This window comes from Haliotis rufescens, unplaced genomic scaffold, assembly GCF_023055435.1.
Source record: "Haliotis rufescens isolate VD_foot unplaced genomic scaffold, xgHalRufe1.0.p SCAF_1, whole genome shotgun sequence".
NCBI classification, from domain to species: domain Eukaryota; kingdom Metazoa; phylum Mollusca; class Gastropoda; order Lepetellida; family Haliotidae; genus Haliotis; species Haliotis rufescens.
This window is the reverse complement of record NW_025963779.1, coordinates 11356774-11465330: the sequence shown is the minus strand read 5'-3', so window position 1 is coordinate 11465330 and position 108557 is coordinate 11356774. Positions and strand designations below refer to the sequence as shown.

At 40.3% G+C, this 108557-nt stretch overlaps 3 protein-coding genes across 5 annotated transcripts; 1 reads left to right on the top strand and 2 right to left on the bottom strand.

Moving 5' to 3' along the window:
- Window positions 1–881: 881 nt before the first annotated feature.
- Window positions 882–14588, bottom strand: LOC124147711 (sorting nexin-19-like). Of its 2 annotated transcripts, XR_007218149.1 has the most exons (10): window positions 12555–14588; window positions 11031–11160; window positions 8760–8857; window positions 7994–8119; window positions 7691–7870; window positions 6516–6717; window positions 5203–5347; window positions 4048–4232; window positions 1796–2075; window positions 882–1763 (listed from the first exon to the last, which is right to left on the bottom strand). XR_007218149.1 is itself a non-coding variant. In XM_046518453.2 (9 exons), exons 1-9 carry the CDS (start codon window positions 14451–14453, stop codon window positions 1897–1899), a joined length of 3144 nt encoding a protein of 1047 aa, XP_046374409.2. In that variant the 5' UTR covers window positions 14454–14588; the 3' UTR covers window positions 882–1896. The 2 variants fall into 2 exon arrangements, 1 of the variants encoding a protein (XP_046374409.2); XM_046518453.2 differs by having other exon boundaries at window positions 882–2075.
- A 7735-nt stretch (window positions 14589–22323) lies between these two features.
- On the top strand, window positions 22324–92125 carry LOC124147700 (adenylate cyclase type 3-like). Its single transcript, XM_046518443.2, has 21 exons — window positions 22324–22750; window positions 27024–28032; window positions 32412–32561; window positions 35783–35901; window positions 59188–59299; window positions 59503–59630; window positions 61241–61399; window positions 71698–71836; window positions 72798–72944; window positions 73286–73380; window positions 73869–74030; window positions 74755–74842; window positions 75144–75263; window positions 79650–79912; window positions 81608–81692; window positions 82219–82377; window positions 83074–83220; window positions 84072–84173; window positions 88574–88694; window positions 88806–88930; window positions 89610–92125. Exons 2-21 carry the CDS (start codon window positions 27388–27390, stop codon window positions 89763–89765), a joined length of 3222 nt encoding a protein of 1073 aa, XP_046374399.2. The 5' UTR covers window positions 22324–22750; window positions 27024–27387; the 3' UTR covers window positions 89766–92125.
- A 1821-nt stretch (window positions 92126–93946) lies between these two features.
- LOC124147690 lies at window positions 93947–106242 on the bottom strand. 2 transcript variants are annotated; one of them, XM_046518431.2, is made up of 9 exons: window positions 106051–106242; window positions 101446–101606; window positions 100901–101069; window positions 100099–100267; window positions 98960–99151; window positions 97533–97665; window positions 96742–96917; window positions 95630–95752; window positions 93947–94764 (listed from the first exon to the last, which is right to left on the bottom strand). In XM_046518431.2, exons 1-9 carry the CDS (start codon window positions 106053–106055, stop codon window positions 94543–94545), a joined length of 1350 nt encoding a protein of 449 aa, XP_046374387.2. In that variant the 5' UTR covers window positions 106056–106242; the 3' UTR covers window positions 93947–94542. The 2 variants fall into 2 exon arrangements, with proteins under 2 accessions (XP_046374387.2, XP_046374377.2); XM_046518421.2 differs by lacking the exon at window positions 106051–106242 and adding an exon at window positions 104620–104662.
- Window positions 106243–108557: the final 2315 nt, after the last annotated feature.

The window sequence follows — 108557 nt, the reverse complement described above, 5'->3', positions numbered from 1 at the left end:
GAAAGGCAGAAATAATCTCATAATGTGAATCTTTGGATGACAAGATAACAACTACAAGCATGCAGATAACAACCAGTATACATGAATGCAATATATGAAGCTAAAACAATGCTTCATTCGCAAGAACAGTTCACATTGCAGTCTGTCTAATGAGCTGTCAATTCAGCTTTTTGACATTCATAAATAATTATGACATTCACCACAAAATACTCATATTGCCTCAGCCCACATATTCTCAAACAAATTTTCAAGACATTTTGTTTACCTATAAACACAGCTTAAATTCAATGAAAATACAACATTAGGAAATTGAGTTCTTGCATGCTGATAAAATATGTCTAATGTCTAAATATATTCCACTCTGAATTGGTAACAGGGAATTTAAAAATAAATAAACAAGGGTTTATTTTCTTTTAAACTACAATTTTGATGACTTTACTTGAATAGTGACAACATGTCATTTCAGTGATTTATTTCAGAGTCCAAACTAAGTGCCCTTGGCAGGCAAATTGGACAAAAATCCTTATTTTGTTTAAAATTGGAATTTTTATACAGTTATTATTTCCCTAAATTCAGGTGTTTTACAACATTTAATTTTATCATTGCATTCCATGCGGTAATGTTAAACTAAGCATTAATGCCTCTTCCTCGGTATAGGTCCTGTTATCAGTGAAATACAAATCACCTTACAAAGCCATAACATCAGTCATAACTGTAATAGCATGCAGTGGGAAATGTTTAATTCCAATTTGTGAATTTGTACTGACATTGGCTGCAGACTTAAGGCAGAATATCGGCCTCTGAGCAGGTCTAGAAAAATCCCACATGCACCTAAAACATGGCAGAAAAATAACTGTAGACTAGATTTTCTGAAGAGTGTGTCCTCCCTTTGCATGAGCATCTTCCTCTGGGGGGCCGCACTAACCCAGATACAAGACATTTAACAGGTGAACTTATGCCGAGAAAAATAAGTGATGTTCCTTTGGTCAGGAGACAAGACTTGTCAACAACCATGAGGTAAGTTTAGGCAAGGAAAGATATTTCTGAAGTTAGAGTCTGGAGAGCACTGGCATTCCTAAATCTAATGTTAAAACACAACATTTACTGATAAAAAACAACAAAAATGACTTCCCTGAAGCCCAATCATCACAAAATGATGATAAACATTATGACGAACCTAAGCACTGAAATATTGATTCTCATGTAGCCTAAAAGACATTGTTCTTAATGCTTTGTGCTATCAATATGAATCTATATGTATTACATCAAGCACTGTCTCAATTTTCAGTCTTCTGACCTTGTAAAGTCAATAAATTTTAGCACTATAATATTCATAGTAATAAGACATTTTAACTTCCTCTTCAACCCTGTTACATACACTAGTTCTTGCCGATCCTTTCAGACTCTTGATCCATATTTCTGGGTCTTGTGCATGAAGATGCTGTTGTCTCTTTATGTGAAGACATTTTGGAATGTGAAGAGCAAATGCAGTCCTCGAGAATGCAAGGAGCAGCCATCTTGGAATATGTGCATGAATACAACGGCCATCTTGGATTACATGGGGCACCTCCAATTTATTGATATTAGCCACATGTATCACGCAACATCAAACTTCATGGTCTTATTTGTACAATCTTATTCTACAATAGTGAAACTGAAAGCTTGACCAAACACAAAACCTCTGTATTTAAGAGAACTAACTTAAGTTTTCCCACACTCAATTATTGGACCTTCCCCCATCCTCCTCCTTGAACGGGGAACTACTTTCTAAAACAATCTTGGGACTGGAGAACAACTTTCTGTGCGTACAATCTCAGATGAAAACATCATCCTTGGTTGACAATGACAATTTGGAATATATTTCAAGGTGCTACAATCTGCTGTCTCTGTGTTGTATTAACTGAACAATCTATCTTGCAGTTCAGGTGCGGAGATTTCGGGAAACAGTTTCTCCGTGAGAATCCCCAGGAACATGTACAGCAGATGCCTGTTTAGTTTCTCATACTGCAGGACATCAATGATCTGATCAGCTGCAATGTCATAATCCTCTGATCCAGCCAACTGCTCAATGAAATCTACAACATAAACAGGATCAGACAATTATCACCATTGATGAAGTTTCTTCAAGAAGGAGGCATGTTACTTCAAGGATTTATCTACGATTCCAAACTAAGTGCCCTTGGCAGGCAAATTTGCAAAAAAATTGTGATATTGTTAGAGAATGTTTTACTGTTTTTATTTTCGTATATTCTGAGTAAATGGGAATTTTACTGACATTTGCTGCAGACTTGGGGCTGAATATCCGCATTTGAGCAGGTGTAAATAAATCAGTGCACTTACCATGAAGACATGAAACTTCTTATGGAGAACAGTTTCTTTTATTTTCAGGCTACTTCTTGCCCCTTCATCATTTGAATACTGAGTAAGTGTCGAGAGTTGATCTATACACAATGCTGATATTAATCCCACCCAGTGACAACAACTATGCATGCGTATGTATGAACTCCACGTCCATCAACTCAGTATTCAGCTAATGAGGGGCAAGAAGTAGTCTACATAATTTCCGATGCCTTACGTCACTTCCTCTTGCTAAAACAGTGTCTTCACTTTCGCGATCACTTTCAGCAATTTTTTTATCAACCCTGCTTAACGTCCCCATGCAGGTGTCCCTAGCTTTACAATTTAAACTAGTCAGCAAACAACAACACCAAGACTTCCGTGAGGTGGTATATAGAGAATCTCACCCGAGTGTCTTTTGATATCAAATATATCAACACGAGTTAATAAAAATGGAAAAATTCCGAGGCTTGCCGAGGATTTTTGCCACTTTTATCAACGAGTGTTGATATATTTGATATGAAAAGACTCGAGGGTGAGATTTTATTTATCATCCAACATCATTCTTCCAACTTTTTCAATTTGTAGACAGTAATTAGCAGTGTCTTCAGTGTAAAAAGTACTGCTAACAGCTTCAGTAGCAGAGCCATTAGTGATGTCAGTTGATTGTGACGTCATGGTAACCAGTGACGTCACAATGGTCTGCAAAGCATTGTGATGTAATTTCATTGCAGAGATACCTACAGTGTTGATATTGCTTGATCTCATCCAAGCGATACCTCCTGTGCAGTTTTGGATGATAAAGTGTGATAGCTGTTTTATTATTATAATTTTCACAACTGTTCCCTTATGATGTGTGATCTAAGCAGGAAATCTCAAATAAATCAAACTCATATTCAAGTGAGAGAGTTCAACTCAAGATTGTAAAAGGTTCCAAGTATTGAAGCTCAAACCTTTAAACATAGTCAAGCAGTGTCATGTACTCACCATGACTGGTGCAACTGTACCGGACACCTCACCACATGGGTAAGCAGCCCGTCTAATTAGGAGATTATTTGACAAGATTGCCAAGAACAAAGACGCCGCCATACACAGTTGGCAACTCATAACTGCTTGACCCTTAAGTAAACAAACTGACCACACTTGACACGGTGCTGTGTGAGAAGCTATACATCACGCGCTCATCTACATTGCTCAGGGGGCACAGGTGGCCCAGTCGTCTAAGGCAACGCAATTCGCTGTGCAGAGTTGCGTCCCTTGGCTATGCCAGAAACCTATGATTGTGGGTTCGAATCCAGGTTCACCCCGAATATGTTTCTAGGTTTGTCAGCACCATACATATGCTCGTGTGTTCCACCAAAGTGGTAATTGCTAAGACTTGCATCACTTCGGGATTTCCTCCCACAATAAGCTGACTTGCCATGATATAACTGGAATATTGTTAAAAGCTGCGCTAAACCAAACTCCCTCACTCAGTCACTACATTGCTTATTGTGAACTTGCTCTGTCTGTCATTGTTTCTGGCATGAGTCATGAACCGGACATGACACAAAACTCCAATAGGTTGAGATAAAAATGCATCACATCTAAAATGTTAGGAAGGAGAACTTGAACCATTTTGCATTATTTTCATGATTTTCAGTACATTGTCAGCTGTTGTAGCAGCTCATGATACGTGTATGAACATTTATAAGACAAGTCATCACTCACCAGGGAAGAAGTCTTTCAGACATTGCTTGGCTTGTTTCTGTGTCGCCTCCTTCTCACTCTGTGGTTTAACTGGCTTGTCTTCGGCCGACAGCTTCCCATCAGGCCATATTGCTTTACGCAGAAGCTGAGAGTAATACACCCAGCGCTCTGGCGATGTCAGGAAGCTGATCTGGTCAGACAACCACCTGGTGGCAAAACGGGATACCAAATACATTGATATTATACACATGATACCACAGCTGTGATAGATGCATAAGTTATCAACATGTTATTCAGCATTAGTACATAAAGGATGTTTAAAACATCCAACTTTATCAGTTTGCAAACAGTAATAATCAGTTTCTTGAGCTTAAAAGGTACAGCTTACCATCTTCAGTGGCAAAGAGATTAGTGATGTCATTTGATTGCGACGTCATGGTAATTGACATCTTCCCGAGGCAAGGGCGTTAAATGACAATAACAGTCCAGTTTCCACCGTTGCCGAACTAGGCTAGAATTTCCAGGCTCGATTGAAGCACAACTAGTGGCTATTACAAGTTATTTCCCTTCCATGTCTATATCCCTCCTGTTGACCAATCAGATTCCATCTCTCATATCACTTTGTTTCAAACAAAATGATGGCGCCCAGTCAACAAAATGGTCAAGATGATCTGATCAATAATCAAGCTTCATATTGGGTCTTACCCCGCGATGTGCATCAAATGACTTGAACACCTTGATCAATAACATGAAAAGATTTACAAAATATCTGTCGACACCCAGTTGTACCCATGCTTTGGAAATCCTGCAGTCGACCGAAATCTGCATGTTTAAATCCATGTTGTTTACAAACCCGATGTCTAGTTTCTAACGGGATTTCAATTGGACTATGCATAGACTCATTGTCCAGCCAAAATGTAACTCTGGAATTCCAGCCTCATTCGACAAGGGTGGAAACTTGACTTTTATATTCAGTTTACTCCCTTACTTCGGGAAGATGGGTAATTGATGACGTCACAATGGTCTGCCAAGTATTGTGATGTAATTTCACTTAAGTGATATCTGCTTGATTTCTCCCAAGCGATATCTCCAGTGGGGGCCAGTTTGGGATGACAAATGTTGGTAGTTATATTTCATACTTGTTAAGTCACTATCCTCCAGAAACAAAGGAACTACCTGTCAAGTGCCTTGCCAATCACAATCCTTGAAACAGAGAGAACTCTTTCACGTGTCAACCAGTGCTCACGACCTTGGATGGTCTGGCGAGCCAGGTCAAGGACAGCATTGGCAAGGGGAAGGTCTGGTATAACTTGACCCTTTCCTGAAAAGATTATTAAATTTGGTAAGCATTAATGAGTAGGGACTGGTCATTTATTATGGTGTGTGTGTCTTGATGTGTGTCTTTGTGCATGCATGTATGTGTGTGTGTGTGCATGTGAGAGTGGTGGTGGTGGTCTTAGGACTATATCATATTTTTTACCCCAACCCCCATTTAATGTAACATATTTGCTAACATATTGGCTAGTGAACAATCCCAATTAGAACCCCTTCCAATTGATCAATGTACACAAGACTTATTTATTTGTGTATAATACGCACTCGTGTGTTATATGCACCCTTAATTTGGGGCAATTAAATTCTGGAAAATATATCTGTCGTGTATAATACACACATACTTTTCTTTTGTATCATTTCAGGCTGTCAGCATAAACCACGAGATTTATGATCTTTTAACTCTGTTTTTTTTTTCACCAAAATTTTATTCTAATAAGAGCCCCCTATTTCTAATTTTGAGAGCGCCCTGGGCGCTTATTGTGTCAAATACGGTACATAAAAACTTTCTGAGACAGCTAATCTACAATGCACTACTTTTTTTACTGTGTTAACTACGGTACCAGATTTTTCCAATAAAAGGTATAAAGCTGACATAAGTGGAAGAAAACATACCTGTATGTTAATGGCAATATATTACAATACATATCACAACACAGACCTAAGTATCAAAATATAATGCAATACAAAATTCCATGCAAATATTGCAATACACTTCCCTCGCGCATTGTGTTGATGTTCAAATTATTGATTCATAACTTCAGTGTGTGTGCTAATAACTTTAGGGTGTCTAAGTTTTTGTTCATATCAATGTGTTGTATGGAAAGTAAATAACAGTTAACACTCAAACATCTGGGGCTACAGTTGTCTCACGCCCATATTCGGCCTGCAGCTCAGCAATGATTTTGAAAATTAATTGTGGGTTGAGAAACGCAGTTTCTACGTCACGAAGTGAACAAGACCTAAGTCAACAATATCCTGTACCCTTTTCAAATAATAAAATCATAAAAAGTCAGATACCTTATTATACCCCTAAAAATCAAATTTTAAAGAGTAAGTATATTTGACATATTGATGACCAGGCCAGATTTGCTCTATTCTTTAAATGCTTAGGAATGATCTGTGATCTTTCAAAGCAACTGATGGATGGAACACACCTTCTTGAACCAGTGTATCTGGAGCTTCTGAACCATCTCCCTGTAACCGTGGCAACTTGGCATGAATTTCCTCAAGCAAAGCTTTCTTCTCCTTCACATCCCAGCTTGTTGTTATGGTAATGCTTTCCTCATCATGTGTATCCTTCTCACAATTACTGATGTAATCCTCCACAGCCTGAAGCCACTGATGGGATACAGAGTCCTGCAAATACAGCCAAATTTGGAATACAAACAAAACACCTCAAACCAAATCATCAACGACAGCAGTAGCACATGTCACAAGGACAAGACCGAAGGGGAAATGAAAAAAGCATTCATGTGTTGTACACAGCAGTACCCATGACTAAATATCTTCCACGTAATGACAGCATGCAAAGCCATATCTGGCCTAAAACAGGACAAGTGGTGAACACATGTGTAAGCACATGTCATATTCATCTTAATGATAAAAGGTACTGTTAAATGTTAGATGATAAACATAACGAGATCTCATGAGAGCGAGACTCCATTCAAGATGGGTGTGCCGAGAGAGTGATCGCATTCAATGTCACCAGGGTAACATATACTGTAACTGGTAAGTGATGTTCTATGTGATAGTATATGTGATGTAAGGGTTGCTGTAGTCTGTCTTACAGACCCTGATACAAATATATATCAAATACAGCCCATGCAAGTCTATAATGTTTGGCAAGTCTAGATCACTGCAGTATCAGTATCTGAAAATGAAGAGAGTCACTGGGCTCCTTTTTATTATATTTTTATTAAGATAACTGAACAACTGTTTTTTTTATGTACGATATGTTCATTTCAGAGACTAGATTTTAGTCTAGGGTTGCTGGGGAATGACAGTTAGTCGTTAGTCTGGTTGAGAGTGCTGCTGTTATCAAATATATAACCGATAAACAACCTTGACTTGTTATGTCATCTGGGCCTTATTCCGATCTTACAGTACCAATCTTCATGACACACCAAGCAAACCAGGTAAAAACAACACCCTGCTTCCAGCCATCTTTAACAAAGAAACATAATTGATATGATATCCTTAGTAAGGCATTCCTACTTTCCCTACTTTAAAACTAACGTGCGCACTGCATCCCTGTTATTTGACAAATTGGGAATTGTGGAAGGCCCACATGGACATGGTCATGTGACAAGGGGAGACAACTGGCACTGACCGAGTCCGGATCCTGCCAAGAATACTCCAACTCCTGTCTGTCTGAGTCCTCTACGACCTTGCAGTCTTCTTGCCTCTCTACAGAGCGGTCCCGTTTCGTTACTGCAGAGAGGACGTTCTGGGGAATGTCTGGAATTGACTTCAGCTTGTCAAAAACCACTGATGCAGTCTTGACAAACATCTGCAAAGGAAATTACCTTGATACTAAATTTTGTCTCATGGTAAATGCATCTTTTAGTGTATCAAACTTGAATTGGCTAAACATAATAAAAAAGGAGATGAATATTAAAATGAAGACACTCACTTTATCCAGCCTAGGCACACTTATCTCTCGCGCCTTCTTGACGAACGCAATATGGCCATCCCCCTCATAAGCCAGAAACTCCCGGAGCTCCGGGCCATTGCAGACTGCCTCAATCTGGATCAGCGACTGGCGAAAGTGGATAAGAAACCTCAGCACACTTCCAATAAATCTCTACATACCGTATTCGACGTAATAAGCGCCCCGCTCTAATAAGCACCCACGGCGATATTTGCTGATATATTGGCTGGTGAACAATCCCAATTAGAACCCCTTCCGATTGATCAATGTACACAAGACTTATTTATTCGCATATAATGCACACTCGTGTGTTATATGCACCCTTAAATATGGGCAATTAAATTCTGGGAAAATATATCTGTCGTTCATAAACATTTCAGGCTGTCACCATAAACCACGAAATTTATCTTTTTTTCACCAAAATAATATTCTAATAAGAGCCCCCTATTTCTAATTTTGAGAGCGCCCTGGGCGCTTATTACGTCGAATACGGTAATACAAATAATTTCCATCTGTACATCATGTACACATGGTATAAACCCTAATGATACAAAAATATTCTAAACAGGAAGATGTTTGCCAACTTTATCTTTTGAATTTAATATTTTTAAGGTCGGCGGACTAATAATAATATAAAGCCTAATCATGCTGATGGTGATTGACCAATGTCATTAACCAGGGAAGTGTCCTGCCCTTGTGTTATAAGAGTGTGTAGAAGGTAAATCAAGAGTTGATCCATGCTTGTTACCTTCAGAAACTTCTCCAGAAAAACTCTTCTACTCTCCACATTGTCCTTGTCCATATTCTTGAATGGCAGCGTGTTCCACCGACTTGGGCCCTTCGTTTCTGAATTCATCAGGACAACAGCCACCATAACAACACTGTCACAATGGACTCCAACATTCATCGACAGCTGACATTTGTTGGTAAGGCAAAAAGAATTATAATCTTGGTTCTAAGGCACATGATAAAGTCTGCCACACATTTCGTTTTTACTTCCATTTTTAAAAAAAATCCAAAAATCCTTATACTTAACAAAAATGGGATCGAATGTAGCACGCAGTTACTTCCCTTTACATGTGCACTGCTTTACTGCGCATCTTGTGTTTTGGTCATGGCGGCAACAGGAGTTTAATTGTATGCTTGTTTATGTAGGGAGTCCCTTTCCTAAGTTGATTTTACGCAACTGTTAATTTGGTTACATACTAGTTTCAACAAGCAGAAAAAAACCACCATGCGCCCACAATATATTTTCAAAAGTCATTGCCTGAGAACTAATTCTTTTATTTGTCTACGCCTAATACTTATACATCCACATGATCCATAGTTTGTTGTCCATGAAATCATGTCTGCAGGTGAGAAAAAATTCAGGAACAGTTAAAGTAATTAGAATTAAACCATTGTCGTAGATCAGGTCAATCTCATTAAAATCAGATCTTAGTTCTCTCTTCCGCTAAACAAAGATCTGAGGACATCCCATTATGGGTCACGTCAGGCTGACCTTGTGCAAACTTTGACCGACCAATGGAATGACCAATCAGAAGGCAGCTTCCTTGTGCATTACGGCACAATTTTCAAATTGGCAAGTACGCTTCGAAACATATTTTGACAAATTCTTGATTACAAAAAAACATTCTGGAATGGCTAATAGATGGTCTAGATTGTAAGGATTCAGTCGTTAAACCTGTAACTATCGTTCGGAATACACCATGTTAAAGTTTTCAAAATTGCATGACTAGAAATCACATTCCGACTGTCACTTTCATAATCTGGTAAGCCACGCACTGATTGGTCGGATGAAAGGTCGTTCTGACGTGACCCCTAATGGGATGTCCTAAGATCTTTGTTTAGCGGTAGGGAAAACTAGGGTCTGATTTTGATGAGATTGTAGATCAGGTTAGAGTAACAAAGACAGTAAAACCACAGAAACTGGATACATCATGTACATAGTTTGTCACAATCATGTCCATGAGATGTCTTAATGTACTGTAAAGTGAGTGAGTGAGTTGGGTTTAACGCCGCTTTTAACAGTATTCCAGTTACATCACGGCGTGTCAGCTTAATGTTGGAGGAAAGCACGAAGTGATGCAGGTCTCAGTCGTTTACCACTTCGGTGAAACCCACGAGCACGGGTATGGTGCTGACAAACCTAGAAACATAATTGGGGCGAACCGGGATTCAAACCCACAATCATAGGTTTCTGGCGTGCCCAAGGGACGCAACTCTGCACAGCGAATTGCGGCGCCTTAGACGACTGGGCCACCCGTGCCCCCTACTGTAAAGTGTGGGCAAGCAGTGTGACTACTGATTCACTGCTGATTGTACATAACAGTGAGGTTCACAAACAACCCCAATGTGTAAATGTACACGCTGCAGTGATAATGGGGGAACTATATGTAGCAAGGGTCACCGCAGCTGGTCAATAGCACGGATTGAGTTGGTCAGTTTGTCACTCACATATGCATGGTAAGAAAATGTCTATTTTTAGATCTTTGGGGGTGAAAATTCAGCATGACATTTATATGATAATCATGATAATATACAGTATGTATAGTATTCCTGACTTTTGAAATAGTTTGTTAAATCTATTAGCATGAGTAATGTTATATCCATGTACGTTATAACCAAGTTCTACTGTAATCATGGTAATACCTACATCATAAATGCAACATCACAACAGCTCAAATGTGGACATGGTCAAGACAACAGTATCTCATTGAAATCAAAATTTGCACTTTCCTGATATTAATAAAGTACAGTTATATGCATATTTGTCCTTCAGACCTTTCAACATGTTCAAACACTGTTACCATGGTTACCATGGTCATGATAGTTATATTTAATATGAAAACATAATCTTCTTATTTTCAACTCGTTGCACATAAACATAATAATCATTGTAAAATTTAAAAAACAAATAAACTTAATCATGTTAAATTTACCAAAAATGATTTTACTTTTCACACAGTATTGACATGGTTAGTGATGAGTTCGAAATGGCCATTGTTGTCATGGTTACCTTTAAGTAGTTTCTTGTAGTTATCTTTGGCATCTAGTCTGGCCTGCAGATTAACAAACTCACGAAACCGGCGCTTTACACCACCACTCTTCATCACTGGGGGCCCATCGGAGAAATACAGAGCATTGAACTGAAACAGTGCAGGTAAAACTTACAAAGAACACGATACATGCTCTAAATCTATAAAACTTAAAAATGTTTAACTGTTAAACAAGTGTTCAGAGGATAGCACTCCATACATTTTTCTTTGTTTCAAATAATGACAAACATGTCCAATATTGCTGAGTAGTCTTGATAACTGATAACCAACTGATAACCTGGATAAGATATGCATAACACTGTTTGCGTTTACGGCATCCCTAATACAAAATAAGCACTGAAAAAAACTGGCACGCAAGAAAAGAAACCTACATGCATCCCCTTATGTGGTTTTCATTTGAAAAAAAGTTTACTTGATGCATAACTTATTGTTGTTCTGTTTATAGTTTCTCTTGCCTACCATAATCCATGTGATACAAACAGACACTTAAACATTTCAGGTCTACATTTGAAAAATTACATGGGTGGGGGTATGCACCCAAACGCCCCTAGATAGCTTCACGCCTGTTCGGCTTGCGGGTTACGCATCCAAGGAGATCCCATTAATTTGGAGACCAATGCAAACACTGCGTAACCATGACAATATGTTGTAATCAGCCAGTGATCATGGTGACACACATGATAAAAGCATAAGTGCTATATATTTTTAAGATTCATTGTTATCAACGTTATGCTTTTTTTTTAATATCACATGTAGCCTCATAATAAAATATTCTTATTTTCAGTATCATGACACATATTACATGTATAAACATGCACTGAAAAATCAATAACAGATAATGACAAAAGCCACAGTGTCAAATGACATGATTAGCATATCGTCTGACATGCCTTAAGTGCAGATAAATAATAAATGTATTGAGCAATGTTGATATCATTGATGAAAATATCACTAATCATGATAATGAATGACTCTAATTGTGTAGTATATCACTGTGTCTTGGGACAGGACTGGTAATTCATTATTTGTTATAAGGGAGGGGGTCGGGAAGGGGTTGTGGGTGGGTGTTGTGTGTGGGGTGGTGTGTGTGTGTGTGTGTGTATGTGTGTGTGTGTGGAGGTGGGTGGGTGTCATGAAAACCAACTATCACAATAATAAGGTGTGGGAGTGGGGGTGGGGGTGGGGGTGGGGGTGGGGGAGAAGTCATGAAAATATTATAAATGGTAACATAATATAGGGACTAGTCATGTATCACAAAATTGTCACATGCATATGGGGGCGTGGAATAATGTGGGGAAGGGTTGTCACAAAATGCTACCATCATAAAACCAATTCCATTCTCCCTATAATAAATGACCAGTCACTTAACCGTTCTAACATCCCTTAATTAATAAAAATACATGAAATAGGAATACTAACTAAAAGTATGGCATTATTTCTGGTCCCTTCACCATGGACACTGACAATACCATGATCATGCTCACCTCTATAGTATAGAGAGTGTACTTTGAGGAGCTTCTGTATTCCTGACGTTCCTCTGTTTCTGGAATACTCACATCCTGAAAAAGCAGTGAACTGTCCTCAACTAAATATTTGTCTGCGTCAAGGGTCAATATGTCCATACTTTTGTCATTATTGTCATCCTGCACAAAGAACTGTACCACTGCATCTCCCTTCACAGGAACAGCCTCCTCAGAACACTCAACACCAAAGTTCGAGTTTGCCTCTTCTTTTCCCTGAATAATCGTATGAAAAATTTCTCCATCATCAAATGTATTTCCTCTTGAGCGATGAAATTCATCGCTAGAGCAAGTAGAGTTTGATGCACTGGAATCATTCCTGGATTTTGTCGACTCTTTCCGTCTTTTGAACAGATTGAACAAGGTGCTAGTTATTTTCTTATTGTCATTTTTTGATGGTTTTAAAGCATAATCCTGTACTGTTTCAGAGTCTACCACATCTTTCTTTGATTCCTGAGAGGATTCAACACTTTGTGCTGGAGGAGTTTCTGGCTCAGCATAGTCATCAGTTTCATTTAACATGGTGGGATTTGGTGGGGGAACATCTTCTGTCCCTCTTTCATCATCTTTATCACAGTCGGATTTCTCTTCTATACACGTCTTAAACTCATCATTATCCATGTCAGTGTTTTCAGCACCTGTTATTCCTCCATCATGTTTATCACAACCAGCTTCTTCAAGCAATATCTGGGGAATATTTTCTGAGATTATCACCTTCCTGTGCTTTTCGCACTCATCTTCTGATACAATGCCCTGATCTTTTACTTGAGCATTTCCAACATGATTTTCATTAATTGTTTCACCATCTGGCACAGTTTCTTCAGTTTTGACCACAACATCTGTATCTTTTTCTCTGGTAGGCTGAGTTTGTTCAATGGAATGTTTTGTATTTGTGTCCTTCCATTTGTCATCAGAGCTGTTTTCTAAATGGTCCTCGTCTGATAGAAGGATAACCATGCTCTCATATAACCAGTCTGTTGATGTGAGCATATCAATTGCTGATTTAAGTACATTACATGCCATTATCTCAGTCATCACAACAAGAGGTGACCGACAAGTGTTTATACTGGTGGGTAAAATGTGTGTCAGCAATAACTTCGACAAGCTCCTCAAAAAGTTCATTTCACTTTCATCATTTTTTAATGCTGGATGGAATTTGATTCTCTGTTCAAATGTTTCTTCCAAGGTCCCACATTTTGTTGAAGAAGTACTCATTGATCCCCTTCTTTGACTTAGAAAAACTGATCTGGCTACTTGGAATGTTGATAGATGCTGAGTAAACAATTCTAAAAGATCCCTAGTGAGTCGCTGTGGGTGTATTTTTTGGCCTCGTTTAGTTAGACTGAAAGCAGCCGCGTGTAAAATCTGCTGTGATTCCTTCAGGGTCTGAGCATCGTGACTAAAGTCCTCATACCATGATTGCACAAAGTCTCGTATAACATATTTTACAAAAATACTGACTTCACCCTCAATAGTTTGACCTCTCAAAGTTGACACATCCTTTGCACGTCCAATGTCAACACCATAACTAAGAGACATTCCTTTGGATTCTTTGTAAGACGGTGATCTTTCTTTTGCTTCTTTTTGTGGTGACCCTAGGGAGAGAATACCCTGTTTCACTCTGTTGATCGTCTGCACCGCTAACAAGAGTTTGTCAGAAGGTGCCGGAGTTTTCCGTTTCATGACGAGATGAAGTAATTTCCATGAAAGCGGTAACGCAAGAAGATATGCCACGAATAACGACCAGATATTTGTTAGGAACGATACAATTACTAATCCAACACCGATCAGCAGTATTTTTTGAACAGTTGTTGTTCGACGCCAGCTGAACAGATCTGAGAAGACCGTCATATTTGACGCCATTGCATCCAGGCTTTGCAAGATGTCCGAATCTCTGCGATGCTATCGCGGAGTCATTGTTGTGAGGATCTCTGTGAGATAACGCCTTGTTTGCATTCGGACAAATGACTACAGCTTCTCCCGACATCCGCCATCTTGAACTAGCGCCGCAGCAATGATCATGTGAGCGTCACATGATCTCTTTTGTCACGTGACAAAATACAAATCCCATGAAATGAATCAGGGAGTCTATATCGTCTTTGTATCGTCTCGGTGCAAGCATGAACGATGCTTGCCTGTCACTAACATGTGTCATGATCTGGAAGTTGCATACTTTTGAACCAGTGCATGCAATATTACTTTTCAATGTGATTTACAAGTTCGAAATATATATATTCTCCCGGGGTTGTTTGTTACAGCAGAGACCATATATCGGTATATTGGTCTCTGGTTTCAGCATTAAACCAGAAGATATGTAAGATAATTTAGAGTTGAGGTAGGGTGAAATGGGGTTAAACGTCGCTTTCGTGCCTTATATAGGGTCCAGGAACAAACAAATCATATCGCTTTATAACCATTACCGTATTCGACGTAATATAAGTACACAGGGCGCTCTCAAAACTAGAAATATCATTAGAATATCATTTCGGTGAACAAAAACAGAGTTGAAAGATAAATTTCGTGGTTTATGCTGACAGCCTGAAATGTTTTTATACGACAGATATATATTTCCAGAATTTGATTGCCCATAGTTAAGGGTGCATATAACACACGAGTGCGTATTATACGCGAATAAATAAGTCTTGGGTACGTTGATCGATCGGAAGGGGTGCTAATTGGGATTGTTCACTAGCCAATAACTTAGCAAATATCGCCGGGGCGCTTATTAGAGCGGGGCGCTTATTACGTCGAATACGAATATGGAGGCCGAACAATGTACGTGTATCAGGAATATGACGAAGTATTTTAATAAGTCCCTTGCTATCAGGACAACTCTTTCGTTTTAATATTCTGTGAACAACTTTCTATTTCGCAAGATTGTAATTATCTCTGCTATTCTGTTACCCTGTCTGTCGCTCGGCATTAAGGGACTGAAACAAGGACGGTATACTGTGTCTGAGTAGGGTATTCATGTAAGGTACCTCATGTTAAGCTATGGCATGATACCTCAGTGGGCTAGCTCTATAAAGTCGGCCATAGTCCGGACTAGTACAATCAGCCACACCTACGTGCATTGTACGTCGCTACATTTAAGTGCATGGGTCTTGGACGCGACGCTAAACCCCATTTCACCTCACCTGTTATCGTGGTAGCGACACTATCAGCTTGGGTATTTTGCACGTGCTATTGTCTGAAAATAACTCGAGCGATAACTTATACTTTCTGTTTGTATGTCGTATCATCTCCACCTGTCGAGATGCCATTGTTATCTGACGTATGACATATGAACACGTCAGTATCAGCACACGTGGTGCAACATATCACAAGTCATCATGACAGTTGTTTACTATATTGTTGTTTAGAAATGATTTTGACGTATATATGAGAATGTGTCGTGATATATATTATTAAGATGATATCTTAATTCAAATACAAATTCCCAGTGAGGTGGTCCCCACTCCACAGCAACCGATATATGCGCTTGTCGTACAAGGCGACTTAAATGCATATGGTGCCATACTCGGTGACTCAGTTGAGTGCGTGTCAACGTTTGTTTGTTTTTTAACGTCGCACTCACAATATTCAAGCTATATATAGACGGTGGTCTGTAAATAATCGAGTCTGGACCGGACAATCCAGTGAGTTACATCATGAACATCGATCTACGTGATTGGGATACGATGACATGCATGAACCAAGTCAGCGAGTCTGACCACCCGATCCCGTTAGTCGCTTAGTACATGTACAAGCATCGTCGCCTTTTAAAGCAATCATGGGTTGCTGAAAACCTATTCTAACCCAGCAGATCTTCACGGGTGGCGCGTCAGCGTATCCGGGTTTCGTGGATCGATGTTCGTGACATTAGTCACTGGATTGTCTGATCCAGACTTGATTATTTACAGACCACCGTCTGGAATATTGCTGAGTGCGGAGTCAAGCATAAAAGGAACTAACAGCATGATTTCTATATACCCAATCCGATTTGTAAAAAGTTTCACTTTGCAAAGTATGGAGTACCCTGTCTGTGCAAAATAAATTTCCTAGCTCATCTGCCCTCTGTGTTCATCACTTGATCAAACGTCATAATCCACACCGAAACGACGCTACTCTTGTAATAAGCAGTTGATCCAAACTATCGTGTCAGTAGTTTCATTCATAGAAGCGTACATAAAATAAGCAAAATGTTGAATATCGGTTCATGCAATGCTTGCCACTCTGAATCCGAAGTTTTGATTATAGTTATAAAAGAGTCTGCCCATTTTGTACTATAAAGTACCCTTTAATATATATGGAGAGTAATATTTTATAGTAAAAGATGCAGCATTTATGTATTTAATTAGTTCTATCAGAATTTCGGGGGAGTTGTGTTTAACGCCACCTTTAGCATCTTCGCGACCATATTTATAGATAATGCACGGTGTAAGTAAAATGTCAGGGCTTATGTGTTCTCTGTGGCTTACATTTACTGGAGGCTGAGTTTTATTTTCTTATGATTTGTCCAGGTCATACAAGTCTCTGAGAACAGTACCTCCCTGTATAGTATATCGCACAATGTCCTTTACAGTCGTTCGTAAATCTTATGTCTTCACAAAGAAGTCTATAATTGAAAGGTTACAGTTATTTGTCCATAGCGCCCTAAATGTGAGGCAACAATACCTTATCTCAACTATATATTTGAACAATAAATTATTAAAAAAATACCACATGCTTTCCTCTATGAGTGAGTGAGGGTGGTTTCACGCCGCTTTTAGCAATATTCCAGCAATATGACGGCGGGGGACACCAGAAATGAGCTTCACACATTGTACCCATGTAGGGAATCGAACCCGGGTCTTCGGCGTGACGAGCGAAAGCTTTAACCACAAGGATACCACACCGCCCCTTCCTCTATAAAAGCAATTAGTATATAAAGTTTTTTCATATCCCAAACACCTACCAATCTGATCTCTCATTACATGGTTTTACTGAACATTTAAGTTTAAGTGAGAACCTCGGTGTATATTACAGATCGTTTATTTGTTTGTATGTCCAAGTTACCCGTGGTAGAAGGACGATATGCCGGTGTAACAAAAGTCAACACGTATCCAACCCAGGCTCGCCGTAAAAGGCGACTATGCTTGTCGTAAGAGGCTACTAACGGGATCGGGTGGTCAGGCTCGCTGACCTGGTTGATGCATGTCATCGTATCCCAATTGCGTGGATCGATGCTCATGAAGTCAATCACTGGGTTCCCTGGTCCAGACTCGATTATTTACAGACCGCCGTCATATAGCTGGAATATTGCTGAGAGCGGCGTTGAACAACAAATAAACAAACAAACAAAAGCTGATGTGTCCTATGTGACATTTGCTAAAGGGTGAGTTTCATTCTTATGATTTGTATAGTTTATAAGTCTTAGAACAGTATATCCCTGTAAACTATATCGAACAATATTTTTACATTCCTTAGTAATCTTATGTCTTCTCAAAAGAAGTGTATAATTGAAAAGTTCCAATTATTTGTACACGAAGCCATAAAATGTGAGACAACAACCTCTCGAAACTGGATATTTGAAAACTTGATGTAATAAAATACAACATGCTTTCCTCTGTGAAAACAATCAGTATATACATGAATATCATTAATATCCTGTACGTGTGCCGACCTGATCTCTATGTGCTGTTACATAATATTATTCTTGTAATGGGTCTCTGGCCTATAAACCGTGACCCTTCAGTACAGAAATAAAGAATTGAATACAGTATATATTACAAAAGTGTCGTGAAGAGAACACCAAGGTTCCACTAACGATCAAAGGTCAACAGACACAATATCGAATGGTATATTTCAAAAGCTAAGTAAAGGCAACACAAACAGGTTTAATTCTTGATTAAAGTTTCTTTTAAATGCTTTGGATTAATAAAATATATAGAACAAACAAATAGAAACTATCATTATTTGGGCTATATATATATATGTATGTGTGTGTGTGTGTGTGTGTGTGTGTGTGTGTATGTGTGTGTGTGTGTGTGTGTGTGTGTGTGTGTGTGTGTGTGTGTGTGTGTGTGTGTATTAATATTAATTTGACTTTTCAGTGTGGCCCTTTTGACTTTTTGGTGTAGCCGTTTTGACTAGGGTGTGCGGCCCTTTTGACTTTTTGGTGTAGCCGTTTTGACTAGGGTGTGCGGCCCTTTTGACTTTTTGGTGTAGCCGTTTTGACTTGGGTGTGCGGCCCTTTTGACTTTTTGGTGTAGGCGTTTTGACTAGGGTGTGCGGCCCTTTTGACTTTTTGGTGTAGCCGTTTTGACTAGGGTGTGCGGCCCTTTTGACTTTTTGGTGTAGCCGTTTTGACTAGGGTGTGCGGCCCTTTTGACTTTTTGGTGTAGCCGTTTTGACTTGGGTGTGCGGCCCTTTTGACTTTTTGGTGTAGCCGTTTTGACTAGGGTGTGCGGCCCTTTTGACTTTTTGGTGTAGCCGTTTTGACTAGGGTGTGCGGCCCTTTTGACTTTTTGGTGTAGGCGTTTTGACTAGGGTGTGCGGCCCTTTTGACTTTTTGGTGTAGCCGTTTTGACTAGGGTGTGCGGCCCTTTTGACTTTTTGGTGTAGCCGTTTTGACTAGGGTGTGCGGCCCTTTTGACTTTTTGGTGTAGCCGTTTTGACTAGGGTGTGCGGCCCTTTTGACTTTTTGGTGTAGCCGTTTTGACTAGGGTGTGCGGCCCTTTTGACTTTTTGGTGTAGCCGTTTTGACTAGGGTGTGCGGCCCTTTTGACTTTTTGGTGTAGCCGTTTTGACTAGGGTGTGCGGCCCTTTTGACTTTTTGGTGTAGCCGTTTTGACTAGGGTGTGCGGCCCTTTTGACTTTTTGGTGTAGCCGTTTTGACTAGGGTGTGCGGCCCTTTTGACTTTTTGGTGTAGCCGTTTTGACTAGGGTGTGCGGCCCTTTTGACTTTTTGGTGTAGCCCTTTTGACTAGGGTGTGCGGCCCTTTTGACTTTTTGGTGTAGGCGTTTTGACTAGGGTGTGCGGCCCTTTTGTCTTTTTGGTGTAGCCGTTTTGACTAGGGTGTGCGGCCCTTTTGACCTGTTCCCTTTTGTAAGTACCCTGAACCCATTCGCCCCCATAGCTTAGTTTTGAGCCCGATACGGATGGCACGACGCTAATACTACATGTCAGTACTGGCTTCCAGGTGCAAGGAGTAACTATATGCTCCAAAACGTTGTGTTCCTCATAAAAAAGAAGAAGTTGACATCCATAAATTCTCTTCCTTATGTATATTACCTCTAAATGCCATTCACAGACTTGATTCATAATATACACTTGGAAAATAGATTTGACCCCAAAATTCAAACTCTACCTAAAACGTTCCTTGACTGAAGAAGATGAAGATGGAGTCCAGAGTGACCACTGTAACAGCAAGGGAAATAACCTGCCGGGCAAAAGAAAGTTAACACTTGAAAATTGGATTTGACCAGAAAGATGCAAACGATATGAAAAGTTTACTAGGCCGAAAACAGTCGCCGAAACACTGCAAACTTAAGGTCCAAAACACAACTACGATACCCGCATCAAATAAATTACTATCTAAATTACATATCAATGTCATGTTTGTTTTAGTTTTAGCCACCAACAAACATGGGTGTATTCTTTTCCCCGGCAGTTTACACTAGGTGCTGCGTCTGTCCTCCTCACGTGGTAACCCGTGAAGATCCGGGTAAGAATAGGTCTTCAGCAACCCATGCTTGTTGTAACAGGCGGCTATGCTTGTCATAAGAGGCGACTGACGGGATCGGGTGGTCAGGCTCGCTGACTTGGTTGATGCATGTCATCGATCCCAATTGTGTGGATCAATGCTCATGATATTAATCACTGGATTGTCTGGTCCAGACTTGATTATTTACAGACCGCCGTCATATAGCTGGAATATTGCAGAGTGCGGCGTAAAACAACAAACCAAACCAAAACAAAACCAAATCCTTACGTGGTATATTAATGGCAGAAATAGACCCTTTCATACTCGAGCGAGCCCAGAGGCGTTGACAAGAAGCAGCTTGACTGGGAGAGGAGAGGACGGAGAAAGTGTGATTCTGTTCACCAGATTAGCGGCATGGCGTAATGGCAGAGGTGTGAAACCCCCCCCCCCCCCCCCCCCCCCCCCCCCCCCCCCAGTTGGCCACGCGGCAAATGGGCATGGATTGATATTTACTCCTCAAAGTTGTTGTTGAAAAGAGTAATTTCCGAGTTTGCTTTGCGTGTTTTGCCGAAGATTTTACAGGACGTTCCGAAAGTATTTCGCAATCTGTCATTTAATTAAGTTTATACCACACCCCAAAGTAATGTTGTACGTATTTACGCCAAATGTTCAACAGGGTAGGCAATGCTCGATACTTAGACTTCTAAAAGAGTACGACCTATTTCAACAGACCTGAAACCCGTCTGTGATAGTGCGCCGGCAGCAGTGAATGGTTGGTTGCGATCCCAGTGCGAGTGTGTGGCGGAGTTATGATGCACTGGTGCTGACAGACCAAGGATCTTAATCATGGCCAAAGTGGGATTTGAACCAACGCCCCTCCCCAAGTCTTACGGACGGAGCTTTGTATTTCGAATTACGGTGACTTGGGTAGATTAAAGATTTTCAACACATAACCAATTCAGTGTTGACGAACGCCAATCCAAACACTGATCTGGTCCCTATATAAATATATACTCCGAACACACAGTGCTGTTAGTGACATGCTCGCTCATGCTATCAACCATTGGTTTTTCTCGCCCTAGCTGTATTTTCTAAAGGACATCACAATGCGGTTATTATATTACCGAATATGGCGTAAACTAACACTTACACTAACAAAGGACTCGCACATACTAGTATTTATACCCCTAAAGGTCCGGGTTTTAGAATTGGTCTTCTGCAACCTGTGCTTATCGTAAGAGGCGACTGACGGGATCGGGTGGTCAGGCTCAGTGACTTGGTTGATGCATGTCATCATATCCCAATAGCGTGGATCGATGCTCATGATATCAATCAACTGATTGTCTGGTCCAGACTCGATTATTTACAGACCGCCATCATAAAACTGTAATATTGCTGAGAGCGGCGTTAAACAACAAACAAACAAAAAATACATTTGACTATCCAAATACGTCTCCAAACACACAGGACAATCAGTTTGAAGGGTGGTAACCCATTTTGCTCTTTGTCCGTGTATATTTATGATAACAACGTGCTGCTGTCGTTGGTTCTAGCTGTGATCGTTCGGGATAACAAGTTTTCGGTGTAACGAGATCTCAACTAGCGAGGTTCACACAGTAATCACCCGGCGGGCATTACCGGAAGAAGAAGAAAATATTTTATTAAGGCGTCGCATGATATACATACATAAGGACAAACAAATAAAAGCACATAATGTGCTAAAAACACAAATGTTACAAAAGAATACATTTAGAATACACGGTTAGAATAGAACCACAGCAGCCGGTATACTTGTCGTACGCGGGGATAAAATAAACCGATTGGTCAGTCTCGATATCTTGGCTGACAGCGTGGCATCGTGACCCGACGTCGACGTTGCTCATTATATCAATCACTGGTTTGTCTGGTCCAGATTTACAGGTTGTCATTTAGCTGTAATTATGCTGAGTGCAGCGTTAAAGAAACTAACCAAAGGGTAATAAGCCTCATAGACGTAGAAACCTGCCCAATCACCCCGCGCAGTGATGTAACAGCACGAGTGATATTGATCTCATTCAGGACGCAACCACAGGTAGTAATGCTCGCTCTTCTCACCTGAGCGTCAGCCGCAGGGCTACTGAGTCGTGGGTACAGGTGCTTCTCATTATGCTCTCCAGCGTCCAGTGGCTAACTACATCGACGTGGACATTTGTCCCGTGAGCACGGCGGTAACGTTAACACGATAGTTACAGTGTGTGTATACACATTTCCATGATTCAACGTCGTACAAAGATTAGGTACCGAAGTCGTATACAACGGTGCTGTTGTGTGGCGTCAACGACTTCCACCTGTGGTCATCACTTCAACTGTTAGGGTAGCCTGGATGGCGGATGAGTGTGGACAGTGGTCAGTTTGATCATTCGTGGCGGTCTTTGTGTCGTCATAGTGGACTTTATTCGGAGTTTATGAATTTGGGATTTAATTAAGAAGATGGAATGGGACTTAAAATGAATGGTAAGTAGGCATTTTTAAACCACCCACACCTGCTCCACGAAACAGCCATGTTCATGGATCTATCTGGTGAAACTTGTTCTTCATGTTATTGTTTTAGTGAAGGTTAACCAAGTTTGTGTCCAGCTATTCGAGAGACGTAAATTGGGTAATGCTCCACGACATGGTGTGTTCTAGGTCTCGACGTTGTAAGTGTCTTAATCTGACAAACGTTTCTGTTATTAGGATACTAGTATTAGTTAACTGCCCGATACCTCTATATTATAACATGTAAGTAAACAGATAAACAAAGGGTATAAGAATGAAATATATCGGAGTCCTGTTCCATTTCAACTTCTTTACTCTACAATCGAATACTACCACTGTCTATAATATGTTTTGCTGCATTTAAAGACAATATAATTAAAGATGAAAAATATTCCCGGTTAAAAAAGCAGATAGATGTATTTATTGCTGCTAAAATAATATTAGCTATTTCACGCATCTTTAATCTTTTCGAATAAATATATAATGTATCATTTTATTTATTTATCGTTTATTATTTGTAATATTGTCTTTCTTTAATAAGACGTTATTGTATTTTAGTTTGTTTACAGAATATCCATCAGACGCACCCCCCCCTTTTTATTTCGAAAAAAATCTTTATTTCTGTATAAATTACCACCAAAGACAATAAATAGATCTTAATTGTGCACCCCCCCCCCCCCCCCCCCTTTTAAAAAAAGCTGTATCCGCCCATGCCGGGGGTAGTATTTCACATGTAGCAGACATAGCAGACTTATCATTTGAATAGAGTGTCTTCCTATGTTTGCATTACAGTAAACTACGTTTATAACGAACACGCTTATAACGAACTGACGGATATAACGAACTTACTTTTTTGTCCCGACTCTTTGCTGTAGTTATGTTGTATATATGCAAATAACGAACTACGGCTACAACGAACTAAAATTAGTGGTCCCTTTGAGTTCGTTATAACCCTAGTTTACTGTATCACTAAATCATTAATTACTACATTTTTCACAGGAAATTTGTGGCTTGTAAAACCTTGGTATGAGTGACTATCTGCATCCCCAGGGGTACATCGCCAGAAGCATCCATGGGCAAAAGGTGTTTCTTCAATCAATTCTGAAATAATGACACAAATACAAGGCAAACGCTTATTAAAACAAATTATTTAAGTAGATATCTCACATCAGTAAAATGCGACCTCGTTATATCATAGAGAATCTAAGCGTTTGAAATGAGCGTTTCAATGTCGTCTGTCTAAATATATATTAGTTAAGGAAAACGTTCCATTATGATTCATATTCATTTAAACATATTGTCATCAAATAATAACACTATTTTATCTGGTCACAGTTTTCTGTGACACCTGTCAAGTTTTTAAGGATATTTGATATAGAAATGAAAACACACGAATCGCCTTCTTTCAATATGACCTATTCAATAAACGAACGCGTGTTTTCGTTCCACTAAACGGGGCGATGACAAGGCAGTTTTCTTGGAGAGGTATTCGATAAAATTATATCCATAGTGTCGACTGTGTATCAAGGACTATTGATAAGTACCACAATTGACCATAAGATACTGGGTGATTAAGAGACAGTAAGAATCAATCGGTAGATTATCAGTTGCACCGATCGCCATCCCACCGGAGGACGCGTACACGTGGTTGGTGATAATGGCGCTTGGCGTTTTTGAGATGCTGCCTGTCCTATGTTGCACGAGAGTCTCGCCCACCTTGTTACTGGCGTCACCTGTCACGTGATTGACGGATAATCTTTCTTGGAAGAGTGCACATGACTGAACCATTTGTAAATAGCAAGTGTAAACACAAAGACATATTGATCATTCTAATGCCAGGTGACTGGAGAGTAACAAGATAAGTGTGTGCTTCTAGAGACACGATTTCCCTACAAATTTACATTTGAAACATTTTTACATTTCTTATGAAACTGATTCTAGTTTCAATTGATGAAATCCATCAATGCATGTTACCGTAAAGATAAGGGTTAGTAGTATTCGGGAGATAAGATATTTTAGATAAGTCCAATATGTGTGTGTGCGTGTGTGTGTGTGTGTGTGTGTGTGTGTGACAATAGGTCACAAATAGGCAGAATTTGAAGAAAACAATATCAGTTCTTATCCTATTGTCATGCATGTGTGTGTGTGTGTGTGTGTGTGTGTGTGTGTGAGAGTTGAATTTGCATTTTCACTGAGTGAAAGTAGTTCCACATAAAGTTGTATTTCACTCCAGTGTTATTTTAACTCATGTTATTTCACATGAATAAAATATAGATTTCATATTTGGGAGTAAATCAATATTAAATAATTAAATCAGCTACATAATCAGTTTGTGTAATTAAATATAGATCGCCTCGAGGTTCGGGTACCCAGTCGGAACAAGATGGTGGTTCGCAAAACAGATTGCGCCATCTGCGCAAAACAAGAAGAGAAACACAATTTATTCCATACCATTCATATACTTTTCACCGCTCGTTTGCCTATTTAGCGTTGACGTTGTATATTGGTAAACGCTACGTCAAAAGTACATTTTAATCTATTCCTTCACAACCACGTGATAACCGGAAAGGCACGTGCTTCTGTGAAAATATTGTTCTCTTTACAAAACTCTGACAGGATCATACTTGAAAATTATGTATCGATATTACAGGAGACCCGATCACACCTATAATACTACAATAGGTTTCTGAATACCTGCGATCCTGATTTGAAATTAATATATTAGAAGTGTAATGCCCCGCTGTTTCCCTTTGTCGGGGAGTACGACGTAGCAGACATTGGTAGCGGCAACGCTTAACTCATGCATTTGAATCCATCACATGCCAATGTATATATGTGACGGAATCATTGATGGGTATTCAGTGTGTCCTGTGTTTATTTGTGGGCGTATACTTAGAATATGTACACGCACTAATGTGACACTGTGACTCGGTATACAAGTATAGTCCACTGGACAGGGATGAATCCAGTGAAGATCCATGCTAGAATTGGTCTTCAGCAACCAATGCTTGTCGTAAGAGGCGACTGTGCTTGTCGTAAGAGGTGACTAACGGGATCGGGTGGTCAGGCTCGCTGACTTGGTTGATGAAACGTCCTCGTATCCCAGTTGTGTAGATCGATGCTTACTGGATTATCTGGTCCAGACTTGATGGTTTCAGCAACATCATATAGCTGAAATATTGCTGTGTCTGGCGTTAAACAAGAAACACAAGCTTTAGAATTTTTTTTGGTATAATGAGGTATCTGACCTACTCTGGTGAGTTTGTTCGGCGTTAAACGATAGACAAACAAAAGACACGGATGAACTTTTAAAGAGGGGGCTAAACTCTACATTTTCAACTGAGACAGTGTCCCTGTGTCGTCATGGCATTCACTGGCTCTCGTGTAATGCACATACAACTGCAGGTTATCAGGCAATCAACGAGGTGTTTGAGTGACCTGCGCCCAGATTGTCAGCTAGCCCTGGCCTAGTTCATCTGCAGCGACAAAAACATTTCAATGATCACAAGACCATATGTTTGTGTTCAAATGATTTATATGCGATGGAGGATGTTTTGGGAAACCAGCATGTATGACATTTAATATGACATAATAAACAAAAGCTAAATTTTGTTTATTTTTATTATCATTAGATATTTCGACTAAAAGTAGAGCCCTTTGTACGATTCCGACAATATGTTTGTGTTCAAACGATTTATGTGTGATGGAGGATGTTTGGGGAAACATATACGACATTTAATATGACATGATAAATCTAAGCTACAAAAAACAGTTTTATTATCTTAAGAAATCTCTACTAAAGGCAGAGTCCTTTGAACGATCCCGACGATATCATAAGCATGTGTTTATGAATCATCATAAAATAGTGATAATACCAAGTTTTCGCGAAAAGGTAAGCCCCACCTGTGGCACTCGTCACAAACACAGGCAGAGGCAAATCAATTGTTCACCTGAAAATACCCACGGAACCATATGGAACAAGTTAAAATATGGATTTGCAACACCATTTCATAAATAAAAAACTTCCACATGAGACAGTTATCGATCTATGATAACAGTATGTACAAAACACAACTTCGCCTGTTAGAAAACAGTTATCTATTTTAGGCCTTCGACTTCCAAGAGATTGTCACGTTTAGGTAGCTAGTCGGCGCTGATAAAAGCTTGTCTCACTGCTGGTCACGATATATTGATATACAGTTTAATCAATAATATCTTTTTGCAATCGGATGTTTTTTTGTTGTTTCAGATACAGTATGGAGGAAACAGTTTCAGGTGCAAAGATCCCTATGGAGTCTGAATATTCTGTTACGCTAATGGATGTTATCAATAGACACACCTAATGTGATCAACAGTGTGTCCGGCGACATCAAGCATGTGACAGAGACATTGAAATATACATGTGTTCATTTCATAAGGAATATGCGTATTCAAAGGAAATAATTGAAGGTTTGGTGGTCATTAAACATTGTGATCCTGATATCTCATTCCGAAGGGTTCACTAGTTTGTACTTTAAATTAGCGCCATTTAAACTCGTGTGAACAAAAGAAACAAGATTTTCAAGATTAACACCTCCAGATGAATCAGATGGTCAGTCAACAGCTTCCTCAACATGACGAATGGTGATGTTTGTGACAACGGAAAAGTCTCGGACATAGTCGTCGACGTTCCGGTCAAGGTCATGCACATGATGAATGCCCGCGTGGGGCCGATGAAGGAACCGGAAGTCATACAAAATGACCAGATTGGCCGCTTATTCACTCACTTCCGGGACAAAGTGGACGAGAGGCTATATCGTATTTATTACAAACGACAAAAACTGGATATGATTGATTCGTTTGTGGTTTTCTCAGCTATCTTTGACGTTTATATTCTCGTCATGGCCATTTTGAAATATTCGGAAAACGAAATAACCAAGATAGCGATTGTTGCGTTGCTTTTATTTGTGAATATATTACTTTTTGTTTTATGCCACATACAGAGGATATCAGTGGCAATGCGATCAAATGTGGCATATGTGATATGGACGTTATTAACAATACAAATATTTTTCGACTTGTCTTGGAACTCAAACTCCGGTCTACCGAGCGAGGGAGTCACGTGGCTTGTGGTTCTCGTGTACCTGACCTATGTAATGCTTCCGGTCAAGCTCGTGCTGTGTATATTGCTCGCATCTCTAGTCAGTATAGGTCACGTGTGTGCTGTCATTATCATCTGGACCCAGAAAAGTAACAACGTCACTCTTCTAGGAAATCAGGTTCGTTACATTTTAATGTTTTCTTACTTTGTGTTGTTGGTAAGAAAAGATGAAGCTAAAATCACAAAAAATGTTTTACCTGTTGTTTTTTTATTCCACCCCAAGGATTGGAGGATCATTTCTCATACCGTATTTGGCGTAATAAGCACTCAGGGCGTTCTCAAAATTAGAAATAGGGGGCGCTTATTAGAATATGATTTTGGAAAAAAAACGGAATTGAAAATTCGTAAATTCCGTGGTTTGTTGAACACTGTAAACGATCGTCCTCTGTATTTAAATATACAATGTATATGTCTCTTACATTTGTAATACCGCAACTACACATTAACAATGAGTAAAAATCATAGTCGATGCCCATTGTTCCAAAGGGGAAGGGGCGGTCGGATAGCCTAGTGGTTAAAGCGTTCGCTCGTCACGCCGAAGACCCGGTTTCGATTCCCGACATGGGTACAATGTGTGAAGCCCATTTCTGGTGTCCCCCGCCGTGATATTGCTGGAATATTGCTAAAAGCGGCGTAAAACTATACTCACTCACTCACTCACTCCAAAGGGGAAGTACCGGTAATCAGAAGGTTGAAAATGTCAGCAAATATCGCCCTGGGGGCTTAATAGAGCAGGGCGCTTATTACGTCGAATACGGTAATACTATATGGTAATTTACTTTATCAACATCAAGGGATTACGAAGCAGAAACAAAGAATCAAATATAAAATTACTTTTTTACAGCGGCCTTTATTTTGACAGTTAAATGAAAACTAGGATTCCTAGTCTGTTGCTATTCAGCTATGCTCAGACATTATGATCATTCCAAGTGTGTAATTGAGACAGTCTGTTCAGTGGATTTAGAATATACATTTATTATTGTATTGCTTGTTTGTTGTTTAACGCCGCACACAGAAATATTCCAGCTATATGATGGCGGTCTGTAAATAATCGAGTCTGGGCCAGACAATCCTGTGACTGACGTCATGCATATCGATCTACGCCATTGGGATACGATGGCATGCATTAACCAAATCAGCGAACCTGCCCATCCGACTCCGTTAGTCGCCTCTTTCGACAAGCACGTGTTGCTGAAGATCAATTCTAACCCGGATCGTCCCGGGTCTATTTTCGCATTGATCTAGATGATAAAACTGTTACTTAATATGATAAGTTTTATTCCACACTGAAAGGCCACAGGTCCATAGTACAATTCTTTTTTTTTCGGGAGAGGTGGCAGATATGCTTAACAGTTCATATTCTAATTAACATGGCATGATAATTTTTAAGTTCAGGTCTCACGAGTTCATACAGATTAAATAGATCGTAACATCGTCAATGAAAATATCGTATTCAAAACGTCGAGAGCGGCGCGTAAATAAGGTTTATTTGCACTTTTAAATACAGCGGAGGCTCCATATATGGTCTTGTTGGAGGACGTTACCTCCAAAATTACACACTTGATCGCCCCTCCGTTCTCACTCCAGCAGCCTTTCCACAAACAATTAGCCATGACCATTTGTACACTGTACTTTCCTTCGTATGAGTGGGATTAAAGGATTAAAATATATTCTTCCTTCTTTCAACAACGAAAAAGTGACAAAGGTCATTTATATAACAAACTGAGGTCAATATTCGGTGAGACAACGATGCCCGGAACGTGCTATTTCTTCAATTGTTCGCGTTACAGTACTTATCTCATAAGTTTTGTTGTAAGTTTATTCTTTGTTTAAAATATTGGCTGATCTGTAGATAACGTTATGAAGCATACTACTTACTTCGTTCCTTGTTGCGTTATCGTGAGCTCAAATCGATCATAACTTTCCAATATGTCCCACTCTGTCAGTGACGCTAGTTTACGCGTTGTCATGGTGATGTCTGAGGAAGAGGTACAAGTGAACCCCTCCATGTTTGAACCTGTGACCGACAATAGTGAGGAAAATAATCAGGATGATACCCATGTTCGCCGTATGGATTATAAGCGTTTGCAAAACACAGATTGTTTGTTTAGTATTTTTTCTCCAAATCACAATATCCCATTGCAGTCATGAAATAGCACGCCAAAGATGAGTGAGTGAGTGAATTTGGTTTAACGCCGCTTTTAACAGTATTCCAGTTACTAGTATATCACGGCGTGTCAGCTTAATGTGGGAGGAAAGCCCGAAGTGATGCAGGTCTCAGACGTTTACTACTTCGGTGAACCCACGAGCATGGGTATGGTGCTGACAAACCTAGAAACATAATCGGGGCGAACCGGGATTCGACCCCAATCATAGGTTTCTGGCGTGCCCAAGGGACGCAACTCTGCACAGCGAATCGCGGCGCCTTAGACGACTGGGCCACCCGTGCCCCCACGCCAAAGATGAAGCGACATGTCATAGACTATGTGAATCCGTGTCACTTGCTCACGTGTTATATTACACTATACACATGGCGGAGTGTTTTATGATACCTGGACTGACTGCTGGCATACATTATGCAATAATCTACTGCAGTTGCATGTTGTTGTGAGATGAGTGACTGTAGGTGAGAAAAATACCGTTCCGGTTAATTAGTACTTATTGTCTATCCGGTATTTAATATTCAACACAGGTCTCCCCACAACTAATGAAACGCACCACGTCTATCGTGTGCCTGGCTGGTGGTGATACCCAATCAGCTTGCAGGCCCCGCCGGCCGTGCTAATTAAGCCACGCCTCCTCGTTAGCGCTTTTAAGATTCGTTTGTGTACAGACCTCAAAACATGTACTTTTAATTAAGCGCACTAGCGCTACATTTACGTTTTCACACATTATTTTGGCCATCGTATTGCACAGCTCACTAGCTACAGTCTGATGTAAGAAAAAACTATTACCGATTTTTATGATACTTGCACTTGTAGAATTATCAGTTGTTGACATGATCGATTATATATTTTTATTGAGTTGGATGTACATAAAAAGTCTATATATTTACTTTTTAAGTAGTTTTAATTTGGACAAACTAACAGAAAATGAAACTCATCTTCATTCACATTTCAATCACATTAGATGCAGCTCTCATATACTTATGACTGAAAAATAGCTAGAGAATTGAGAATGAGCGAGCAATGTGATTTAAATTATCCGATCTAAACGTGTTGGCACTGCCATTTGATTCTCTCTTTAAACCCAGGACTAGACTCGTTTCAGTTTGCAGCCCCAGCAAGATGACCTTTCTGCTAACTGAAGGCCTTACAATATGACCGATCTAGCAAAACATGGCTACCTTAATTACAAAGAGCCAATACCTTGATATAAAACAAGATACAGCGTCCGGAGACCAAACATGATGAGTGTGAGCGTCCGGAAACGTCTTTGAAAATCAAGGGTAGTAGATGTTCATTTTGTTAGTACAAATACATCGAACCCATTTGCATTAATAGCTTTGCTTTGTGTCTGGTTTGAAATACTCGACGCTGAAAATAGCTGTACAAAATAAGCGAGGAAAAGCTTTTTGAAATATCAGTCACTGACCCGCCAGTCAGGATGGCGGGGATACTGATGAAACAGAAGGAGATGAATGATGAACTCAACGCCAAAAAGTACGAGAATCCGTACTTTACTGAGAAAGAGTTCTCCCAAATTTAACATTTGTTGCATTTGACCACTTTCTAAATGGCACTGTGTGTTCAATGATGAATCCTCGTATTTCAATAATACAAAGGTTGTATTGTTTGGGGTTCACGTGTGAGGGATGTGACAGTAAGGACAGCACAATGATCAGCAACGTCTTTGAAAGAGTGACGTCGTACAATCAATACTCAGTGATCAACAGAAGGCTACATTAGGGAGCATCCATTTGATGTCTGACGGGTTGGCGGGAAGATATTTTAAATGACTAATTTGTTCAGAAATAGGCCCAAAATATAAAATTTGTTGGCATTAGTGAAAACATTGATTATAGTCTGTTTAAAAATAGTCAAAAGTCACTTTTTTGTGTGTTTTAATAGTGAAAATAAATTGATTGTTTAAAGGTTCTCAGTAAATAAATAGTTTGGTGGATTACAGCTGGGAAAATCATAGATTGTTCTCACACACACGCACCCCATCCTCCCCATACACACGAAATGGATACCCCTTAGCAGGGAAGTAAGGAAGGCAACGATGTCACTATCTGCTTGTATGCCGTAAAAGGCGACTATGCTTGTCGCAAGAGGCGACTAGCGGGATCGGGTGGTCAGGCTCGCTGACTTCGTTGATGCATGTCATCGCATCCCAATTGCGTAGATCGATGCTGATGCTGTGAATCACTAGATTGTCTGGTCCAGACTCGATTAGTTATAGACCTCTGTCATATAGTTGGAATATTGCTGCGTAAACAACAACAACAACAACAAATATGTTTGTATGTCAGGGTGTCGTGTGTAATGTTGACAGGTTGGAGCCAATATCCTGCTTGTCGTCTGCTCGCACGTGCTGGGTGTCATCTCCTACATTTTCTCGGACAAACAACAAAGAAGGTCATTTGTCGAGACCAAGTCCTCACTGAGTGTCAAGGTCACCATCGAGAAGGAATCAAAAGAACAGGTAAACAAACATAAAACCAAGTCTAGAAATTACTGTGACTGTTGTGAAAGTGAAACTCCGAAAACTAACCCTTCCCCCTATTGGACCCCAAATCCAACTTGTTGCGTTGAAAACGAAAAATAAAAAGACAAAATTTCAAATTCTTGAATAACAAAAGGCGCCATTTCAGAAATACAGATTATGGGGGAATGTGTGCTTCACGTTTCGTACATGTAACCCTTAATATTGTCAAAATCCGGAAACGATTTCGGGGCATCGTTATTCACTCACTTTCGGGACAAAGTAGATGACAACAACGTTCTGCAGTCTGCCAATCTCGCCCCCTTCCCTAACCGAAAAGATGAGTCCGCTGTGAATGTAAGGAATGTAGTAAACAGGCTTCCGCTAAACACAATCGCGGAAGCCCATTTCTGCGCCTTTATTGTTCATCTGTGTTTAATTTTCTTTTTTTTTTCGTTACATTTATTCATACGTAGTTGTTTATCCTAAATATATTCAAAAGATACTTGTACACAACAAGCTTTAGAAAATATAGTTCCAACATTGATGACTGTAAACAAACGCACAGGGAACCTGCTCTAGAGTATTCATTGCGAGCACTCAACTTTAATTTATGCAAACATTTGTCACGTAAGGCCTAATATAATGTAGTGATCTATCGCCATGATCTATTCCAGTTTATTTGCGGTTTTTTTCGTCTGACAAGCGTTCAATCCAGGATGTATGCATCACGTGACAATCATGTGCTAGCGAAGTCGACGGGTCACCTCAGAGGTCCATTTTCAGCGGAAATGGCTGATCGTGATCAGAAAGCATCGTTGTGGTGGACCCCGAGTCCATTTGTGACCTACTCGTGTTATTCCGGGACAAGCACATCTTCCCAAAGACAAGAGCGTCCACCAGCCTTTTTTATCAAAGTCTTGTTTTGATACAGGCCAGTGGAAACGCTTGCGAATAGCGATTCGTGCCCCTCTCGTGGCCATTTTTGCGACTGGGTTCCATCTAAGCGCAAACGGACATAGCTGAAAGAATTGTCAACTCGTTGCGTAATGATTCACTTTTATTTGCCCCATATATCATATATATGATATTGAAAACACATCGAGACTTACGGTATTATACAGTATGATTGAACACATTAACTGTATCGTTGGTATATTTTTAGATGCAAGACATACATGTAAAATCAAAATATATTCCTGCGGAATTCTTTGACCGAAGTACTTGAAGTCATACACGCATTCTGATTGGTTTGTCGTGTTTTCGTACATAACATTCGTCGATATTCTTACAGAAACGGGTGAGTGGTGACGAATGCCTCGAGTCCCGCGAACCAAAAGGGGTTTGGCAGCCTCATAATTGGCGTTCACCTAGGCTAATTGTGTCCGACGTAATTACCCAAGAATTGGACTAGACAACGTGGCCGTCTTACTCATTTAATGTGCGCAAATACAAAAGATAAAACAAGACTCCGTAGTTTCGGTTGGGATTGTTCAACTGACCCGACCCTTGCAACCCGAGGGTTTTACTGTAAATCAAACAAAACCAAGGAGAGTTTTATTTCTAGTTTAGATATCTTCAAGTAAGAATAAAATATCTCAGATTACATCCAAAAAATATGTCAATGTCGAACGAAAACAAATATTGTGTGCTTTCGCAAACATCTGTCGTTACTGCTTTTCGACCGCCTCCGTGGTCTAGTGGTAGAGCGTCCTCCCGGAGAGCGGAAGGTCCGGGGTTCGATCCCCGGCCGCGTCATACCAAAAGACGTTTAAAGATGGTACATGTTGCTACCCTGTCTGGCGCTCGGCATTAAGGGGCTAAAACAAGGACTGGTCGGCTCGGAGTCAGTATACTGTGTCTGAGTGGGGTATTCATCTTAAACTGCGGCATGGTATCTCAGTGAGCTAGCACTATATAAATCGGCATCAGTCCGGACTAGTACAAGCAGCCACACACACATACAAACACGTGCATGCACGTCGCTTATATAAGTGCAATAATCTTCGACGCGACGTTAAACCCCATTTCACCTCACCTCACCGTAACTGCTTTTCATTGATCCATTTATATAATTTTCGTCTCTGCTTTGCCTTTTGCGCCAAATGGACTCTGTTCCGGTGGATAATCTACACAATCTCATTAACATCAGATCTAAGTTCTCGCTGCCGCTAAACAAAGATCTGAAGACATCCCATTTTCCAGACACCTGATCCCTGCTGATTCTGTATTGTGTTAGTATTGAATGAAATCTCCCCCTGAATACTACCCAGTGGAAATCCTTTAGTAATTTCCAGGGGAAGTACAGGCGCACCTGATGCTTGTGTTGTTTGTGTACATGCAGCACGTCACGTCCAAGAGGCGCGGGCGGTTAATCACTCATGCTGTTATATTGGTTGTCATGCGAATAGTATATTCAATAATGTACTCCAGTTAACACTAATGAAGCATCGAATTAATTAGAAGTGTATTGAGACATACAAATATCTTAATGTTTATTTATATGCATGTGGAAAATTACAGAGTAAACGCTACAGTACACTACATAGTTATTTCGGGGGGACGAGTGGACCAGTTGTCTGAGACGCCTCAATTTGCTGTGCAGAGTTGCGTTCCTTGGGTACACCAGAAACTTCAGTTCGCCCGGATTATGATTCTAGGTTTGTCAGCACCATACCCGTGCTCGTTGGATTCGCCAAAGTGGTAAACGTCTGAAACTTATAACTGGAATACTATTCAAAGCGGCCTTCAACCCAACTCGAGGCACGGGTGGTCCAGTCGTCTAAGGCGTCGCGATTCGCTGTGCAGAGTTGCGTCCCTTGGGCACGCCAGAAACCTATGATTGTGGGATCGAATCCCGGTTCGCCCCGATTATGTTTCTAGGTTTGTCGGTACCATACCCGTGCTCGTGGGTTTCACCGAAGTGATAAACGTCTGAGACCTGTATCCCTTCGGGCTTTCCTCCCACATTAAGCTGGCACGCCGAGATATAACTGGAATACTGTTAAAAGCGACGTTAAACCCAACTCACTCACTCAACCCAACTCACTCCCCCACATAGCTATTTCAACTTCTTCCATCCATCTACCCATCTCTATAGGGTCGTTGCAACCCTGACTTTACTTGTTGCTAATTTCTTTGAGTCCTTTACGGTTTTTTTCAATATTGATGCGTTTAGCAATTATCACACACTGGTTGTTATATATTAGATCATTTTTCAGGAACGCCTTTTACTGTCAGTTTTACCAAAGCACGTTGCTGACGAGATGTTGCGAGACTGGGGCGAGGGTGGAGACGGTCAGTTCAGAAAAATATTCCTGACGAGATATGAAAATGTAAGGTAAGTGTGAACATGAACAAAGTAGCGGGGGGGGGGGGGGGCTTGTGAGAACACTACTTGCAACTTTACGTCAGGGGGCATTGTCCTTTGTTGTGTTCACACCCAGTGCTTCAAAACCTACACAAAACATACACAAAACATTAGCAAAATATACACAAACCATTAGCAAAACCTACATAAAACATAACAAAACATACACAAAACATTAGCAAAATATACACAAACCATTAGCCAAACATACACAAAATATAAACAAAACATACACAAAACATACACAAAACATAAACAAAAAATAAACAAATATAACAAAACATACACAAAACATAAGCACAACATACACAAACCATTAGCAAAGCACACAAAAAACACACAGAACACATTATCGTGAGCGATTTTGGTAAAACCTGACGACAGATTATTCTTTTCCAATAAACATTTGTGTGGAACAGGATTCCAGCTACTCCACCCTCTGGTGTCGACATGATTTGACGACCTACAATCGAGCATGCTTTCTCCGAAGACGTCGAAGAGCGTCAGCATGATGGTTGTGATTTATAAGAATTAAACAAGGATGCTTCAACTGATATACCCACCTGAGCTGGAAGAGAGGGAGGCCAGGGACACCGCCTCATCTGTTTCGTATTTAGATCTAGGCTTAAACATTCAGACTGACAAAAAATATCAAGACGACTGTAGGACAAGAGACATGAGTTCAACTTCCCAATAGTCAACTCTCACGCCTTTGGTGTCTACATTTTACAACTTTTCGGGTACAATAAAGCATGCTCTTTCTACAAAGATTTCAAAGAGCATTACACACCTCCTGCTCAGACGTTGTTTGATCAGGGTTACAACATTCAAGGCCAGGGTAAAGCTTTCAGAAAGTTTTATGTTAAACATTTGACGCATCAGTGACAAATCGATTGTCCCATATAAGTCCCTGTTTTGACTTTACCATGTGTTTGCATGTATTTGCCTTTGCATGTGTTTGTGACGGGGCCTCCTGTGGGGCAGGATACGCTCACTATTTCATAACACATGCTTATGTTATAGTCGGAATCTATATTGTTCTTTACTTTCAGTAGAGATGCTTTGATTACTGAAATGCTTTTGTCGCTATTATTTATTATGTCATATTGAATACCATACATGCTGGTTTTCCAAAACACCCTCCATCGCATTTAGAACGATTCGCATGTTAATCGTTTAAACATAGATTTGACCACAAATATATACAGTAAACTAGGGTTATAACGAACTCAAAGGGACTACTAATTTTAGTTCGTTATAACCGTAATTCGTTATAAGCATATATACAGCATAACTACAGCATATAGTCGGGACTAAAGAGTTAGTTCGTTATATCCGTTAGTTCGTTATAAGCGTGTTCGTTATAACCGTAGTTTACTGTAGTTTTTATGGAAATGTGTTTGTCGCTGGAGGGGGGCTTGGCCAGAGCAAAGCGACAGTCTAGGTTCAGGTCGTTCAAACACCTCGTTTGTCCCTTGAACAAACTCATAGATTTAACCAGAGGGGACAGATAGAATATGGGAAGCAAATTATCGTTAATATTCAGACATGTTATAAGAATAGAACATGGTCCATGTGTAATTCATATGCAGCTGATGTTTGTTTGTTTGTTTGTTGTTTAACGCCTCATTCAGCAATATCCCAGCTATACGGCGGCGATTTGTAAATAATCCAGTCTGAACCACTCAATCCAGGGATTGACATCATGCGTATACGCAATTGGGATACGATGACATGCATCAATCAAGTCAGCGAAACTGAGCACCCGATCCCGTTATTCGCCTCTTACAACAAGCATGGGTTGTTGAAGATCAATTCTACCCCAGATCTTCACGAGTTAGCTCACAGTGTACACTGCCAGAGAGTGATCGTGCAATTTGAATTCCTACGGATGTTTTGCCCGGGGTAATTAGGTAATTACAAATAATTAGATAATTTCATCTATATACAAAATCCATCCCCACCCCCACCCCCACCCCCACCCCCACCCCAGAATAGCAACTGGTCAGTCCCTAAGGAAATGTGAGCGATCGTTTAAAAGTCCCCATTCCACGACCACACTAATCTCGCTAAAGATCAATCATTTATTCAGCGTGTATTACACGATCCAGGGCCGCGTTCCACAAAGTGATTTAGCGTCAGGACAATGCTGGTAAGTCAATGCTAGAGTATTGGAGAGTATGGTTCTGTCCATCGATAGAGTAAATACATTAGTGTATTATTAAACCAATGATCACACGGGCGACGTGATTGGTATTAAACAAACATATTCTTCTACTCATGCAGGTGTGGTGTTTATACAAAACAACAAAGGTGGTTGGAGTTAGGGCATTTTTATGATGGATTTTTCTTGTTTATAGCCCGTATTTACTAATTCTCTTCCAACCAGTAAAAATCAAACTTAATATTTTATGGGCTTTGGAGTCTATATGCCAATGGGTGCTTGTATGTGGGTATGGCAGTACTGGCGAAATGAATATGGCCAAGCCTGGCCAGTGTTCTTAGTTATTAATTATTCTATCTCACTGGACTAGATGATATGCACCATAATAGAAAAATAATCATTTGTTATTTCGGATAGAATTTCAATCCTGTTCAATCTCATTAAAATCAGACCTTAGTTCTCGCTACCGCTAAACAAAGATCTGAAGACATCCCATTAGGGGTCTCGTCAGAACGACCTTTCATCCGACCAATCAGAGCATCGCTTACCAGATTATGAATGTGACAGTCGGAATGTGATTTTTCATCATGCAACCTCCAAAACATTAACATGGGGTATTCCGAACGATAGTTACGGGTTTAACGACTGAATCCTTACAATCTAGACCACTATTAGCCATTCCAGAATGTCTTTTTGTTCAGGTTTCAAATTTGTAATCGAGAATTTGTCAAAATACGTTTCGAAGCGTAGTCGCCAATTTGAAATAAGTGCCGTAAAGCACGAGAAAGCTGCCTTCTGATTGGTCATTCAATTGGTCGGTCAAAGTTCAACGAGTCCTATCTTTAAACGTCTTTTGGTATGAGGCGGCGGGGATCGAGTCCCCGACCTTCCGCTCTCCGGGCAGACGCTCTATCCACTACACCGCGGAGGTGGTCTGTATTAGAGGATGGGGGACAGTTTAAACTCCATTTATGGAATGCACGTGCAGCACGTATAGTCCATGAGCCAGACCCCTGATTTTTATGTTTGACTACCAAATGGAGGGACCAATTTCCATTGTGGTTTTCAGATAGCCTGATGTCCAAACTACAGTAGACTACGGTTAAAACGAACAAGCTTATAACGAACTGACGGATATAACGAACTTACTTTTTGGTCCCGACTATTTGCTGTAGTTATTCTGTATATATGCTTATAACGAACTACGGTTATAACGAACTAAAATTAGTAGTCCCTTTGAGTTCGTTATAACCGTGGTTTACTGTACATGAAATCACATGATGGACATCCCACATGTTATTTGTCCTTTTTGGCTCATGGACTATTAGCCCTATTACGCGTGTGACATGTTGTGCATCTATCTGGATAGAGAATGTCATATATTAACCAGAAGGGCACGGGTATGGGGGAAATTATTTACAGCATTTTCAAAGTGTTGGATTATTTTCATTGTTTGCGAAGAGGCCCATAGAAACGTGACGTCATATGAACGCATTGTATATAATTGAAGATGACGTCATCGCCAAATCTCGAAACGACAAAATGAATTCCCTGGGTACAGACAATCCATAGTTGCCCGTTACGCATGTCGTGGATTATTCTCTAGGCAATCATTCATATATAATGATGAACGGGTTCATTTGATGAAATGAATGACTTTTACTATCGACGTGACATACAGTCTTATTAAACAAGCAATGCTAACGGCGTGGTCGATGGATATATAATGGACGAAATGAGGTTACAAACAGTGTGTCAATACACATATATCAAGACTTTCTTGTGTAGAATACACGCCGAAACATTTACCTAGGGCATTGTGGTGGCGTGTTGCTGTCTACGTTATCTATTGCACCCCGTTGCCATGGTGAGTAAGCTAAAGTGAAACCGTAATACTGCCAATGCAGTGTTGCCTTCCAGTCCCAAACTTCATGATTATCAAAAGGGTTTAATCAAGGCCACGTGGTAAGCATGTCAACCACACCCGCAAGCCTTGCTGGCAACGCGATATCGCCAAGTTGAAGTGTAATTTCTGAAGCTAAGGTGTTCAGAACATTTACCATTTTCACTTCAGAATTGACTTCAGTATGTATTGTGATTGAGGAGGTATTAACGTCAAAACAGGTGAGCACACTGCTCCATAAACGCAAAATATATTGAAGTCATTTTTTTTATAAATATATACGTCAACAATAATATGAATACATGACACTTTTTATAGAAAGCGACTTCTTTTATTCTTTGTCACGTTTCAGGGCTACTTCTTGCTCCTTCATCAGATGAGTGAGTGAGTGAGTGAGTGAGTGAGTGAGTGCATATATATAACGATAAAGTAAAATAAAATAGGATTAATTTACAAAGACAACAATATAATGACGTGGCCGATGTAGAAAGATAACAACATAATAACGAAGCAAACGAGATTAACAAGAGAGGGTTAATAACAATAATAACATATTTAATCACTAACACAAAAAGCTGCAGACACAACCTAATTACTGCTACCTTACCCTTGCCTTCGCTGATTCAGTTACATGTAACCGGACTTTTAGGCAGGCTAATAAACTAATGTGATTTCAGATTTCTTTCGTTGTTATAATTGCATTCGGTACTTGGAGGCCACTCCTAATCGTACACAAAACATCTTCCCGAGGCAAGAGAGTTAACTGACTTTAAAAGTCCAGTTTCCACCCTTGCCGAACTAGGCTTGAATTACTGGGCTCGACCGTTGCGCCCCCAGTGTCTATTACCAATTATGTCCCTTCTAAACCTCTCCTATGGACCAATCAGATTCCACCTCTCGTATCACTTTGCTTCACACAAAAAGGTGGCGCCCAGTCAGGACGATCTGATCGATAATCAAGATCTATATTGTGATAAAACGGGTCTTACATCGCGAAATGCATCAAATAATGTGAGCACCTTGATTAAAAACATGAACGGATTTGGAAAATATCTGCTGACAACGAGTTGGCGGTGCACATGCTTTGCAAATCCTGCAATCGATCGAAATCTGCACGACAGTTTACGAACCGGATGTCGATTTCGGTGCGCGATTTTGATTGGACTATGCATAGACTCGTTAGCCCAGACAAAACGTAACTCCATAATACCAGCCTAGTTCGGCAAGGGTGGAAACTGGACTTTTATAGTCAGTTAACTCCTTTGCCTCGGGAAGATGTACACAAAACGCCTTCCACTGGCTGTCCAAGCTCCCACATGGCGGACTGTCATTCAGGTGAATTCTTGTACTACACTGATAGGAATGTTATACAGACATCCCTTTGTCATTTAACTATTTTTATTTTAAAGGGTGTCTGGAGAGGCAAGCTTACCATCTGTACATGGTGTGTTATTGTCTGATTGAGTATAACCTATTGTTTCGTGACGCTTGTAGCAACATTCCACCCATATCCCAGCAGTGGGACACAAGACATGGGTATTGCGCCCATGTGGGGACTCGAACCTGTGAATTCGGAGTGACTAGCTAACACCTTAACCACGAGGCCACTCCGACGCCCCTATTCATTAACAGCATGAGCACCTCAGGATAGTATTATTGGTGAAACATGTGCATTAGTGATATTGATCCGCGTATGAAGTTTGATACGTAAGAGTAAAAAGTTGACCTTTTGTTTTTTAAATTTTTAGTATACATTATTCCTGTCTCGCTATATATTGTGATCTTTGTTTTCTGCCTGCGCTCACCTATCTAAAGAGGTGAGGTGAGGTGAAACTGGGTTTAACGTCGCGTCCAAGATGATTGCACTTTTATAGCGACGTGCATGTGCGTGTTTGTGTGGCTGCTTGTACTAGTCCGGATTGATGCCGATTTATAGTGCTAGCACACTGAGATACCATGCCGCAGTTTAACATGAATACCCCACTCAGACACAGTATACTGACTCCGAGCCGACCAGTCCTTGTTTTAGCCACTTAATGTCGAGCGCCAGACAGGGTAACAACAAGTACCATCTTTTAACGTCTTTTGGTATGACACGGTCGGGGATCGAACCCCGGACTTTCCGCTCTCCGGGCGGACGCTCTACCACAAGACCACGGAGGCGGCACGATCCGCGTATGAAGTTTGATACGTAAGAGTAAAAAGTTGACCTTTTGTTTTTTAATTTTTTAGTAAAAATTATTCCTGTCTGGCTATATATTGTGATTTTTTTTTCTGCCCGCGCTCACCTATCTAAAGAATGTATACACTCATAGTTGGTATTTCCTAAAAATGAAACAAAGAAGGAGTGGTTAAACGAGGGTGATGTGTTGATACGGGCATCTAAGTTGCATTTCGGACCCAAGTTTGAAGTGCTTCGGCGACTGTTTTCAGCCTAGTAACGTTTTCATAACGTTTGTCCTTTTTTTTGTTCTAACATTTTTTTATCTTTTAAATATTTTTTTTTGCCCAGCAGTTTATTTCTGACGAGCAAAGTATTACACAGTTGTTTTGTACGAGGATACAGCTATAATAAATAGAACTTTCCAGGTTGTACAAGCAAGCAAACTATATTGACTTCACTGGCATCAGTATAATCGCGCCACAATATAAGTCGACATACTAAACGTGGTCGGCCTATTCTGTGCCCGAAAATGTTTGAAAACATATTGTGACGTCAGGATTCACAATAATGAAATCGTTGACAGGACATGTCAGATGTTGTAAGTCACTGAACAATAGTGTGTTGTGGATCGAATAATATATTGTTTGGCTCCTCCTGTAGGAAAAACAACAACAACAACAACAACAACAGCCCTGACTGAAAATATACTGCACAAAAAAGGTGAGGGATCATGAAAATTTTGGGGATATTTTCATGAAATTTTGTGCTCAGTCTTCACTGCAGAAAATGTTCCCCCCAAATATTCATTATCCCTGACTTATTTTGTTCAGTATATATTCTGTCTCAAAAGATAATCCAAGCCCCAACTCGATCCTCCTCCCGCATCCCGCCTCCTCCCCAGAATATTGCGTTGTCACCACTATTGAATCAATCAGATGCCTTGAAGCCCGGCTAATGATAAATCTATGTGAAATAAGTGGGTCCTGGCGGATTCTCAGAGAAGTGCATAAATCGTTTTATCCTTGGTTGGACACAATTAAGACAATCTGGCTCTTGAAACATGCATTTACTTGTAGAACTGCTTCTAAGGACCTTCAAAGGTACTTTAAATGTCATCCCCGAATTGCACTATTACTACAAATTACCACAGCTGCTATATTAGAAATATACTGAACAACAAAAGTTCCTGTGACATTGAATAAGATTTAATGCAAAGTTATGTTTTTTACCAAATCTGAAACAATTTTGGTTTGCAACAGATGAACGACTCCTGTAAGTGTTCAAATGGTTTAATTTGCCATACTGACTTCAGAAAATGCGTGATTTCATAAAAAAAAAACCATGAACATACCAAAATGTCAATTTACAAATTAATAGCGTGTGTGTCCACCTCTGGTTGCGATGCAAGCAACACATCTTCGTTTCAAGGAATAGACCAGGCGTCGCACAAAGTCCTGTGGGATATCTGTCCATATCTGCTGGAGCATGTTTCGAAGTTCCTGGAGTGTCTGTGGAACACGTGGTTGACGATTGGTGAGAGATCAGGGGAGCGAGCCGGCCAGGGGATGACATTCACGTTGTTATGTTGAAATCCTGAACAAGTCGAGCAATATGAGGCCGGGCGTTGTCACGTTGAAAGGTAATGCCTGGTCCATGACGACGCAAAAACGGTAGAACAACAGGGCCGTTGATCTCGTCGCGGTAGCGCTGTCCATTGAGATTTCCCTCTACCAATTTCAAGCGGGTCATCTGTCTTGCTGTAATTCCACCCCATACCATAACGCTGCCGCCCCCGAATCGTTCTTCTTCCATGACACAATGATTGACGTAACGTTCACCTCGACGTCAGTACACTCGTATCCGTCCATCGCTGTGGCTGAGGTGAAAACGAGACTCGTCAGTGAATAGAACTTGTCACCACTGCATGGCCGTCCAGCGTAGACCCTGTCTGCACCACTGTAGACGTGCTTGACGGTGGTTTCCTGTCAAAATGGGACGTCTGGCGGGTCTTCAGGCGACAATCCCTACACATCTGAGGCGACGACGTACGGTTTGTGAAGATTTCGTCGAAGGCCAGGGATACTTCTTGCAGTCACTTTTGCTGGCTGGAATCGATTTCGTAGGTGTGTTGTTCGAATCCAGTTGTCTTGTCGATTATTTGTTACGCGTGGCCTGCCACTCCGAGAATGGTCTCTGACAGCATTCGTCTGTTGCCAACATTGCCATAAACACCAAATGGTGTTTCTGTGGACGTCAAATTATCTTGCAACATCACGTTGACTTGATCCTGCTTCAAGCATACCAATGGCTCGCAGACGCTCATTTTCGGACAGGCGTGGCATTTCGTAATGTTGAATAATTGCGTAATTTTGTTATTTTTCTGAGAGATGCTAAACAATGCATATGGAATCCCGTTAACGCACATGTTTTTATACCCATACTTGGGTAGTGAAATGCATGGGGCTTGCATAAAAGTCAAATTTTGCAGGGAATGCATGCTTTTCTGTAGCAGTTGCGTTTTTGTAACTTGATTCCATACATGTACTACAATATTGAAAACCAAACTTTACTTTACTTGCCTCGGGAAGATGGGTCACCTCCTCCACACACGACGAACAATAATATACAATCATGTACACTGCCGGGAACCGATACAAAAATAAATGATTCCAATAATGAATAATAGTACCTATGTACCTATTGTTTTTTCCAATCGAATTAATTTCGAGTTAATCAATGAGATGATAGTCTTTGGCTGGTCAAGCGCATAATAATAGGATAAGAACTAAGATTGAGTAAATTATGAAACTCGGGTATATATTGTTAGGTAGTGTAGGCGTAAATATTCCCCATGGGAAGACATGCACGTGGGGTGAGGCAGAGGTCAAGGTCCGTAATTGACAATTTGATATTGTTTTCTTCACACACACACACACACACACACACACACACACACACACACACACACACACACACACAAGGAAATGGAGGACACATCTTACGGACAATGAACGCCCATTTATCTTCTTTGTGAACGAATTCCGTATGGGAAGTAGTGAGTGTGTAATTCGGGTTAACCCTGCTTTGAACCGCATTCGAACCCAGTATCATTGTATTCTGGCTTACCTAAGGGACGTAACGCTACACAACGAATAACGACGACTTACGCAACTAGGCACGCTGACGATAGAAACACATAATCACTGATCGCAATGTAGATAGTGTAGTCTGTGAATAAAATAAAACTTGCTTGTGAAACAAATATATGTTGGAAATTGATTTCTCTTAGCAAATGTTTCTGGGTCCAGGGCTGAAGGAACATTAATAAACACATTTTTGAATTAGTAGTAAACTACCAACTGGGCATAGTTTCTAATAAGAGAATCTTAACGAAAATAATGATATAATAATCATAAAATCCAGTACCAGAAGAATAAATAATTGTTGGTCATGTGGGATATATACTCACACGCAAAAAAAACCGCAAGTCGAGTATGCAGTATACATGTTATTTATTTTCAACAGTAAAGACAAGAAATACTAATAGGGCAAGATTAACAAAAAAATTACTGAAGACAGTTTAATGGATTAAAGGGCAGATGACATAATTGTATTTTACAAATGTTAAGGGCTTACACAGTTTCGGGTCAATACCCAAAATGTCAGTCAATAGCTGGTGTGACCACCATTAGCATTGATCACTGCCACGCATCTCCTGTAGATTTAGTGGATCAGACGATTTGTGAAGGCCCTTGGGAGACTCCTGCACACATCCAGAGCAGCTGTGCGTATTTCATCGGCAGTTGTAGGAACTGGGCGCACATTGTGCAGACGCCTTTGAACCTCATCCCACAAGTGTTCGATTGTGTTCAGATCAGGGCTGAGGGCTGGCCACGGTAGAACACGGATGTTGTGTTGTTGCAGAAAGGCCATGGTAGCTCTGGTAACATGGGGACGAGCGTTGTCCTGCTGGAAAATGTGTTGTTGATGTTGTGCAAAAAATGGAACAACGTGGGGTCTGATCACTTGGTCGATATACCGCTGAGCAGTGACGCCCTGTCCCCGACCTTAACCAACATTCAGAAAGCACATGGGTCCAAGTCTCGCATTAAGTCCAATCCCTGCCCATATCATGACACAACGTTTCTGTCAGCGAAACGATAACCTCGACGCCGCCAAATTCTGACGCTTCCGTCTGCATGGGAGACACAAAAGCGACTTTCATCAGAGAAGATGACACGCCTCCACTCACGATGACGCCAGTTGTGATGACCCTGTGCCCCCGCGAAGAACAGGACGACGTGCTGGTCGGCACCATCTGAGGTTGTTGGAACGGAGACGTCGGATCACAGTGTTCCGGCTAATGTGTCGATTATGTGTTCCTATGGTCGAGAACTTTCACTTGCAGTTAGGAACGGATGTCGCTGGTGTTAACCCTAGGACGACCGCTCCGAGGAAGGTCATCTGTGGTCTGTGTAGCATTGTATCGATGCAGGAGACGGTAAATTGTGGTTGTGTTAACGTTTAAATGACGGGCAACATCTTGGACAGACTCTCCAGCTTCTAAACGTCCGACAGCCTGGTTTCTCTGAATTTGAGTTAGGCGTGGCATTGTTGACCAAGGAGTGGTAGGTCCAAGAATCGTATTTTCGTTTATTCAAGTTGGTCGCTTGACGTAGATGTGTTTGAGGCATTCATGTGACACGCTGATCCTAATTATATCGAGGTGAAATTTCTTTCAAACCGACCCTGTTACAAACTCACCAGTCCCACTTGTCTTGAAATTACAAAAATAATGTTCAAACGGTTTTGCAATTTTTTTTCAGACTGGTTCGAGTTTTGTGTAGGGGATAAATATATTTGGATGTATTCTTGGTCGACAGTAAAACATGCCGTTCGTTCTGTATCTAGAAATACACGATACAACGACACTATTCTCCTGCCATGGAGGCGGCTGTATTTCTTTGTTTGTTTGTTGTTTAACACCACACTCAGCAATATTCCAGCTATATGACAGCGGTCTGTAAATAATCGAGTCTGAACCAGACAAGCCAGTGATTCACATCATGAGCGTCGATCCAGGCAATTGGAATACGATGACATGACGGGAAACTGGACTTTTACAGTCAGTTAATGCCCTTGCCTCGGGAAGATGGGTCACCTCCTCCACACACGACGAACAATAATATACAATCATGTACACTGCCGGGAACCGATACAAAAATAAATGATTCCAATAATGAATTATAGTACCTATGTACCTATTGTTTTTTCCAATCGTATTAATTTCAAGTTTATCAATAAGATGATAGTCTTTGGCTGGTCAAGCGCATAACAATAGGATAAGAACTAAGATTGAGTAAATTATGAAACTCGGGTATATATAGGGGGGGGGGGTCAGTGTCTAGATATCCGTAAATGACAATTTGATATTGTTTTCTTCACACACACACACACATACACACACACACACACACACACACATTTTGTGATCAAATCATCATCTCTCTCTCTCTCTCTCTCTCTCTATATATATATATATATATACACAGGTCACCCAATAACAACTGGTAGATCCAATAGTCCGGAAATATGGACATATGTTGCTGTGGATGCGATTCAATCTGAGGATATTGAGTGTTATATTACACTCATGCAAACGCAAACAGCACCCTTTGAGTAACATGAACATTGGCAGCGGGGGATGTACAAACATCGACTTAATTAGGCACCCAGGTAATGGCGGTCTGAACTCACCTGTAATTAACTACCGGACAGGTGAATCAATAAGGACGTGCATGTACCAGGTAACTGAGCACTCCGCAGGTATCCCGCTTGATCTAGCCGACTTCTTGTTAACAAAGCTTCCAATACAGATGCAGTGAATTTATTTAGCACTACATCAAGTCGACTGATCACTCAGTAACAGCTGGTGACTCTGATGAGAGCTCCTGCTTACTTTACCCTCGGCGACAGGGCGTGATTGTGTTAACAGTGCTATATTACACAACTTAGATGCAGACTGTAACTAGGCAGCGTCAAATGACACAGTTTAGATGTAGACTGTAACTAGGCAGTGTCACATGACACAGTTTAGGTGTAGACTGTAAGTAGGCAGTGTCACGTGACACAGTTTAGATGTAGACTGTAACCAGGCAGTGTCACATGACACAGTTTAGATGTAGACTGTAACTAGGCAATGTCACGTGACACGGTTTAGATTAGACTGTAACTAGGCATTGTCACATGACACAGTTTAGGTGTAGACTATAACTAGGCAATGTCACGTGACACGGTTTAGATTAGACTGTAACTAGACAGTGTCACATGGCACAGTTTAGATGTAGACTGTAACTAAGCAATGTCACGTGACACGGTTTAGATTAGACTGTAACTAGACAGTGTCACATGACACAGTTTAGATGTAGACTGTAACTAGTCAGTGTCACATGACACAGTTTAGATGTAGACTGTAGTTAGGCAGTGTCACATGACACAGTTTGGATGTAGACTGTAACTAGGCAATGTCACATGACACAGTTTAGATGTAGACTGTAACTAGGCAGTGTCACATGACACAGTTTAGGTGTAGGCTGTAACTAGGCAGCGTCACATGACACAGTTTAGATGTAGACTGTAACTAGGCAGTGTCACATGACACAGTTTAGGTGTAGACTGTAACTACGCAGTGTCACATGACACAGTTTAGATGTAGGCTGTAACTTGGCAGTGTCACATGACACAGTTTAGATGTAGACTGTAAGTAGGCAGTGTCACATGACACAGTTTAGATGGAGACTGTAACTAGACAGTGTCACATGACACAGTTTAGATGTAGACTGTAACTAGGCAGTGTCACATGACACAGTTTAGGTGTAGACTGTAACTACGCAGTGTCACATGACACAGTTTAGATGTAGGCTGTAACTTGGCAGTGTCACATGACACAGTTTAGATGTAGACTGTAAGTAGGCAGTGTCACATGACACAGTTTAGATGGAGACTGTGACTAGACAGTGTCACATGACACAGTTTAGATGTAGACTGTAACTACGCAGTGTCACATGACACAGTTTAGATGGAGACTGTGACTAGACAGTGTCACATGACACAGTTTAGATGTAGACTGTAACTAGGCAGCGTCACATGACACAGTTTAGATGCAGACTGTAACTAGGCAGTGTCACATGACACAGTTTAGATGTAGACTGTAGTTAGGCAGTGTCACATGACACAGTTTAGATGTAGACTGTAACTAGGCAATGTCACGTGACACGGTTTAGATTAGACTGAAACTAGGCAGCGTCACATGACACAGTTTAGATTCAGACTGTAACTAGGCAGTGTCACATGACACAGTTTAGATGTAGACTGTAACTAGTCAGTGTCACATGACACAGTTTAGATGTAGACTGTAGTTACGCAGTGTCACATGACACAGTTTAGATGTAGACTGTTACTAGGCAGCATCACATCACTAAGGTTAGATGTAGACTGTAACTAAGCAGTGTCACATGACACAGTTTAGATGTAGACTGTAGCTAGGCAGTGTCACATGACACAGTTTAGATGTAGACTGTAACTAGGCAGCATCACATCACATAGTTTAGATGTAGACTGTAACTAGGCAGCATCACATCACTCAGTTTAGATGTAGACTGTAACTAAGCAGTGTCACATGACACAGTTTAGATGTAGGCTGTAACTTGGCAGTGTCGCATGACACAGTTTAGATGCAGACTGTAACTAGACAGGGTCACATGACACAGTTTAGGTGTAGACTGAAAATAGGCAGTGTCACATGACACAGTTTAGATGTAGACTGTATCAAGACAGGGTCACATGACACAGTATACATGTAGACTGTAACTAAGCAGTGTCACATGACACAGTTTAGATGCAGACTGTAACTAGACAGGGTCACATGAACCAGTTTAGATGTAGACTGTAACTAGGCAGTGTCACATGACACAGTTGAGATGCAGACTGTAACTAGACAGGGTCACATGACACAGTTTAGGTGTAGACTGTAACTAGGCAGTGTCACATGACACAGTTTAGATGTAGACTGTAACTAGGCAGTGTCACATGACACAGTGAGGTGAAATGGTGTTTAACGTCGCGTCCAAGATTATTGCACTTATATAGCGACGTGCATGTACGTGTGTGTGTTTGTGTGGCTGCTTGTACTAGTCCGGACTGATGCCAATTTATAGTGATTTATTATACACTGAGATACCATGCCGCTGTTTAACATGAATACCCCACTCAGACACATTATACTGACTCCGAGCCGACCAGTCCTTGTTTTAGCCCCTTAATGCCGAGCGCCAGACAGGGTAACAACAAGTACCATCTTTTAACGTCTTTTGGTATGACGCGGTCGGGGATCGAACCCCGGACCTTCCGCTCTCCGGGAGGACGCTCTACCACTAGACCACGGAGGCGGTCATATGCATGAAAAAAAATAATAAGAATAAAGATCTGCAAGAATGGGAGCACATTGTAACAATTCTTCAGTCCCAAATTGTCAGCGTTCTTTGGTTAGAAAACGCCAATTAGCTGGGATGTAAACCATTTCATGCCCCGAGCTCCAAACCAAGTACAAAATAAATGCGCAGTACTCGTTAACAAGGTGTTTTTATTTGTAAATAAATCAATACATGTTCAATATCCCAGAGGACGTGTCACACATATTAATCACTTTGTCAACAGCTGATCGTGAGCGGCGTGACATTTCAACAGCTTTGGCAGCATAAAAAACGAAGTACGATGTTATAGATTCGACTGTATTCTATTGCAGGTCGTCTTACCCGCAGATTCATTGATACCCGTCAATTTATTTTCACTGCTGGCCAAATTGCTAAGTGGCTACTTTACGCCCTTTGTTTCCATTGTTTTACAGGGGGCGATACTGCCCGTAACACCGTTACGTCATGTCAATGTATTGTCGAAGTAATCGAATATGGTCTTATTCATTGTGCATGACGTCAATGACGTTATGTGACGTCGTTCCAACCAAAGACTAACTGAGTTGATATTTCCACTTGTGATCCGGAAACCCACATTTTCTACATTTTCTTAGAACATGCGACATGGGCAACATATAGAGGAACCTATTTGCAACTCGCCAAGGCTCGGGTCATTCAAATTAATTCACTCTGGACATAGAATCCCTTCAGTTGGCTGTCCTCTAAATGTTGTATGATATATGCTATATTATATTGTAAGCTGTATGCTCTTTTACTTGATATTGCATGGTATTTTATTCTATATTGTACGATATATTATTCTATATTGTTTAGATGCAGAGTATTCATGGTATATTGTGTGATATTGTATGCATTATCATATTATAGTGTAAGTTATATTGTGTGATGTTTTACACTATATTGTATTGCTAGATATTATATATATGATATTTTGTAATATAAGCTATATTGTATGATACTGCAATCTGTCCGTGTAAGTGGACTTTCTGCCAATATGCAGATACAGGTTTGCTTGCCCCAAACACGTGTGACAGAACAGAAGGACAACGACAAAATAACTCTCTCTGATAGATGACATCCTGTCGCGGTCATTTCGTTCACCTAACAATGTGATGGCTGGCTGATAAATGTTCTTGTACCTTGCGAAGGCGCCTACTCGACTTCCATTACCGCGTGGGACTCCTTCCGGCATCGTCATATATGTCACCTCTGCGCATGTCTAAAATAAGCTTCAAACGTCACATGTCCAGCTGCTTTCAGTCAGATACACCGCTCGTAAACGGAAGTGGGTAATTCACTTCCGCCTGAGATCCCATCGGAATTCTTCCGTCAAAGAAAGTAGTACGATGTCAGGTGTGTTAGGATATGGAAATGAGCGCAACGTACAATAGTGATTAGTTATAGTTGAGTGTAATAGATCGATCAAATATTGATATCGGCACCGTTGAAAGCAATGTGGTAACAATGATTAAGAAACTAGACACAGAACTTTGAAAGCTTGAATAAATCAAATATATGTAGATGTGGTGATTGTGCATCACGTGGGCACTTCATCACTGTATGAGCTACGATGCGTGTTGAAATTGCAAATTCAATTACATGCTTGTGAATAAACAAGCCCACAGAGTGGCGTATTAAACAGTACACTTTCAAAAATAAAATATAATGCAAAATGAATGCATGACCACGGGGGTAGAAGAGGTCTTCAGCAACCCATGCTTGCCGTTAAAGCGACTATGCTTGTCGTAAGAGGCGACTGACGGGATCGGGTTGTCAGGCTCGCTGAGTTGGTTGATGCATATCATCATATCCAAGTTGCGTGGATCGACGCTCATGATATCAATCACCGGATCGTCTGGTCCAGATTATTTACAGACCGCTGTTATATACTGTAATATTGCTGTGTGCAGCGTTAAACAACAAACGAACAAAACAAAACAAACATGACCATGGCGGCAATGACTTTACCAATTTAACAATGTCTGAAACACCAGAGAATAACCTGTCTCGATTACCCGCCGAGTTCATTCTGCGTAAAAGGCAAAAGTAGCGGTAAAAAATTTATGGTGATGGGTCACTGAAAATCAATGACAACACCAGGCGTTCGCGATAAAAAAAACCCAGGCATTTTGTAAAATCCAAACACGTTCAAGAGTTTTTACAAGTACTTGATTGATTCCAGAACATGTTACAGGACAGATTGTCTGGTTCTGCTGAGGGGGTATAACTTCATCCAAATACGAAGAACGAGTCGAAATAGGCATTTTGGGGCCCAGTACATCTGTATGATGGAATACATGAGCTGAGCGTTTTGAAATTGTTAATATTAAAGTTATCAGATATTATCAGATGTGTTTATACGCATGAAAATAAGCCTTTGTTCTTATCGACATTTACATTGTATGGCCGAATGACAACACCGAATGTAGAATGCCGCTAAATTGTATATATAAATATGATTTACACGTTTGGGAACATATTGCTTTACTGAATATAGGGATTTCCTCAAACCTAATCTGGTTTTTGAAGGACATCTTGGTAAAACCAGAATAATATGTCGAACAGCTTGGCTCCGGATTTGATCATAGTTAGATTTTGTTGAAGGTAGAAGAATCGGCCATTTTCAGCCATTTTAGCCATTTTTGTGTACTTCATGTCTTCAGTCCGAAGGGTGCCAGCGATGCACGCACGCACGCACGCAAGCACGCACACAGACACAAAAACAAACCCCAGGCCATATCCATACAGTATACTCTTGATATAAACTTGATCCTTGGCTACCTATTTCGTTGCCTGGTTGTTCTAACGAACTAACAAATTGTTCAGTGTTTAGAAATAGTTTAGCCAAGAAATAATTCAAATCTGCCCCACGTGAGAAACAGAGATAAACATATGAACAGATCCCTGTTAATCAAAATGCAGATTTACAAAAAAACATATAAAAGTTTCCCGACATTTTTCGACACTGAACTGATCCAAATGACTATGCAAAAACATGCTATAGTCATAGGTTTCAAGGCGACACTATATTCCTGATACCATGTGGGGATTCCGCGTTAGAATTGTCCCCTGCAGCATATAACGGTGACTTGGTGTGAATCGTTGCTCATAATATCAATCACTGGTTTATTTGGCCTAGAGTCGATTATTTGCAGGCAGCCGTAGTATAGCTGGAGTAGTGTGGACTGCGGCGTTAAACCACATCCAAAACCAAACACACCACGCAAGTAGCATCGTTAGAGGCACGTTACGTAATGCGTTTGTGGGGCCAATATCACAGATTATACTTTGGAAACTAAACAAACGGCGGCACTTGGAATTATTGATTATAAAGACATTTGTAATACCCGAAAACTGTAATCAATGCTTCATCGCCCGGCAACCTGACGCCAATGTATTTTGATCGTGGGTTCATGAGAGCAAGCGACCAGACACCGATGACAAGTCACCGTACACGATACCTGCGTAGTGTTGTAAGGTTCCCATAATGGCTGCAACTCATTACATCTACAAAATAGACTTTAGACCATTATCAGATTGACATTAAAAAATGTACGCCATAATAAACAAACAACCATTCAGGGACCATAAGCAACTGTCTACATTTTCTGTTGACATTTTATTCTCTTATCGCGTAAAACTGTCCGACGTCACCAAGACCTAGTCGATAATATAGTAATTATCAAATCGTTTAGCGTGCAATGGGGAGCGATGTTTGTCCATGTTATGGGGCATGAGGTATCGAACTCTAAACGAATAGACCTAATGGCCTCAACGACATGTTTCATAATGTGATCTCAAGGTTATAGGGTGTTCAATAAAGCAACAATGTATATGGTTTAGTGACAAAACATGGTCGCAAACCAATTAGTACCATTAGCTCGTCATATATATACACCGTGTGTCAAAGGATGTTAGTGACATCCTCAACTAGGGCTGGTCTTTGAAGACCACTAGCCCATAACGATAAAATATGTTCACCTATTATCTTATTTGAATCAATGGTAATTAATGAACATTGCTAAACCTGCAGGTGCCGGGACGAATGGCCACCATTAGTGAAAGTGTACATGGTTGGTACCAGAGTTGGGATATTAACTAGGTTTATGTAGGAACTCCAACATAATTTATTGATGGTGAAGGGAGTTATTGCTATGAGGAACAAAACCTCGTCTGTTGTTGCAGTGTCAGGGACGGCGGTCACCTATCCATCTGTATGTATAATGGACGCCGACGTGTGTATGGAAGAACGCTGGTGTACAATTATCGCTGAAACATTACTGGGGCATGTAACCAGAGCCTGGTTGAACAGGAAGAGATTTTGGTTTATGAAATAGTCGATGTTTGATAATCAGTTATGTCTATCTGATTACAGTGGAAGTCGGAAACTAACTCCATATTTGTGATTTATGCGCATGGTGTGTGTGTAACCCAAGAGGTTCTCTATAAACAAGAGAGTTTAGTTTACATTATGAATGGCCATATATTATCATACGGATTGTGTTGTGACAGAACGTATTTCCCTATATAGCTCAATTTGAAAATGGTACAAAAAGTCAGGAACTTGTCCGTGTAGAAACACACACACACACCCGCACGCACGCACGCACGCACGCACGCACACACACACACAGCCCATGGACAAACCTTTTTATTTTCATTTTACCTTTAATATAATTAAAAACTTCACATTTTTAAAAGTAATCCCATATATGATATACAGCGGACAAATGTATCAGAGAAGGTAATTTTTAATCATTAATGTCCAAAGAAGGATTTTAGTTAACGGTGGTAACCATAATTTGTAACAAGCACCTACGGTATTCGGTAATAACATCAACAGTTTAAATCACTAGTCCCAAGCACGAGAATCTGATGGCACACAAGTTCAGTAACGTGTATGGCCACCATGTGCGTTGACAACTGCCACACAACGCCTCCGCATGGACCTTGTGATGCTTTTGAACACATGATTGGGAAGACGACGCCATTGTTGCTGCAAAATGGTGCCAAGATCTTGCAAATTCTATGGTTGGTTCTGTAGAGTACGCAGACTTCTGCCAAGAGCATCCTAGACGTGTTCGATGGGATTGAGGTCGGGAGACCTTGACGGCCAGTCCATGACGTTGACTCCCGCATTCTGAAGGAAATTCTTTGTCACAATTTCTGTGTGGGGTCTGGCATTGTCGTGTTGGAAGATCAAACCGGGTCCATGTGCTGCCATAAAAGGCAGATGTTCTGGTGCCAGTACCTGGTCGCGGTAAGCAGCAGCGTTGATGTTGCCACGGATGACAAGAAGCCTGGAACGTGCATTGCCACAGAAAGCACCCCACACCATGACACTTCCGCCTCGAAATCAACACTGGGCGTAACGTTCATGACGGCGCCTCCACACCTTCGCCCTACCATCAGCAAATCAAAGATTAGATCGGGATTCATCACTGAAGACGACTTGATTCCAATTCCTCTGAGTCCATCGTAAGTGTCGCTGTGCCCACAATTGGCGTTGACGTCTGTGTAATTGAGTCAGAATCGGCCCCCAGTATGGCCGTCGTGCGGAAGGCGATCAGCGGTGGTACTCGTTTGCTGTAGACGCGTCTGTAAATCATAAACAGTCCGTCGACTACAACCCATCGTCCTTGCGACTTCAGCTACAGACGTTCCCGTCTGCAACATGCCGATGGCACGTTCACGTTGCACATTTGAAAGGCGTGGCATGACAAATAGCCGTAAAGACTTTTGTTTTCTTGTGTTTTTCTTTTTTTGTTAATGACTGCTAACAAGTATGGCTGAAAAAACCTGCGGTATTATGGCCACGTGACCAGTTGCACGTGAAAAAACACTTTTGCCACTATAGTGCTGTGCACATGATTTTGATCGATTCTCCTGTACAAAAACGGGTGTTATCTGAAGACAATACGTGGCCATTACTGTTTAAATACACAATAAGGGCCCACAATGATAACTGGTCAAAATGTTAAAATTTTAGGATTGTGAAGTTTTTATTTTGGTTCAGTATATGTTGGTCATCATGACAAGAGACATTAATTGTCCAGACACTTCTGTTACCATACCTGTAATACTGGAGCCGTTTCGTGAACAAGTGTGCTCTTTGCGAAAAAACGCATGACATTCGCCACAGTTGTAGGCAATGCCTTTCCAAATATTTTCAGATATGGGGCAAACACCGAAACATCCAATATGGCCGCAATGGTGCAATGAAATTACGTATATTTCGTTAGAGCATGACCCACAACCTAACAATATATAGAGAAAAATGAACATTTTGGAATGTATTTACTCAACACTACATCTTTAAAGTAAGTAACTATATTTTAGTAGACTATTTGTTTTGATTTAGACAAGCTTATGTGTGAAAAAAATGTTCACACATGGGAGGCATTTCTGAGAACTGGCGAGAACAAACAGAACGGGTCATGGTCTTGGCTGAACAAGTTATATCATTAGAATGTGGAGATAAAAAGAAATTAAGCGCTCACGGCCAGCCGGTTCTATGTAACAAAGGGTCAGATGTTGTAAATCATCTGCATCAATGTTCAGATGAAGAAACTGACATAAGACTCCTTTTGCACATATCTACTACTGCCTGACAGGGTCATGGTAGGGTTTTAATTCGAACAGTTGATACTGATGTCATTGACCTGGTCACTGCATTGTTTGACAGAGTAGATGTGTCTCACAACTGGATAGCTTTCGGAACTGGCAAACAATTAAGATATTTGGCTGTTCATGTCCTTGTCGGATTCCATGAACCAGATAGCTTTTCTTGCAATAACTGACTGTGACCAGGCGTCTGCTCCAGGGAAAAGCAAAAAGACAGCTGTGAAAACATAGAATGTGTGTGATGAGTGAGTGAGTGAGTGAGTATGGTTTTACGCCGCTTTTAGCAATATGCAAGCAATATCACGGCGGGGGATACCATAAATGGGCTTCACGCAATGTACCCATGTCGGGAATCGAAACCGGGTCTTCGGCGTGACGAGGGAACGCTTTAACCACTAGGCTACCCGACCGCCCCCATGTGTGTGATGAAGCCACACAGGCTCTCAATCTCATTGATAATGTACAAACAAAACAGGGTGTGACGAACATGAGGCCAGTCATTCAGCGTTTTGTGGTCTCAATGAATAACTGGACCAGTATTTGTACGCGAGTTGATGAGGCACGCAAAGACGTATTCACTAAGAAAGGTAGATCAATTGATTCTTGTCCTCTCCATCAGTTGCATTGTACCAACACATAAAAAGAGCTGGTCACTGTTGGGGACGAAGTCTGGAGGTCGAAACAGACATTTCCACACCTACTGAGAGAGGATCCGTAATATCAGTAGCACATGGCTATAAGCCTTTGTGGACTACACTACCACAAGCTTCTAAGTCATGCCTAGAGTTTCTGAGATGTAGCTGTAAGTCTGAGAGGGGGTGTGGATGTGGTGCAGAGCAAGGTGTGACTGGCACATTTAATTGGTTCACCACTTTGCAAATGTCGTGGCAACTGTGATCACATTTAATTGTCCCTTGTCAACCAAAACCATTAGCCATTTACTGTATATTTCAACAGATACAAATTTTGTCTTTCAAATATTCTGTTGTTGTCATTATATTCACCATATTAGTATACAATATTGGTATAGTTAATATGCCTTCATGTCTTAAAGATAAAAAGTCTATTGTGATAAGATTATTTACTTTACAGATGGGTATCTGTTGGGTAAATATATTCCAAAATGTTCATTTTTCTTTATATATTTAGGTTGTGGGTTATGTTCACATGAAACATGGGGACACGGGTGTGCCGTGACGTCTCAGAGACTAGGGTTAGAGTAGCTTCCCTTTGACAGAGGGCAGTTACTCTAGCGAACAGACCGATGGATTGCCGCAAAAGGCAATTAAAAACAATTGTTGTTTTGCGTTTATGTTGCTTCGCAACTGTATAAGAAATAGATTTCAGTTGGAACTATATTGGCTACTGTCACTGTCCGACTGACACGTCACTTACCCTCTGACGTAATAAATATTAATGCGCGCATTGCAGGAAAACTCGCAATGTTTTGGTTATGTTTGTGAGAGAGGGAAAGCGATTTTTAAGCACAGAAATAAAGAGGTTATCACGCTTGTGTGTTTGGGGATGGTAAATATCCTGTATTAGGAATAAACACGCCAAGGCTCGCTAAATACAATGTTTATTCCTAATGCAGGATATTTACCATCCCCAAACACACTCACGTGATAACCTCTATGTATTCTGAAGAGGAATCATTAGTTTCAAACATGATTAAATGTCTTGTTACATTGAAGTTTGATATAGGCTATTGGACACTCTTGCCGTGGGAAGGTAACGTTTTTGTGCCCAGCAGTGTATGTGACCAGAAACATATTTTCTTTGGGGCAAAGACACCCCTTGTTGAATACATTCACAACATATGTTTGTCCTGCACTGCTGTGCAGTGTTAATAAATGGTCTGTAGGCCTAGTGAATTTATCCACGCTATTGTATATTCTACTCCTTACAGCATCCTGTTTGCCGACATCGTGGGGTTCACTGCCATCTCCTCCTCCTGCACTGCTGCGGAGCTCGTCAAGACTCTAAATGAATTATTCGCTAATTTCGACAAGCTCGCAAATGTAATTTGAAACTCTTTCTGCATTTTACAAAATGCATCTTTTACTAAAAGTTGCAAAAGCTGTACGAAAGAATACACAGAACATTCTACAATGATAACGTATGGCGTTGAACAAAGCGATATATCTAAAAATACAAATTCCTTTTGTCCAAATTATTATCAATGTATTCATAATCAAGTGTTCTACTTTCTATCTACTTTTAGAAGTTTCACCAGCACCGGATCAAGATTCTGGGGGACTGCTACTACTGTGTGTGCGGCGCCCCCGATCCCCGATCCGACCACGCCCTTCTCTGTATACACATGGGTCTCAAGGTCGTCGACGCCATAACGTATGTAAACCCGCCACCCTTCTCACGGCAGGGGACCGGAGACGTAGCTTCACATAGTATACCTTCGTAGTGAACAGCGGACACTTTGTCCACTGGGCCATCTAACCGCCTCCTTATACGTTTAATGTTGTTTTCTCTCGAGGGACTTGTGGTATCTTTTATCATTGCCAAGCACACTCCTGCTGACATTTAGAAGGTCGGTTGTTCCTGATTAGTATGGATGATGAGGTGGATATTGCAGCCATCTGTCGCCATTCTTGATTACATAGTTGAAGTCTGTGCATGACCACGAACCAAATACGATTCCTCATTGCTTGACAAGAATATCTGGCATTACTCTTTCTCGTATTTCCCTTTTTTTAAATGGAGGACCTGGCTCGGCCAATTGACAGTCTCAGCAACTTTGATTCATTGACATCCTTCAAACAGTTTCTTGATGTGCTATTTTCAGCAATTACAAAGGGACAATGTCTCCGATTCACACTGGTTGTAATCACAACGTACAGACCAAGGCAGTTTGGAATAATTTCATGGCATCACCTTAATAGATCCCATTATTTCATAATATCCCCTGAATAGATCCTAGTATTTCATTGTATCCCCTGAATAGATCCCAGTATTTCATGATATCCCCTGAATAGATCCCAGTATTTCAGGACATCACCTAAATAGATCCCAGTATTTCATAATAACCCCTGAATAGATCCCAGTATTTCATGATATCCCCTGAATAGATCCCATTGTTTGATGATATCCCATGAATAGACTCCAGTCTTTCATTGTATCCCCTGAATAGATCCCAGTATTTCATGATATCCCCTGAATAGATCCCAGTGTTTGATGATATCCCCTGAATAGATCCCAGTGTTTGAAGATATCCCCTGAATAGATCCCAGTGTTTGATGATATCCCCTGAATAGATCCCAGTATTTCACTGTATCCCCTGAATAGACGCCAGTATTTCATTATATCCCCTGAATAGATCCAATTATTCATGATATCCCTTGAATAGATGCCAGTGTTTCATTGTATCCCTTGAATAGATCCCAGTGTTTGATGATATCCCCTGAATAGATTCCATTATTTCATTGTATCCCCTGAATAGACCCCATTATTTCATTGTATCCACTGAATAGATCCCGATATTGCATGCTTGGAGGAAGGGATAAAATGTTGAAATGGTGTTGAGGCACTGTTACTGTGTTGTGTGTTGTGTGCTGTGTGTTGTGTGCTGTCTTATCCCGATCTGTGGACTGGCACAGAGTCGACTATTTTGCTGGCCGTCATGAACAAACGTACATTCATGACAGACGTGTTCGTGTAGGCACGGGCGACCCAGCCATCTTTGTCGCCGGAAGATGCTGTGCAGGATTGCATCCTTTAGGCGTGCCAAAGATCTATGATCATGGGCTCGAATTCCAGTTCGCCCTTTTAATGTTTCGAGGTTTGTCAGCACCATACACGAGTTCGCGGGTTTCGCGAAAATGGTAAGCGTTCCTCCCATATCAAACTGTGATATAACTGAAGTGTTGTGCCAAGCGGCCTCAAGGCAACTCACTCACTGTAACCAGGAACGAACCAGTGTGAATCATGACATGCTTTCGTTCCAGATACGTGCGAGAAAAGACCAAGAGAGACGTCAACATGCGCGTAGGAATACACACCGGCGCAGTGTTAGGAGGAGTGCTAGGGCAGAAGCAATGGCAGTACGACGTATTAGGAAAGGAGGTGATCCTAGCTAACAAGATGGAGAGTGGCGGAGTTCCTGGGTAGGTGGTCATATCCGTGCGCATTCGTGACCAACTCGTGTTATTCCGGGACAAGCCGAATAGCGACTCGTGCCCCTCTCGTGGCCATTTTTGCGACCGGGTTCCGTCTTAGCGCAAACGGGCATACCTAAAACAATTGTCAATTCGTTGCGTAATGGTTCACATATATTTCCCCATATATTATATGTATTTCAGATGCAATTTAAAGCACATCGGGACGTGCGGAATTATACAGTATGATTGAACACATTTAACTGTGTCTTGGGTATATTTTTAGATGCAAGACATGTGTAAAATCAAAAATGGATACCGAGGGATTCTTTGACGAAGTACTTGAAATCATACGCGCATTCTGTTTGGTTTGTCGTACTTGTCGCACATAACATTCCTCGATAGGGGGACGAGTCTTCTTGCAGGTTACGGAAAGGGGCGAGTTGTGACGAATGATCCGTGCGGCGCCAGGTAGACAGACAATAAAGACAGACTTACTTTTGTTACAGACTTGTTGTGAGTGGCCCGCACGGGTGCTACCTGAGGCGGGACATGCTGCCATGTTCGCGATCATATGGTGTCATCCCTGGTGTACTGTTATCCATTCGAGTAGTTTTCAGCGCCGTGTTCCCTTTTGCGCCTAGTGGCGTCCGTTTCGGTACTATAACATATATGCATACTTGGCCCTATAGAGTAGTCACTGAACACGTCCCATTTTAATTCTGGAAACCCAAAAGTCCAGAAACTCTACGGTCTTTGCCCAGTATCGGTCAAAGTTATTTACAAAATTAAACATGCGGTTTTCATGGAAACATACCAAGGAAGAAAAAATGAAAAAAAAATGTTTAAAAACTTAATATTTACACCATGTCGCCCATGGGCAGGCCCATGGGCGAGAATATATTCCTTTACTTAAAACTCATGTTTTTGTTTCGCAAATACATTAAATGTATTCATTCAAGTATCATGACACAAAATATAACTCATTTTAACTTAATTCAACTATTTTATAGCGATATTGAAATATTTCGCCCATGGGCGAGAAAAAGGTTAGGCCCATGTTCCTTCAATCAAAACTCATGTTTTTGTTTCGCAAATCATACATTAAATGTATTTATTCAAGTATCATGACACAAAATGTAACAAAATTAAACTCATCTTAACTTAATTCAATTCGATTTTATAGCGATATTGAAATATTTCGCCCATGGGCGAGAAAAAGGTTTGGCCCATGGGCGAGAATATTTTCCTTTACTCAAAACTTATGTTTTTGTTTCGCAAAAACATGCGGGTGTTCTTTCCATTTTCATGGCACATAATGTAACTCAATTTTACTTAATTCAGCTATTTTATAGCCTTATTGAAATATGTAGCCCATGGGCGAGAAAAGGTTTGGCCCATGGGCGAGAATATTTCCCTTTGCTCAAAACTCATGTTTTAGTGTCGCATATACATAAAGGTGTTCTTAGAAGTTTCATGTCATATAAGTTAACAAATTTTAACTTAATTCAACTATTTTACGGCGTTATTGAAATATTTCGCTCTGGACGAAAAAGATTGGCCCATGGGCGAGAATATTTACCTTTGCTCAACAGTTTTAGTTTCGCAAATACATAAAGGTGTGTCTACAAGCATGACACATGATTCAACTATTTTACGGCGTTATTAAAATATTTCGCCCATGTTTTCGTCAGTCCCTTTAAAGCATCAACTAATCGTGTGCAAAGTATATTGTATCGTGTTAAATATACTTTATATTATATCATTACATTACTATTTAAAAAGGGCATTTGATTGGATGTTTCCTTTACAGAAGTTCTACAAATTTCACCTGTTTTACATTTTGTAGCGATCTTTAATGAACCCGGCCTTACCTCTCAAAACGTTTTGACAGTTTATCATACGAATTCATGTGCGTGTACTTCAATTCATTGGAGTTATTTTCCACAACATTCAAGTTTAGTTAGTTTCTATTTCATTTATCATTTTATGCCCCGTTGATACATCACACTGGGCAATTACGTGACACTAGGTATGAAATATACAGGTACGCGTGCGCGTATTTTAATGAAAAAAACTATTCGTCTTTTATTGCATAACGTTTGGCTGAATATCTTACATTCTAACGAAATCTCGAAATAAGCATTTAATAACATGCGGTGTCAAACTGACCAGTGGAGAATTATGTTTCAATGCGATTGAGGAAAACGTGAGTGAATATTGTGACACTAAAGCACCTTTTAACTGCATTGCCACTTGGGGTATGAAACTGGTAACAGTTCAGAAAAAAACAACAGCCTTCTTATGATAATTCTCATATTCTCATTAGGACGTTGTATCTAATTACAGTGTCGGCGTTATTTACAAGTGATTCTACAATACCTGCTGTCGGTCAATTACGATCTACCACACCACGCGTGAATAAACAGTTATGCAGGTGTTGCTGTGGGCAAACACCTAGCCTGAAAATGTTTTGTTTTTTGTGGAAACATGTTTTACAAATGTTCGTTGATATGTGGATATATTAAGCACAAAGACAAACAAATGTTTATGAAAGATGAATTAGTGCCTTGATATATTCATCAAGATGTGTATCATCGTTTAATGGGGTCATTCAATAAACGTATGTTTGGAGGAGATATTAAAGGAGCCGCCCAATATACACAGTGTCGTCCGGTGAACTACCACCCCACCCTGTCCATAAGAGTTATGTAATCGGTACACAAATATATTTGATGCGATGTCAGTGTTGAAGGAGTTTGAATTACGTCGCAGATACTACTTGCTATGGTTCACTCCCAATTGACACACGACCTAATCATCAGTCAGACCAGTCAAGTGTGACCAGTGTACCTGCCTGGTTTAACCTCCTAATTACCGAGCTGCCCAATACTACAGCGGCTCCAACTCGTTGAGTGATACAGATTAACCAGGTTATGATTGTGTTTGTAAGTTGCGTTTAATCTGTGTCGGGTTGCAGTTGTTTTATTAGGCAAGACCAGGGGTAGTTTTTTCAATTAAACCTTTTAGCCTTTGAGTTTGTTTTGCATTCATTTCATTAAATACATTGTTAGGTAGAATGATAACACGTTATATGGATTAAACATCTCCTTAACATGAGTATAATCTCACATGTACCCTAAGTTCCGTACTATATTACTTTGCGGAGACACTGAGTATAATTTTTGAGTTGGCATTGTATGCTGTCTGAATGACTTTACACAAATCCCTGCGTCAATGGACCCGTGAAGATCTTCAACAACCCATTCTTGGCGTAAAAGGGCGACAGCGCTTGTCGTAAGAGGCGACTACCGGGATCGGGTGGTCAGGCTCGCTGACTTGGTTGACGCATGTCATCGTATCCCAATTTCGTGGATCGATGCACATGATGTCAATCACTGGATTGTCTGGTCCAGACTCGATTATTTACAGACCGCCGTCATACAGCTGAAATATTGCTAAGTGCGGCGTTATACAACTAACAAACAAACAAAACAATCACAACAATCACTATGACGAGGTATGCATATCTTGCAATCAACCTGAATCCAGTTACTGGAATGTCAAACCCGGGCTTGGTTAAAACAAGAATTGCAGTTAGATCCGCTATATGCTGTAGATCTCCTGTAGTCAAAAGATGCAATAGCGAGGCAGAACAATGTCAATTTATGAGGGACAGACGGCTACTCGAACATATATAAACATAGCAGCCAAAGATAAAAATGAAATCATATCATGTACGAAAATAGAAATCATATCAACACAAAAAGAGAAAGTGTATGAGTACTAAAACTGGCAATAGATATGCGTACCCTACGTACACACATGAGTCCCATTCGACTGTCTACAACACACGAATAACTGTCAAACAAGTTTGGGTACCCCTTCTGTTCAGGCAACATATTTAGTTTAATAATTTTGTATTAAAATCCTTTTCAATTTGTTTGTACCATTTTCCCTATTCCATGCATGTTTATGCTGCTACATCTTATTGCTCATGTTTCCATGTATTGTAAAACACTTCAGTGTTTCTCCTTCTTAATCTAACGTTATAACATTTCAGGTCATTACCATCATCTAATACACAAGAGACATATTTTATTCGGTTTTATGGTCTATGCGGTCTTACAATTGATTTAATTGTTAATTAGTCTTTAAATCTTATGTCTAGTACATATTTTCACAAACAGGGCTGTTAGATGATATAAAGAAGGTAACATCCAGTTGAGGACTGAATACGACGTACTTTAGTCTGTTAACGACGTTTCTACAATTAATATTTTGAATAAGCCGTTAATACGCCAGTTGTGACAGGGATGATGGTATGGTAGCTGTAGCAGACAGATTGGCAGCCGTTGTTACGTGAGTCACTAGGTTATTAGTACGGCATTGGCCTTGTTGATTGTTACTCTACTTTGAGGATTTCTGTGGCCAGTGGCGGACGTAATTCAAACTCCTTCCACACTGACATCGCACCAAATATATTTGTGTACCGATACATAACTCTTACTGACAGGGTAGGGTGTCAGTTCACGCGACATGGACGACACTGTGTAAATTGAGCGGCTCCTTTAATATCGCCTCACAACATACTTTTAATGAATGACCCATTAAACGATGATACACATCAGGATCGCGGAGAAAATACAAGATTCATTCTCGTTGAATATATATATCAAGGCACCAATTCATCTTTCATAAACTTTTTGTGCCTTTGTGCTTAATATATCCACATATCAACGAAAATATGTAATACATGTATCCACAAAAAATATACATGTACAGGGCATTGCCTAAACGTCGGGCCGGGCCAAGACGGGCCAAAGTGTTATTGGCTAATTACTTCATTATCGGCGATCATACCTTCATATAATTGGTTCAATATAAACACATGACATGAATGAACAATCACCAAACAAAAAAGTGCACCATAATTAAGTAATTCGGAGTAAATCGCTTGAAAACCAGAAAGTGGAGCTATGTGTAAGCGTCGCTTATCTAGCTAACCTGTAAAAGAGCAATCGTTAACCGAAATAAGATTTCAACGTATCGAATTCTTCTAGCTATCGTGATACAAATTTCCATCTGTCGGCATAGCGTTTATATTTATAGGAACGTACTATATCTCAATAAATACCACTTTATAAAGTCACTGTTCGTCGTATTTAAAGCAGACACGTTGGTTAAAGTAGACCTCTTCTCCCTATACTCTCAACAGTCACACAAGTGTTCGGTCCGACTTGGCCGGGGCTGTCAAAATCAACTTAAACCTCACAGATGTATCATCAAATGGATTCACATCTCAACATAGCCTCTATCAGAAGTGTTTGGCTTGTGTTGGGTCCGACTTGGTCCGGGCGGTCAAAATCAACTTTAAACACACAGATGTATCTTCAGATGCGTTACATCTATAGAATAGTGTTATATTTACCTATACACCACTTTATAATGTCACGGTACATCGTATTGAAAGAAAACAAGGGGCTCAAAATGAAGCATTTTTATTGTATTTTGTTAAGAAAATCCAGTCCGACTTGGCCCGGGCTGTCAAAATCAACTTAAACCTCACAGATGTATCATCAAATGGATTCACTTCTATAGATGAGTATTATATCTACCTAAATACCACATTATAGTGTCTCAGATCGCGGTATTTAAAGAAAACAAGGGGCTCAAAGTGAAGCCCTTTTCCCTCTACATTCTCAACATAGTCTCTATCAGAAGTGTTTGGCTTGTGTTGGGTCCGACTTGGCCCGGGCGGTCAAAATCAACTTTAAACACACAGATGTATCTTCAGATGCGTTACATCTATAGAATAGTGTTATATTTACCTATACACCACTTTATAATGTCACGGTACATCGTATTGAAAGAAAACAAGGGGCTCAAAGTGAAGCATTTTACTGTATTTTCTTAAGAAAATCTATGTCAGAAGTGTTCGTTCCGACTTGGCCCGGGCTGTCAAAATCAAATTAAACCGCACAGATGTATCTTCAGATGTGTTTACATCTATAGACTATTGTTATATCTACCTAAATACCACTTTATAGTGTGTCAGATCGCGGTATATAAAGAAAACAAGGGGCTCAAAGTGAAGCCCTTTTCCCTTTACATTCTCAAAATAGTCTCTATCAGAAGTGTTTGGCTTGTGTTGGGTCCGACTTGGCCCGGGCGGTCAAAATCAACTTTAAACACACAGATGTATCTTCAAATGTGTTTACATCTATAGATTAGTGTTATATCTACCTATATACCACTTTATAACGTCACAGTGTATGGCATTTAAAGAAAACTGGGCCGTTAAAGTCAAGCTCTTTTACTGTATTTTCTTAAGAAATATTATCAAATAAGAATATGTGATTGATCTCTTACAGACTTTAATGGTTTCACAAAAGGAACGACATTTCTCTTCTGACATGCTTGATTGTATTGCAGTCATTACATTTCCCCAAGACTCTGCACCAGTTTGATATAACGATTGTTACAACAGTGGAATTGCTATAAACGCATTGACGCGCGAAAGGGACGCGGTAACTAAAGAATTAAAACATTAACATAAATACAATTTTTTTGGATTATTTTAGATTTTGGGATATTGAGATCCCGCCTTGTGTTAAATGGCATAACGTGTTTAGTCAAAACACACACAGCCTCTGTTCCTTTTGGGACTTAAATCTAAATCCTGAGAACCTGTTGTGTTTACCTTGACACACTTTTTCTCTGGAATGAGTAAGATACACATTTGAAATGGAACTCGAGTCTGCAAGATCACATCAGCAATAGGTATGGGTTTCATATGATTTATTTTGTAAAAATGCACTGAAGTGTAGAGTAAGTCTCAGTGGTTTGAATTCCAATATCTTCCAGATGAATAAATTATATCGCCAACTTGAACAAGGGGATATTATGTTGTGACAACGATAGTCTGCCGTCTGTTTATGTTTGTCACTGTGAATAGCCATGAACACAACGACGGAAATTATCATGAATAATTTGTTGCACGTTATTCTACTGCTTTACTGTCCAGATCATATTACACTGCATCATGAATAACACACCCCAAGTCAAATTTATGACACTTGCATAATTGACACGATCGTTGAGTTTTGCCATAGTTGACGGTTGGTGTGAAATTTGATTCCATCATCTCCAGGACACGATGCTTGCCCATTGCCCATTGTCTTGCGAACTAAATTATTACGATCTACAATTAATGTTCCCTTTGAATTCGTTATAACCGTAGTTTTCTGTATAAACTTACTTTGATATTCCCAATGGTGCGTGAATGTTACTGAGTCTCTTGTGTGTCGGGGGCACGGGTGGCCCAGTCGTCTAAGGCGCCGCGATTCGCTGTGCAGAGTTGAAGATACAAGCCAAACACTTCTGATAGAGACTATGTTGAGAATGTAGAGGGGAAAGGGCTTCACCTTGAGCACCTTGTTTTCTTTAAATACGATGTACCGTGACGTTATAAATGGTACATAGGTAGATTTAATACTAATCTATAGATTTAAACCCATTTGAAGATACATCTGTGTGTTTAAAGTCGATTTTGACAGCCCGGGCCAAGTCGGACCCAACACAAGCCAAACACTTCTGATCGAGACTATGTTGAGAATGTAGAGGGGAAAGGGCTTCACTTTGAGACCCTTGTTTTCTTTGAATACGATGTACCGTGACATTAAAAAGTGATATATAGGTAGATATAATACTTAGCTATAGATGTGAATCCATTTGATGATACATCTGTGAGGTTTGAGTTGATTTTGACATTTTGTATTAAGAAAATACGGTAAAGGTGCTTGACTTTAACGGCTCAGATTTCTTTAAATGCGATACTCTGGGACATTATAAAGTAGTGTATAGGTAGGTATAATACTAATCTATAGATGTAAACACGTTTGAAGATACATCTGTGTGTTTAAAGTCGATTTGGACCGCCCGGGCCAAGTCGGACCCAACACAAGCCAAACACTTCTGATAGAGACTATGTTGAGAATGTAGAGGGAAAAGGGCTTCACTTTGAGCCCCTTGTTATCTTTAAGTACAGCGATCTGAGACACTATAAAGTGGTATTTAGGTAGATATAATACTAATCTATAGATGTGAATCCATTTGATGATACATTTGTGAGGTTTAATTTGATTTTGACAGCACGGGCCAAGTCGGACCGAACACTTCTGACTTGGATTTTCTTAACAAAATACAATAAAAATGCTTCAGTTTGAGCCCCTTGTTTTCTTTCAATACGATTACTTTTGGGTAAAGGAACATATTCTCGCCCATGGGCAGGCCCATGGGCGACATAGTGTAAATATTTGGTTTTTGAAAAAAATTTTTTTTCATTTTTTCTTCCTTGGTATGTTTCCATGAAAACAGCATGTTTAATTTTGTAAATACCTTTAACCGAGACTGGGCAAAGACCGTAGAGTTTCTGGACTTTTGGGTTTCCAGAATTAAAATGGGACGTGTTAGTGGTTTCTGGTGTCAAAATTTGGAACAGGTCTACCGAAGTTATTGCAAGGTGGTATCTTTGGAAAGCTTTTATTTTTAGTTATCATAACCAATGTTGCCAGACTTGAAAGTGTCAGGGGTCATGTCTTTGTTTGGGTGTGTGTGTGGTGTGTGGTGTGTGGTGTGTGGTGGGTGTAGGTGCGTGCGTGCGTGTCGCGTGTTTTCGTGTGTGTGTGTTCCCGATATACATGCAATTTCTGAAAAGAGCGCTACAGCTACATATGAATAGATATATCTTCACTATGAATAGATACCAGTATTTTAGGAATTTTGAGCATGTTTGTGTTGCTTTTAGCACTGCTATATCGACCCATGTCGGATTTGTAGCTATTCTTGCTTGAAATTCAGTGTTGTATCTCGGATCATTCTTAACTGCAGAGCACACTAGAAGTACACAGCCATGTACTTGGTATCCAAAGAAACCCCGCAGATTCTACGTTAAAAAAAAGTATTACAGGACAGTAAATGTTAAGACACATGACATTTTGGGCGTTCCCATGGTAACCATGTATTTTAATTGTATGTCAAATCTCGCTAAATAATATTTACAAGTGTTCATGTAATAATGTACCCTGCGTCATTAATACGTGTGGATAATTATCTTAAAGGTCAAATGTCATTTATAGGTTTTGTAGCTAATCTTGACTAAAATTTGATACAAGTATATGATTACAATATGGGTTTTGGTGGCGTTTCCATGGTAACCAGGACTTTTAATGACTGTCTAAGATTTTTAAAAATCAAAGATAACGTTAAAGTATTACTGTTTTATATGTCTTGGGGCTGATTGTATAACTCGCCTGCCTACAAACATGCACATAAAAAACCCCAAAGGTAAAAAATTCAAGGTTACACGAATACGCTTGATACTTTCGTAATCAGTGAAGTGTTTTGTACTGTATACCATACAACTTGTAATGTACACGACATTTGTTTTATAAATGTATGGGCGATGTACGTTTGTGTTCGTTATAGTGGATTATGATATTCAGACATAGAAGTCCAAGCTTTCCAACGATACCAATTACATCTTCCGGTAGACCTGTCTCCTTATTTTTGCAAGCAACCTGGAGATGGCCACGGTTTTCGCTAACGAAGTGGACGCGGACACTTGTGGGGACATTTATATTTATATAAATATATTAAACAAATTCGTGTTGGAAGAAGGAAGTATTTAGTTTGTCCAAGTTGCAAGTCTTGATATTGATATCCTTAGCCAAATGTCTTTACTGCCGTAATTACTTATCCGGAGCCATTACTCTATTGGGTATGATTGATTTTTAGCAGCAAATTGATTAGATATTTGTCGGCTTATTTATCCATAGTGGAGGGGTTTTATGTTTTTTTATTGACATATGACACAAAATGATCGATGTCATGTTTTCCCTTGGTGACGTGGGCACCGTATACCTATTAGGGTTCCGCCATGATGGTTTGTGATAACAATAATTAAAGTCAAAATATTTGTCCTCACTATTATTAACCCTAAGAAGTTTTTTCCTAAAAATTCCGTAAATAAGTAAAACGGAAAAAGAAGAATTGTTCAGTACCTCCTTTTAATGAAAAAGCAGTGAGAGTTTTCAAGCTGTGGTCTAAAACATTCAGTGTTATTCCATTATAGACTGCTCATGCAGCCTCAAAATTTTCAACATTTTCTTTCAATGTCAATACTTTTGTTCAAATGGAAAAGAATACCCGGGGAAATAATTTTTATACATGATCTAAAACCCTTGTCATTCTGTAAATGTGTTGCACGTGTGCGCATGACATGTGACGTCAGACTTTCTGTCCAGGCGGGTGCACATCTCGGAGACTACCAAGTCATTCCTCCACGACGAGTTTGAGCTAGAAGTGGGCCACGGCGCCCAGCGAGAAGACTACATCCGTCTCCTGGGCCTCAAGACGTACCTCGTCAAGTCAGTCCTTAAACCGGTAACTGGTCACCTCTGTTTGACGTTAAACCATCTTCTGTCAGGTTTCACACCTTGCACTGTATACTACAAGTTATACGATGAGGCTGCACATTTGTGAATGACGTGACACTTAGGAACAACAAACAAACAAAACAAAACTTAGGATCCGGGTTTGGGTTCGATTCCCAAAACGGGTATATGTCTAAAACACACAATTTTTTGTTGTTGTTGTTGTTGTTTTTTGTTGTTGTTTTTTAAATAATTTTTTTTGACATCATTTATTCATGTTGATTGTCCACGATTTTACATGTCCCTGTACATTGCCACGTGGACTGGCATATCAGGGTTTATATTTTTATATTTGGGTCTAAAACACACAATTGTTTCCCTCAGCGTGATAAGGCTGGATCGTTGCATAAACCTATACCTGTCACCCACACATTTAGTAGATGTTTTGTTTTGATTCTGGACCAGACCATCCAGTGATTGACATCATGAACATCGATCTACGCAACTGGGATATGATGACATGCATCAACCAAGTCAGCGAGTCTGACCACCCGATTCCGTTAGTCGCCTCTTACGACAAGCATAGTCGCCTGTTATGGCAAGCATGGGTTGCTGAAGACGTTTTCTAACCCGGATCTTTACGGTCCCTTTTTTGTAGATGAGGTGCATGGAATGGATATACGTATTCTTGAACATCTGTTGAACAATTATTCAGTTCAGTTTATCGTTTTCAAGGCCATACAACCCATATTACATGGATGCAGATCATGCAATTATATTACATTACACATGCCTCATGATATTGAATAACATTACATTTCTGTTCTAGTTATTAATGTAATGTACATGTGTTTTGACAGATGAAAATGTAGTGAAATCTGTTTACAATTGATTAAGACATCATATCTAGGATGAGTTAAGGAGTATGACAGTAAGGAGTAAGGAAATCGTGGAAATTGACTGTGTTTCAGCTTGAACCAGACCAAGTTAACGGTACTGCCTTCAAGAACGACAACCACATAAACGCCAATAAGAATGGCTTCTCCAAGACAGGATCTCCTGGAAAGGGTCCGACATTGGAACAAGAGGAGGATGGCATCCCCATGAACACATATGAGGTAAGGACGGGTGTAGGGAGATATTGTCTGATATCTAGAACTTTCAAAAACATCAGCTTCTTCTCAAACATGAAAGCGTGTCGTATCCGTAGAAATAACGACAGGGGCTACTCGACTCCTGTATTAGAGAAAACATTTCATGTTCTGAAGCCCTGAAACATGTTCGGTCTAGAACTAATTTCGTATTTTTTTCCTAATGACAACTTATCAATATACACAATAAAACCACGATAGTCTGGACGTTAAGGGAATTTGATAGGGCTACATGCATGTCATTTCAATAGAAACGGTGTCGTTCGGCTTGGCTTACGCCTTATCAGGAAATAATGTTGCATTTTCAGCCATCTGGTCAGCGGTATGACGGTGATTTCGGGGATGATGGGGAAAACCTGGAACAACGACTTCAAGAGGCACTACTGGAGAGAGACAATGACGCGTGAGGCATTCGTGTTATGTAGAGAGGGGTTGGGCGTAGTGACCATATGGTGTTTCCATCTACAGGTTCTTTTTGTGTGGGCAGTCTTCCGTATTCAGCTGAGTGTATATTAGAAAAAATTCTTGCTGCTGGTTAATTGATTGATCAGCACGCGGTTAGTCACGGACTGCGGGTAACAGGCTCTTGTCAACACTGGAACGTTACCAGCGAGATTGATCAAGTTCATATTCTGTGAGATCAGGTTATCGAATAAAATAAAATCCAGAAATTTCTTGAAAAAAATATTTATGCTTCAGACCATTGAACGAAATAGAAATCGTAATTGAACATAAACCCAATGAGTTAAGCGATATCAGGTAGCTTGGTCCTAATCGCTGAAGAGCTTGGCTGTTTGTTGCACGCGGGGGGTGATATAACATACGTTTGACACTTGCTGATCCCGTTAATTCATTTAAATATTAATATGCTCTTCGTTGATGTTTTCACAGGGGTGTATCCAAGCAACTGTATCATCTGAGCATGCGCTTTACTGACCGGAAGTTGGAGTCTCGTTACCAGGGCAGACGAGAAAGGTTCAGCGACATGGCTTCAGTGGGGTTGTGTTTGGTCGCATTGTTCACGTTTCTGGCCCGACTTTGTGTTTTGCCTGTGTAAGAATATAATTGTATTGCACAACGTAAACCATCTTCCCGAGGCAAGAGCTTCCACTAGCCTTTTTATCAAAGTCTTGTCATCCCCCCCAAAAAAAAGAAAAGAAAAAAAAGAAAAAAGAAAAGTAGTTGTAATTTTCCTGTGTTTTTCGTTTTGTTTCTTGGACCTTTCAGTTTTTGGTTTGACAGTAGCTGGTATTTCAGGGGCTGGTGTAGCTGGGGCTATCACCTGAGTCTCAATTTGAGATGCTGAAGACCTTTCGCATAGACTGACGGAATGATTTGTCGGAGTGTCAGATGCTGCAGTCATAGTTAAAGTGTGTTCAGAGTGTGTCCAGGTCATGTCAGTCTGACATTCTATAGATCTAGTGGTAGAAGGGTGGAAACTAGGCTTGCCTCGAGAAGATGAACGGAAACAAGACCATATCAAGTCCATGAGTTCATTGTTTTAACACGTTAGATCTACCCTAAACTTGGCACAAGTAAAACAAGATGCTTTTTTAAACAACTTTTTTTTCATTTTTGGTAAAACTGCACCAGGTGTTGAAGATATGAATCTATACATTGTGTCCTCTGAGCATATGGATATTAAGGGACATTTATTATGGCAGGGCATGCCAAAAAATGTTTCATAAATGCGGGATCGGACAAATACGACCAATCTCAGCGCATATTCCCACTTTATTTTACTGACAACATTTTGAAAACATCAATTCTTTTTCAGCACATTCTATGCCCTTTACTCATTCATCATCGGAATGCTCTTGCTGGTAGCTATGACAACTTTCACGTTGGCTGTCAACAACAATGTAGTAAGTAAAGTATGTATTTGTTTGTTTGTTGTTTAACACAACACTCGGCAATATTCCAGCTATATGACCTCCGTCTTTAAATAATCGAGTCTGGACCAGACAATCCAGTGATTGATATCATGAGCATCGATCCACGCAATTGGGATAGATGACATGCATCAACCAAGGTAAAGTTTGTAAGACGTACTAAAGTTTGTCGTGGCATACCACACATCATATCTTATCCATCTTGTGCTCGCGTCACTGAAATTAGCAGTTATTTTATGAATATGAAATATGGATTATTAATGTACTTTTTCAGAATTCATGTCCCGGTTGTTTATTGCGCTTCTCTGAGAGAGTGGAAAAGAATATTGTCCCCCGGATCCTTTGGACTGGGTTCCTGGTCTTGCTTCTCACCGCAACCGATGTTGTAGATATAGTAAGTGTTTACCAGTGTGGCCCAGTCGTCTAAGGCGCCGCGATTCGCTGTGCAGAGTTGCGTCCCTTGGGCACGCCAGAAACCTATGATTGTGGGTTCGAATCCCGGTTCGCCCCGATGATGTTTCTAGGTTTGTCAGCACCATACCCGTGCTCGTGGGTTTCACCGAACTGGTAAACGTCTGAGACCTGCATCACTTCGGGCTTTCCTCCCACATAAAGCTGACACGCCGTGATATAACTGAAATACTGTTAAAAGCGGCGTTAAACCCAACTCTCACTCACTTAACGTAAGGATCGACGGAAATGAGGATCGGATGGTGAAAATGGCTGACAGTGTAGCTCGTAATATTCCAGACTAACAATCTCGCAGATTAGGCCGAAAAGCGAGTTTGTAGGTATATAATATTAGCTTGATAGTCCCGTCCTTATACCAACGACAACCAATTTGGCTGATCAGACGCTATAATGGCAAAGCTATAACATTGACAACGGCATAAAACAACATTCACAGACTCTAAATGTAGACATATCACCTGTGACACGTTACGTTTTGGAATATATAAACACATAAAACAAATTCAACTTTTTTCGTGACTTTACCAACACGATTTCATAAACAACTACGGCATTAACATTTACATCAAATAAAAAATAAATAAACAAATAAAAGACAACAAAGTTTTTATATTCAACACCACTATCGCGAGAGTCAAATACACATGTAATATTAAATTCAGCCTATGGATTCACAACTCTACTAACTCGGTTTTTACAATGTATGCATAGACGTCAGTTTAAGTAATTCTAAATGTTTCAACTTCATATGATCATATATGGATTACGTAAAATATTTTCCCGGTTTAAATCATGTTCATGCAATAAAGAATTCACTGTTAGGTACTTCGTGTAATTAAAAAATAAAGTGTTCCGGCGGACGTTTCATGAAGAGGTCACAAGGTCACCAACAGCACATGCGTCATGTCTGACGTTCTATTAATAATATAACGTTTTATATGTGACCAATTACTCGGGATTTTCATCACAAATATAACAGTGACGTAACGCCACGCTGCCTTCATAAACACATATTGTTATTTTATTGATCAAGGTTTATTGATGATCAATGACATAATTAGAAGGCTTGGTTAGATGACGACATTGTCCACTTCGGTTCCGTCAAACAATTATCACATTCAGTGTGGCCTCACTCGCTAACCTCAATCTCGTTGTAATCGCGGCCATTATTGGAAATGCATATTGAAACTAGATTTACAGTTTCACACGCATCACACGTAGCAATCACATTTACACAATCTGTCGACAGGTGTTACTCTTATATTAAATTTGCTTGATATTAAATTGTATACCTGTTCTTTAAATCATTAAACCCTGCACGAACTATACGCTGCGGTTGTCATGTCCCCATCATCCGTTCATCGTTTAATATTAGTATTCCAGTTATGTCAGTATATCAGTAATATTCCAGTATATCAGGTGTATGTCAATATATTAATACATAGTAAATCAGTGGTATGTCATAATATCAGTATATCAGTTATGTCAGTATATAATTGATATGCCAGTGTCAGTGTATCATTTATATGTCAGTATATCAGTTATTTATGTCAGTTTATCATTTATATGTCAGTATATCAGTTATATGTCAGTATATTAGTACATCAGTTATATTTCACAATATCAGTTATATGTCAGTATATCAGTTATATGTCAGTATATCGGTATATCATTTATATGTCAGTATATCAGTTTTAAGTCAATAAAACAGTTATATGTTAGTATATCAGTTATATGTCTGTACATCAGTATATCAGTTATATGTTAGTATATCAGTATATCAGGTACATGACAATATATCAATACATAGTATATCAGTTAAATGTCATAATATCAGTATATCAGTTATGTCAGTATGTCATGTATATGTCAGTATATCAGTGTTATGTCATAATATCAGTATATCAGTTATATGTCAGTATATTAGCGTATCAGTAATGTCAGTATATCAGTTATATGTCAGTATATCAGTTATATGTCAGTATATTATTATATCAGTTATATGTCAGTATATCAGTTATGTGTCAGTATATCAGTTATATGTCAGTATATTAATATATATAGCAGATCAGTTATATGTCAGTATATAAGTATATCAGTTATATGTCAGCATATTTATACATTGTATATTTGTGATATGTCACTACTGGGAGCAACGGATCATCCCTTAGAAAGTCTGCCCAAGTGCGCTACATAGGATTTACAGCTGTCATTGGCAAAAAAATCATAAAAATAGTTTTACAACCTTCACACCAATCCCTGGTAGTGAAATATAAACAGCCTGACCTATAAGTGTATACGCTTGAAAACTAGATTTCACCAAAACTTATGAACGTTATCATAGCGTTACCAGGCTGAAAACTACGAAAGTCCTAATGGTGCCACTTTGGTAGCATTATTTATTTTTTTAAATCGAACTTTCTCGTTATTTCATTTTTTTCTAACATATTACGAGTTCTTTCTCGTTACTTCGATTATTTCGAAATTACTCTAAATTTTTACTCTCGTTAATTCAAATATTTTCTCGTTATTTCAATTATATCTGAAAAATTTCAATTTTTTCTTTTTTTTCTCGTTGCTTCGATTAATTTCTCGTTATTTCAATTATTTTGTATTTTGAAATAAACTTGAAATAACGTAAAAATAATCGAAGTAACGAGAAAAGAAATCGAAGTTTCGATAAAATAATTGAAATAACGAGCGAAAAATCGAGATTTCGAGTTTATTAAATAAATTTGAAATAACGAGAAAATATTCGAAAAATGAGAAAGTAACGAGAAACAACTCGAAATTTCAAGTTTTTAAAATAAATTGTAATTTCAAGTTTTTAAAATAAATTGTAATTTCGAGAAAATATTTGAAATAAGAAAACAAAAATCGAAAGTACGGGAAAACAATCTAAGCTATAACGAGGAAAAATCGAATTTGGAGTATATATAGAAAACAGTCGCCAAAACACTGCAACATTCGTCCTTAAAAGGTGTACAGTGAAATATACAAATTAATACAGTACTCTTTTACTGACCCAGATATTATGTAGGTTGTGGGTAACGGAATAGAGCGAGTCTAAGTGGCACACACGGTACTTCCTGCGATCCATATCTGACATTGTGTTGAGTACTGGTCCCCTTCCGGGATGGATATCTTGATGGGCATTTATCTGATTAGTTTTGTAAACAATACAACGATTATCGAATGGCAATGTGCCATATGGTTTGTTTCCTAAACTGTTGGATATGAAACTCTAGTTATTTCATTTGCTGCATTATTAATAATCGTGGGAGATTCATGATATTCAATGGTAGCATATCAGGTATGCACAAACTAATTTGGGGACCAGTCGTTCACTGAGAAAAAGGACCCCTCCTTGAAAGGCAGGGGCTCACCCCCCCGGATCACGTGTGGCCAAATTGATAAGGGCCACACATTCGTAGTGCAGAGTAACCTTCCTCAGCCACACCAGGATCCGCTGATCCGTTGTGTTAATATTTTCCTTCACTTTACCGTGGTCGTTAAATATGTTTAAGAGGCTATTTTGTCGTTTTCTGTGACATTACTGATGAGGCCGTGGTATATCTAAGGTACAGGTCAGAACGGTCTGACCCACAACTCATTCACATTTGGTCTCGGGCACGTACATAAACGAATTTCGGAAGAAAACTAATAATATTTTTTCAGTTATTTTCAAACATATTCATCCGGTATATTTTCTATCAATGTAGAACCATTTTTCAGGCCTCAAAGTTGCAACTAAAACTGTCGCCAATTCGACCTAAATTTCAATTTGTCTACTGTCTAAAATTCAGAGGTGGCCAAATGACGACCTTGAAACATATCTTGTGGCGACTTAATTCTATTGCTACACATAGACACGAACATAAACATGTCTGCTACTAATTGTACTCGCAAATAATTCCCCCTAAACATGCTAAAGTAAAAAAATGAACCGAAATACATAAATATTAATGTAACTAGTATTTTATTATAAACAAGTAAGTATAAGCAAGGATATACCTATATAATCTAGTCACATAAATCGCATCATTGTTCCAGTCACAAATAACAAAACTCAAGTACAGTTTCCACTGATATACAATACCAAGACTAGTGCTTTGACTTGTACATATAATAGTTATTTGATAAAAGATAATTTCAAATGCTTTTGGCTACCTACACTATTGGCTTGGCTTCCTAATTTTACCAAACAAATACTTGTAGCCATATGGCTACTTGGTAAAAAAATAAACTTTGAGGCCTGTTTTTAAGTGCATCTATTGTTAACTTGATTTGTGTTTCTCTCCATTCCTAGTTCGGGTGTGCCATTACCAATCATTCCAACAGCACGAGCGCCAAATGGATGCAGCCTTCTGACCCCACGTGTAAATACCCGCCGTATTTTATTCATACCGGAAGTCTGGTTCTCATCGGGATTGCAAGTCTCGTGCAGATTGGACAGTTTGTGAAACTGGTGTTAGTAGTATCCATAGCAACCCTGTACTGCGTATTAGATATCGTTGTAATGGCGCAGTTGTTTGACAGTTACGACATCTCAGTCTACAGCCAGTATGAAAGGTGAGCAATATCTGTTTAGCATAATACCGCCGAGAAATGTGCCCGACCCGTGAAGATCCGGGTTGGAACATGTCATCAGCAACCCTGCTTGCCGTAAAAGGCGACTTTGCTTTTAAGAAGCGACTAACGGCATCGGATGGTCGGGCTCGCTCACTTGGTTGATGCATATCATCGTATCCCAATTACTATGAACGATGCTCATGATATCAATCACTGGATTGTCTCGTCCAGACTCGATTATTTAAAGACCGCCATATTATAGCTGGAATATTGCTGAGTGCGGCGTTAAACAACAAACAAACAAACTATCTAATTATGCAGTTGATATTTTGTCATCCTTTTCCTACTCATCAAATGTTAGAACACAAAATTATCAGCCCTCTTGTTTCCATGCAGGCCCGTGAAGATCCGGGGTAGAATAGGTCTTCAGCAACCCATGCTTGCCGTAAAAGGCGACGATGCTTGTCGTTAAAGGCGACTAACGGGATCGGGTGGTCAGACTCGCTGACTTGGTTGATGCATGTCATCGATCCGAATTGCGTGGATGTCAATGACTTGATTGTCTGGTCCAGATTCCATTATTTACAGACCGCCGTCATATAGCTGGAATATTGCTGAATGCGGCGTTAAACAACAAACAAACAAACATACAGACATTTCCATGCAGTACAACATGAACAGGTACCCATGACAAGTCAACATACAAAAATCTTTACTAAATTCGTCAAAAAGGACAAGTATAATGTTGATTAAATCCTATGTCGCCGATGAGTGATCTGAACGAATTGCACGTGAAGCACTGCCAGAATCACTAAAAGTGACTGCTGACGCAGGCCTAATTATAATTGAAACAAGCAGCGATGACACCAATATTCGCCTCGCTTTGTCATGCTGTCGTGATGACAGATTAGGATGGTAACATCACTTCCGGAATGAAGCTTGCAGCTATAGTTGTGATTGGGTCCAGGGTATATAACATAATAGAATGAAATACGGGGTAATCAAGGATGATTCCTAAATCCATAAAATACAGCAAAACTGTAATAATAAACATATATGAATTTTATATGCATACAAGCCACTTTAGCGTTATGGTTAGTTTAAAGATGTAATGATATAAATAATACATAAATTACCTGTCGAAAGAAAGTACACACCCTTGTTTGATGGTGGATGGAAATGAATCAAACAAGAAATGGTTATTCTATGATGATGTATTTGATACGGGTATCATGGTTGTGTTTCGGACCTTAAGTTTGCAGTGTTTCGGCGACTGATTTCAGCCTAGAAATGTTCTCAGTTCTACATTTTGGGGTCAAATCAATCTGTATACAGTAAACTACGGTTATAACGAACACGGTTGTAACGAACTGGCGGATATAACGAACTTACTTTTTTGGTCCCGACTATTTGCTGTAGTTATGCTGTATGTATGCTTATAACGAACTACGGTTATAACGAACTAAACTTAGTAGTCCCTTTCAGTTCGTTATAACCGTACTTTAATGTACTTTGTTTTGCCCGGCAGTTATTACGAAGTTATTACGGTTTGTTTTTTAACATCGCTGTTACGTATTCAAGAGGTTGTACTGTGTAGGGTAAGGTTCGTAATATTACACCAACCCGACCTGACGTTGCATTACTGCATTAAGAAGACAATAATACCTTGGGTGTCCCCCCTTCTTTCTCTCCCAGAGACAACACGGTTCCGCCGTCCAAGTTCCGACTGACGGCAGCTCTGATCGCTGTTGCTGTGGCTGTCATCTATTTCGGCAGGCGGGTATGTTAGAGGGACATGGATTCATGTGTTGTTGTTGCATTGATACCTTGTACGCATCTTCATATCGTGGATTCGAACCCCAGACTGGGCCTGATTATGAGTCTAGGTCTGTCACCATGCCCGTACTCGTTATTTGTTTCCAACGTGGTTAACGTTAACGACCAGGCTCTCCTACCACACTAATACGTGTGGATGTATTCTTTGTCTGTAACAGTTACCATCTGAGGGCAGAGACCATTGTAGAGACCCGTGGAGGTGGGGGAAGTGTGTGTGTGTGTGTGTGTGTGTGTGTGTGTGTGTGTGTGTGTGTGCGCGCGCGTGTGCGTGTGCGCGATCGGGTGGTCAGGCTCGGTGACGTAGGTCATTGCATGCCATCTATCCCAATTGCGAAGATGTCAATCACTGGATTATCTTGTCTCGTCTCGATTATAAACAGATCGCCGTCATATAGCTTGAATATTGCCGAGTGCGGCGTTAAACTAAAAACCAACACACATTGTAGAGACACTTGGGTTATCTCCCCCAGACGGACTCCACCTCCCGGCGCCTGTTCCTGTTGGCGGAAGTTGCCGACAAGCAGAAAGAACAGGTGACCTTGCTCAGGATGAAAAACGAGGCTCTCGTCTACAATCTACTTCCGGGTCACGTGGCAAAGGACTTCCTGGGTTCACAAAAGAAAGATGACGTATGTCGATATACCTTCATAGAAATTAGTCTTTGCATATTATTTGGGAAAATAATGTCATAAGAGCGATGGACAATATGATATGGACTAATAGATTTATTAGTCTTCTGTTTGCCTTGCTATGCCTTTTATTTGAAACATTGGCCAAAGAGCGCCCTTGCACACCTTTTCACACTTTGGTGTAAGCTAGTGGCCACTCTTGCCTCGGGAAGATGACATCAATCATAAGTCTAGGAGAGCTGCATCTAAATTGTCCCGAGGCTATTCTAAATCTTTTAAAATTGATATCAAACAAGTAGTATTCTGGGGAAATATTTGTCTTAAAATGATTGTAATAATTACATAGTTCTGAACAGAAAACTTCAGATGACCGTTTTTGTCAGTAGATATCCTTTAATATTAGGTGTACAGAAAATTGGAACGAATCTAGATTATTGGGTACGCATTAATTATGACAAACATACTCATAGGCACATTCATTACTACGGATTTTACATATACCCAATTAGGATTTTCATGTTTTTCATACCACTACTACTACTACTACTACTACTACTTCTACTACTACTACTACTACTACTTCTACTACTACTACTTCTACTACTACTACTACTACTACTTCTACTACTACTACTTCTACTACTACTACAACTACTACTACTACGTCTACTGGCATCCCCGTGTGTTGTATTACAGGAATTGTACAGCAACGCCTACGACGAGGTCGGGGTGATATTCGCAGCCTGTCCCAACTTTCACGACTTCTACAACGAGAGTGCCGTCAACAACAATGGTCTAGAATGTTTCCGGTTCCTCAACGAAATCATCTCCGACTACGACGAGGTGGGATATGAGACTGGCGGGGGATGACTTTCTAGCTTGTGGCTGTCAATACACACATGTGCATCAAGTATAACGTTACATTAACATGGCACTCCACATGTACTGACGCAAAGAATGTAATTGTCGTTTCACTCAATCTCATTAAAATCAGATCTTAGTTCTCGCTACCGCTAAACAAAGATCTGAGGACACCCCATTACGGGTCACGTCAGACCGACCTTGCGCGAACGTTGACCGACCAATGGAATGACCAATCAGAAGGCAGCTTTCTCCTGCTCTACGGCACTAATTTCAAATTTGCGACTAAGCTTCGAAACATATTTTGACAAATTCTCGATTACAAATTTGAAACCTGAACAAAAGAACATTCTGGAATGGCTAATAGATGGGCTAGATTGTATGGATTCAGTCGTTAAACCCGTAACTATCGTTCGGAATAAAGATTTCGAGGTTGCATGATGAGAAATCATATTCCGACTGTCACTTTCATAACCTGGTAAGCGACGCTCTGATTGGTCGGATGAAATGTCGTTCTGACGTGACCCCTAATGGGATGTCTTCAGATCTTTGTTTAGCGGTAGCTAGAACAAAGATCTGATTTTAATGAGATTGAGTCTTACTCAAAATAATAATAATAAGAATATCTTAACTACATTAAAATTTAAACACTGATAACTCACCTATTTAAACATTGACTTTTAATAGTGATCTTGACATATAGGCCTCTGAGTGATCGTTGGTCAAAATCTGTATGATCTAAATTCTTCTTTGTTTCTCTTTGTTAAATCCCCGGGGGTACACAGGTGGCCTTGTAGTTAGCGTCATAATTCCATGTCTGAATCTCTTTGCAGCTGCTGTTGCAAGGTCGGTTCTCCTCCATATGTAAGATCAAGACGGTCGGGCCTACCTACATGGCAGCCAGTGGTATGACGGGCACTGTGCAGGTTACCAAGGTAACACACTTCACACGGACGATGTCGTAGCGCCCAGTCGCTCATCAGCAATAGATATCATGACATTATATAGATAGTGAGTGAGTGAGTATGGTTTTACGCCGCTTTTAGCAATATTCCAGCAATATCACGGCGGAGGGGGGTGCACCAGAAATGGGCTTCACACATTGTACCCATGTCGGGAAAAAATCGAACCCCGGTCTTCGGCGTGACGAGCGAACGCTTTAACCACTAGGCTACCCGACCGCCCCATTATATAGATAATCACCCCAGCTTATGTCAGCTTAAATTCTGAATAATATGTGACACAGAAAAAGAGTGAGTGTGGTTTTACGCCGCTTTAGCAATATTCCAGCAATATCACGGCGGGTGTGTGTGTGTGTGTGTGTGTGTGTGTGTGTGTGTGCAGAAATGGGCTTCACATATTGACAATTGTACCCATGTCGGGCACAGAAAAAGAAAACAAAATGTTTGAAATAGGTTCTGCCAATTTCATTCGTGTGGAGACAAGACCATGTCTAACCTTGCTGGCCGGTTTCAAAATACAGTCAAATAAGTTGTGGCGAACTTTGATGTGTGATACGTTGGTTGCCTCGCAGCAAAAGCTTGGTCCCTTAGTATTCCATCGTTATTCATCAATTTCGGTTGTGTCGAACCTCGGATAACTCGAAGTATGTAAGTAGGTCGATTCAACTTCGACACAACAGTGTTTGACTGTGGTGGTAAACCTCTCCAAGCTCCGTCACGTTTTGCTTTCCTCATCCATAGAGTTGACACTTGAGTATTTTAAAAGCGGCGATAAACCCACCTCACTCACTCGTGATCTCGTGATATCTCCCAGAACTTATAAAATCAGCGTCAAATCGTCCGTTACTGAACTGCCGATTTGATCGCACGAATGCTGAATGCAATAGACTCTACCAAATTGGACAAAAGCACTGAACCCTTCAACATTTATGAAAATCGATATAAACTGAACAAAAATAGTTAAGGATTATGAATATTTTGGGGACATTGTGAAAATGTGTGCTTTGGTCTTACCTCCGACAGACACGTAGGATATTATTGATGTGTGTCACATTTAATAAACCCTATGGAAATTCCGGGTTGGAAAGGGTCCCTAGCTACATATGCTTGTCTTACGGGACTTAATGGATCAATTCGCTGTGCAGAGTTGCGTCCCTTGGGCCACCAGAAACCTATGATTGTGGGTTCGAATCCCGGTTCGCCCCGATTCTGTTTCTAGGTTTGTCAGCACCATACCCGTACTCGTGGGTTTCACCGAAGTGGTAAACATCTGAGACCTGCATCACTTCGGGCTTTCCTCCCACATTAAGATGACACGCCGGGATATATCTGGAATAATGTTAAAATGCGGCGTTAAACCCAACTCACTCACACTCACTTAATGGATCAGGGTGTCTGAATTGGTGACCTTGTTGATAGCGGTAGCCTGACAGCCTAGGTGCTTGCTCATTGCAATCCCTGGGTTGTCTGGACTTGCCCTGCACAGGCTGCCGTCACATTGCTGAGTGGGGCGACAAAACAAATACATTAACCAAATTAATCCAACACATTACCATGTCTGACGATTCCTAATATTCAATAAAAATGATTTAAATTTCCAGTTTACCATACATCAAGACACAAAGACTATGACCTGGTAGGAATTGCGCAAAAAAGTCAACAGTCTTAACGAAACACAAATTACTGCAGGCTTTCATGTTTCTAAATGACAGAAAATCGAAATACACATCTCCGGTTCTTTGTAGAAGGAGGAGCGGTAATGGATTGTCCATTTTATGATGTCAGGTTTCAGCAAAAAGTAAGCTTTTGCGAAGGTAAAATCCATCGTTTGCCGGCGGTTCGCCTATATATGACGTACCCATCAGAGAATATATTAAATATCAGTCGCCAGGCCCAGTCAGCTGTTTTTGAGCCCACTGGGAAATGAGATGGCTGCTGCAGCGGAATCAATTGATAACGCTGATGGATCTGAAAGGCGATAGCGATGTACTGCAACTAGTTATTTGAATTATTATTGCATTTCCCCTTAGCCTATTACAGAATTAAAAATATTGGAGAAACGTAATGGTTACAGAGCAAATAATTGGCAAAGAAAATAGATTGGTTTAAAGGTGGTTCTGACGTGCTCTGTAGTGGGATGTCCTCGGTTCCTTGTGTAGAGGTAGGGAGCACGAAGATCGGAGTTTAATGAGATTGGTAGAGTCGGTTGCATTATGCGATATTATTTGATTAAATTCCTGTCACTCATGTATTGCATGCAATGCAAAATGTCCACAAGTTGAAGGTCGGTGTTACGTTCAGATCAGTTGGTGATTGGCCATGTTATAACACTGATAACAACACATGGATATAAATTAGTAATATTTCATTCATATTTCATAGTATTATAGACTTTGGGAGCTACATTATACCCTTGTATGTATATTGAAGGTAAACTTGGCTGTCATTGTTCTCTTAATATATTCTAAACTGAACCTGGGTACAAGTACAACTTGTCAAAAAGAAAAAACGTTTTTTATTTCACGATAAAAAAACCAAACATTGTTCTATCATGACGTCATTTCTGGAGATTCGAACATGCGCTCGCGACTTGACGACGTCGTAAATTGGACGTTTTTTTTAGACACGTCTACTGAGCTGTTCCTGTAGATGTAGCTTTACAAAGGTAATAAAACGAAATCGCAAATTTAAACACACACACCCCCCTGCTCATAAAATGGATTCAATTCTGGGAGTCTTCATTATTTAAATACGGGTAAATATCTTTAAAGCTTGTACTTCTTACTAACATCCCTAAAGTGGCTGTACATAATGTTTATATCTCAAATAAGAAATAAACAACTCGTGGTCGTTGTTTATCGTACAATAAAACACTGCTGCGCCCCTGATGGTTTATTATCCCTGCAGTGTTTTATTGTACAATATACAAGAACCGCGGATCGTTATTTCTCGTATAGGTCCCGGGACGCGAGGACATTACTTGGTACAGAATCAAAACTGCCGTTCTCAGACTACTTATACAGTTGCGTGGTTGCGTTTTGGCATCCATGGTCTCCTCTCTGTGTTATCTAGTAGACCCGTGAAGATCTGGGGTAGAATAGGTCTTAGGAACCCATGCTTGCGTAAGAGGCGACTATGCTTGTCGTAAGAGGCAAATAACGGGATCGGGTGGTCAGGCTCGCTGACTTGGTTGATGCATGTCATCGTATCTCAGTTGCATAGATCGGTGCTCATGATATCAACCACTGGATTGTCTTGTCCTGACTCGATTATGTACAGACCGCCGTCATATAGATGGAATATTGCTGATTGCGGCGTATAACACAGACAAACAAACAATATTATCTACTAGTGGATAATGTTTCGTCGCATGATGCTGTACAACGCCGTCTCTTTAAAAATAAAGAAATACATCGAGTTATTGAGTGATTCATCAACACTTGCTCGTGATATAGTCGGGATCCTACACAAGATTTCTTATGGTTATAGAAAAGAGTTTTGTCGCTGCTTTTTATTTGAATCGTCCACGACCCGTGTCAATGATGTGTATAAAACTATTAAGGGCAAAATTAGAGACGCAGCTTAAATTGCCGCGCTAAATTTAACCATTGATACCTCATACTGCTGATTCCCCTGTACATTTGTGTAATACGTATCGTACATCCTGAAGAAAAAGATAAATGTGCCCGTGTGTTTGCTTGGTAGGTTGATGAACTTTGAAGCTCTCATAAAATGTTGATATCTTGCCACTTGCTGTCCGTTTGTGAGAGAAACTGACCGATCAATTGCAGCATTTGTTTGTTTGTTTGTTGTTTAACGCCGCTCAGCAATATTCCAGTTATATGACGGCGGTCTTTAAATAATTGAACTTGTATGTGAATACTGTTGAAAGTAGGAAGACAGTGTATGTGTTTAGGTCTTTCAAAAGTTTGTACATAAGATGTTATAGAAATGGTCATGGTTAGTGTAGTTTCTTGCGTAAAAGGGCAGCGATTGACTCATCCAAGGCCACCTGATTTGGTGGGTTAGTTTCAGGCTGACAGTTGTAAGAGATAGAAGAACCAAGGAGTCCTCTGTCTACTACCATCGTATTTTCTGATACCGATTAAAAATAAGTAATTATAAAACGAACATGGTGGTAGAGATATCCTGGTTCAAGCTTCCGCTCGTCACGCCAACATCTGGGTTCGAATCTCTAAATACGAAACAGGCAGACCAATAGTTAACAGCATGGTCAACGACGACACTCAATCAGCCAGGTCACACATTGCAACCATCCAGTCTTCAGGAGGTCGAAGCCTGGGACACCGGGGATTCTATTTTATATATAAGTTCATACTCTGTGTAGTCTGATAACGTTTCTATATTTTCAGAGTACCGGCATGTGTGGGAGATGGAAGCACCTTGATGACCTCGTCCAGTTTGCCTTCGCCATGAAGGAGACACTGCAGAAAATTAACGAGCAATCATTCAACAACTTCATTCTGAGAATAGGTGGGTCTGCAGTGCCGTGTTATAACGGGAATGTGTCATGAATTAAATATGCAACCTTTTCCCATGGCCAAATAATATGACAGTGTTTGAAGTTCAGAGGTACTGTTCCAGGAATCAACCACGGTCCCGTTATAGCAGGGGTGATTGGGGCGCGGAAGCCACACTATGACATCTGGGGAAACACCGTCAACGTGTCAAGCCGGATGGAGTCCACGGGGCATGCTGGGAGAATTCAGGTAGATTCCATTGTCATGATTGTATCCCAAAGGGTGTCGCTGCCACCGTGCTCGGAAACTACAGTGGGTAAAAATAGCCACAACACATATAGCGTGACCATTATTATTTTGCATTCGGAATTGCCCGTTTATGTTCGTTTTCAAAAATATAGAAATCAGATGTACTACTCTGAATGCTGCGCTCACTTGGATAGAGAGGTATCATATCCGACTGCACGATCTGATTTTAATTAGACTGATTACACTGGATGTTAATACAGATGAGGGTACTAAATATGTGAAATGTTTTATCCAAATAACAAATGGTTCAGAAACTCACATTTAATAATAGTATATATTTATGAATATTCATCCGAATTAAAACACTTAAAAAATACACAGTGACTTTAAATCTTCAAGTAGGTAATTTTGTTGTTCTAAGAAACCTCTCTATGAAAAATGATAGCATGATTACAGCAGCTTTTAGGTGTGATATGCCATGTATCAGTATGTGGTCTTTTTGTTATGGGGACACGGGTGGTCCAGTGGTCTAAGTTAGCTCCCCAGAGTTGCGTCCCTTTAGCTTGCCAGAATCAAGCTGACACGCCGTGATACTGTTCAACACAGCATTAACACACTCACTCATTAGAAGCTAGTTTATATAAGAAAGCCAATATTGATTTTTATGTCTGCACTACAGGTGGTTGAGGAAACGATGGTCATCCTGAAGGAGTTTGGCTACCAGTTCCAGAAAAGAGGCCTCATCAAGGTCAAGGGCAAGGGCGAGCTAATGACCTACTTTGTCGAGAACCGGACGGAGGGCGAAAACGTTATGCTGAATGGACTACCATATTAGTCCCCGTGGGCGTGGTTTAAAGTCAACGGGTGCCTTAGCAAGATTGCACCTTCAATTTAAGACGTATGTTCTCAAGGAACAGAAATGAGAAGAAACATTTAAAGTGTTTTGTGTCATGGTTAAGCTTGAAAAGTAAGCTGACCTACTGTCACTACATTCCAGACATGACCAAGAGTCAAGGATTCTGATTGGTTGTGACGTCGTATGCAGTTTATACACACTAAATGGACTTATAGAGTTTCGTGTCAACAAAGATGCTAACAAAGAACTGTCTTAATTCTAGTGTAAAAGTGCACTAGGTGGAGGGTATTCTCAGAACTCTCAGGTCCATGGTAGGAGAAGGTGTCTTGCTGACAAAACCAATAACTGACTCGCAGAGGGCTAAACACGTCTTTCAACAGTAACACAGATAGCGAACATTGTTCCCTCATCAATACAATGATAAAATTGACCCCGCTGTAAGTGTCTGATCAGTGAAACATATTACTCACGTCATGCTTTAGCTAGTACATCACCACAGGAAGCACAAAGTACCTCTAGGAAATTGTGCCTGTGTGTGTCCACACTGGCCTCCATGTGACGTAAGCAATAAAACGACCAGATGTTGCAGAACCATTCTTCCGAGCCGTCGGTGCCATGGATGATGTTACTTCTAACTGGTTCCTGGTGAAGCCGTGAACCTGATGATATGGGGTTTTGTTGAATTGTGGATTCTTCAGGCTTAACCAGATGTGACAAGCGCAACAAAGTCTGAAATAGGTCTGACAGCCTCCTCTGATACGATCCGTATGACAATGCTGCATGGTAATCCAATGGTTCAGTGTTAGCTATGTGGACGATATTGAATGCATGTCACTAGAAGAAGAGTCTCACCAAAAACATATGCATGACACGTGCATAAATATTAGTAGGGACACGTTCGTGCGTGCATAGGCTCATGCATACACGTATGTGCCTTTATATCTACACAAGTCTAAAGTTATGTTCGTGCATAGACTTAATATGCAACGTTTGTACGTGCATAAGCACATACACGCATGTATGTGCACATATAGACACGCATACACGTAACTTTGTGCATGTATGTGCATGAATATCTTCAGATGCATACACGTATGTGCGAGAATAGGCATGATATTGACCATGTGAAAGGGATGTCTGCCGACTGACAGAAATGAAGAATTTTAGTGAATTGAATCTAACAGACACCATGGGGATTATTACTAACCCGCCGAGTAGAGAAAAATATCCCATTCTACCATGCATCTTACGAAGTGCCTTGACGTTGGGAGCGGCCCTCCTGGCTATCCATTCACCGTACATCCTCTGTGGGAAAGGCTGGTGGAGGACCTTTCGTCACAGAAATCAAAATCTTGGAAATGTGTCAACTCTATTTTATTACTTAACGCCAAATTTTCGCAAGCTGTACCTCCTCTGATATACTCCCCCGGGTTTCATGATGATGAGCAGGAGAATGTTTGGGACCCGGGCTCAATTCCTTCACCCCAAGTAAGTGACTATTCCTTGTTGTGTTTTCTTAATGGGGATATTATATTTAATGTTTTAAAGAACCCGACGTCTGTTAGAGTCCCGGCATGTATTTCAACACCCTACATCTATATAGTATTGGCATCTATCTATCGAGACACGAGTCCCGTGTTCTATTGAAAATCCCGTCAACTATTTAAAGTCTAGTATTGGCATATATTTAGAATTCCGGCATCGATTTTGTGATCCGGCATCAGTTTAGTCCTAAGATCTATATAGAAACCCGACATCTATTTAGATTTAATCCTGACATATATTTGAGGAAATACGGTAATACATGTCAATTTTAGTTATGCAATGTGTGTGTGTATGCGTGCGTGTGCGGGGGAGGGGGGTGTGGGGGGGCGTCACTGCCAATGTCACGAACTAATACTACCCAGGAGGTTCACAGAGAGACTTGAAGGTCACGTTATCTGGGGATGGGGCGTGGGATGCACAGTCCTGTATCCCGCCCCTGCAGCCCCCACCCCCCGGGGTACGCCAGTGGGTGCAGCAACCCCCGGAGGTGAAAGCAGCGTAGCTAAGACTATAGTGCCTTGTTTCCTCGATTAGACGCCTGAGATGATATTTCATTCAGAAACTCTTTACCTCGGCGTATAACCGCAAAGATAATAATGGGGAACATTCCATGCATAACAACTAGCGGGCTTTTAATTAAGGCCCCGGCGTTTGTTCAGGTATGGGAGTCATGATAACGCTATTTCCTTTATGCAAATAGGTCATGATTTTACTTTCGCTTTCCCATGTACATGTTGACTTCTTGATTGTTAATTCTGTTTTATATTTGGATGTAAATAAAATATTTATGAGTCATCAAATCCAAGCGTTTGTGATATTGCCTGAGATACATACTTACCATTGTCACGCGTCAATTCCCAAATTGAAACAATATGTTAACCCAGAAACCTGTACGTAAAAGAACTTAGTGTGAAACGAACAAACGACCACCAAATGGTGTACAGTCAAGTTTACATATCAATACAAATTACTGCACAGCAATTACAATGGCAGTTAACAATAGACTGGTTGTACAAGATTCAATGGAAATATATAACATGATGGCAGTGGTCAGAATCAATTACACAAATACGGTGTTGATAGCAAAATTCAGTGATAATAATATATATTCACGCAGCGGCGACCGTGGTCAAGCTCTCGAGATAGGCTAGGCAGGGGATCAGGGATGATGAGCGATCCTCATATGAAAGCTGGTTCCGAAGCGATGATATCCGTGAGAGATCCCTTAACACGCTTTTGTCCCCTTATTTACAACCTACCCAGCCATGGAAAGTTCCACACAGTGCCCTAACCAGTTAATCGGCATCAGAAGTTTACACACCACACAAGCATCTAAAAATAGTAACTTCCTGACGACTGATTACTGTCTAAACACAAAGCAATGAGCGTCTACCGAATCCCAAAAAAACCAGTGTAATACAACTACAACCACTGTTAAATAATAAATTACACTGCCATGTAACGCCACCACTGGATTGTCTGGTCCAGACTCTAGTTAAAGTCTACATAAGCAGTTAGTTAAATGATTCAAAACTTCGATCACATCTGCTTCCTAACACGGGTATTACGTGAAACCTCTCCACAAACAACGTCTACAACAACGGCCATCTTTGTTCAACGTGGGATATAAATGTGCATTTATGTTATATTTATGGCAACCAGCTGATATTTTAATATCTTTGTCATTGTGCGAAAGATATAGGTTAATTTGAGAACATCTTGAACCATATAAGCCGTAGTAGAATGTGAGTGAGTATGGTTTTACGCCGCTTTTGGCAATATTCAAGCAATATCACGGCGGGGGACACCAGAAATTGGATTTACACATTGGACCCATGTCGGGAATCGAACCCGGGTCTTCGAATGCGCCTCAGCTATCACGGCGGGGGACATCAGAGTGGGGCTTCACACACTGCACATGTGGGGGAATCGAACCCGGACACTCGGCGTGTCGAGCGAACGCTACCCCAGCGCTCCCAGTGGAAGGAAAATGTTTAAACTAGTGAATTATGGGAACTGGAGAGTTTACATATTTTGCTGTTTTTCTTTAAAGTGAAATGAGGTCCCATGACAATTGATTGCAAGTGTATCAGCGTGGTTAAAATACAGCGAAGTGAATTTACGACAAGCATAATCGCCTTTTGCGGCAAGCATGGGTTGCTGAGAACCTCTTCTACCCCGGATGTTCACGGGTCCATGTAGGATCCCCTTGCTCCAGTGCAGGTTACAGGGGAACGATATTTCAAACCCTCAGAAAGAAGCCAGAAATTTCAACCTCTCTCCACTCAAAGGAAATATTTACAGGAAATGCGAAGAATCACTGAGATATTAACTTCAAAATTCCTTCTGGGAATTGAATCATTGGATTCTTGGAAATGAGCACACTGTATAAACAATGATCTCGGGCTTCAAAGATGCCGCTGAAATGAGATAAGCGTCGAAAATTATGCATATAAACATTTACTTTCAAACGCAAATAGATTATTGAATATACATGTACTTTTAAAACCATTAGCTTCGTTTGAACCGTGTACAGTGCGGTTTTGGGTCCTGTGTAATACTCCATAATTAATAATGTCGCTGCTACACACAAAAAACAGATGTTAGTACATTTGTATGAAACATATTTATTGCAAACAGTAAGTACATCAATTGCCGCGTTGAACATGTGAAGTAGAATGAATGATAATTATATTGCAACGTGAATGTGGCAAGGAAATATTGCAGTTCTCAATACAAATGAACTGATTCTACCAAAAGATTTTTGCTAGGACCATCTAATAATCATATTTCTCTTTTTTTTTTAAAATGGGTCGGGCACTATCTTCAGTTTCAGGCTTATTCATGAACGACATAGGCTGGTTATTCGTTGTGTGATCCGTACAGACGGACTTGGCTGGAAATATAGATCTGCAAGGATCTAAATTCTGTGAGGAAATTAAAACAATATTTGTTTCTGTGTGATCTTACACAAGGCGCAACATGTCAATGGTGAAGAATTAAAAGACTGAACTAGATTAATTTGAAATTCCTAAGATATGACACATTCCAAAAAAACTCATACATTCAAATTTAACTGTCTCTAAAGATTTTAATCCTGATTTGTATTACATTTTCTTTTGAAACACATTTACTGCGTGAATGTATTTTAAAACGATATAAATATAACCATCAAGACATAAAACTTTACGAGACCGTTAAACTTTCATAACTACAACTCTTCGTGTTTCGATTTGGATCGATCCTTCTGAGTTTTTCCCTCGTTGGGTTTATTAAGGATAGTAGCGACCCTCTGTAGTTGGTCGTCGCTCAGCTGGTGTATGTCGACCCGGGTGATATAGTTAAGACCGCGTTTCTTGTCCCGATTCTTTATGTTGACGATTTTCTCCTTCAAGATATTAAACACCTGCTGGGCTGAGGGTGCGTCTCTTGCCTGGAAAGTGATGAATATATAAACAGATGACTGGGACAGTGAGGAGTGAATGTAAAGACTTTGCACCCCGTATATTCCCGCAACATCACGTCAGGGGACACGAGAAATGAGCTCCTCCCCTTGTACCCATCTTGGGAATCGAACAAGGGACTTCGGTGTGACGGGCGAACACTCTAACCACTAGGCTACCCCACACCACAGTACAGGAAGGACATAAACACGTAATGATCAACCATTCGACAAATTAGATACCGATAGTTATACGTTAAATTATTAGGCAACGATTTTTGTTTTATTCATAGAAATGAAACCCTCGTTGAGGTTCATAGGTAGAATGGGCCACCAGTACCCGAATACTTAAACATTCAATTTGTTTTGGTAGTAGGAGTCTGGTGACATCTTGGTGCCTTAATGTGTGTCATCACTTGTTTTCCCAGACCCATAATTATTTACAGGCCGTAAGTGACACATGTATAAACTGCTTGGTAAAGGAATGTATACACCCATGTTTGATGATGGGTAAAAATGAGACAAACAAAGAAATGGTTATGGAATGCTGTTGTACAAGTCACGGGTATCATAGCTGTGTTTTGGACCTTCGGTGTTTCGGGGACTGTTTTCAAACTTTTGATAACGTTTGTAATTGTTTGATCAAATCCAATTTTAAAGTTTGTGATAGGCATTTAGAAGTTGGGACAACATGAATACGAGGCACTTTTTATGGATAGATACTTCGTACAAAGAATATAAGAAGTTCCATCCATACAAAAGTGTCATGTATTCAATTTTAAAGTGTTTTCAGTCTAAAACCTCTATATGCCTATCAAGACTTTACACAAGCGAGTGAAGACTTGAATGTACATACCCAAGATGTGGCTTCGCTGTAGAAATGTTCAAACTTCTCAAAGTAGATCTGTCCCTGGTCTCTGAGGAGCGACATGAGATGGTGGCGCATGCTCACTCCGTCCAGACGCCGGTTAGCAAGACGCTGTCAAGGAATAGAAGCTGTTATGGAAGACCCCAATCTCATTAAAACCAGCTCATAGTTCTGGCTACCGCTAAACAAAGATCTGAGGACATCCCAGTACGGGTGATGTCAGACCGACCTTGCGCGAACTTTGACCGACCAATGGAATGACCAATCAGAAGGCAGCTTTCTCGTGCTTTACGGCACTAATTTCAAATTGGCGACTACGCTTCGAAACATATTTTGACAAATTCTCGATTTAAAATTTGAAACCTGAACAAAAGAACACTGTGGAATGGCTAATAGATAGATTGGATGGATTCAGTCGTTAAACCCGTAACTATCGTTCGGAATACACCGTGTTAAAGTTTTTTCGAAGTTGCATGATGAGAAATCTCATTCCGACTGTCACTTAAATGATCTGGTAAGCGACGCTCTGATTGGTCGGATGAAAGGTCGTTCTGACGAGACCGCTAATGGGATGTCCTCAGATCTTTGTTTAGCGGCAGCGAGAACTGAGGTCTGATTTTTATGAGATTGGGAAGACCCCTGAGCACATCAATCATAAGTTTCTTCAAGTTGTCTAATCTTTATTGTAATGACGTCGCTATATAAGTGCAATAATCTTGGACGCGACGTTGAACCCAATTTCACCTCACCTCACCTTTATTGTAATGGTAACATATACTGAATTTCAAATTACAAACGTCCTTCAATGTTGCGTCATCTTTCGAATGCATACAACAGGATTTGCAAAAATGTTGGCAATGTGAACACTTATGTTTGTTATACCAGTGTATTCAGAGTGCTATGTTAGTTTTTATAGACACAGCATAACATTTACTGGTACTCGATCCTGGTTGGAGACCGGTCAGCAAACAATTGGGGTGTGGTTGGCCAAACCTGGCCGATAGCATGTCATAAAAAACGATGGCGTTGGTCGTTATTCATGGTTGCAGTCAATGGTTTGCCAGTTCTAGTCTTGTCTTCAAAACCCAGTCTATACATACCGTCTTCCCGCCATCATAACTCCATGTGAAGGTTGCTTCTGACATTGGTTTGAGTTTATTCGCGGTGCCCTTCCTACACGGAGGTTCGTCCACATCCTCGTCGGTGTCGGAGGTGGGGGAGAAGAGGATGGAGTAGGAGATGCTGCGGCCGTAGGCGTGCACGTAATGGAGGTAACCTGGAGCAGAGGAACGCGCGTCCATGAAGAAATGTAAAACTCATGGTGATTCTTTGACACCTGGCTTTTCAGTTATAATCATACTGAACGTTATCACGTTGACTGTTTTTTCTCGTTTTTTTAGTCACAGGTTTACATAACGCACCATCAAGGGTTATATGGACACAGGGAGCATTACGCCGAAAATACGATACCCAACATGTGTGAAATGCCTCAACCATATTTGTGATGTTTCCTGCTGTGGTTGTCTTGAGTGTTTTGCTACAAGAGTTTAAACAAACTAACTCACTCCAACATTTATGAACGTCACTGTCAAATTTCCATTACGTCCTTGTGACAAGGTTAGAACGAAATACGTGAAAACTTGCATGGTCCAAAGTTACAGCCTACAATTCTGTGGTTGATATATTTTCTAGCATGGCAAAGTCACAGTGACGATTTATATGGCACAATCTTCAAACGTCGTTACAAAGAATAAAAAAGTTCTATAAGAAAGCGTCATGTATTCCTACTCAACCAACTTCAGACTCAGTGTTAGTTGTTGTTAAGGTCAACCTGTGCCTGATACAGGCACGTAAACACACTTGGTTATGTGGAATACCAATAGGTCGTTACCTGAGGGTATGAGAATACAGTCCCCCTGTTTGACAGTGGCCCATGTCCATGGCGTCTCCTTCACCTTCTTGTGTTTGTAGACGTTGATGTTCTCCATGTCGATGGGGGAGGAGCCCTCGCCGGAGTTGATGTACTGCAAAAATGTCAGCCATCAGGTGATACTTATATTGCACTAGACTCAACACACAAGGTGCTTGCTCAATGCGCTAACATTATTACCGGACTCAATGGATCAGCGTACACTCGTTTATCATTCTCAGCTCCCTGGGGAGTATACAGCCCAAGCTGGCGGTGAGACGCTAGAAGGTTAACTGTCCTACCGGGTACCCATTCACTGCTGAGTGAACAGAGGCACATTTGTACAAAGGCACTTGCCGAAGGAGACAGGGGCAGGTTTGAAGCCCTAGAAACTCTAAGTGATGGTTTCTCGTTATCCTCCCATAGGTGCTGATGTCCTTCAGGGTCATGCAATAAACGGGAACTGATAAACGATGGCTCAAATGTGTCAAGAAAAACATCATTTTCTAACTTGCAAAGAATCTGCCTAAATCAAAGATCCATCTGGCGGATTCAGCAAGACAAATATATGTTTATACCTGATGCAATGTGTCTCCGATAAAACTATGCTTAGACTCGATTTTTTTACAGCAAAACCGAATGCTCTCGACAAGGGCCTTCCACAAAGCGATCTTGGCGCTACGGTGATCGTAACTCGAATACTTTAACATTAGCTTACGATAGTCGTGGCGCTAAGGTTGCTTTGTGAAATGGGGAACTGGAGTATTCTGTGTACATACATACGTAGGCAAGAAGGTTCCTCACACCGTGAGCAAGAGAACAATACCTCAGCGTGGCCAAAGTTGCTTTATACTTCGAGGTAGTTTGTGACTGTTGTTTTCGCCGGTGTGGTTTGCACATTGATAAACCTTACTTAATAAATCCACCTTCTAGGAAACAGTCTTACACCCACCCATGACTGTCCTCAACCAAAGTGTAATAAAGACCACAAGAACTTCTGATCATTATGACGAAACTAGAGCTCTTGTCCGAAAAAAACCCCTCTTTTCATATGCATACGCCAGGAATTAAAATTTCAATCAAAAGGTCAATCCAATCAGGATTTGTATGGTGATCGGTCTCAGTGTGAATTTGGCTTTGCAAACCGTTAAACACACTCGATACCTTCTCCTACGTATATGTGTTTATTTCACAAAGTTTTCCGATATTCGCACGTTCTTGGCGTTTCTATGAACCCATGCTAATAGACTTGTGATGGGCAAAGACTTAAGAACGCTTCTTAGATCTAAGTCAACACAAGGTGTTCTCAAAAGATCACACATTTACAATACTGGTGATCCGATTACAGGGCTACATAAGTCTAACGAGGCCACATGTTTTGCGTCTATCATGGCGGTATAATGACTCACTGTTTCCTTGAAGTCAAAGTTGTATCTGTACTTGTTTTGGATGATGACGTAGTCGCGTCTGCCGAAGAGGACGCAGTGGAGGTTGTGGTCGTGATGGCTGTGGAGCTTGGAGGAGATGCTGCCACTGGACATCCATAGTTCCGGCCGCTGCAGATACCGGCTGACCACCCCGCAGTTGAAGATAGTCGGCAGCTGCACCGGAAGGGTTATGTGTTGATATACCATAGAGTTGATATATAGAGAATCTCACCCGAGTGTCTTTTGATGACAAATATATCAACACGGGTTGATAAAAGTGGAAAAACTTTTTCCACTTTTATCAACGAGTGTTGATATATGTTATGTCAAAAGACACTCGGGTGAGATTTTATTTATAATCCAACATCATTCTTCCAACTTTCTCAGTTTGTAGACAGTAATAAGCAGTGTCTAAGTGTAAAAAGTACTGCTAACAGCTTCAGTAGCAGAGCCATTAGTGATGTCATTTGATTGTGACGTCATGGTAACAATGACGTCACAATGCTCTGCAAAGCATTGTGATGCAATTTCTCACCCAAGCGATATCTCCTGTGGGAGCCAGTTTTGGATGATAAGTTTTGAAAGTGCATAGTCATCGTTACGTTATGGTGTATCCGAACCAACCACTATGCCTATTACACAGTGTTATAGCACCTTCGTAATGTGCAACGTCCTCAATACAGAGATTAAGATAAGAGGTATCTACTCGAAAGTGGGACTTCATCAAATTTCACAACACAGCAGGTTTATCTCCTAAATTAGCAATGAGTTGGCTGCTGCAACTACTTGGTTTCCATCACCGATAGCATTCGGGGTCGTCCATATTGGAACGCGATTAGTTTCACTAGTTCACATGACTTTCACCAACACAATCTGGCGGAAGTCGTTGCCATTATATAAGTGTTGCTTGATATCGAATTGTGAACGATAATTCTACTTAGCCACCACAAAACAAAGTTTATAAAAATAGGCCGTCATGTTATAGGAACTATTTGCGGAGGGGTCTGTCGGAATGCGGTTAAAGTGTAATCATTGCATATCACTACTCTACTGCCCGAGGTACCGTTATTGCGAGGGTAGCGGAATAAGTCGAGTGCACCCGAATGAGTTTCTAGACTGACCGAGAGCTGCTGCTGTATCTCCTGTGGGATGACGGAGGAGATGTACCAGTCCTCGTACTCGTACTCGGACAGGAAGCGCTTCACCTTCATCACCTGGGTGGTCCGCTTGATCTCGTCCTTGTGGAAGATGGGGCGCTGGGTGACAACAGTGACGTTCATTTTGCCAAACCTGTGAACAAGGGGTCAACTGTAGACTGAGCATAGGCGGATCCAGATCCTTTATTTTGCGAAACGCGGAAATTGATATAAAAAGAATGTACATGTATTAAACTTGAGCCAAACATTATTATTTCTTACTTTTTGTAAAAATACATAAAGGTGAAATGTATGACGTTCCTGGACGCTGTTCCACTAGACTAACATTTAGTCTCTGAATTGAACATATCGTACATAAAAAAACAGTTGTTCAGTTATCTTAATAAAAATATAATAAAAAGGAGCCCAGTGACTCTCTTCATTTTCAGATACTGCAGTGATCTAGACTTGCCAAACATTATAGACTTGCATGGGCTATTTTTGATATATATTTGTATCAGGGTCTGTAAGACAGACTACTGTTCCACAAACGATTGCTGTATACACTATCAACCACAGTGTATCTAACCCTTTTATTTCTCCTTTCGGAACTTCTCGTTTAAGTTCGTTTGCGAAATACAGAAATCAGATATGCTGGTTTAAATGCTCGGGTCACTGGTGCCCAGAAATTAAAGGCCTCCACTCTGATTGGTAGATTAGAAAGTTGACCTGACGCAGCCTCCAATGGACGCAGAGACATATCGTATCGGAGGCACACTCTACTTACGTGTCCTTGAGGTATTTGTCAGTCGCCCAGTTCCTAAACACCTCTGTGTCCTTGAGAGCGTTTCGGAACACCACGGGTGTCCGCTGTTTGGAGTAGCCGTGGTAGAACACCCTGATGTCGGGGAAGCCGTCCAGTTCGTCGGCGGGAGAATCAGCCGGACGTTGGTAGCCTGAATGGGGAGAAGATATTACACGTCAACTATCGGTGGTGGAATGACTGTTGTTGTACGCCGCAGTCAGACACAATACATGCATCGCTATGACGCACAGACAGCAATATTGCCGCTATATTACGCCGCAGTTTGCAAATTATATGCACAGCTACGATATTATATGCTTTGACAATCGTAAGCCTATGTTAAAGTATGGGAGTCACGATCATCTAACATCGCTTTGTGGAACGGGGCACTACGGTGGCCCATTAGAGACATGGAGTCTGTTTTTCAATATTTTAATATTGCACTTACTTTTATCGTAATCTTTTGCAAATTAACACAATTTGTCATACAAATATTTGATAAATGTGATATGACTGGAGACAATTACCCAGGGGTCGGAGATGCCCCTCCGGAAGGCCCGCGTCTCTCCTGATGGGGACAGGGAAAGCAGCTTCCATTGACAAGTCCTTCTTAAATCCAATCCTAGCGTCCGCCGTCCATGTCACCGTCATCAGCAGCAACAACAACGACATTTTGATTGAAAAGGGGCTGAAATAAATAAATGAGTTGTGTTGGAAGTAAATGATTGCGTGAATTGTTTAATGTGACAAAAAGCAATATAACAGCTTCACCACGTCGACGTGTCCTGTAGTGGGAACATCACCAGCGACCCATGACGACAAGTTTCCACCCGATCGTCCTTCTCATGACACGTCAACTATTAGGTGTCATGTTGGCCCTTGGTCTTCAGCGACCCATGCTTGTAAGAGGCGACTAACGCGATCGGGTGGTCATGCCCAACTGCGTAGATCGTTGCTCACGATGTCAATCACTGGATTGTCTGGTCCAGACTCTATTATCTACAAACCGTCGTCATATAGTTGTAATATTCCTCACACTTCGAATCCAGGTTTAGAGGTTGTAATTAGTTACACTCTGACATTGCTCCAATGCAACTCCGATGTTCTAAACTGCTGGTTGGTATCGTTAAATTTGAGTTCACAGAGAAACAGAGCAGGTTTAGAGTTAGAGAACTCTACTTGATTCAAAACTGATGGGATCGCATTTGTCTCAAGCATTGTTCACCTTTAAGGGGGCTTCACTCTTCTTGGAGTGCGGCGTTAAACAACAAACAAACAAACAAACAAACAAACAAATAAGCAAATCACGCTGGCCCTCGACGTTGTATTGATGTGGCAATATGTCAGGGTATGAAACTCCCAAAAATTTCAGCCAGACCACAGGACTGGCTAGCTGAAATACTTGCCAGCCATGACCAAAACCTGCCTGCCCACTATAATCATATGTTTCTCAGGATAGGCTAACGGGATTTCTTTTTGGTTACATTTTATCATTCATCTTTACATGTGAATTAATGATTATCATCGGGAAATATTTAGAATATTGTCACATATGAAATATAACCCGACCGTCGGGCAGGGGGATTTGAAAATCTGGCAGCCCGAGTTGATATCAACCCGTCTCGGACGGTCGGGCAGGCAGGTATTTCGAACACTGAATATATCCTTTCATATCAAACCCTGAACGACTATTTCACACTTTATCTGAAAGTTTACTGACAATGCATATATCTTATATTACTTACCTATGATAACTTTTTTTTTAAAGTTCAGTTATTGTTAAAAGCCATACATATATTTTCGACATGCATAAAGTATGAAAACGATATTTGTTTTAAAGAATGGAAACAGCAGCCACGGGTCGATGTATTGTAGCCGTATGAATTACAATGTACGCGCACTCAATCGAATGTTCGGGACAGCTTCCTGTTGTCTGAGCATTATTGAGATACGGTTGCACATGTGTTCCGCTTCAAATCGAATAATCAATGAAACCTAAGCAAAGGCACATTTTCAACCGGTTTATCTAATGCAACACACCTATTAACATACCAGTCGTTCGTTTCACACACGATAGCGGACAATATGAACTTGACATTTGAAGAAGGCTTGTTTGCATGAACGCCATTGTTTCTGTTATTCATACGCATGGTGAACATCACATCGCTAGTGTAAAAGATCGGATCACTGACCAGCTGGCGCATGATATTACATGTATGTTTGTACATTAAGTTCATACTTGAATATTATTCTTGTTTAAACTTATAGAGATGGCAGGACGAGATGTGACCCTTCTGTCAGATGAAGACAATGTGTTCTGAAAATAATTGAAGCGTTCATAAAACCTATAGCTATCGTCTTGTGAACACTTACAAATGTTTGATGTCAAATTCAGCGGTGTGTAACTAGAATGATTGAAAAACATTCGAATTCGGTCGTTTTTGTTTAGATTATTTGTATTGGGCAGGGGACATTCTCTCGGTAAGTTTTCACCAGGAGTTTTTTCAATGGATTTTAGCCATTCAACTTGATGTCATTGAACTGTAGGGGGCGGTCGGGTAGCCTAGTGGTTAACGCGTTCGCTCGTCACGCCGAAGACCCAGGTTCGATTCCCGACATGGATACAATGTGTGAAGCCCATTTCTGGTGTCCCCCGCCGTGATATTGCTGGAATAATGCTAAAAGCGGCGTAAATTCAAACTCACTCACTCACTCATTAAACTGTAAAACATTAAATTTTGTTTTTAAGGGTTTACCAACATTAGTACATGTAATTTGTTAATGTTAGTGTACCAAAAAGCCATTATAATACCTCGTTCTTTAAACCATGCGTCCTGCCATTTAAACAGAATACTAATGGTGATGACGCTGGAAGCACATATTGATACCACCACGCAATATTGCTGGTGTGCTGAACATGTATTATTACCACCTATACTAGTACACTAAGATAGAGCTCTAGCATCCATAGACAGACTTGTGTCGAGGTTAATGTACTGTAGGTCCGCGCACGGACACCGTTACTCGTCATTCACACATAAAGCTAGACTAACATCTAGTCTCTGAAATGAACATATTTTAACATAAAAACAGTTGTTATAGTTATAAAAATATAATAAAAAGGAGCCCAGAGACTCTCTTTCATTTTCAGATACATGATACTGTAGTAATCTAGACTTGCCAAATATTATAGACTTGCATAGGCTGTATTGTGTGTATTTGTTTGACGGTCTGTATTACAGACTAACATATAGCCACCAGTGAGTGCGTGAGTTTTGTTTAACGTCCATTTGAAGAGTATTTCAATTATATCATGCAACGGAATGTCGGCTTGACGAGGGGGGTAAGCCACATGTGATACAGGTCAAAGACGTTTACGACTTTGTTAAGGCACACAGGTATGGTGCTGACAAACCTAGAAACATAATCAGGGCGAATCTTAGATTCGAACCCACGATCATAAGTTTATGGCTTTCCTCTGGGCCTCACCTCTACACAGCGCATTGCGGCATCTTAGGAGTGGATCACCCCGTCACCCACAAGTATATACATTTCGTTTACAAGACTCATGATTTCTACAATTATTACCATGCTTGATTCACAAATATAACATTGCCCGTGTTTCTATGAGCCCCGTGCTCTTGCTGACGAAAGTGCCAGAACATATCAAATGCCAATAATAAAGGGTATGTTGTACTCACTTCAAAAGTACAGCTGCAACAGCCATTTCTGACCGTCATCTTACTGTTTCCAACCTAATTGACTGATTAGCTAGCAAGTTAATAAGCCATTTAAGATGGTTGCGCGCAAAATGTCTAGAGACTAACTTAAAGGTCAATATGGAATGGCGGTTTGCATTGATTTCAATCCGATTGTGAGTACATGTAAAATCATACGCCATATTATGTTGTGTTGGGCACGTTTTTAATATATGTACATGTCATTGGATAGTGTGTCCTCCACGGTTAGGCGACGTCACAGGGGCACATTTTAAGCGAGGATTTTTGGTTCATTTTTTAATGCATGTAATTTGAGGTTAGAACTCCGATCACAGGGACTGAATGACGAATGAATGCCTACATGTCATGTCAATACGTCCCTGTGAGTAGAAGTGTCGTAAAAGATGTCAAAGGGACGTAACTCTTTGCGTCAAGATGCAAACGGTGTCAATTGTGTTCCCAGACTATTTTTGACGTTGTCGAAATTTAACCATTTACTGAGGAGAAATTGATGTCCATTTACCTCGCTGTTATTTGTATATTTTATAGAGAATGTTATCAGTTTATTCAAAAACTGTTCTCCGTGACCTCTTTTCATGTACATTATCTTATCAGTTACACGAAGGTGATGATGTGGACCTCCATGGTAAAATACTACGGGCAGAATATAATGTAACGCTGCAAATACAATATTCCTGAGTACAATTCTAATGAAAGTCAAATTGTTAGAAATGAGAATACAGACTTTGTTTAACACGAAATACATGTCAGCAAAGCAAATAAGACGTTCAGGTTAAAAACAAAAACATTATATCAAGCAACAACAACCTCGTATAGTATACTCCTATTTCGATAGTAATAAAATTCATGTGATAAATATGATAGTCGAAGAGGGGGGTGGGGGGGGGGGGGGGGGGTGGGGGGGTGGGTTAAGGAATAAGACAGCACCGATGTGGTTCACACTGCTGTTATAGCCTTGTCCTCCCACCCCTGGGGGTGTGGGTGACTACCCAACTACATATACATAAGATGGGACGCTGATGAAATACTGAGTATACAATATAAAGAAGCCGTATAACGGTAATGTTGTTATCACACAACGATGATGTTGTGGCGAATTTGTTACTCAAATATATTTCTCAAAATGATCCAACAAATATATGACAAACAAGTACAATTTCTAGCTTTAAACATTTGCAGAAAAGATAATCATACCTGAATGAATGATAATGTGTTTGAATAAAAAACAAGATAATGAAAACAGATCTGAGATAGTAAAGTTTCTGTAATTATACCATATATTCAGACTTCAAATAATTTATCATATTTCTAGTGCGTATATTCTATTTGGTTAATCCAGTATCAATAAAACTTTGCATAATATCAAAAAAAAAACATTCAAGAAATGCTTACCTCATTGTTTGAGCAGGGTTGTGACTACCTGTAATTATCCCAGGTGAGAAATGTTCCCCAATTCCCCTCCTAATACGTCAACAACGTGTGGTAAAGTGTAGATGTGCTCGCAGGAAGTTGGCCACAGCGCCACGTAGTTGATCAACGTAACAGTGCCGCCGACTTTTGACAAAGAGTTGTAGCCGGTGATAAATCGAATCTGAATATCGAAGTCTTGGCGACAGATGTGACGTGTGGTATTCGGGGGGTGAGCGGGGGGAGGCGGTGCACGCACGGCGATAACGCAGCTCCTGCCGGATATTGAAATATTTCTTTACAAGTGGTTTGTACTTAATAAATCATGGCTATCTGTAGTGTTGTTCTCTTTAATTCAATCATTTGTAGTATTGTTTCGAAGGTTGTGGTTTGTTGTTTACTGTGATGTTTCCTGCATGGGGAGTATTTAGGGAAATATATATATGATTATTACTTAAAAGTTTCACAACAGGGGAATATTTATTTATATTTTATATTATTTTATGTTTTACTTGAAAAGAAAGGAATGTTTCATTATTTAATATTGCATTGTCAGTAATGAAACTATATATTAATAAATGTATTATAGCAAAAATGCATGTAACTACAAGTATTTTCATTTTTTAACAAATACATTGAAAATGTCTGATGAAGCAGATCATGGCATGCATAGTTATCGATATCAGCAGGATCAATATAAAATGAGTTTTGTTGTTGGTGTTGTTGTTTAGCGCCGCACTCAGCAATATTCAAGCTGTATGACTGCGGTCTGTAAATAATCGAGTATGAACCAGACAATCCAGTGATTGATTGACATCATGAGCATCGATGCATGCAGTTGGCATCGAACCAAGCCAGCGAGCCTGACCACTCTATCCTGTTAGTCGCCTCTTACCACAATCATAGTCGCCTTTTACGGCAAGCATGGGTTGCTGAAGACCTATTCTACCCCGGATCTTAACGAGTCCAGTGAAATACTAGTAGTTCATATATCGCCGTATACATGTACCTGCAATATCACCTTGATTATTGAGGTAGCTTTACTGCCTATGTGAATGTTTTAGCTGAAAAAATGTTCTTGCTGATGTTATTAAACAGTAAGATTTATATGGAAGTTATCATGAAAACTCTAAATATTAATTATTTTATGTTTACTACTGCTTCATTTCATCAGTGTAGATAATAGGTTTTTTATTAATTTGATCTCGAGTGGCTCATGATCTTTAAATGTAACTGTGAACGTTTACCTCCACTTAATTACAAAAAACTAAAAACAGTTATGTACAAACTGAACTAAATAATGAATGGCAATGACGTAACAATCTTGCGGAGGTTGACAAAACTGCAATATATCACGTATCTTCCAAAAGATGCATGGATGTGTGGATGTATTTTCTGTAAATGTTCGTGTAGGTGGGATTAGTGAGATGACTGAATGCACCTCGGTGATTCACTCACTCACTCAGGCTGTAATCCAGTTAAGGGAACAATTAAGGATTAACACACGTATTGCACCAAGTATGAAAAGTTAATTGATTCATGCAGAGATTAATCCTTGTTAAGCATTAATTGAGTAACAAATGTTATATTTGGGATAACACTTTCTTAGTAAAGTACAGATTCTCGTACTTTTTTGGGTTGAGTCCCGTCCCGTCCGATTCGAACCCACACTTGACTGAGTGAGGCACCTTATCGCCAGCACACAAAGTCAGCGATCTAACCCACTCAGCCACCGAGGCTTCCACAAAAATGAAAGTCCGACAACTAGTAGTCTAGAACACGTACTTTGAGTACCCCTCTGACAAGTGTAAATTGGCACCGCTCCCATGGTCGAAAGCTATGAATACACAATGCCATTTAGAAAGTGGTCAAATGTAACAAATGTGGGTTCGAATCCCGGACGGGACTCAACCCAAAAAAAGTACGAGAATCTGTACTTTACTAAGAAAGTGTTATCCCAAATATAACATTTGTGACATTTAACCACTTTCGAAATGGCATTGTGTATTCATTAATCGAATTAATTGAGTGTTTAGAAGGTTGGTATCAACCCGCTTCGTCTAATTTTTGAAAACGGGAAAACAGTAGCTATACGCAGGTATAGTCAGGGATGAGTGACGAAAGTGAGAATTCGCTTGTCATTCCCTTGGTCGTGGAGTTGGACCAAGTTTAACAAGCAAATCATTCATAGTCGGTATAGTATCCGTTTGCATGTTCCGTCTGTGCACCTCCAGTACACACATCCGTTCTTCTCTCTGTCCATAGAGTACTTGTAGCCTGCATGATACACACCTCCAGTACACACAGTCGTTCTTCGCTCTGTTCATAGAGTACTTGTAGCCTGCATGATACACACCTCCAGTACACACAGCCGTTCTTCTCTCTGTTCATAGAGTACTTGTAGCCTGCATGATACACACCTCCAGTACACACAGTCGTTCTTCTCTCTGTTCATAGAGTACTTGTAGCCTGCATGATACACACCTCCAGTA

Excerpts from the sequence above, each read along its gene's own strand:
- LOC124147711 (XM_046518453.2), bottom strand. The coding sequence starts at position 14,453 with ATGGCGTCAAATATGACGGTCTTCTCAGATCTGTTCAGCTGGCGTCGA. Across the intron at positions 5,348-6,515 it reads AGATACACTGGTTCAAGAAG|GAAAGGGTCAAGTTATACCA; the intron begins GTGTGTTCCATC and ends TAATCTTTTCAG. Across the intron at positions 4,233-5,202 it reads ATTGGCAAGGCACTTGACAG|GTGGTTGTCTGACCAGATCA; the intron begins GTAGTTCCTTTG and ends TTTTGCCACCAG.
- LOC124147700 (XM_046518443.2), top strand. The coding sequence starts at position 27,388 with ATGACGAATGGTGATGTTTGTGACAACGGAAAAGTCTCGGACATAGTC. Across the intron at positions 73,381-73,868 it reads CTGGAGAGAGACAATGACGC|GGGTGTATCCAAGCAACTGT; the intron begins GTGAGGCATTCG and ends ATGTTTTCACAG. Across the intron at positions 74,031-74,754 it reads CGACTTTGTGTTTTGCCTGT|CACATTCTATGCCCTTTACT; the intron begins GTAAGAATATAA and ends ATTCTTTTTCAG.
- LOC124147690 (XM_046518421.2), bottom strand. The coding sequence starts at position 104,645 with ATGGCTGTTGCAGCTGTACTTTTGAA. Across the intron at positions 95,753-96,741 it reads GTTATGATGGCGGGAAGACG|CGTCTTGCTAACCGGCGTCT; the intron begins GTATGTATAGAC and ends ATTCCTTGACAG. Across the intron at positions 94,765-95,629 it reads ACAGCGAAGCCACATCTTGG|GCAAGAGACGCACCCTCAGC; the intron begins GTATGTACATTC and ends ATCACTTTCCAG.